The sequence below is a fragment of the Lontra canadensis genome, unplaced genomic scaffold (genome assembly GCF_010015895.1).
Source record: "Lontra canadensis isolate GAN:19392208 unplaced genomic scaffold, GSC_riverotter_1.0 scaffold52, whole genome shotgun sequence".
Classification (NCBI taxonomy): Eukaryota; Metazoa; Chordata; class Mammalia; order Carnivora; family Mustelidae; genus Lontra; species Lontra canadensis.
The window spans coordinates 10,651,608-10,769,099 of NW_022631046.1; the positions used below are offsets into that span (position 1 = coordinate 10,651,608).

At 35.5% G+C, this 117,492-nt stretch overlaps 1 protein-coding gene and 1 pseudogene across 2 annotated transcripts; both read right to left on the bottom strand.

The window, feature by feature from the left end:
* Positions 1–7,606: 7,606 nt before the first annotated feature.
* CDK17 (cyclin dependent kinase 17) lies at positions 7,607–117,268 on the bottom strand. Of its 2 annotated transcripts, none has more exons than XM_032874278.1 (17): positions 117,158–117,268; positions 47,032–47,178; positions 40,805–40,969; positions 37,554–37,687; positions 34,221–34,346; positions 24,842–24,898; positions 23,675–23,789; positions 22,846–22,940; positions 22,527–22,589; positions 21,404–21,527; positions 17,448–17,568; positions 15,303–15,400; positions 14,555–14,660; positions 12,608–12,650; positions 11,555–11,645; positions 9,880–9,957; positions 7,607–9,354 (listed from the first exon to the last, which is right to left on the bottom strand). In XM_032874278.1, the coding sequence occupies exons 2-17, from the start codon at positions 47,147–47,149 to the stop codon at positions 9,317–9,319; spliced, it is 1,572 nt and encodes a 523-aa protein (XP_032730169.1). In that variant the 5' UTR covers positions 47,150–47,178; positions 117,158–117,268; the 3' UTR covers positions 7,607–9,316. The 2 variants fall into 2 exon arrangements, with proteins under 2 accessions (XP_032730169.1, XP_032730170.1); XM_032874279.1 differs by having other exon boundaries at positions 7,607–9,707.
* On the bottom strand, positions 81,109–81,464 carry LOC116877504 (annotated as a pseudogene).
* Positions 117,269–117,492: the final 224 nt, after the last annotated feature.

Here is a 117,492-nt window from a genome sequence, read left to right on the forward strand (position 1 = left end):
CAGATGTCTTCAGGGGTATAAAGCATAGCCTTGTTTGTGGAGATGGAGAGGTAGGATACACTGTTTTATGTATCACTAAGTTTATGGTGAGAATGAAGGAAATTGAATATAAGAAATACGTAACTCTTTAGGAACCTCATTGTGGAACTGAACTACTAACAATCTGGAGCACTCAGCAGTAAATTCTTTTGTGTAGTGTAGAGCAGTGAGAACAGAAACATCAGCAGATGCCACTCTTAAGGCATTGTTTTGTACATGAAGTAGGAAAGTTCTAATGTGAAAAGAACTGGAAAGTGCCCAGTGCTTTCAAGATCATCATCCTTAACTGTAAGTAACAAAGCAGTTTGAAATGTGGCTGAAAAACGGATTCCACAGTAGGTATTAAATGGCAAGATTATGAAAAATGAGTAAAAAATAAAGCTTGTAAAAACAAATATTCCTTGAATTTTCAAAGAATCTAAAACTTTGTTATAATGCTTACAATCTTCAGATTTTCCATTGGAATTAAGTGTCTCTGTGTATGGGGATGTATAAATCTCTAATATACACTTTTAGATATAAAGTTAATTCCAAAATCCACAGATACTACTGTCACATCCTCATAAGCTGAGGATAATTCTGTACTAAAAGAAAAGAGCTGGTCCAGGGAACTGATATTTACCAAACATGAAATGTAAAGGTAGAAGGGGCCTTTGAGAATGCTTCTTACCATGGTTTCCAGATAAGGCAATTACACAGGAGCAACAGGGAGTTGCCTAAGGTCACACAGTTTATTAAAGGTAGGACAATGATTGGTGCTCATTCCAGTTCTGTTTCCTATGCCTAACTGTAAGTAACTACTAGCCCAAATATTTGTTAGGTAGAAAAAACAAAGAATATTTTTAAAAATTTGTCAGATAAAAGAATGTACTCCAAATGTTAAGATTCTTAAAGAGAAACCAAAGGAAGTTAATCAATGTACAAAAATCACAACCAAAAATATTTTTAAATGTACATGCTGACTGGAAATACTCAAAAGATTATAAATCTGATTCTTGTATTTCCTTCCTTGAAATACTATGATTAACATACATTCTAGCTCCATTTATTAGAAAAAGAAAAAAGCCATAATTTTTATGGATCAAAAAACTATGACACAAATGTAGAACTGGAGGTATTGAAGTATAATTCTTATAGCGCTGCCTCATTCTGTGTGTGTGTGTAACAGGTTTCAAAGGACATGTTAACTTTTTCTTTTTATATGTCTACTTCATCAGTGTTAAACTGAGATGGCTAAGGTTTTATAGAACTATAACCTAAACGTTCTCTTTGTACACATCTTTTCTATGACTGTATATCTTCTTCATTCACTTTCATATATGTATCAATTTTACTATTATATTATTTTTGTTCAATAAATACTTTGTGATAAAAGGTGTGAGGAGGCAAGTGGGTTGGTTTACTTCCATTTACTTGGGATAATCCAAATTTTACTTTTCTATATGGGTACAAGTTGGAAAGTAAGTCATCTAGCCTTAAATATGATACATCAAAACATGTTATTATATATATATGTACATTTTAAAGAGATATTTAAGGAAACAAACAGAATTACTGAGGTTGACTTAGGGAAGGGGGTGGGAGGAGAACTGGTTTGAAAAGTGGTCCTCTGATCTTTTAAGTCTTAAGGTCTACCAATCATTTTATATTGAAATAGGGGTAGGTAAGGAGGAAGAAAAGAAAATATCATTTATTCTTTTAGCTGCAACTAATATCATACTCAGTGGTGAATGATTGAAAGTGTTTTCCCTAACATAAAGAGCATATTGCCAATTCTACTTCAACATGGGACTGAAAGTCCTAACCAAAGTAATCAGGCAAGAAAAATAAAAGAAATTCAAATTATAAAGGAAGTAAAGCTATCTCTATTCATAGATGGCATGGTCTTATATGTAGAAAACCTTAAAGAATCCACAAAAAAGTTAATAAAGTCAGCAAAATTGTAGGATACAAAATCAGCACAAAAATCATTTCTAGTTCTACACATTAGCATATGAAAAACTCAATAATAATTCCACCTAGAATAACATCAAAAGGAATAAAATAAGAATGAATTTAATCAAGGAGGCATAAGACTTATACAATGAAAAACTATAAAACATTGCTAAAAAAATATTAAAGCTATCCTGAATTCATGGACTGGAAATCCCAATAGTCACAAAGGATCTACAGATTCAATGCAATTCCTATCACAATCCTAATGGCATATTTCCTGAGAAATAAGACAACCCCATCCTAAAATTTAAATGGAATTTCAAGGGACCCTGAATAGCCAAAACAATCCTGAAAAAGAACAAAGTTGAAAGACTCACTTCTTGATTTCAAAACTTAGAAAGCTACAAGTAATCAAAACATTGTAGTAGTGGCAGAACGACAGAGTTGTAGACCAATAAAATAGAATCGAGAGCCCCAAAATAAAACTCTCACATTTATGGCCAACTGATTTGCAACAAGGGTGCCAAGACTATTTAAGGGGAAAAGGGCAGTATTTTTAACAAATAGTGCTGGGAAAACTAGACATTCACATGCAGAAGAATGAAGTTAAGATCCTTACTTTACACCATACACAAAAATTAACTCAAGATTGATCAAAGCCCTAACTGTAAGCATTAAAACTATAAAACTCTTAGAACAGCAGAAAATATTCATGACCTTAAATTTGGCAGTAGTTTCTTAAATATGCCACCAAGACCAGAAGTTAAAGAAAAAAAAAAAAGATGTTGGATGTCATTAAAATGAGCAACTTTATGTATTAAAAGGACACCATCAAGAAAGTAAAAGACAACCCACAGAATAGAAAAAAATAACTACAAGTCATATACCTCATACGCATCTAATACCTAGAATATATAAAGAGGAGCACCTTGGTGGTGGCTCAGTTGGTTAAGCATCTGATTCGATTTCAGCTAAGGTCATGTCACGGTCATAAGATTGAGCCTCTCATGGCGATCTGTGCTCAGAGGGCTTGGGATTCTCTCCCTCTCCCTCTGCCCTTCCCCCACCCCATTCCTGCACGCCTCTCTAAAATGAATCTTAAAGAAAAAGTAAAATATGTAAAGAACTATAGTTTAAACTCAGCAACAACAATTTAAAAATGGGGAAAGGACTTGAATAGACACTTTTCCAAACTAGATAAACAAATGGCCAATAAGCACATTAAAAGATATTCAATAAACTACTCACTAGGGAAATGCAAATCAAAACCACAAAGAGGTACCATGTCATATGTATTATAATGTTATATAATTTTTTCTTTTTTTTTTTTTTTCCACAGAGAGAGACAGATCACAAGTAGGCAGAGAGGCAGGCAGAGAGAGAGGGGGAAGCAGGCTCCCCGCTGAGCAGAGAGCCTGATGTGGGGCTCGATCCCAGGACCCCGAGATCATGACCTGAGCTGAAGGCAGAGGCTTAAACCACTGAGCCACCCAGGCGCCCCTAATGGATATAATTTTTTTAAAAAAGGAAAATAAGTGTTGGCAAGGATGAGAAATTAGAACTCTCATACTTTACTACTGGGAAAGTAAAATGGTGCAGTTAGCATGGATCATCATTTGACGGTTCCTCAAAAAGGTAAACATAGAATTACTAAATGACTCAACAATTCAACTCCTCAAAGAATTGAAAACAAGGACACAAACAGATGCTTGTACACCCATGTTCATGGCAGCATTATTCACAAAAGCCAAAAAAGCTCATGTGAAACCAACAGATAAATGTTTAAATGAAATATACATTTGAAGAGTATTATTCAGCCATGAAAATAAATAAAATTCTGATACATGCTACAACATACATGAAACTTGAAAACATCCTTCTAAGTGAATGAAAAAAGCCAGACACCCAAGGACGATTATGATAAGACTCTATTTACATGAAATATCTACAATAGGCAAATTCAGACACAAGAAATAGAGGCATACCAGGGGTACCTGGCTGGCTCAGTTGGGAGGAGATGCGACTCTTGATCTCAGGGTTGTGATTCCAAGCCCCACGTTGGGTGCAGAGATATACTGAAGTAAATAAATCAAAATAAAACTTAAAAGAAAAATTACAGGCCTACCTTGGAGATACTGCCGGTTTGGTTCCAGACCATTGCAATAAAGCAAATACCATAATAAAGTGAGTCAAATGAATTTTTTGGTTTCCCAGTGCATATAAAAATTATGTTGATACTACACTGCAGTCTTCTAAGTGTGCAATTATTTCTAAAAAAATATATACTTTTGTTAAACACTTTATTGTTAAAAAAATGCTAACCCATCTGAACTTTCAGTGTGTCTTTTTGCTGCTGAAGGGTCTTGCCTTGATATTGATAGCTGCTGAAGGCTGGAGTGGCTGTGGCAATTTCTTAAAATAAGACAATGAAGTCTGCGGAAAGGATGGAAGAGTCTTTTCATGCTGTTATTTGATAGCAATTTACTCACAGAACTTCTTTCAAAATTGGAGTCATCTTAAACCCAGATATTGCTTTATCAAATAAATTTATGTGATAGTCTAAATCCTTTGCTGTCATTTCAACAATCTTCATAGCATCTTCACCAGGAGTAGATTCCACCTCAAGAGACCACTTTGCTCATCCATAAGAGGCAACTTCTTGATCATTAAAGTTTTATCATGAAATTGCAGCAATTCAGTCACATCTCCCAGCCCCACTTATAATTCTAATTCTAGTTCTCTTGCTATACACCACATCTGCAATTACTTCTTCTGCTGAAGTCTCAGAATCAGCTTCTTCCAAACGCCTGTTAATGTTGATATTTTGACCTCTTCCCACGAAACCTCCATGTTCTCAATGGCACCTATAATGGTGAATCCTTTCCAGGTTTTCATTTTACTTTGCCCAGATCCATCAGAGGAATCACTACTGTGGCAGTTATAGCTTTACAAGATGTATTTCTTAAAGAGTAAGACTTTAAAGTCAAAACTTCTCCTTGATCTGTGGGCTCCAGAGCAGATGTTGTGTTAGCAGGCATGAAAACAAGATTAATTTTAGCTGTCCGTCTCCATTAGTGCTCCTGGGGGATCAGGTGCATTGTTAGTGACCAATAATATTTTGCAAACCTTTTTCCCTGAACAGTAGGCTTAAAATCTTCAGTAAATCATGCTATAAAGAGATTTGCTGTCATCCAGGCTTTGTTGTTTCATCAACAGAGCACAGGGAGAGTAGATTTAGCATAATTCCTAAGGGTTTTCAGTATGGTCAATGAGCACTGGCTTCAACTTACAGTCATCAGCTGCATTAGTCTCTAATAAGTCAGTCTATTTTTTTTTTTTTTTTAAGATTTATTTATTTCATAGAAAGCGGGGTAGAGGGAGAGAGACAGAGGGAGAGAAGTAGACTTTTCACCAAGTGTGGAGCCCAATGCGCAGGGCTTGATCCCACAACCCTGAGATCAAGATCTGAACCAAAAATCAAGAGTCAGATGCTCAACCAACTGAGCCATCTGGGCATCCCATTTAATCTTTTGAAACTTTGAAGCCAGGAACTGACTTCTCCTTTCTAGCTGAGAGACCCTGATGGCATCTTCTTCCAAGAGAAAGCTATTTTGCCTACATTGAAAATCTGTTTAATGTAGCCACTTTCATTAATTATCTTAGCTAGATCTTCTGGATAACTTGCTGCTTCATCTTGCTCTTTTATGTTATGCAGACATCTTCTTTCCTTTAACCTCAGGAACCAACCTCAATTAGCTTCAAACTTTTCTTCTAGAGCTTCTTCACCTCTTTAAGCCTTGACAGAACTGGAGAGAGAAAGGGCTTTGCTCTGGATCAGGTTTTGGCTTAAGGGCGTTTATAGTTGATTTGACCTACCCACACCAACAAAACTTACTCTGTATCAGCAATAAGGCTGTTTCACTTTATCATTTATGTGTTCACTGGAGTAGCTCTTTCAATTTCCTTCAAGAACTGTTCTTTTGCATTCACAGCGTGGCTAACTGGAGCAAGAGGCCTACCTTTCAGCCTATGTTGGCTTTTGACATGCCTTCCTAACTAAGCTTAAAATTATTTCTAGCTTTAATTTAAACACAGAGATGTGTGACTCTTCCTTTCACTTGAACAATTACAGGCCACTTTAACTTTAGGGTTATTAATTGGCCTAATTTTAGTATTACATCTCAGGGAATAGAGAGGCCTGAGGAGAGGGAGAGAGATAGGGGAATAGCCTGTTGGTATAACAGAACACACACAACACTTATTAAGCTCACTGTCTTGCATGGGTGCGATCTGTCGCACCCCTAAGACAATTACACTGGAATATAAAGGATCATTAATCACAAACCACCATAATAAATATAATAATAATAGAATCTTAAGTACTGTGAGAATTGCCAAAATGTGACACAGAGACACAAAGTGAGCAAATGCAGTTGGAAAAATGGTGCCGGCAGGGTTGCCACAAACCTTCAATTTATTAAAAAATGCAGTATCTAGGGCACCTGGGTGGCTCAGTGGGTTAAGCCTCTGCCTTCGGCCCAGGTCATGATCTCGGGGTCCTGGGATCGAGCCCTACACTGGGCTCTCTGCTTGGTGGGGAGTCTGCTTCCCCCTCTCTCTCTGCCTGCCTCTCTGCCTACTTGTGATCTCTCTCGCTCTCTGTCAAATAAATATCTTTAAAAAAAAATGCAGTATCTGCAAAGCACAATAAAGTGCGGCACAGTAAAATGAATTATGCCTACACATTAGAGGTTACTAGGGGGTGTGGGGAGGGGGAAATGAAGGAGGATTTTTTAATGGGTATAGCATTTGTTTGGAGATGAAAAATTCTGGACAAAGATAATGGTAACTGCTATACAAAACTCTAATGCCACTAAACTGAATACTTACAATGGGTAAAAATGGCAAATTAAAACAAAACAAAACAAAACCGTAAAAACAGAAGCATACAAAAAACAACTTCATGAATTTTCCTGGATCCAAAAGACAGATTATTGTAACATGTTAACAAGTAGTATTCCAAGTGTAATAAAGCATCAGATAGAATGGAGCCACTTCTATACACCTAGAGTGATATATTCAATGTGTGTTAACAACATCACTTGGAAGGAAAACAAAAAAAGGTATCCTCTCTTACCTTTCAAATCATGTCAGTTTAAGATGAATCATAAGTGTTCAAGGCTCAAAATTTCTGAGATTCAATTCTCTTCACTGCAAAGTTTTCAGGATCTGAATGGTGGTGCTCAAGTATCAAAAAAAATATCAAATTCCTTAATAAAATGAAGAACCATCCCTAGGACTTCCTAGGAAGAAGAATTTTATATAACTACTGGATATATTTCTTCACCTTTTATATATAAGAATATCAAACTTATGGATAACTATATGAAATTTGTAAAATATCATTTATATATAACCTATGAAATGAAAAATCTCACAGCTTTATAATTGAGTACTATCCTAAAAATTTACAGTGAAGATTTCTAAATGAATGGCCAGCACAAATATAAATTAAATATCGACACTGGCACAGTGAGACTTCATGATCTTAAAAATGAAACCATAAAGGAAAATGATCCCATTCTGCATAGCTTTCTTCCCCCAGAAAGAACTGTGACTCAACAAAACCACATTTTAACAACATGAAGATCTTGTTATAAATTTCAAAACAAAATGGAGGAATTTCCACATAATATATATAACCTTCAAAGTACAATATTAATACATGTCTGTCAGTTAGAAATAACAGCAGTTTGTTAGGCTACAGGGTTTAACATAAAACCAATTTACAATTGTGAAAAGCAGTAGTGGTCTAATATTCACCATTACACATGAATCTGTTTCTTCCAGAAAATTCTTTTAAAAATTAAATTTCTGTATCATGAAATATTAAAATAACACCCAAACATGCCACAATCACTATTCACAAATAAAGTTAAAATGAAATATACAAAAGTTCACTTAATACTGTTAAATAGCAATAAACTACAAGATTTCCTGAACAGAAATGGTAGGACCCCTGAATGTTTTACAGTGAGTATCAGGAAAAAAAAAAATTAAGTTATGATTATTTTCATGATATATAAGCCAAAAATTTACATGACCATTTCAAAATATACCAATTAAGATTTGTAGTTTGTAAGATGCACTAAATAAACAAACGTCCTTAAAAGTTAACACAAATGCTTAAAACACTTACCAACACCAAGGTGTGTTTATGATGTTCAAAGAGATGCATAATTGAAACTATAATATTTACTATCTCTGATAAACACATTAATCCCCACAATGCTTTAAAACAATCCTCTAAGTTCTTGTTTCTCTCATTTGTATTTATCATGGCTCATTTCAAAGACATATTACAGCTTTTAGCTGATTCCAAGTGAATGTTATTAAAACATACAAATACACACAGAGCACCCCCACAAAGCAAATAAATGTCTCCCCAAAAAAGTATCATCCCTTCTAATAAAAGAATCATATTTAAGATGAAAACAAGACCTCACATATTTCACTGGACTTGTATGATTTAGTTTTAACTAAATTAAAACACAATGGAAAATAGGTAAGTGTATTAGTATACACATATCCAATAATATGCAGTAAATATATCTAAAATGAGGACAGGTAAAAATAAATAATTTCGGTGCTTTAATTTACTGGTATCTAATGTGAGATCCCCAGAAAGTCAGGTATTTCACTTGCTTGAATCAACTTCTGCATCACATGCTTTCCTAAACATAATGTGCTCATCAATTTCTTAGCTACTCTACTTGCGGATGTTCAATAAAAAATTATATAGCATGAACTTAGAGTGTTCAAGATGGCTCACTTATTTTACTGTTAAGCAAAGCTAAATTTACATTCCAGGAAACACTGCAGTTTAATTTTAAAAACAAACAAGAAATGCAGCAGTAAAACAATTCGTGAGGAGAAACAGATGCATTCACATCTAATAAAGCCACTGCAACTTCTTCAGGCATTTAACTGTTGTGTTAAATAAACAGACAGTAGTTATTTAGCAGCAATGATTCCGCAATAAATAATGCACTGTGTTTCTCAGTCCTGCACAAAAATTGCAGCTACAGTTACATCAACAGCTGTAACCTACTGGCTCTAATGGCAGAGAAGACCTTAAAACCAACTGTACAAAAAAATTGTCACACTGTGACAACAAATATAAAAACAATCTGTAGGTCTGAAATAAAAAGACTCCACTGTGAAGAGGACAGTGTAGACAAACGGAGATTCCAAGTCCACCAAAAGAAATAATTGCCTTCAGATCTGAGTCCTTGATTGATAAGAAAGGCTGGGGGCTGGGCTTGAAATCATTTTATCAGACTTAAAAGAGCATGCTCTGTCTTCTGTTCTTCCCATGTCCTAAAATATAAAGTCATTTTATGAGGCAGTTCAAGGTTCAGTTTTATCCCACATACAGTATTTGGTGACTCTAGGAAGCTAATGTTCCCACCAGCAAAACTAATGTTCCATGATAAGAGTGATCAGCACTGTCTTAAATGACCCTTTTGTTGATGGGGTCAGTCTACAGCTTCTATGCTTCGAAGTGATGAACCTGAAGACTAGGGGAGCACAAGATGTGTCTTCTGCCTCAGGTACCAGGGATGCGTGTGAAGTGATCAAGCCAGGCCACTTGTAAAAGGTCTTTGTGCCATCTGCAGCTTTCAGGATCCCTGACTTGACTGAGTCAGATTTCTCTCTGAAGAATTACTGAGCTGCCCACATCATACAGAAAAGTGAGTACGTGCAATGCTAAACATACAGTTGTGGAATGCACTGTACATTAGTTTTTACATCAATAATTTTACTGATCAATTTATAAACCAAAAACTTGGTTCCACGCAAAATTTCATGATCGACACGTGAAATGGTTTATGACAAACACACCTGTCTCTGGATAAGAAGAATTTCGAAAACCCGGGTCCTTTTGCAACTGAATCTCTTTCAAACTGAATATTGATACACCTAAAATGCATAGACAAAAACTATCAGGTGAAGGTCTAACATTATTAAAACAAATATAACCCAACTACACAAAGAACGTTTAAAAATGTACATTGATTCAACATGAAACATTTATTATACATTTACAATGTTACGGCACTCCTGAACTATTTCCCCCTTTGTGCCAATGTTTTGAGAAGAAAACCAAACAAAATAATCTCCCCTCAGAACATTTTCTCTCCAACTCTGAAATAAAGGTCTGAAATAAAAAGACCTGTCAATAATGCTTCTGTTTCTTCTCAAATATGTACACACAGAGAATATACGCTGTCTCTTTACAGGACTTACTGGGGTTGGGAGACCTAATCAAAAGATATTTCTTGATTTTTACTCTCTCTGTCCTTTATCTGTCTCCCTATAATGGCATGAAGGTATCAGGGTGTCAACATAAAGACAGACTTTCAGAAAAAAACAACAGGAGGGTTCCATACAACCCTAACTGCCCACCTCAAACTATGAAACTGAGTACTAAGTAATGAAATGTAAATACCATCTTAAAAAACACTTGTAATTCATCTTTCTTCTTTCCATCTCTGCCAGAGAGGTAATCTTTCATTAAAAAATATCCATGTAATTTCTAAGTGAGAATTCTTAAGGATTCTTGATTCCAATTAGCAAAACTCAATGAATCAATATTCTTGAGTTATAAATCAGAATGGGAAATTAATGAGAGCTTTTGGAATCTCACTTCCTAAATATCCTAACTCCCCATTTACTTCACTCGTTTTTAAAGTAAAATGTTGGAGTAATCTTTGAAAAGGAGGTTATGAGTAAAACGAAGCAGTTAACTCAGGCATGAGAAATCAGCTCTTTTAGTGACTGACAATATACTCACCACGGTCATGAGGATAGTAAAGTCAGAGTGACCATAGCAAAGAAAAATCATCTTTATATCTTCAAAAGAAAATACTTTCACAAGAAAGCAATTTTATGTTTCGGCTATGATTCATTACTCTTTGCCTGAAACCATTTTTAGAAACTGAATCAAAGCAATCCAGAATGGGCCTAATGACAATGTCTATCATCAGATGGCATTTTTCAATTTACGTCCAGTAAGATTAATAACCCATGCCTAAGTACTAATGATTTCTTACAGAGTAGTGGCAATGTGCTTAGTGTTAAAAGAAACAAATTAAGGGGGGTGCCTGGGTGGCTCAGACGGTTGGGCGTCTGACTCTTGGTTTCAGCTGGGGTCAAGTTCTCATGGGTTGTGGGGTCAAGCCCCACTCCAGCCCCACATTAGGCTCCGAGCTCAGCGGGCAGTTTGCTTCAAGACTCCCTCTCCCCCTCCCCCTTATTCGCAGGGGCATATTCTCACTCACTCACTCTCTCTAAATTAAGTAAGTCTTTTAAAAAAAAAGAAAGAAAGAACGAACGAACAAATGAAAACATATGCAAATGAGACACTTCCCTTCAAGGAATTCTGATCTGTTTACAAAAGGACTAAAATTTTATGCTTAAAAACCAACAACAATCTCTTCCACCCCTAATTCACCACAGTTTCCAACACTGAACAAATGAAAATGAGGCGGCAAGGGGAATTTAGAATTTCTCTTACTTTCAGGTAAAGTATGTATTCTTGGTCCCAGACTTCGAAAGTATACATGTTTCATGGCCTCTTCTGCTGAAATCCTTTTCTTAGATTCATACTGTGAAAAAGCAAAGAACTGCTTCATTAATGTTTTCTCTACACATATGAAGGGAAGCAGATTAGCATTTAGAACTACAATGACTGCTTTTTCAGAATCAATTTGGAGTACACCAGACACACACTAATGTGAGTTGTTACTGAGCTTATGTAGTAAAGACTGTATCTCAGTTCCAAATTTCCAAGATGAAGTCGGATCTTCACTAAAAATTTAGATTACCTGTATTTTCTGAAGTGATAAAAAAATTAAAATATCTCACCTTTGCTGCTCCTTTTCCTCATGAACACCAAAGGATCATTGGAAATATATCCAATACTTTTATGACATATTATTAAATTACCTATTGGATACTCATTTCCCTTTTTTCTTTGATGAGATAATCTAGATTTGTTTAAGGTGTCCATGCTTCCAAATCTAGCAGATCAATCATGAATCATGACCGTTTTAAATTTAGGCTAACTACGATAATCTTGCTCCCCAATTCCCAGTCTCTCTTACAATTAATGTTCTGGCCAATGAGACTTAGGAAGAAGCTTTGCAGGGGTTCTGGAAAAGCCTTTGCTTTCCAGATACAAATGGACTATTATGGCTGACACCCTTATCCTCTCTTCTTACTGCTTTGAATAGAAGATATGAATGGTATTTGTAGGTCCAGCAGCCTATAAGGCTATAAGTATAAAGAAAAGAAAAAGAATATAAGATACTATGAACTGCAGAGAACATGGCCTTGACATAGTTGATCAATGCCAGGAGGGGACTACCTCAGACTGTTCTGGGTCACAATGAGAGACCCATACACATTAAGGGAAGCCATAATTTATTATTATTATAATTTTACTTAAGCATATGCCTTAAGCATGCCAGATACTACCATAAATAATCTTATTTAATGGTCATGACAAATACTTATTATTGACCCCATTCTATGAGGCTTAGTGATTACAAAGTAAGATGTAACTTACCTGAAGAAACTTTGTTATTAGCTCGATTCCCTCAGAGTCTAATCTAGAAACAACAAAAAACAAGTAGCAATTTATTCTTTTATCTTAGCCAATAGTAACTTTTCAAATAAAACTATCTTCCAAGGTTTTAATCTGCTAACTTCAAGTGCTCTAAAACCGCCACTCTTACTACTTTCAAATAGACTCAAATCTGTTTTATCCTTAGAAGACTTATCTTGACATTTGTTTCTTAAAAACTGGGCTTCAACTCAAATTTTCAATAATGAAGAACAAATTATATAATTAAAATAATTTTTTAAAATCACCATCTGTCTCAAAATAACCCCTGTTATCACAAAAGCTTAAGTTAAGTGTATCGTTTTCATAGTGTTCCACTACAGGCAAGATATAAAAGCATCATTTTCTTACTGTATAGGTGAAAACAAAGAGACAAGTGACTCCAAATGTATCACTGTGGTTCACAATAAACACAGATGATTCATTCAGTACATTTTTATAGGGTAGTCTACTGAGAACTGGGTACTAGAACCTATAAAGTTCAATTTAAATATGCCACAGTGACATCATAAAACTTAATTAAAAATTAGGGCTAGAAAATCAATGAGGTAGTCAATAAAGATAAATAATTAGAGTGATGAAATCCATTTAATAAGTAGTAGAGGGCTTAGGGACTATTTTAAAGGGATAACCTCTTGATCAGAAATCACAGGTTCTATTTTGCATGCTTTTCACTGGAAAAAAGCACAACTGTGAATAAAGAAATATTTCCCAAGTGCTCTTAGTGGGTACTGTGTGGATGCTGTGGCCTAGACATTCTCCAGACTCTTTTAATTCTTTGTAGTTTGCCATCTGACAAATATCCAGAGCTCCTTGGACACAGACAAACTAGAGGCTAAGATCATGGAGAATCTGCTTTAAAGAACAGCTTCAACTTTCTGCACTGGACACTACAATAGCAAGCATTATATAAATGACAAAAATAGGATTTATGCTACTTAGAAGGAAGAGATATGCACAAAAAGCCCCGCAATAGTGTTATTCTTCCTAAGAAAGTCTACTTAGAATGTTATTAGTTGCTATAGTAACAATAAGAACATCAATTCACATAAATATTTGAAAAATATTTTTGGTATCAGAACTGTTTTTTTCTACTCTCTTTAGCTTGAGAATAAATGGAACTAGGGCCAAGTGTGTTACATCATGAGCAATGTGAATGGCTTTTGATTAAAACAGAGATTGACCTTATTTGGTATGTATGACCTTATTTGGGTGTACTCTATTTTTTTAAGGGATCATGAAAAAACACAGTCAAAGGGGTTATTCTTTGTTACTTATTGAAAATATAATAATTCTATAAGCAGAAACGTTCTGACTGAAAATTTTAATGGGGGTTTTAAACGGATCTGGGGGTAGATTTGAGAAACTTTAATGAAATGGCCAATATTAAGGATATGAGGGGTCAGAGAATTTACATCCCTCAAATACAAATCATGTCATTAACACTGGCCAAATACTGATGGGTTATCTTGGGTCAGAGTCAAGATTTCACTTCTAACACTTAGGTTTTTTAAGAAAATACAGAATAATTCTGTAGGAAGCAAAACAAAAATTTCATCATGGTCTTTGTGGTACTGAATACGGCATTAACCAATGTCTTCTTTCTGACAAAGTGAACAATCTACATAAACTCTAGAATTCTAATATGGATGTTCTATATTCATTTTATTTATAGCTCAATTCTGTGAGTTATGTACCCTGGTCTCTGAATTATAAAATTAATTTGACAAAAGGAAGAAATTCATTTAAATTAGATGCTAAAATATTTAAGAACTCTGTATGTGTATTATATATTTTTCCCTGAATCCTTACTGTGGCTAATGTTTCAAGACACTGGAAAGAATCATGTGGGTTTTCCCCCCTTTAACTTAAAGAAAAAGAAAAAACTACCTGGGTGCATGGTTAATTAGAGGCTGTGGTTTGTATTTTGGGAAGTTGTAGTTCTTGAACTCATCATTTGAAGAAACACCTGGCCAAGTTTCCTGAGATGGTGTTCCTGAATTAAAAAAAAAAAAATTTCTATTTGTAAATATATAAAAATTTATACATACACAAATATACATAAATAAGGAGAACTAAGAAAGTATCTTAAAGAATAATTTACATTTAGTAGCTGATTTGACTATTTCAACTGAAAGCAAAATGACAGAGATAATAAACACATACTGACTTTTTTGGGGACTATGCAATGATGCCATAAAAATGATAATGCCTAATTGATATCTAACCTAGAATTACTTCCTAATAAGCTAAAGATCAATTTTACAGTATTTCTCTTCTCTGTTCTTGCATATAATTTTTAATGCAAAGGCAGAACTTAGTAAATGAAAAGGAGAAGTTACACAGAAGCCTCTATAATTACGCTGATTATAAGTCTTTTCTTCTTAATCAGTTTTTTTTTTAAAGATTTTATTTTTAAGCAGTCTCTACACCCACCATGGGGCTCAAACTCACAACCCAGAGATTAAGCGTCCCATGCTCCACTGACAGAGACAGCCAGGTGCCCCAACTAATTATCATTCTTGGGACAGCTATCCTAGTCTCAGTGCCAAATTTTTAAAATTTTTTTAAAATATATAGTCTTATCTAGCTAGTCACAAATGCAGGAAACACATTACTGGGAAAATATTTCTATTACCTAGCAGTCGGAAAATCAAGTGCAGTTCATCTTCCACCGTTGAGCCTGGAAACAGAGGTCTTCCAGAAGCCATTTCAAAGAAAATGCAACCAACACCCCTGTAAGAGATATCATAAAAAAAATAAATAAATAAGCAATCCATTTACATATTATGAAGAAAATTATCTTTTCCTTAAGACTGCCTCTGGAGATGGACAATTTTGTATTAGCCAGCTAGAAAACCTCCTACAGAGAGATTTTTTTCAGCTCAAACTAAGCTAGTTTGTTAATATGTAGACTTTTTGTCTCAACTTCTATATTGCTTTGTCCATTCCTCCATTTCCCCTCCTCTGTCCTGCCTTAAAATGTCCAGCTCTCTTCTGCATGACCCTTGAAGAAAAACATCGCTAATAGTGATTTAATGCCTATTATGTATTAGATAGTAGGTAGCAGGGATAGAAAGAATCATATGATTCAAGATACCTCTATGCAGGAGCAGAGATAGAACATTCAGGTGGCAGGATGGTGAGTATGTTCGTGTGTGAGAGAAGGGGAAAAAAAATGGATGGGGATTCAGTGGATGAACACTATCTTCAAGAATCCATGTCAGTACCTTTAATACACAGTCCCTTCTGTTAAAGGACTCACAATCTAACCACTATATGTAAAATTTTACATATTAAAACGGTATACAAAAGTTACGATTATGGAGCCACTACGTAAAATAGTATGGCTGTCCCTTGAAATAATTTAAAATAGAATTACTATATGATCCAGCAATTCTACTCCTAAATAAATACCCAAAAGACCTGAAAAAGTCTCAAAGACATATTTGTCACTCATGTTCATAGCAGCATTACTCATAATAGCCAAAAGGTAGAAACAGCCCGTACAAATGGATAAACAAAATGTAGCATTCATGTATCATGATTATTCAGTCTTAAAGTCAAATATCTCTACAACATGGATGAAACTTGAAGACAATTATGTTATGTGAAATAAACCAGTCACAAAAGGACAAATGCTATATCATTTTTCTCCTATGAGGTGCTTAGAAATGTCAAATTCACAAAGACAGAAAGTAGAATGGTGGTTGCCCGTGGCTGGAGGGAGGAGGAAATGGGAAGTTGTCTAATGGGTATGGAGTCTCAGTTTCGCAAGATGAAAAAATTTCAGGAGTGTAAGGTTGCACAACAACGTGAACGTACTTAATGCCAAAGAACTGTACAACTAAAATGGGTTAAGATGGTAAATTTTATGTTATATATATTTTACAATTTAAAAAATAAGTTTAAGATGTTATATAAAATTATATATAATTGTTCAATGTAAGACAACAGAAGGAAGCATATGACTTAACATTGCATTAGTCAATAAATGCAACCACATTTCAGCACAAGGGATTTGTCACTGGATGCTAGGTTGTATTCAGGAAGGATTTATGAAAAGCTGCATTTTTAAGGTTCAGGCACAGAGATGCACAGCAGGCATTCCAGATGGGTGGATTGGTATGAATGTAAGTGCAAAGGTGGGAAAGCCCAGGTTATTTCTGAGGGAATATTCATATAGACGAACAGTCTAATGTAAGTTGAAAAAGATAGTTTAGAGATGTCTTATGGAGATCATTAAGTATCAGATTGATGAATTATACACCTTACTCTATAGGTAATAAATGGGGAGGCAGCAAAGGTATTTGAGTAAAGAAATGTCATGATCAGAGTGGGATATGAGGAAGATAGCTACAATATTTTATTATTCTTAGATCAATTTAAGGCCAAGTGGATTTTTATGAATATTAAATAGTAAGAATAGTTTTATTTTAAACTACAATGTACTAAACATTCTTCTAAATGCTTTATATGTATTAGCTCATTTGGTCTTAACATTATCCACAGAACAGCCTTTTAAAGTAGTTATTATTATTATTCCCATTTCCTTAAATGAGGAAACTCAGGCAAGTCTAGTAATCTGAGTAAGATTATTATATAGTTGTAAGTGGTAGAATTGGTAAGCCTAGGTAATCTTACTCATGTGTCAAAACTTTTAATTATTGCTTATATTGTCACTCTTTAAAGTAATATCTCCTTAAAAGTCAAATATCTATTAGCATGCCCTATGTTAATGGCTACATTCTTTCAAATGGCAATAACATCTGCATGTATTTACCACATGTCAATCTGTGTTGAGTACTCTGAGGAACCGAGAAGCACATCAGGTGGCCGGTACCACAGTGTGACGACTTCATTGGAGTAGGTCTTTGTGGGAACTGACTTGGCTCTGGCTAGCCCTTCATAGGGAAAAGAAAATAATTTAAAAATGTCTATAATGGACTTTCCAACCCATATCTTTACCATGACTTCAGTCAAAAGGATGTTTGAGACAGCTACTGTCTAGTTTCCTAAAGTTTAAAAAATCAGTTTTATGAATTTTTTCCGAATGTGCATGGTTTTGTATAAGCAAATCCTTATGTAATTAAATAATAACAATTCCACAATCAGAGACTATTTTTATTTTTATGCATGTGACTGTACCTGATATAGTGCCTGCGTTAATCTAAACTTAAGATACTTGCCTTTTATGAATCATGGTGCCAAAATTATTTCCAAGTGGAACTTAAATTAATGCTAAATAGGCCAATGAGACAGAGATAAAGAGTTTTACTTCTTATACCTACAGGCTTCTGTTACCTTTTTTTAACCTGATTCCAACTTTCACTTGTTATACCAATTTTAGTTTTCTTAGACTAAATTACACTGCTATTGTGTACTTTAAGTTATATTTAATGATAATTTTAAATAAAACGGACCACACTGCGTTTAGCTAACTGATGAAAACCATGTGCCATTCCTTTGCCAATTTAAAATGGAATTCACTGATTATCCAGAAATAAAGGCAAGATTTACAACTTCATCTCTTGAGCCACTGGTGTGAGAGTTGTTTTTACTATCTTTAAGCCTCCAAATTCTGATCACCTGAAGAAGTAACTATGAAAGATACCTGAATACGAATTTATTCTAACATATAATCTATTTCAAATAACAAGGAATAATTCATTTTTAGGCTGTGATGTGTTATGTATAACTTTTAATATTTGATTAAAATATTAAATATAAAAAATATCATTAAAGAATAATTATTTTATTAAACTGGATAAAGGCACTCAAAACCAGAAACTGAAATAGTTAGGCAGCACTCATACTATTTTTGTTTAGTATAACAGCTAAAGGGTATAAGTGGAACAATGCTGACACTATCTTATTTAATTACAAGTCTTACTCTACCAACCCAACTTGGTAAAATAAGTTCAACAAATTATTTTCCTACCAACTTTGGTAGCAAGATGTGGACAGCTTTCTAATATCTCTTCCTGATATTAACAGTGGGTTATGTGGGAACAAAAGACAAGGCCACAAGTTTGCTTATTGTATAACAAATAAGCATAGCATCAAAGCAACTACAAGTTACAGTTTTCACAGTACCTTACTCTCTTGCTTCTGAGAGATTCTGAACTAGAGTGCTTGTTCAAACAAACTCCTGGTTCACAATTAGAATTTCAATATTGATATGAAATGAAATAATCTCTTCCAAACCAAATTAATTGTGATACAGTATATTTACAGAAGCCATTTTCTATTATTAATGAAAATGTTTATCTATATTAGTACTTCTCTAGATCTGAATTTCATCAATCACAGCAAAAAGGATAAAATTTTCATAGAGATCAAGAACAATTTACAATAAAATACTCAAAGTTATATGACCCTCCATTATTTGCAGTCAAGTATATTTACTATGTAACCAATAAAAAATAAATAACTAAAAGCAGAGTTGAAACTGATTGTACTATCTCATGAAATAATCAGAATTTCTCAGTGGCCTGTAAAATGTAAGATTTGCTTGGCTTGCTTTGTTAGAAAAAAAATTTAAAGCACTCATAGCATTCCCTCCAAAAAGTAAATTTTTGCATTTCTAATAGGCAAACAGGGTTTCTCTATCACTGCTATTCATTTTAGGATTAAGGAATAAGGAGTAGTAAATGCAGCTCAGCAAACAAAACAAAACAAAACAAAACAAAAACAAACACAGAAGGAAATAAAGAAAATAAAAATTACAAGGAAAGTAACAACATCAACTGTGCTCAAAAGACTGTAATATACATGAACATATGCAAATATGCTACTTTATAGCATACTTTCAAACAAACAGTAAAGTTAAAAGAGTAAAAGTTAGGAATTTCCTGAACAAATTCACCACTTAGTGAATTTTTAATGTTATTAACCAAGCAATACTTGAAACACTTATATTTTCAAATGTAATACAATATTCCATAAGTAAAACTACTATTATCACTTACAAAAAAGGATTAAGTGCTAATTGTGAAAACTGCACTGGCTTTTTAAGACCATGTTCTATTACAGTACTGAAACTCTCAAAATGTAGAATATTAAAAAAAAAAAAATTACTATACAGTTTCTTCAATATAAAAAAAATTTACTTCCTAGAAGCAAAAAGAACATGTAATCTCATTAAAATTGGGTTACCTAAAAAGACAATCAGCATTAATTAGTTAATAAGCATATAAATACAAAGTCTTGGTGGCAAGCATATTAAAGAAACAACCTTTCAGTACTGACATTTATACTCTTTAGTCTCAGGACCCTTTTATTAAGATTTAAAATTATTAAGGGCCCAAACAGCTTTCATTTAAAATCACCAATTACATACTGACATGAATTTTTATGAAAAATATTTTTTCTAAAGGAAAATAAAAATTAGTACAAATGGTCTTATTCATATTTTTGCAGTCTATTTTAAAAGACGACTCTTATATTCTCACAACTGCTTTTGCATTCAATCTGTTGTGATATGCTGCCTTGACTGAATTATACGAAGAGAAGCAGATCTCACACAGATCACACAGGCATCAAGCTGGAAAGAGGAAGAACATTTAAAGAGCCTTTTCTGAAAACTGCATATTCTTCTCTGAAGCTACACCAGTTTTAATTTCTTAAAGATTATGTGGCAACTGAAATTATATTAGTAAACTTCTCATACTCTTGTTTCATTCAAATTCATTGGTCTATCTTGCACTTTAAGTGGATCTTTTACCCAAGCATAATTCTATAATATCATGTAAGTACTAGTCATTTGGGAAATATTGATTCCCTATGTTATACAGGTATTCCAAATGCTTACAGATTTCTAAACATATCAAAAAAACCGTATTTGTTAGTATCACCACTGATCTCACTAGTAAACTCTTCAAGTAAGGGGAAAATACTGAGCTCAAAGGGGCAGATTCAAATTTCCAAAATCTGATTTTTGCTTGAAAACTCAAACTTCCTATTGGCAAGAAATACTTTCAGTTGTTTTCCTTGAAGTGACAGGCTCACTTCATTTCCAAGAAAACGTGTACCAAATATACCTAAGTCTGACACCCCAGTTTGTCCATCAGTCATTTTTGTCAAGTAAAAATAATGTTCCTTAAAAAAAAAAAAAAGGTTAGTTCAGTTTGCACTCACACAAGCACTATTCCTAGAGATAACCATAGTATTACCATGTATAGTAGATGGGTTTTATGTATACTTCTCATTTCATCACATAAAATACTAAAAAGACATGTACTTAAAGATGGAAATTTAATAAACTTAATGAGTTTTACTGCTTCATCAAATACCATTTTATATGTAACTGACACTTTTTTCCTCCAAGTGTATACAGTGGTGAAGAACACAATGACTACTAAGTACAATTTGGTGCCCCTGTCTTAATTTATACTAACGTTACCTACTAGTAGCTTTACCCCTTACTGCTTTTGGACCATCACAGCAAATATTAACACAGTGAAAAAGTCAAGTAAACATTTAGTATAATTTTGGTAATATATACCTTTGGAGATGCCCTGAAAGGGTGTCGGGATGCTTAGGGGTCTAAAGACCATACTTGGGAATTAGTGCCTTCTGGCATCATGAACGTAACTCACCCACCAAAGTTTTATCAAGCATCTTATTCAGTGGCCTACAGAATTTCCAAACCACATAAAAGCAATCACACAGTGTCAACAGTTGTTCTTATAAATGTAACCACTTGGAACTATTTATAAATATCTCATACATCCATACCAAAATCTGCTAGCTTTAATTCTCCTTTTTCATTAATGAGTAGATTCTGTGGTTTCAAGTCTCGGTGTAATACCTTTCTTCTGTGGCAATATGCCAAACCACGTAGAATTTGGTATAAAAACAGCTACAGAAACAAATGAATAGAAATCAGTCTTACAAGTAATAAGATACACTTTGGTAAGCATGTTATGGTAAACAAAAAGCAACTGGCCTAGAAGAGTCAAAGAAAAAAACCTGCATCCTTAAGTACAAAGCCTTTCCTTATATAGTTGTTCTCCAAATTTTACAATTTATTATTCTATTTGAAGCATCTATCTATTTTTCTAGTCTGACAATTTCTACAAAAATAAACACTGAAACTGAAATGAAACTTTGTATAATAATAGTCCATTTGTTATAGAAAATGATTTAAAATAAATATATCCTGATAAGTTTATAGGCCTACTAATAAGGCTTACAATTTATGATATTCTGGCAAAACAACTAACCAAAACTACCCCCCACCCCTCACCAAAAAAAACCTGATCTGGGACAGTGTTGTTAAAATAAGGCATTGGAACTGGTGGTTTTATAAAGATTCTGAGGTGTCAAAGAGAATGGTGCTGCATAGCTCTGGCAAATTACGTGCTATAAAAATAACCTAAATCAGCTTCTATCACCCACCCTCTGGGTACTTTACTTTCTGCACCTCCTACACAGCCTTCAAAATCTGCTATGATTCAGAAAAGGGAATTAGCACTGTAGAGCTCTGAATGACTCTCTGAAAAAAGCAATTCCTATAAAGCTAATGGTAGACTTTTTTTTTTTTTTTTTTTTGGTAGAAAAAGGGATGTGGAACACAGAAGGTCTTCGATTCTATGGAGTTGACAACAAAGAGCTTCAAGTACAGAGGATTCAAGAATGTATCTCCAGTTTACTTGTAGGTGAAAAGTAGAGCATTAGGACATTAATAAGCCAAGGCAGGAAGCTGAACAACAGGCCTGAAGAAATTCTAAGCAGCAGTTTCCACACACTACATATTTGCATGTTTTGAAAACTCTAAAATTACTATTTCTATATATTCCTGTTACTTTCTATGTTTGGAAAATATAAGGGCTATTTAAAATGACACACTAAAACATACCTTTACATTGTGCATACTCATGATGTTTCCACAGTCGTCCATGTACTGTTTTAGGTCCTTATCCTGAAAAAATACAGTACTTTACTATGTGATACATACTTCTCAGAAGGCATGGCTGATTTACTCAATACTATTTAATTTTTAAAAGCGTTTTTTCCTTTGAGTAAAGATATTAAATGTGCAACACATAATTCAATTATGTGCAACACAAAATTAATTAAATATCAATAACTCAACAGCTATGCCCTGGAGCTGTTAACTCAATTTCCTATGTCTTATTATTGTAAAAGTACATACTGAATTTTCGTTAAATGCTTACCAGATACTCAAAGACCAGAGTTAAAGATTTATCTGTATGAACAATGTCATGTAAGGTTACTATATTTGCATGTTTTAGATCCTTTAATAGTGAAACTGCAAAAAAAAAAAAAAAAAAGTCAATTACTCAGTCTGTGGTAGCCATACTATAAAAATCTGAAGTTTAACACATGAAGTGAGTTTAAGATTCTCTTAAGTGTAAACTAAAACTTCACCAATGCGATCTATAGTATAAATTATACTATCTATAGTATAGTATAAATTTTAACAGAATCATTTTTTTTCTTTCATTTTATGGCTTTGGGTTTATTTTCAATACTTCAAACTGTTCCCAATGTTACAATAATATTCTCCATAGTATCTTCTTCTGTTTTTTCCTCAAATATTAACTTATTGAGACACATAAGATTAATTTAGATGTAGTTTAGGATACCATTTTTTCCCTCCAAACTGCTCATGAGTTGCTTCAAGCCATTTTCTGGATAATCTAGCTTTAAAAAAAAAAAAAAAAATGGTAACCTGGTATTTACGTTCTGTGTATATTATAGTTTCCTTACCCCATAGATAATACATAACATTTCCCAATGTCAAATATTTATCCAGGACAATAATTTTTAATGACTTCATAGTATCTTACTATATGATAATAATACTGCTAAATATTTTGACTTTAAATATTAGCTTTTTAAATGTCTAAATATATCTCCCAGTTATCTATCTCTGAGCTCTTTCTACTTACAAAAAAAATGAACTCTTGTTATGCAGCTTTGGTTTTAAAACATTCTATATAAATTCTTTTATTCATTTTGCTCACAAAGATCAAATTTTACCTTCTCTTATAGCTGTGCAAGGTGCACCTTCTTCATGTTCCAACCGGATCTCTTTTAATGCCACCAAATTCTCTGTCAATTTACTTCTTCCTTTATATACTGTCGCATATGTACCCTGTAAAATGTATTTTTGAAAGACACATCAAAATATCCTGAGTCCATCTATAGTATCTACACAATAAAGAGCCCTAACTAAATTCCTAATTTGCAATCATACGTTAAAGTCCATTTTGCAAGGAAAACTCTACAATGTTTTGTCTTGGTTTTCTTATAGCTAAGAGGACTTTCAGTACCATATGCAGAGCTTTCATATTCTTAGAATCCTATGGAGTGCCTCAAGGTATGAAAACCTAGAGAGAATATCTGATTAGCAACTGGATCAGTAGCTTTAGAATCAAAGGTACTTTACCTGCAGTGGTATGTGGACTTTGAGGCAACTAATTGAGCATATTAACTGAAAACTGAAAATGTAACTGACATAATGTTAAATTAGAAAAATTTAATCAGTTCTCAGAATTCTCAGAATTTGCGTACATTCACTCTCCTTTAAAGAACAAGTATATTCAAATATATTCTACAGGAGATTTCTTCTATCATTGCCAAGATAGCCCACAAATTCTCTTAAGCTTCCCTATTAGCTAATTCCATTATCTTCTGCCTGGCCCTTTCTCAACCTGGGAGGAAGACCACTTCAAAATTAGTCAGGACTAGTATCAAGTTCAAGAAAACCAAGGTCTTCTTAGCCAAAAATTTCCTTAACTTTCAATAAGATGTGTCTTCATCTTTAGAGATAAAATTTTGATTTCTCACAGGTTTGAACTCATTTAATTTTCCATATGACAGCACAGACGACAGACTACCAGGAGGCTAACAGATAGATGTCTATGTTGTTACCAAGAAAGCACAGTATTTTTTGCTTCAATAAAAGATTACAAACTAAAAAAACTCATTTCCTTTCAGACTGATGCCATAATTTCAAGAATTGAAGGTTTTCTTCCTTCTAACATTCTGTGGCCTTTTCTGTACAAGATATAATCTTTTAGACAACAGTGCTTACATTTTCCGCCCCCGCAGGTTGTAAAAATCTGTGGACTAACTGTGGACTTTGGATAATGAACAAGAAAAAAAAAAAGGTGTTTTATATTATTGAAATAAATATTTGCTTACCTCTCCAAGCTTTTCCAATTTGATATAGGTTTCCATTTTTCCAAACCCAATTTCTGACTGAAAGCAAACAATTACAAATTTAGTATTCTTAAAATTTCAATCTGTTCCTTCCTCAATTTTTTTTTTAATATTATCCTTTTTCTTTTTAAAAGAGTGCACTTTATTTTTATTATTTCTTCTAAGGTAAGCTCCACACCAAACATGGGGCTTGAACTCATGACCCCAAGATTGAGCGTCACATGATCTATCAACTGAGCCAACCAGACACCCCTCTTCCTCAACTTCTGAAACTTCCTGATCTAAAGAGTGTCTTGAAATAGAAAAATCTGATTATAATTAAATTGTTGAACATCTGTCAAGTTTTAAAATACATCCAATGTTGGAACATTCAAAGGTTCTAAAACATCAAAGTTCACAATTAAAAAAAAATCATCTTTTTATATAGATTGGTTAACATTCTGCTAAGAAAAAAAATGTTTTCATTTAAGGCCCTGAGATTTTAAGACACCACAGGCATTTTAAGATACTAAAGAACTTTATAAAAGACAACTACATGATTTCCTTTTTAGCAAAACTGCAAAGTAAGTAATTTTCCTACATATTTTCCTTCACTAATCTTCGACTTCCCTAGGAAAGACTGCAAACAACAAAATACTACTTGTTTCAGGTTTTCTAACCAAAATGCAATGAAAAAGACAAGTGCAAGTCACACTCCATTATGGATCAGGAAACTAATGCAGAAGTAGTTAAGTCTAAATCTGACACCCCTACCCTTTCTCAAAAAGTCCTTAAAAATAAGTTTGTAAAACCACTGCTTTTAAACCTTGAGCTTGTTTGCCTCATTTCTGTATGGAGTCAATAAACGAAGTAGATGGAATACACCCAAATATGTAATGGAAACTTTAGTATTTAAAAACTAAAAACAAAGTCCTCAACAAAAAAATTTAAGGAAAAAGAAAAAAAAATACAGAGATGAAAACTCAGGGATTGAGAGAGCAGCAACAGATAAATTAAGAATTTTCTTAAAATTGCTTTCTCTTACTCCTTTGTAGGTCCTAGAAAAGGCAATAGTCTAAAGATTCACTTCTCACTGAGAATGGTGCTCATGCCCTTAAACAAATAGCCAGTGAAAGGAAACAATGTTTTTTTATACACAATCTCAGCTCTCAAAATTGTATAAATAACACTGGGTCCTTAAATACTATGTTTTAGTCCAATTCTAAAGGTTCAAATATGCAATTTTTCCACAAGTGTTGAATAAAATAAAAACAGTACTTGACAATTTGACTTAACATCACTTACCATGTTGGTAGGGTAAATTGCCCAAAGTTGAAAGGCCAAAAATAGCACAGGTCCCCCAAATAAGCTGTTATCTTTTTAAATTAAATTTTACTGTTTTTAGTAAAGCATAATTGACACATATTTAATCCTTTTGTTACAATGACTTATATCATGTTAAAAACTATGAGGAAAACTGTATGTCTAATAGTACTTAATTCAATTTTGCTAAACTAATAAAAACTACAGTCACAGGTGGTATTAATGGATGACTGCAAAACTTTTTGCCCTCTCTAAAATTCTTCTATGTGGTATTTTTAAGCAATTTTATTAAAAAAAAAATGAGGGACGCCTGGGTGGCTCAGTTGGTTAAGCGGCTGCCTTCGGCTCAGGTCATGATCCCAGCACCCTGGGATCGAGTCCCACATCCGGCTCCTTGCTCGGCAGGGAGTCTGCTTCTCCCTCTGCCTCTGCCTGCCTCTCATCCTACTTGTGGTCTCTCTCTCTCTCTCTGACAAATAAAAATTAAAAAAAAAAAAAAATGAGATTTTGGAACCGTCACACACCATCCACCCATGTACACTGTCTTATATGTGACTGAGAGATACCAAGTCCTTGCTTTCTATTATCAGTAACTGCAGAATAATAAAAACTACAATAGGTAACACTTTCCAAATACAAATGGAGTATGGAGTTTTTTAACTTTAATAGGGAAAATGTGGCAAATAGCCCACTATCTGGTACATGAGAGCCTGATCCTGAATAGTCTTTTAGTGTTATCTATTGCCTATTGAGCTAGGATCACAACTACTTTGAAAAAAAGCTAATTGCTAGGGTCACATAAATTATGGTAGAATGTGTTTATTTTCTTAGACCTATCTCTAGAATTCATGAAACTCACAAATATGGAACTACTGCACTTCTGCCATGAATTTTAAGTTTTGTGTCCTATCTTACATGAAGGGGAAAAAACTGTATTGATAATAAATGGAAACTAGTATAAACAAAACAATGAATGACCCTGAGAAATATAAAAATATCTTATAATAATAAGAACCATAAAGAAAAATATGACTGCAAGCTAGAAACTTTTTCTTAACAGGAGTTGGGAAATTTTCTTGTTCACTCTTTTATTTTAGGTAAGTAAATACTAGCACTCCTTTAAAACATTAAATACACTTTGGTCCAATGGTCTAGTGGCTATGACAAAAATGCTGATATTTGCTTTAAAGAGTATGTAAATGGACTACAAATTCCCTGTAAAGATAAAAATGTTATAGAGATTACTGTACTACATGAAGTATATAAGGAATAAACTAAGGGATAATCAAATATTGACATAACAAAGTCATTCTTCAGAGAATGACATTTAGTGAGATCATTAAAATATTCTGAAAGTCTGCTTTTTAAAAAGGTAAATACTGTACTATAATTATAAAGTTGAATTTAAATTTGAATAATCAATCTGTAAGATAAAGAGCATTACTGAATTTCATCATGCAGGCAGGCAGGAAATTCAGACAAAAGGTACAGTTACACTAGTGAATTATCTGCCAGAATAAAGTGTAACTACCTCATTTAATAATTTCCAGCCTCAAGGCTTTAATAATTACATGTCAATATTACTTACTGAATCTTTAAATGGAATTTTTAGAAAATTTTGCTTGCATTTTTATCTGCTGAACATGACAAGATTAACAATAGATATAATGACTAGCTTGTTGACATGCTCTCCTACAGAAATTATTCAGAGGACAGAGGACAAAGCTCATTTATTCAATATTTACCAAGTACAGTGTTAGGTACTGGGGATACAGTGAAGACGACAGAAATGATTCCAGCTTTCCTGAGTTCACAATCTAGACTGAGTTCCATCATTAGATTACTTTATGATAGTTTAAAAGTTTCATAAAAACAGAAATAGCTAAAGGAATCAAACAGCAAGTTTTATATTTTATTTTTTAAAGATTTATTTATTTTAGAGAAAAAGAGACAGAAAGAGTGCCACCACAAGCTGGGGTAGGGCCAAAGTGAGAGGCAGAGAATCTCAAACAGACTCCCCGCTGAGCACAGAGCCAGCTTGGAGCTCAATCCTAAACTCTGAGATCATGACATGAGATGAAATTAAGAGTCAGATGCTTAACTAACTGAGCAACCCAGGAGCCCCAACTTTATATATACTAGCTAAATATAAAATCTCCTTAATTCTACTTTCCCAACAAACGAAGATAATTTTTTGTTATTTCACTGCTCCAAGAGAATAGCTGGCTTTCTTGGCAGCCCAAATCAAATTCCTGTTCAGATGACTCTTATAGCATAAGCACATGAAAACTTTTTAAAAATCCAAAATAAATTATATAGCCTTTCTATAATTAAATATAACCTGTAAGTAGTATTGAGCATTATGGGAGATTTCCAGATTACTCTGGCTCTGCCAAGATAATCACCATCATAGCTGTAAATATTTTTTTTTCAAGTTTTTAAATTCTGGTTAGTTAACATATAGTGTAATATTGGTTTTAGGAGAATTTAGTGATTCATCACTTACATGTAACACCCAGTGCTCATGACAAAAGTGCCTTCCTTAAGAGGTATTAACATGCTAGCAATGTAGTCTGAGCTTAAAAACAAATGAAGGATGTGCAAAAGTTCTATAGATGCCATCCTAAAAGTGAATGCATATATAAGAAACACAGGGGACAAAGGGAGATTTTTTTCAAACATCCAATTCTCTCCCTGTGAGAATTATGGAACTACTGTTACTGATAGAAATGTCCGGGGCAGAAAAGAGATTGAGAACCTTTATTCTACTTGCTAATTTTGTCTTCCAAAAATTGTTACCATCAGTATGGTACTATCTTAATTCTGTTCATAATATACCAAAGGTACATTAAATTGTGAGTGGACTTTGAGTCTCACTTCCACACTCCATGATATATTTACTATTTCTAAGAGACATCAGGACTTGATACACTACTTTTTCACCTACTCTTACAAGTAAGAAAGGACATATGATATATATTGCTGAAGCCATAAATGAGAAATCCAAATCATTGTTAGGAAGAACAGATTCTGTGAATGTGTAAAACCTATAATTTAAATATAATGAGGCATATTTTCATAGACTTTCAATGTACTAGAGCTTAACAGTTTCACAAAAATTCCACTGAGCATGCCATCATTCTAAACGAATCAATGCTCTAATGAATCTTGTCTACTGGCACGTGGGCTTTCCACTCACTAATCTAATGTGTAACTAAATATGTTAAGAGTTAGAACAGCTCACTTCTACTCAACCATAAATGAATATTGAACAGCACTTCACCAATCCAATACACAAGATAAAAAAAAACTAAACGCAATGTGGTATCCTAGATGGGATCCTGGCACATAAAAAGGACATTAGTGGAAAACCAGGGAAATAATAAAGTGTGGAATAGCAGTAATATAGAAAATGCTTATTTCCTTAGTTGTGACACACTAAACCAAAATGTTAGTAACAGTAGAACCTGGGTATATGTATGGGAACTCTTTATATAATCTTTTAAATTCTTCTATAAATCTAACACTCTTCTAAAATGAAAAGTGTATTTAAATAAAAATAGGGAGAATTCAGTCAAGAGAGGGAAACTGAATATATATGAGTATACAGGATGGCAAAAATATTCTAAATCATCCTGAGGAGAAGGGATAGGAAGAAAGACAATTCCTCAAAATTAAAGGGAGGAAAGAGGGTGCCTGGGTGGCTCAGCTGGTTAAGTGTCTGCCTTTGGCTCAGGTCACAATTCTGGTATCCTAGGATCTAGTCCCACATCCAGCTCCCTGCCCTGTGGGTAGCCTGTTTCTTCCTATGACTCGCTCTCTCTCATGAATAAATAAATAAAATCTTTAAAAAAAAAAAAAAAAAAAAAGGAAAGGCCAGAATGTGTACAAGTTTGCATGTTTGTTATTCAAAAAAATAAGGGCGGTTTCTGGTTAATGGCGTCTCTCTTCTTTATCATATAGGACATCTGTATAGAGTGAGAGGGGAAGGATTAACCAGAGAAAGACAACATAGGGCAACCAAGCAATACTGAAGGTTCATTTTAGGCTGCTGCTACTGCAGATGATGATCATACACTTATAGAAGAATCAATTAGCTCTACTATAGGTCTCTCTTCATCAGAAACTGTGATTTGTTTCTTAATTGCTACTCAAAGGATTTATATTATTTTTACTACTCTACTGGTTTTACATTGCTATTAAATATGCAAAAATATAAAGTTTTATACTTTTAGAAAGACAAGGCTAAAATTTTATATTTTATCTTGAAAATATATTTTATTTTTTTAGATAAAGAGTGTATTATCCAGGGATGCATGGGTGGCTCAGTCAGTAAGGCATCTGACTCTTAATTTTGGCTGAAGTCAGGGTGTCCAGGTGGCTCAGTGGGTTAAGGCCTCTGCCTTCCGCTTGGGTCATGATCCCAGGGTCCTGGGATCAAGTCCCGCATTGGGGGGGGGGTCTCTGCTCAGCGGGGAGCCTGCTTTCCTTCCTCTCTCTCTCTCTCTCTCTCTCTCTCTCTGCCTGCCTCTCTACCTACTTGTGCTCTCTGTCAAATAAATAAAAATGGCTGAGGTCATGATCTCAGAGTTGTGACATCGTGCCCTGCACTGGGCTCCATGCTCAGCACAGAGTTTGCTTGAGATTCTCTCCCTCTCCCTCTGCTCCTCCCCCAACTTATGCACACTCTCTAAAATAAATAAATTTTGCAATAAAAGGAGTGTATTATCCATGGAAACATGCTCTAACACAGGTGAAGAATGTATTTCTTCTCCCATCGCCTTTCCATCCATTCCCTAACCCTTCCACTTCATACAAAAACCTAGCGAAGAATAATTTCCTAATATAATTCAAAAGAAACCACATGGTTTAGTTCAGCAAGGTAGATAAATAATGAAAAGGGTGCATTAGTAGAAACCAACTGGCATAATTAATCTGAAATCTATAAACCACTTTGGATCAAAAAGCAAGGAAGATGAGTAGGAATACTCAACCACAATAAAAACTCCATCACTTAACATTCATTAGAGGGCACTGTTTTCCTTAATTTCGTGGAGACTGGAAAAGATAGCTCATAAAGGACAGCTTTAAGAATTATGTGGTAATTAAATCATACCTTTAGTCCCAATGTGAACATTCCATAACTCCAAAATTTACCCTAAGTACTAATCTTTGATAAAAATCGACAGCCAAAGAACACTTTCAAATGGGTACTCAAATGGTAAAGCTACTTTTTAAAAAATGTCTCAGGCAGTGAAACAAAACTATAGTGATCATAAACCTACATACCAAAATCCAGTTGGCACTATACTTTTACTTTATTATACAATGATGAACGTCAAATAACAATATGCTCATGTGAGACACAGAATAAGGTAATTTTATTCTTTAGAATATGTAACCAAACACAAGTTTTTGGTGGATAAAAACATTCCATGATATAATATGTAAAAAGAAAAATAACAACTGCTAGCAATCCAGGAATCCTCACCAACTGCTCCTCCTTCAGACACAAAGTTCAGCTGACTACCAGAGGTCCTGCCTATTTTATCTCTATGGTCTGAGGATCTGGGTTCTTCTTCCCATTTCCACATGACTGCGACATCATCCCAAATTTTGAGTAAATTCCTAATCTATCTCCCTGCCTCTAGTCTTTCTGCCCTTCTACTTCATTTACACTTTTCCTGAAGCCACTGTTATGAACAAAAATGTGATTACGTCAGCCCTTCTTTAAATCAATACCTCTGAGGTCCATTACATAGGATGAATGAAGTTCAGACTTCTACCTGGCCTGATAGCCAAAGCTTTTTACAGTTTGGATTTATCCTATTCTTTCAAGCCCTATTCTTTAATCTTATTCCACATTTACCCTTCATATCAGTTATAATTTCCCCAACATACATACATTCATACTGTGGGTATTAGTACATCAAGTTTCCTCTGCTTAGAACACCCTTCTACCTGTTATCAACCTGACAAGTTCCTACCCATACTTCCAGAGCCAACTCAAGCACTCTCTCCTCTGTAAGCGTGTGATATGCAAAGTCATTTTACTTGCTTTCTCTTCCGTTGTTCCACAGCACTTTAATATGCACCCATTCTATAGGACTATAACCATCTGAAAGAGATCCTTACATATACAATCACCTGAACTTATGACACCATAAGTGACACCGCAACAGGGAAAGCTGACCTTTCAATCAGTGACGCTTAATGCAATTGCAAAGGTCAACAGCCATATGCTAGAAGATACCTGCAAGACATACAACTCACAGTTTCTTTATACAGAATGTATAAAGAATTTCCATAGATCAATAAGAAAAAGGCAGAAAAACCAGAAGAAGAGAGATGACAGACTTCAGCAGTTAAATAACAAAAGACGGTACGTCTAAATGGCCACTAAATACCAAAAAGGTGTTCAGCCGAAGGACGCCTGGGTGGCTCAGTCGGTTAAGCCACTGCCTTCGGCTCAGGTCAAGATCCCAAGATCCTGGGATTGAGTCCTACATCGGGCTCCTTGCTCAGCAGGGAGCCTGCTTCTCTCTCTGCCTCTTCCTGACACTCTGCCCGCCTGCCTGTGTGCTCTCTCTGACAAATAAATAAAATCTTTTTAAAAATAAATAAAAAGGTGTTCAGCTTAGTCATCAGAAAAATGCAAATAAAACCACAATAAGGTAACACTACACACTCACCAGAAAAGCTAAAACTTTTTTTTAAAAAAAGACAGTATCAAAAATTGGCTAAGGAGAATAAACAGAACTGTCAAATAATGATGTGAGTGTAAATTGGTATGACTACTTTGGAAACTCTTTTGACAGTGTTTAGGAAAGCTGAACATATGAACACAATCTGATCCAACAGTTCCACTCCTAGGTATGTACTCAACAAAAATGCTTACATATATTAACCAAAATACATGCACAAGAATGATGATAGAATCACTATTTGGTAATAGCCAAATACTAAAAACAGCCCAAATATTTAAGTGTCCATCAACAGGAAACTGAATAAAGTATAGTATACAATGGAATACCATGCAATCATAAGAACAAATGAACTATATGCAACATACTAGATGAAACATGAGCGTAACATTGAGCAAGAGGCCAGCCCAAAAAAAGAATACACAGTCTATTCTTCCATGTATTTTGTATAATATAAACGTGAATATATATTTTTATATATTTGTATAAAATGTATTTTAATAATTTATATAGTCAATTAAAGTTCAAAAGTTTACATATGAATAATCAGAAGTAACAAAAGCATCTTTTAAATAAGAATGTGAATGTATATGAAGATTTTAAAAAGTCTTGAGATATTAAAATATACTATAAGCATTATATAAAGAAAACAATGGAAAACATAGGTAAACCTAATCTTTGGCATGAGAAAGCAGGGATGTGGTTACAGATGAGGAAGTGGGAGGAGAAAGCGAACAGACAGGTGGCAGGAGGGAGTTTCTCAGATTTGGGTAAAAAAATTTTTTTTTTTTCAGATTTTTTATTTATTTGACGGACAGAGATCACAAGTAGGCAGAGAGGCAGGCAGAAAGTGAGAGGGAAGCAGGCTCCCCGCTGAGCAGAGAGCCTGATGCGGGGCTCGATCCCAGGACCCTGGGATCGTGACTTGGGCCGAAAGCAGAGGCTTAAACCCACTGAGCCACCCAGGCACCCCTTAGATTTGGGTAATTTTCTTTTATTGATTTGGGTACTGGTTACAAGGTATATTAACTTTGCAAAAATACAATGAGCTATACAATTATGGTTTATGTACTTTTCTGTATTCTTAGTATACATTTATATATTTAATACTTATTCTTTACTTCTAGCATATATCAATAAAATTTTTCCAAAAACTAAAATAGACTATACCTTAAATTATATTCCAATATATATCTTTAAACCCTTAAGAACTGGAAAGCAATAAAATCCAAAAAGGAATGTAATAAAATTTAGTTATTCAGAAAGTAAATATAAAAATTAATGTAAAATGTTTACACCCAGAAAAATCAAACAAACAGATTTGATAGCATAGATATAGAAGACTGAAAACTTACTAAAGAAGCTCTACGAGACCTTCGGCTCATTGGTTGATCAAACGGTGGACTGTTTATCTGCAATTTTTCAAGATATCCATCAGGTATTCTGATATCTGCAGGCAGTGATAACCGCTTATTTAAATCCTTTAAGAAAATAAAAGGAGAAAGAAGGTATTTGTAGGTAATCACAAATAGAAGAGACAAGAGCATTTCACTTTTGAATTCATGGGCTACTATATTATTTATTAATGATAAGTAACTAAGTCTTATTACAGTTTCAAAGTTACCCATGTTGACTTTATATAATATCTGAATGTAAATGCATTTACTGTAAGCAAAAGTATACAACATACTTCTACAGAAATGGTACTCTGCAACCCAGTTATTTCTCAGTCCTTTCATGTGGAATTTACTTAGACATTATTATACCATGTAGGAAGATGCAAAGACTACCACAAAATGTGACCAGTTTAATAACTAACCAAGCAGATACTGTAAGGTTTTGTACACAACACAGTGAGACAACTGAAATCTTTTATTATAGCTGTATCAATGGAAAGAAGTAAAAAGCAACAAAAATCTCAACTAAACAACCTAACTTTACACCTAAGGAAGCCAGAAAAGAACAATGTCCAAACTTAGTAGAAGGAAATGATAAAGATTAGAGTAGAAATAAATGACATAGGGGCGCCTGGATGGCTCAGTGGGTTAAAGCCTCACTGCCTTCGGTTCAGGTCATGATCTCAGGGTCGTGGGATTGAGCCTGCATCAGGCTCTCTGCTCGGCGGGGAGCCTGCTCCCAACTCTCTCTCTGTCTGCCTGTCTGCCTACTTGTGATCTCTGTCAAATAAATAGATAAAATTAAAAAAAAAAAAAAAAAAGAAAAGAAATGAAATAGAGACTAAAAAAAACAAAAAAACACACAAGAAAAAAACCAGATCAATGAAACTAGGAACTAGTTTGTTGAAAAGATCCAAAACTGGGGCACCTCGCTCAGCTGGTTAAGCATCCAACTCTTGATTTTTGGCTAAGGTCAAGAGATGGAGCCTGGGCTTTGTGCTCAGTGGGGAGTCTGCTCCAGATTCTCTCCTCCCTCTGCCCCTCCCTTGTGTGTGTGTGCATGCTCTCCCTCTCCCTCTCTCATATAAATATTTAACAAAAGGAAAGATCAACAAAAGTGACAAACCATTACCCAGACTAAAAAAAATTAAAATAAAAAAGAGAGAGTACTCAAAATCATAAAGGAAAAATGAGAAATAACTGACTCCACAGAAAAGCTAGGGATTGTAAGAGAATATTATGAAAAATTATAAGCCAGCAACCAGACAACCTAGAAGAAATGGATAAATTCCTAGAAACATGTAACAACCTCCCAAAACTGAATCAGGAAGAAATAGAAAATCTGAAAAGACCTATTACCAGCAATAAAATCGAAGAAGTTATCAAAAAACTCCCAACAAACAAAAGCCCAGGACCAGACAGTTTCACAGATTCGTCCCACCAAAAATTTAAATAAGAGTTAATACCTATTCTCAAACTATCCCAAAAAGAGAGGAAAGCAAGCTTCCAAATTCATTCCATGGGGCCAGCATTACCCTGATACCAAAACCAGATAAAGACAGCACACACAAACACAAATAACTGCACACCAGTATCTCTAACATAGACATAAAAATACTCCACAAAACATTAGCCAACCAGATCCAACAATACATGAAAAAAAATCAGGGGTTTCTGGCTAGCTCAGTTGGTAGGGCACTAAACTCTTGATCTGAGGATCATGAGTTCAAGCCCCATGTTGGGAACAAAGCCTAATTTAAGTATGAATATTAAATTTAAATATATATACACATGTCATTCACTAAAATTAAGTGGAATTTATTCCAAGGATACAAGGGTGGCTCTTAAAAGGCAGGCAGGGGGCACATTTCTATTCTACTCTATTTACTTATAAAATATGAACTTCGGAGAAACTTAAAAGGGAATCTTGTATATATTGTCACACGGAGAAACATAAATCCTATAAAACATAAATCCCTATTATCTATAATATAACCAAACTATAAAACAAATCTGAGATATATAGGAACTATGTAAATGTTTACTGAGAGATATATGACTCAAGTACAGAAATATATACCATATTCCCAAATGGTAAGACTAAATAATGAAAAGATAATTGTTCTCCCATATTAATTTTACATTTTAGATAATCCCAAACAAATCACAATAACATTATTATTAGAACAAATATTTAAAATCTATCTAGAAGCATACACAGAAAGTAATATCCAAAACATTCTAAGTAAGAATACATATGTGTATGCAAGATGTGGAGGATGTTAAGAAAGAAGTCTTTTCTGCTATAATAATAAACGAAAGTAAGAATATCATCAAGAGACTATCACCTTTGGGAAAAATATAAATACAGCTCAATGGAAGAATGAGAACGTTCAGATAAAAATCTTAATAATAAAAAAACTTTTAAACCTATGATTAAAATTATATTTATGTAATCTGATAAATGTATTCAGATATAATTTGTAGTGATATGAACAGATATCAAGTTGATCTCAAGAGCTGAAAATATTAATTTATCATTTAGAAAGCTGATACTGTTTTTACTGCTGTTTATCTGATTTAGAAGCAATATTTTATCAATGAAAATGCAAATCAACTAATAAGACAGATACCCCAAGCACTGTAATCTCAACTCAAAAGCACCAAAAAAATTTAATAATATTCTTAATTCAAAACAAGCTCAATTGTTTTGGAGAAAACTATTTTAATCTATAATATACACTGAAATAACATTCATAATCAATTTTGATATTAAGGTTATACATGAGGTATTAATTCTTTTATATGAAGACATAATTTGTATGTTCTATAGAAATTAGTAGGTATAATAACCCATAAAGGAAAGGAAACCTATATTTATAATATAAAGCAAAAAAAAAAAAGCTGGTGCTTATTTTATGTATACATTTTAAAATCTGAAATATTTATAAAATATTAAGTATCCAGATGAACCTGAAAAATATAATTAAAAACCTATTTTCTGAAAAGAAAAAAAACATTTTGCTGAAGTATCATTCTGAATTTCCAGTATTTTTGAAAATTCACATTTCCTTTACAGAGACCCTACATGTGTTTTGCAGACTGTTAAATACAATTAACGTATACTTGCCTTGGGATAGTAGATAATTAGAACAAAGGAAATATTCACAAGACTATTCTTTACTAATACAAAGAAACAATTTTCTTACACTGTCATGTGCCTTCATATTTACTATTTGATGTATATGTGTATTCATATACACAAACACACATACGCAGGCATATGGTTACCTCCATTGAGATCCGTCTATGTATACGATTTCTAAGACAAACACCCGTAGGTGACTGTACTTCATCAGATGATGTTCCAGAAGCTTGGTCACTCTCACCATCTGATCCCATTTTTAGATTTTCATGAACAATATCTGTATCACAAAATGAAACATCATTTATCTTCAAAGAGAGGCATTATACCTTACTATATCACAATTTATTATCACTACAATAGACAGCCAACACATAAAATCATAACAAAGTTTTTTTGTTTTTTTTTTTAAAGATTGTTATTTATTTAACAGAGAGAGATCACAAGTAGGCAGAGAGCGAGAGGAGGAAGCAGGCTCCCTTCCCAGCAGAGAGCCCGATGTGGGACTTGATCCCAGGACCCCGAGATCATGACCTGAGCAGAAGGCAGAGGCTTAACCCACTGAGCCACCCAGGCGCCCATAACAAAGTTTTTTACATTCTGGTTGCTCTGTGTAGCTAATAGATCCAAATGTAACTCAGATGTCTTCAAACACTAGTTAGAAACCTTTCACACTCTGATTATGAAAAACGATGCAAACAACATCCAAGTTATTATCAAGAGCTGAATAATAAAATTACAGACTGGAAATACCACAAGGATTATTTAGTCAGTTCTCTCATTTTCCAGATCCTGGAACTAAGACTTTGAAAGGTTAAATGATTTTTCAAAGGTTACACAGCCTAAAGGCAGAGCTAAAATAGAAACCTGGTCTTCTGCCTTTTATTTAGCTTAGTATTTTTTCTGTAAAATAATGTGCCACTGGGTCTACAGTCAAATGATCTACTTCTTTGAATATGCTTTAAAAAAAAAAAGTTTTCAAAGCCACTAATGCAGCTTCCCCTCTCCAGTGTTAAAAATTAAAAAAAAACTTAAAAATTCAAAAATTATTTTCTAAATATCTATTTAATTATAGAAATAAGTTTGTGACCACCAAAAACCTGTTTGGAGGAAAAAAATACATTTAAATTACAATACAAAGTGGCATCATTCTTTTATTATTATTAAAGATAAAAGTTAAATGGGAGAAGAGAGGAGGAAGATTAATTCCATCTGGTAATATTAAAAACAAACTTATATACATGTATATTACCTGCTCCATATTTACATTTGTCAATCATCCTGTAATTCATCTAGCAAGAGTTTCACACCAGAAACAAATGCTAGATATAAAACACATCTCTCACCACAGTTTTCTTTATACAATTATTCATCCTCCAAAAAGTATCATATTGCTTCATGCTAGAGTGCTTTGACACAACACACTTTCCCCCTCTTTTATCCATAAGAGATGCCTTTCCCCAATTTACCAATTTGGTGAACTCATACTTATTTTTCAAAACTATGTTCATTTGTCATCACTCAGTGAAATCCTTTCTACTCTCAGACACAGATGACTATTGTGTCCACACTTACCACATCCACTGCACTGAAGTGCATTTTTTGGTTTCAGATGATTTTGTACCAAGTTATGAGATCCTTGGGGGCAAGATTTAGCTTATTCACTTTTGTATTCCCCAAAATGAACAAAGTTCCTGGTGTTTAAAAGGTACTCAACAAATAATCCAATAATGAATATTAACTAAAAATCAAAGAATGCACTAGATAAGTGTACTACTTCTTTCAATGAAATGTTATATGAAATACCAGTATGTAAAACAAAATAGTATTTTATAGTTACAAATTTGTATTTTTAAAGAATATATGCTTTATGAAAATGAGAACTGTTTAACAGAAAACTGAACTCAAGGATCTTATCAAATCAGACTTAAAATTCCTTTATTTTTGTTTTTTGTCTTCAAACCATTTTTTTTTTTTTTTTTTAGAGAGAGTGAGTGCATGAGTGGGGGGTGGGGCAGGCAGAGGGAGAGGTAGAATCTTAGGCTGATTCCACACCCAGTGCAGAGCCCAACAAAGGGCTCGATCTCGCAACCCTGAGATCATGACCTGAGCTAAAATCAAGTCAGATGCTTACCCAACTGAGCCACCCAGGCACTCCTTGATAACCCATTATTGAGAAAATTCTTACACTGATAAGCAGTTGCAAATATGATAGTTTATAATAGACTTATACATAATTTCAGAATATACTCCAATTACATAAAGATCTCTAGAGAAATTTTACGTGAAGATTTGAACAAAAAATTAACTTGGCAATAAACTGTAATGGTAACTGATTCCTAATTTGATGGTATACAACACATATGAGTCCAAGTATTCTTTTCTGTCACACTTTTAAAATGTTAAAGATAATTTAACTATGCCTTCTATTTCTGGGAGAATCTGAAACCTTCCTTCCTCAAGGAAATGTTGAGTAAAATGTAATAATATTTTAAAGTGTATAGCTGAGTTTGCAAGCATTTGTGCATAATACCAAGGAAGAAAAGACAAAGAGAACTGAGAGTCAAAAGCTGTTATGTATAGATTAACTCTGTTATTCTCTCAGGGAGGGGTCGTAGATCTTGGTAACAAGGTGTCCGGGTTTAGCTGCCATACTGGGATTAAAGGGGAAGTGTCAGATGTCCAAGGTGCAAGTGAGAGTTTCCTAAAGAAAGGCATGAGACTCTCAAAGTAATAAAAGGGCAGACTTAAATCTGTTCTACTGCAAAAGGACTACAAAGGAGCATATGAACCTCAGACTATGAATAAATACTTGAGTACCACCTGACTCAACCAAGAAACTGTTCATGTCATTAACAAACAAGTATAGTTCCAACATGAGTATCAGTATTTTAATTTCCATTAATAAGAGAAAAGTGAAACAATGAAGGCTTATGTCAAAATTTCACTCATTTGTCACTGGTGTGAGCAACTTCTTCGCTGAATCAGGTAATAGTTTTTGAGTACTGAAAGAATATTTACTTCTCAGATGGCTCAATTTTGTGCCATTCACAACTGTAAAAGCTACAGATACAACAAATACTTTCAATTATTACTTTCTTAAATTCAGAACCAAAATCAGCAAATATGACCTATTTTTATACAGTTCCTAAGCTAAAAATATTTTCTATATCATTAAAGAGTTATTTTAAAAAGAAAAATATGCAACAGAGACCATATGTGGCCCACAAAACCTGAAAAATTTTACAATCTGGACCTTTGCAGAAAAGTATGCCAATCTAGACAACATAACAACAACAACAACAATAAAAAAAAATAGCTACATTCAGTACATTCAGAAAGTTTAAAAAACTACAGTCAGAAAGTTTAAAAAAAAAAAAAAAGACCATTAAGTTACCTAATCTGCTTCCATTTCTGGGCATTGCCATGAAGGATCCAAGGCTTCCTCCAATAACGCTATGTGGTCTCCTCAATGGGGGCTTCTTGAAGGACCCTGTGTACTGGTGGAGGAAGGAATGCATACTGTGAGAGGTTGGAGGCCTGCCATTCTTCACAATAGGCTCTGTGGTTCACAGTATCCAAAATCATTCCATTAACAGCCCAAGATCCAGGATCACATGAGAAGGATTGAGAAAGCAAAACAGAAAACAAAAGGTTTATGAGATCAGTAACATTTAAGAATTCTTTGGCTATCTATACAAAGAACCAGAATTAAAATAATTTCCATGAAAAAATACTTAGAGAAAATGCTTTAATATTTGAAATTGGTTTAATCACTTAAGTATCCACTTCTTTTATAACCAAAATTGGTTAGCATTCAAAACTAACACAGCCCATAGATTTTATCCATTTGCTTATTTTAATATATCCCAAGCTTGTTTCCAAACTACCCCCACATTTACTAACTGCCTCATATATGCCTTATAATTAGGCATGCTACAGAATATAAAGACATAGTCATGACCTAAAGGCATTTATATCCTTCCCTTCTAGACATTCAAAAGGTATGTCAGTTAATAGATAAACACAGAAGTACTTAAGCACATATCAATATAGAGGTTCTTAAAATTATTACCCAAAATGTGGGATTTTTAATATAAAGTTTTTTTTAAGAAATCACAGACTTATAAACAAGCAGAAACATTTACAAAATATAATACTTAAAAGTGATTTAATTATAAATGGGAGAAATCCCATTTTGTAATGCTTATGAGGAATTTCATGATTGCTTTCCACCTCTAAAGAAGAGCTCTAATATAGGTTAAAGACATGATGAAGTCTTCTATGACAAATAATTAGCCTTTTGTATTATAATTATGTTTTACTGGTAGTAGCTAAGGAATTTTAAAAGGAACTGGGCTTCTCTGAATATCTTTTCTCTTCTAAAATGGAGCCAGCTCTTCTTTTGTAGTTGATCATCAGGAGTAGGAATATCTCCTGATGTGGGTATTTCCCCTACCTGTAAAGCTTTATCAGACACCAAGAACAAGAAAACCAAGTGGCCTGCATCTCTACTGATAATGGCTGCATAAAAGAAAATGGGAAGAAGAGGATGGGGCCAAAGCGTCCTTAGGGCTCAGATAGAGCCCAAATTATCTAATTTGTGTAGAATACCAGACTGGAAAAAAGAAAAGTACCTAACTCGTAATAGATAACATCTGTCCAAAGCATCCCATGGCTTATATATTCCTTGGCAGTTGCTGGCTGATCAAGGATGTGGGGGATCTTAACTTAAGCCTAGTAAAATAACCAATGATTTAATAATGAATGGGGAAGGGGCATCTGAAACAAATGCAAAAATTGAATATTCAGTGTAGGATACAAGCTAGAATATGTAAGAAAAAATTTTCTCTTTCTAGGTTATAGTATTTCATATCGGGAATCATAATAAAATACAGAAATAATCTGTCTAGAGACATATTTTAGTTGCTGTATAAAGTTATCCTGGGGATTAGAGCTTTACAGTCTTAATATAGGAGAAAAAAAGGAGAGCATAAAAACATTCAATTATTAAGGGGACATTTATTTATTCTATGCCTACCATTCCAGGTCCTGGGCATTAACAAGTGAAGAGAACAAGCAAGCTACTACTCTCTAAGATTATAAGATCTTATGGAGGGGAAACAAATAAGAAACTAATGAATAATAAAAACATCAGATATGATAGGTAATATACAAAAGAGGTATAAAATATATAAATATAAATATATATATATTATATATATAAAAATATTTTGTTTTATATAAAATATATAAAAAATAAAGGTGTAGCTATTTTACACTGGATACTGAGTAAAGTTCTCTCTGTAGAAGTATTTTTGACAGAGATAGAAATGCAAGAAAGAGCCCATCTTGGGAAGATAGGTGATGGTGAGTTAAAAGATATTCCAGAAGATAAAGCTACTGCAAAAGTCGACATGTAGCAGGAGTCTGACTTGCTAGATCCTCAAACTTAAGCATGTTTCAGTATCACCCTCAGAGACCTGTTAAAATACAAGACTGCTGGGCTCTACCCCCAGACCTCCTGACTCAGTATATCTGACACAGAATCCAAAAATGTGCATCTCTAACAAATTCTCAGGTGACGCTGACGTTGCTGGTCTGGGGATCAAACTCTGAAAACATTGTGTTAGAGGAACACAGAAAAGGCAAGTGTAGCTGTACTACATATATTTAGTGCGGTCAGAGAGATAAGCATGTTTGTATGTAACCATAAAAGTTCAAATTTTATTCTGAAATTGGAATTAGTTATGGTAGCTTTGAAACAGGCAGTAGTATGATCTCATTCACGTTTTAAAAACATCATTCTGAGAGGTCAGGGATGGTGGGAGGTAAGAGGTGGTATAACTATAAAGAGGTAGCATGAAAGGGATCTCTTTCTGATAATGGAATACTTCCTTCTCCTGACTGCAGTGATGGTTATACAAACCTACATTTGATAAAATGACAAAAACTATACTCACATTTATTCCAGTATTAATTTCATGGGTTTGATAATGGTCTACAATTAAGAAAGATGTAACTAAGGGAGGGAACTGAGAGAAGAGCACAAGGAACCTCTCAGTACCACATTTGCAACTTAGTTTGTTTAAAGTAAGTTGTTTACACTTTTAAATTTTTAAAATTTAAAAATTTTAAACATCCTCTTGCTGCTGTTGAACAGATGAGAGGGAATCAACAGAGGGGAAACGGAAGGAAGAGACTATTATAGTCTGGCCTGGCCTAGAATGGAGAGAAGTAGGCAAATTTAGGATATATTATAAAGATAGAACCAAACGGCTAGCAGACATGGCTGCAAAATTACTTTCATACATACTCTCCCATCCAGCTTTTAGTGAGGACCTATATTAAAAAACATCTATCTAAAGAAAAATTTTAAAGCTGCAATAGCTGGAAACATGTTATCAAGCATATAAATGACTATCATTAATAGTTTTTAAAAATTATTTATGTAATAAATACAAAGGAAAGTAGAATAGCAGAAAAGGCGAGAAGGGGGAAACAGAACAGTGAAGGAGAGAGAAAAATCAAGGATAATTACTGATTTTTTAGTTTTAAGTGGTTTAGGTTAAGTGAAGGAAGTTGGAAAAGAAGCAGATTTGGGGGGAAGGAAATCAAGAATTCTGGTTTGGTAGTATTAAGTTTGACTCTTATTAAACACCTATGTGGAGAAGTCAACTAATATCTGGATATGAATCTAGAGATCCAGACAAAAGTCCTGACTAGAAGTATAGATTCAAAGTAGTCAGTATACACATATTATCAGAAATCATGGAACTGAACAACATCAGCCTAAGGAGAGTGTACAGAAAGGAGAAGGGGGTCCACGAATCATAAAATATCCCAACATTTCAAGAGTATGACAGCAATGAACTGGGCAATTCATGAAGATAATATGTTGCATTTTAAAAAAATGGAAATTTTTAGGACATCATGCTAAGTGAAAGAAGTCAGACACAAAAAGACAAATATTGTATGATTCCACTTATGTGAGGTACCTTGAACAGGCAAATTCACAGAGACAGAAAGTAGAATGTTGTTACCAGGGACTGAGGGAAGGAGAAAACAGAGAGCTATTATTTAATGGGTACAGAGTTTCGGTTTGGAATGATGAAAAAGTTCTGGGGATAGATGGTGGAGATGTGATGGCTGCATAACAATGTGAATGTACTTAATGCCACTAAAACCAGAAACTTCCAAATGGTTAAAATAGTAAATTACACATTATGTATAATTTAACATAATTTTTTAAAGTAATGGAAATCTATATGAAAAACAGCATATCTTTCTTATTCTACAAAGTAGTTAGTTCAAAGTAAGACTTCCCAATGATTTTTTTAACATCATAACATGTCAATCACTATGATTTTATGCATCTTATTCACTTGGATCTTCCGATTATGTGAACTACTCTGAGCAGGAACATACAATTTTGTAGCCCATCCCGTACTCTTCGTCATTCCCTACTCCTAATCCTGCTCTTACAAACACTATTAATATCAGATCCTAATCAGACCCTACACACATCCATAGTCTGTGCTTTCAACCTCATCCTCTCATGGACCTCTGCTATTTGTAGCAGTTAGGCACTACTTAGAATTTATATGTCATCCACTATTGTAAAAAAACCTGTCACTGCTATCACGTATCAGATCAGAAGAAAGGAAACAACCTGGGAGTACAACAAAGTTTCATAATATCCATCAATTAGGCTTGTTGACTCTAAACATCATAATAAACTGACCCAGTGCACAGACTGAGTAATAAAGAAAAGAAACTGGACTATCTGGAAAATTACATTTCAAGCTTTGTTTGCCTTTTAAGGTTTCTTCAGATTTTAAATAATCATGAGAAGCAGCATTCTGTTAAGTTTTATTATACTTCCTAATAACATTAAGATGCAGTTTTCTTAGTTGAAGAATTTCAGTTGAAAAAAAAAAAAAGTAATTTTTGTTGTAGCTGCAGTTGAGAGCCCCAAATAGTATATATAAAACAAAACACTTTTTTTAGTGCAACTGTGATTTATTTTCCATCTCATATTTAAATTGTCACCTATTCCCCTCATCAAATTCAGTAATTTTAATGTATCTTCTCATCAGAGTAAGGTTAACTACTTAGACAAGATCCTGAAATATCTTAACTTTCTATGCTATGTCTAAAATACTATTAAGACAATCACTGGGGTGGCTGGGTGGCTCAGTCAGGTTAGGCATCCCACTCTTGATTTTAGTTCCGGACATGATCTCAGGGCAATGAGACTGAACCGCACAGATTCTCTCTTCCTCTCCTTCTGCCACTCCCCCCACCCTCTCTTAAAAACAAACAGACAAACAAAAAACAAAACAAAAAAACCCCACAGGGCTTAATAAAAATACCAAGAATTCAAAGGGGGTTTGAAGGAGAATTAAGGATTTTGCTCCTGGTACAAAAAGTAAGACATAAAACTGTCTTTTGAGTTTTGACCCAAATGCAAGATGTGTCCCCCTCCTACATGTAAGTTATATCCAAATTATTATTATTAAATTTTCTACTGAACTCATCTATTTCTCCTCTCCCCTATTACAACTAGCCAGACAGACTTGAGTAAATAATGATCCTCTGAGAAAAGAGATAAACTGAGGCTTGAGTAAGGTAACTTACTTACTCAGAGTCATACAACTAATGAGGGTATAAGTGTATTAGTGTACCCCAAATTCTAATCCATGACTTCTAACTTGAAGTCTAGAGCCCTTTACATTGTATCTTTCCCTCTCTCACAACAAAGACATCTACATTCAGCAGAAATGGGTAGGGGTATTCATTCATGTTTTCACCCACAGCCACAAATTTCTAACAGAAGAATTTCAGGTAGAGGCAAGAAAGGCTTGCCAGAGAATGTGTACTTCATGACATACTGTCAGTCATTCCTGCAACTCCTTCCTTGTTATTATTAGGACATCCCTAGGGTTATTTCAGTTTTGAATATGCAGCCTTGTTCTATAAATTTCATCAGGATTTTACCTTTTAATCCACTCAAAGAAGCTCTTTTCATTTTATATCAACATCTGTGTACTACTACAGAACTGCCAAACATGTGAAATATTATATGTTGATCTACTATTAAGTGTGCTAAATATTATGGATAGACCCTGCAGTAAATATAAAATAAGGAGAGTAAGATTTACTCACATCATGAACCTTGTCTTCTATGGTCCACATGCATATACAATGTTAAAAAGCTGCGATGAAGCCTCAAACAGGAATTTCACAAACTTACACTTTTAAGCTGTATTAACTTAGGTTAACTTAAAAATAGTTATTTAACAGCCAGGATAATATTATAGAAATTATTCTTATTTAAGAGACAATAAAAAACAAAGATAAACAGGATAGGAGAATCCATAAGGGTTAGAGACTAGGTATAGTAACACTCCTGGAGTAAAAATGAAACACTCCAATTAAGTAAGTAATAAGCAAAAGTCACAGTCTTCTGTTTCCTAAGTGAACCAGAGAACAAGACAAAGAAACAAACAAAAGGAGCTATTAGGAACTTATTGGAAAAGTAAATTCACATTCAATTTATAAAGTCATTAAAAGGGGGAAGCATCTCTCCTTCCCTCTCCTCCCCAGCCCCCAAATACTTACCATTATCCTTGCTACTGTTTTCTTCAATAGTCATTTGCTCTGCCAATTCAGACAATGATTCATCAATAGTCTGGCTTCCTCGAAGAGTGAGGGATAGCCTTCTCTTAAATTTTTTCATCCTATCAACTGAATGCGACTTGAAATATCCTAAAAGAAGAGAACAGAATGAAAACAAAATTAAAGCTCTTAAATATTTTAAAGCTTAAGAAAAATGTCATTCTGAGTTTACTGAGAATCTTCCAACCAGGAATATAAAAAAGAAATTCTCATGCCCACAATCACCACAAAATCCAAACCCATCAAGATCTAGTCACTTTGATTAATGCTATATTTATGCCATATCACCAGTAGAGCAGGAGAGTTTACAAAACTAAATTAAAATACAGGTTTGCAGCAACACAACCGAATTTAGAAGGATTAGAAATTTTTCTAAAATGTGTTTTTTAAAAACCAATATAGTTAAAATATCAATACTATTTTGATGCGTAGGTCCCATCATTATAAATGTCAACCATCACATTGGAAGCAGTGTTATCTTGATATATAAATGGGGGAATAGGAGAAGTGAAAGGGGCTGGAAAGAGAATAAAGAATGATGTTTGATACTTTATTAAATAGCTCCAACAGGAATTTTCTTTTTTAAGTTCTTATTTAACCAATATATTGCATTTCCCCCCCGCCTTGGTCAGCTGTTAGGAACCTCTCTTCCTGTTATCCTAACAATGCCAAGTTTTAGAAGGAAGAATGAAAGCCAAATTCATAGCACTAAATGCATACCCATTACTATATACACTTTCATAGCACTTAATTCATTAGGTTTTCTTAACTCTGAAGAGTAGACTATCTATAGCAGCTACAATATCCAATTTTCACAAATAAACTAATAACTTCAAAAAAGTTCCCTGGCTGAAGTCAAATGGACAATAAATAATAGAGCTGAGATTTAAAACTAGGATTATCTTTTCCTCCACAATTTAACCTCTCTGAAATTAGGAGATAAAATTGGAAAAAAAAAAAAAAACAGCCTCTTTTTTTCTTAGTGGTACATACAGCAATGGTACAATTCATAGTAGAGTCTCAAATAATATCAAACAAGGATTTGCTGCCAAAACAAATTCCTCAGTAATTTACTTGCAACTTCTTTTCTAATTTACTATTTCTTACTTGGGATAAGGAACTTTACCAGATTACAAACATAATATAACCATTAGCCCAACTAAAAGTATGAGCCTTTAAACTCCCCTGTACTAAATACATGTTTTACCATCCAGCTCTGGGCATCTACTTTGAATCTCTAAATATTTCGCTTATTTTCTCACTCTAAGGTCTACAGAAGTAGCTAAATATGCTGAACAAGTGAACTCTACATAAGGTGTTATATGAATAAATTTTATTGGCTCTAAGGCTGAGGGGAGGGTACTGAGTAGAAATTTGTGACAATATTATATTTTACCAACTTTTTACATGCTTATTAAAAAAATTCATAACAAAAATATAAAAAAACCACACACACTAAAATAGCAATAGTGTAGTTAACTACACTCTAATGAGGACTCTTTTTATCCTTAAGCACTAACACAACTGCTATTTTTTGGTGAGATACTGAAAAACCCCTCTTCCTTAGAAAAGGACAAATCCATGGTACTGAGTATGATATACTAAGTTATCTTCCAGTTGACTAATCCTCTTTTTAGCTGTCTCTAATCAAGTTAAAACCATCTATAGTTACTATATTTTTCAGTTCTAGAATTTCTATTTGATTTTCTACAGATTCCTGTTCTCTAGTTACATTCTCCACCTTGCTATCTATTTTTGTGGATAGATTTTCATACTCTAAAGCTCTTGTCTGTAATGTGGTGTCTGCATAACCTATTTCTATTGTTGACTTATCTCTGTTGGTCCTGTGTATGCCTAGTAATTTTTAATTGAATGTTACACATTGTATGTAATGACTGCATGAAAATATGTATGAAAAGTATAGAGGCTCTAGATTATGTTACCTTCTTCCAGAGATTATTTAATTTTTTTCTAACAAGCAGTCAGAGTAGGAGCAGATCACCTTAATCCAATCAAGGACTGAGCTGCCATGAGACTGGGTTTCAAACACCATTAATACTGGTCTATCTCTGATTTGTTCCCACTCTTAGTGTGCCCCCTTCAAAGGATTCCAGCTACAACCCTAGGGCTAGAACAACAACAAAAAACTATTGAAAGCTCCACTCAACTTCCTCAGTTGCTTTTTTTTTTAATCCCTTCTACAATGTTCAGCTTTCATTGTCTTACCCAAAATAACTTAGTTAGAAAACACCTCAGAGGGAAACCAGCATGGAATTATCTCCCTTCCCTCCTGAATCTTAACTCCTTAAGGTGTGACTAACTTCAAAGCTTGACAATGCCTTCAAACTCATTTTTTCCCTACCTGTCAAATAGTTCTCTGCAGGGCATGTAATATAATACAAGTTGCTCTATAATAGGCAAAAATGGAAGTGCAGGTGTGGATTAAAAGAGATAATATATTTGTGACAGCACCATACTGTTTTGATTATTACAGCTTTGTAGTAGATCTTTAAATCTGTAATTGTGTTACCTCCAACACTGTCCTTCTTTCTCAAGATAGCTATCGCTATTAAGGGTCTTTCATGGCTCCATACAAATTTTACAATTATTTGTTTTAATTCTGTAACAAAATGTTATCGGTATTTGGATAGGCATTGCACTGAATCTGTAGACTACTCTGGGTAGTATGGATATTTTAACAATACTAATTCTTCTAATCGATGAATATGGAATATCTTTCCATTTATTTGTGCTGTTGTCAATGTCTTTCATCAATGTCTTATAATTTTCTGAGAACAGGGTTTTCACTTCCTCGGTTAAGTTTAAGCCAGGTATTTTATTCTTTTTGGTGTATAGTATATTACTTACAATAGCGGAGATCTGAAAGCAGCCTAAGTGTCGATCAATAGATGAATGGATAAAGAGGATGTGGTGTGGAATATTACATAGCCATAAAAAAGGATGCAATCTTTCCATTTGCAAGAACAATGGATAGACTTAGAGGGTATTATGGTAAATGAAATTAGTCAGAAAAAGATAAATGCTGTTTAACTTCACTCATATGTAGAATCTAAGAAAACAAATGCATAAACAAACAAAAAGCAGAATCAGATCTACAAACACGGGGAACAAAAATGGATAGTTACCAGAGGGAGTGGGGGCAGTGTGTGCAAAATGGGTGAAGGAAAGATGATGATACAGATTTCTAGTCATGGAATAAGGTTGTATGGTGACAGATGGTAGCTATACTTGTGGTGAGCATAACATATCACAGAGATACTGAATCACTATGTTGTACATGTGAACCTAATATTGTGTGTCAACTATATTCCAATTAAATTTTTAATAAAAAATAAGATAATATATGTATATCACCAAGCAAGGTGAATTTATAGGGGCAGTCCGTAAAACGTAAGAGTTGATTCAACTAAGAAAACTGTTACTGTAGGGCTGTCCTACATGCTAGATTCTTTACTTCTCAGTCAGCCCTTACACAGTTCACCTTGTTAGTAATTCATGCCATTTGTTTAAAACATATTAGATATTTAACATAAATTGAACTATGGTCAATCTCATCTACCCTTTTGTCACTGTAAGAATTTATACTAAAGACACTCTCCTTTGTAAGGATCCAGATCAACCTGCATAGTAAAGAAGTACTCTATATATAAGCTTGGTGCAGTGTTGGGAGCAAAGGAACTCAAACTTTGTACCTTCCAAAGAAAAGACTTAACGGTGATTGACTCCTGAGAAATAACTTCCAACCCTTGGAATATACTGCCTGGTAAGTCTCTTTGTTTGCCTAAGATCTTGGGCCACACCAGGCAATTCACGTTAACAATGTAAATTATGGTAAATGTCTGCTTTTGTTATGCCTGGGGATTGAGTCACACTATCAGATGGACCTTGGAGGAGAAGAAGGATAAGGGAAGCTGGTGGAGACAAGGTAGCTAAGATAGTCATATGGGTAACTTGATGCCTCTGTAACTCATCCCCAGTGAAAATCCAGGACACCAAGACTTAGGTAAGCTTCCCTGGTAGACAACACCTTGCACATGTTGTCATACAAGGTAGCTGGAAAAAGGAAGTAGTTTCCATATAACTCTACTAGGAGAGGATAACTAAAAACTTGCACCTGGTTTCCCTTGGACTCCACCCTACACACACTTTTCCCTTTGCTGATTTTAATCTATATCTTTTCACTGTAATAAATCACAATCATGAGTTTTTTTCCTCTGCTTTTGTCTGATTTCTGTGTCCTTTTAGCAAATCACCAAGCCTAAGGATGGTCTTAGGAACCCCCAACACACATTCCTTCAAGAAATCTGTATGCCCAAACAAAAACTCTTAAGAGCTGATAGCTCACAACTACCAAGTTTTCAACTCCAATATTCTCAAACATAGTGGCATAATCACTGACATCTATTGAACTATACAGACATCACCGCTTTTGAATCTTGCACATCATGTCTAAAAGTTTGTGCCTCTTGTTTCAGATGACAAATAAGGCCTGAACAACAAACTACAACAGAAATGGTATTACAGAATGAATTCACATAATATAGTAACATCCCATTCTGACCACTTGAGAAGTGGTCAATTCAAACTGTCTTATACTATAAATGTAAAATACAAACTGGATTTTTGAAGATGCAGTATTTTAAAAAAACAAAAAGTACTCAGGGAAGCCTGAGTGGCTTTGTTGTTTAAGCATCTGCCTCAGGATCCCAAGGTTCTGGGACTGAGTTCTGCATCAGGCTCTTTGCTCAGTGGAGAGCCTGCTTCTCCTTCTGCCTGCTGCTCCCTCTGCTCATGCTCTCTTTTTCCCTCTCTGACAAATAAATAAATAAAATCTTTAAAAATAATTCGTTTTTAAATACTCAGTATTTTAGAAGAACGTAAAAATATCTCATTAATTGTTGTATAGGTAACATTAAAAAAATCCCAGACATATCTGGTTATGTAAAATGTATTACTAAAATTAACTCTTTTTAAAAAATATTTTTAAATTAAGTATGGAATCCACATATTTTTATTGGACAATGCTGGTATAGAGCACTTAATTGATCTTGGTAGTTCTAAGTGGGTACAATGTAAAAAAGGAGTCACATAACTTTTCATCTTTTCTTCATAAAATGCATTTGAACAATGTATCAAGGGACATTCTATTTTTATAACTCAGAATATTTTCTATCAAAATAATTCTGGTCTATAAAATAACTTTAGGTATTTTCTATCCTATCAGCTATAAGAAAGCCATTTCCAGTTCATATTAGCAAGAGAAAAAAAACACTATTTTATAAAGCTAAATCCTACTACAAAATTTTCAAAAACCACATCCTCAAATGCAGATCCTTTTTTTAATCAGCCACGATATAACTGTAACATTTTAATTGAGTCAAAATGATCAGTAAAGACAGAAGTTAAAGAAGTTAAAGAATTTCATTGTCACAGTCTAGATCAGTATTAAAGAAAAAATATTCCCAAATTAAATAGATTCCTCGACATTTCTAATTACCTTTAAGTAGAATTACACATGTCAACATTTTTCCTCATTAGGTGAGGACAAAAACACATAAAATGCTATAATAAAAACACCCTTTAAGAAGTAACAATTACTGGGACGCCTGGGTGGCTCAGTAGATTGGTTGCCTGCCTTCAGGTCAGGTCATGATCCCAAGTTCCTGGGATCAAGCCCCAAATTGGGCTCCCTGCTCAACAGGGAGTCTGCTTCTCCCTCTGCCTGCTCTCCTGCTGCTCCCCCTACTTATGCTCTCTCTCTGGCAAATAAAAATAAAATCTATTAAAAAAAAAAAATTAGGGGCGCCTGGGTGGCTCAGTGGGTTAAGGCCTCTGCCTTCGGCTCGGGTCATGCTCTCAGGGTCCTGGGATCGAGCCCCGAGTCGGGCTCTCTGCTCAGCGGGGAGCCTGCTTCCCATCCTCTCTCTCACTTCCTGCCTCTCTGCCTACTTGTGATCTCTGTCTGTCAAATGAATAAATAAAATCTTAAAAAAAAAAATTAATGGGATGCCTGGGTGGCTCGGTTGGTTAAGCCGCTGCCTTCAGCTCAGGTGATGATCCCAGGGTCCTGGGATTGAGTTCCACATCAGGCTCCTTGCTCGGCAGGGAGACTGCTTCTCTCTCTCCCTTGCCTACCACTCTGCCTACTTGTGCTCTTGCTCTCTCTCTCTCTCTCTCACACACAAATAAATAAATAAAATCTTTTTTTAAAAAATTTAAGAATTAACAATTTATTACATTACCTTTATGGTTGATTAATCTTACTGTAGTGTAATAAAGCAGCACTGAATTACTGACTTCCTGAAATCTATAATATTTTACCTAGTTTAGTAAAAACTTTTATTTGGGATTGTTGGGATCTTAACCTATCTTAATATTCCTGAAAATGATAGTATAAACAATGTGATTTATGGTAAATGCCTAAATTTTTAGTTTAATGTTTAATTCATGCCATTGAAAAAGCTATTTTCACCTTAAAAGTAAATGTACCATAATTTAAAATAAACCCTAAAACAAAAACTCCACAACTGTTTTGATATTTTAAAGACTTAACTACATAGTAAACCATTATAAATTCTCAAATTTCAGCATGTTAATCTTCAGAGAACTTTTTCCTGACTCTGACCCTCTCTATTCCTTTTTTTTACTCACTGCACTTATCATGTATACACATGTACCCATATATACTGCATATATATATATACACACACACACACACACACACACACACACACACATATATCCCATATATATACACACATATATATCCCCAAATACGTATATACGTATGTGTGTACACAATGCAAAATGTTTATGCTTTTGTAACTTTCAAAAATATCTCAAGCTTTTTGTTGTAGCTAGATCAAATTAAAAAGGTAAAAGGGCAATAAATGATACTCAGAATGACAGCATGTAACATGCTTTATACACAGATGTATATATACAGCTGAAAAAGCTTAGTATCACTTTCCAACTACAAGTGCTTAAAAAAAAACCTTCCTTTATCACCTGGGGCTAAACTGTATCTGGGACTGTCTGCTGTCAAATTAAGAAAAATTTTTCACGGTTTTTTGGTTTTTGTTTATTGTGGAAATGTAACCATTCTGTTTACTTAGAGAATACAGAAAAACATTCGGGAATGCCAACTCAGTTTTGTCCTAAGAATGGGACACACACACATACACACTTTTTTTTTGTTGTTTTTTTAAAGACAACAGCTATATAGCTGTAAACATTCCCAAACTAGACCCTCTACTATGCATATTTACCTGCAAAAATGGTGTCAGATTGTGGCTCTTTTGGCATTTGTGGTAAGAAGTTCTTCAGACGTAAATTTACCTTCTAATTCAAACTTCTCTAATATTAAAGGATTTATTAGAGTTGCAATTATCTGTTTAATGTCTTTGAGATATTCTCAAAATAATTTCTTGTTAAAACTACAGAAAAATTTGAGGAGAAAGCTGAAGATTGTTTATAAAATGCCTAAATTACTTTTCTTTAGGTAAGGAAGCAAAATTTACATGCAAAATACTTGGAGCATTTAAAGTTTGGATTAAAATCCAATCTTTCCCCCCTCTCTGCCTGCCTCTCTGCCTACTTGTGATCTCTCTGTTAAATAAATAAATCTTTAAAATAAAATAAAATAAAATAAAATCTTAAAAAGGCAGATCAAAGTTCTAAAGTATCAAGTAGAGTAGCATGACTTCACAATAAAGACAGTTTTGTTTATTTCTTTATAACCTTTTCTGTAAGGACTATGGCTTTAAATTAAACCTGTTGTAAATTCATTAAGTGGTTTATAAGCAAATTTTTTATTATTTTTCCCTCAACAATCATAATGAACATCTAATGCTTTCTAGAAATGTAAGCTAACCACTCAATGAGGAATAACTAACATTTAAAAATTAAGTTTTTTCAATAGAGACACAAATTTCTTATTTACATAAAACAAAGTTACTAAACAAAACACTGACAGAGCACTGAAATAAAAGTTCCATCATGCTTATAGGAATGTTCCCCCCCCCCAACACTTAAGTATCTTAATCCTTTATGTGTTAAAATCTGAAGATAATTCTTTTCTTTTCCTTTTATAGCATGAATAATCACACACACAAACCAGAAAAAAGAAACCTACGAAGGATATTCCTCTATTCATAAACACTACATTAGAAGGCCAATATAAAACCACTGTGACACCTGAGATGAATAGTAGGAAGCTATGGGGACTGGTCCCTCCACCCAAAACAACCAGTAAACTGGAAAAAAAAACAAACGGAATCAACTATTTCAAAACTCTGGAGCCTGACTGGCCACTCAAAACTACCACAGTGTTTGCTAAAAGGGACACAGGCTGCTAGGAGAATCTCGTGTGCAAACCAGCTAACATTGCCCATTCCTCAGCCCTGTCCTGCATTCCTGGAGCAGCCGGTTGGTGCCGGAGCAGGCAATGGGGAACCTTGATATAAAAAAACTGGGGGTTACATATTCTGATAAGTCTGGCAGATCAAAGACTGACAAAACAGACACTTCCCTTTCTTAAGGCCCTTGCAGGCTGCCGGGGCTTCCCACAACATCTACTGGAAGATTTAGTGACAGCACATTTTTTGTTGTTTGAGCCAGATATTAAAGAAAATCTTCATCAGGGCATTAGCTAACCGCAAAGGTAATGGAAAAGAAACTTCAATGACCACACACCACCAAGAATACATATGTGCAAAAATAGTTTGGGAAAGTCACAAACAGATGGCAGCAGCCTCAACAACAAACACATACCTGCGCAGTCAGAGAATCTAGCTTTTGGAGTTACCACACTGTAATACAATGTCCAGGTTTCAACAAAAAATTACAATGCATACAAACAAACAAAAAAACATGGCTCATTCACAAGAAAAAAAGCATCTGACAGAAACCATTCCTGAAGAAGCCCAGAATTTGGAATTAGTAGCCAAAGACATTAAATCAAGTGTCCTAAATATGCTCAAAGGGCTAAAGGAAACCCAATGACAAAAAATAAATAAAATAAAGGAAATAAGGAAAACAATGTATGGGAAAAAGGAGAAAATCAATTTAGAGACAGAAATTATAAAAAGAACCAAACAGGGGCGCCTGCGTGGCTCAGTCAATTAAATATGTGCCTTCAGCTCAGGTCATGATCCCAGGGTCCTGGGACTGAACTCTGCATCAGGATCCCTGCAAGCCTGCTTCTCCCTCTGTTAATTGTGATTCCCAAGTAACCATTAAGAAGTTAAATAAAAAGTATTACAGAAGAGGAAAAGGGGGAATCCGAAAAGTACACTGTAAGAAAATCAACTGTGTAAAATAAGGCAATAACAGAGGAACTGAGGAACAAAAAACAAGACATATATAGAAAGTAACTAAATCAAAACAGTAAATCCTTATTAGTAATTACTTTAAATGTGAATGGATTAACTTCCTCAACTGAAAGGCAGAGATTGGCATAATAGATTTTAAAAATATCATCTATCTACTGTCTACAGAAAACTTAGGTACAAAGACACAAAGAGGTTGAAAATAAAGGAGTAAGGTATTCCACACAACAGTTAACTAAAAGAACTGGAATTACTATATTTTTGTCATACAAAATAGACTACATAAGAAAAAAATGTTACTGGAGACAAAAAAGGGCTCTGTATATTAGTAAAAGGTTAATATATAACAATTATAAACATTTACATACCTAACAACAAAACCTGAAAATATATTAAGTAAAGAGTAACAGAACTGAAAAAAGAAACAGATGGTTCTACAATAATAGTAATTGGAGATTTCAATATCCCATTTTCAACACTGAAGAACCAGACATAAGATCAATAAAGAAATAAAAGACCTGAACAACAAAGAAACCTACTGTACTAGACCTAACTGACATATATAGAATGTTCCACCTAACAACAGAAGAATACACATTCTTCTCAAATACAAACAGAACATTCTCCATGACAGACATTTGAAGACCACAAAAAAGGTCTTAATACATTTTAAAAGATTCAAATCATGCAAAGTATGCTTTCTGATCACAATAAAATGAAACTGGAAATCAGTAACAGAAAACAAAACAAAAAACACTGGAGGGGCACTATATTCAATAGTAAATGTGGAGGCCAAGAAAAACAAGGCTGTACCCATCTTGAGTCTAGCCCTGATGTAAGTGCAGCCATCTTGATGTTCCAGATTATCACAAAATATTTCTTGGGTTCTGACCTACTCAGGTTAGCACTTTAAACAGTCCCTTTCTCCTTTAATGATTGATTTAAACCCCTGGACTCAGCTGCCTCTGTCTTTCATAACTCCCCTATACATTCCCCAACTGATCAATGTTGACCCGAGTAGGTAGGGACAACTCTACGCCCCTACTCAGCAGGAAGAAGTTACAGAAGATGAGACCTTCCACCTTCAACAACCTTAAAGATTTAAGGGTCAAAATTGTTCAGGGGGAAATGTGGAGGCGGAGAAATTTAAGGCCATCCCACCTCAGGTTTAGCTTTAGCGTAAGTACAGCCATCTTAGCTCTGGCAGCCTTCTCAGACCCTGTGCCCAAGGGCTGAACTTTATCCTACTTTGCTTTAGTAAGCCCCACCCTGCTATAGTTCAGAGACCCCCACCCTGCTTTTAGTAAGCCCCACCCTGCTTTGGTTCCAGAGACCCACCCCCCACCCTGCTTTGGTTCCAGGAATCCCCACCCTGCTTTAGTAACAGGAACCCATAAATACCCCTGCCTTAACTAAGCTCGGGGTCCAAGTCCCTACTCCGCTGTGTCAGTTATACTTGGGCCCAAGCTTAAGCTTGTCGAATAAACCCTTGTGTGATTGCATCGGTGCTTGGCTCCTTGGTGGTCTCTTGGACGTGAAAACTCAGGCACAACTGTAAAAAAAATTGGTAACTTTTCTCCTAAGATCGAGAGCAAAAAAGACAAGGATGCCTATTTTCACCACTCCTATTCCACACAGCTGGAAGTTCTGCCAGAGCAATTAGGCAAGAAATAGAAATAAACAGCATCATAATTGAAAGGAGAGACATCAAAACATTTCTATTCACAGATGACAGAATCTTATATGTGGAAAACCCTAAAGACTCCACATATAAAAACCTGTGTGAGCTACTAAATGAATTCAGCAAAACTGAAGAATGCAAAATAAACGCACAAAAATCAGTTGTATTTCTATAAATTTACATGAACAAATGACAAGGACATTTACATGGCATAAAAAACAATGAAACACTTAGGAATAACTTTAAACAATGAAACACAAGACTTGTACTCTGAGAACTACAAAATGATGGCTTTAACAAAGAAGACCTAAATAAATACAAAGATATCCTTTATTCATGTATTGGAAAATGTAATATTAAGATGACAATATTACCCAAAATGATTCTATAGATTCAATACAATCCCTATCAAAATCCCAAAGGTGTTTTTTACAGAAATAGAAAAACACATAGGTCACCTGGGTGGCTCAAGTCATGATCCCAGGGTTCTGGGATCCAGCTCCAAAAGGACTCAGTGGAGAGCATGCTTCTTCCTCTCCCTCTGCTCTCCCCGACCCGACTTGTGTGTGTTCTCTATCTCAAATAAATAAAAACCTTCAAAAAAAAAAAAAAAAAAAAAAAAAAAAAAAAAAAAACACATCCTAAAATTTATACAGAATTCCAAGGAAAACTTGAATACCCAAAACAATCTGGAAGTAAAAGAACGAAGTTGAAGGACTCATATTTCTTGATTCCAAAACTTACTACAAAACCACAATAATCAAAATGTGGTACAGGCACAAGGAGAGACATAAATATAAATGGAACAGAACTGAGCCCAGAAATAAACCTTCATCTCTATAATCAACTGATTTTCAACAAGGTTACCAAGACCATTCAGTGGGGAAAAGACAGAGTTTTCAAAAATGTTGCTGGGGTGAGGGGAAAAGTGATGCTGGGAAGGGGTGCCTGGGTGGGTGGCTTGATTGGTTGGTTAAGCATCAGACTCTTGATCTCAGCGCAGGTCATGATCTAACAAAGGCAGTGAGGGGTGTGTGTGTGTGTTCATTCACAGATCAAAGGCCTAAATCTAAGAGCTAAAACTATAAAACTCTCAGAAGCAAGCATGGGAGAAATATTCATGGTGTTGGATTTAAAAATCATTTCTTAAATATGACACCAAAAGCACAGAACAAAAAATGAAAAATAGACAAATTAGACTTCATTAGAAGTAAAAGCTTCTAGGCATCTAGGGATAGCATCAAGAAAGGGAAGAAACAATGTGCAGAATGGAAGAAAATATGTGCAAATCATATCTCTGGGTAAGAATACCCAGGGCCCCTGGATGGCTCAGTTGGTTAAGCGACTGCCTTCAGCTCAGATCATGATCCCAGGGTCCTGGGATGGACCCTCCACGGGGAGCCTGCTTCTCCCTCTCCTTCTGCTGCTCTGCCTGCTTGTGCTCTCTTTCTCTGTCAAATAAATAAATAAAATCTTAAAAAAAAAAAAAAAGAATTTAATATCCAAAATATATAAAGAACTCTTACAACTCTGTAACAACAAACAACAAACACAATTAAAATATGGGCAAAGGACTTGAACAGACATTGCACCAAAGAAGATTTACAAATGACCAGTGAGTGCATGAAAAGAGGATCAGCGTTACTACTCATTAAAGAAATGCAAATGAAAACCACAATGAGATATCACTTCACACTCACCAGGATGGCTACTGTAAAAACCAAAACCGAAAATAACAACTACTGTTCAAAAAAATAGAGAAAGCAAATAACAAATGTTCATGCGGATGTGGACAAGTTAAACACTGATGCATTGCTGGCGGGAACATAATATATGCAGCCACTATGGAAAACCATCTAGGGATTCCTCAAAAAGCTAAACTCAGAATAACCTTTCGAACCAGCAATTCCACTCCTAGGGACAGATCAAAAAGAAGTGAAAACAGGGACTCAGACACTTGTATATTTGTATAGTCATAGCAGACTTAATCATAATAAACAAAAGGTAAAAACATTAAGTGTCCATTAACAGAGGAATGGATAAAATGTAAAAGATGCACAGACAGAAGAAAATACATTTCTACAATAAAAAGAAGTTCGGAAACATGCTACATGAATGAACCTCGAAAACATTATGCTAAATGAAGACAAACACAAAAAAGAACAAATATTATATTATTCTACTTATGAAATATCTGGAATAGGCAAATTCACAGAGACAGTAGAACAGAGGTTACCAAGGGAAAGAAGGTAAGAGCAATGAGGAGTTGTTACCCAATGGCTGAAGGTTGTCTGGGATGATGAAAATGTTTTGGAAATAGACAGCAGTGGTAGTTTCTCAACATTCTGAATGTATTTAATCCCAATTGTACAATTTTATTTGTCTATATATTCTACCATAATAAAATTTTTTTACTGTGTCAGCACACATTTAGTATCGGTTTTTCATCCAGACTAAATACGGCCAATACCTTATTTTAGTAAAATTTTATTAAAAGAACTGGCCAAATAATTTCAATGGGAACTGTCAACCAATACCAATTATTTAGAACACAACAGTAAATCCTTGGATTACTATAGTTAGGATGCAGAAACTCACGAAAGACTATCATTGCTCCTACCTCCTCAACAGTAAGAACAAGCCAGAGAGATTATAAAGTCATAGTTTTTTTAAAAAAAATTCAGAGAGCTGAGATGCAAAGAAGCATAAGTGAACAAAATTCCTGCAAGAACAAGCCCGTGGCTGTGGTCATGGTGAAAATAAGAGTGAACCTACTACAAAAGGGGAAAATCAGCCCAATGTTTAACAGATTTTTAAGGGGAGCATAAGGACTGGCAAGACAGATTTAGCAGACACATTCCCAAGGCAAATCTGCACTTTTTCAAAAAGGCTGCTGGAGGGGAGGAGGGTCAGGGTAACTGGGTAATGGACAGTAAGGAGGTCACAGGACATAATGAGCACTAGGTATTATATAAGACTGATGGAATTACTGAACTCTACCTCTGAAACCAGTAATACATTATACATGTTAATTAACTGAATTTAAATTTTTTAAAAGAGCAGAGAAAAAAGGATGCTTTCCAAGTACTAGAGCTGCAAGAGGGGAATGGGGAGGTAGGACCCCAAAATGCTGGGGACAGGGATGCAAAGCTAAAAGAAAAATGTCCCCAAGGGGCATAGGGCCTTCAGGAAGTGCCAAGGCCACATACTACATGATGCCTTGAGAGTATTAGGTAAATGCTTTCCCCAAAAGAGAGAAAAGCCGGGTGGGGCTAAAGAGAAAAGAAAACGTCTCAGTTGCTCAAAATCGCAGCAGCTGGGCTGTCAAACAGAGAGATCTCTTACAGTTTTATGAACTGCTGGCTGGGCTATAAAGCATGAAGAGATTTATTGAGTCTCACAAGTGCTCACATCCCAAGACATAATGAAGGGAAAGTCTTGATTCTGCAGTAAGAACATCTGATACCAGTGGTGTACTAAGTAAAACTAAAGCTGTAACAGAGTCGGGACCCAAATTAGGCTGTTTTCCTAATAATAGTGTATTTCAGCTCTTCTCCTTCAACTACGTCATGGATATCTATATACGTAAATGAACAAAGCTATACATCATCATTTTAAATGACTGTACCATGCAGCAGAAATGTTTTATACTACCTTTTTCATCACACAGAATATTAAGACATATACCTAAGGATAAGATTTAAGAAAATTAACATACTTAACTGCTTCATCAAAAACCTTAAGTGAGGAGTGCCTGGGTGGCTCAGTGGGTTAAGCCTCTGCCTTCAGCTCAGGTCATGATCCCAGGGTCCTGGAATCGAGCCCTGCTTTGGGCTCTCTGCTCAGCAAGGAATCTGCTTCCTCCTCTCTCTGCCTGCCTCTCTGCCTACTTGTGATCTCTGACAAATAAATTAAAAAAAAAAAAAAATTCTTAAAAAAAACCTTAAGTAAAATTGTTTTCTTCCCCACAAATGCATATAGGGAAAGAATGCCCCTGCTATGATCTGAATGAAATAAGGAACCAGTAGTTATATACACCAATGCATATGTACCATCAGAGCAAATGTCCACAGTTTTTAAAAAGTCAAATGTTTTAGTATTATAAAAATTAAGTTTTAATCTTGCAGGTTCCCTGAAATGGTTTCAGGATCGTGGATCGCACTGTGAGATCTGCCAGGTTTCCCAAACTTAATTCCAATTAATTTATCTTAGCAAAATGTACATTAGTAATTAAATAAGGTTAATGATCAGCTATTAATAATAGAAATCCTATAATCCACATTACCTAGTGCTGAGCACAGGAAGAAGAGCAAGTTTAGGAGAGAGAAAATGAATTCAGGATTGAACCTACTGGAACAAATTTAATGAATTAATGAATTTAATGAATCTAGAACTCAGAAAAAAGTCAGTTTAAAGTATAGGTCTGAGAGATATTTATAAAACTGATTAAAGCCAGGAAGAATACAGGTGATAAGAGGGAAGGTCAGAAATAGGAGGAATGCCTATAATTAGTGAGTGGATAAAGGGGAAGTCATCAATGCACTTCCAAAAATAATGAAACAGACACAAATTGTAACAAATGAAATCATGTTAGAGACCATCAGGGTCAACCAAGTCATTTTTCTGGTTAAGGAAACAGAGCTTGAAGAGGCTCAAAAAAATGATTTAGCCAAGTCTCTGAAAGCGAGAGCATCAGGCCTTAAAAAGCCACTTTAGTTAAAAACCCAATTCAGATTTCTTTCCTTAGTACCAAATTCCAGGGTTAGGTAGCAATTCTTTCCTATTCTAGCTAGAGAATTAAAGCCTAGCATCAGGGACAGATCAAGGAAAAAATAACATGTATTTCCACTTACTCTAAACCCTGTTCCTCTTAATAGTCTTATCCCACAATCAATGCATCTCCCAAACCTGTAGGGTCTTCCTTCAAAATATATCCAGAGTCTGACCACTTCTTACCACCTAAACTGCTAAAATCTTAACCCAACCCTGATCATCTCTATGCCTAGAGTATTTAGAGTATCCTACATCTGGTCTTCCCGCTTCCACCCCACCACCTTTTCCCCTTCCTGGGCCACTGACCGCTGTGTATTTTCTATGCAGCAGCCAGAGCAAAAAGACTAAATCATAAATAACATCATCCCTCTTCTTCAAAATCATCCAACTATTGGCACTTTACTCAGTAATTAACCCTGAAGTCCTTAAATGGCTTACTAGGCCTTATAGGATCTGTATGCCGTTCTCCTTTTTTAACCTCATCTGCTGCTATTCTGCACACACCTACCCTGTTCTGGCAGCACAGCAGTCTCTTTGCTGATGCTACTTTTGTTAATTGCTCTTCCCTGGTGTGTAATGCACTTCTCCCAGATAGTCTCATTTCCTTCTGGGTTCTACTCACACAGCACCTCTCTGGTCACCCTGTATAAAAGTGACAACTCTGTACCCAGGTTACACACCCTACCCCCCCTTCCTTGTTTTAATTTCCTCTGTAGCCTGCCTGGCTTGACATTCTAAATACTGGTTTTATTGCTCATTCCCTCCACTAGAATTTAATCACCTTGAGAGCAAGGACTTAATATTTTGTGCATTATATTTAGTATAAAACCCAGCATTTAGTATAAAACCTGGCACTCAACAGGCACCAAACCTCTTGAACGAAAGAAAGAAAGCAAATAACAGAGATTAGTAACCTTTTATAAACTAGGATCTTTCTATTTAAAGTCAATCTATTAACTGGCAAAGTTTTAGATCACTGTCCCATTCTGATGGCTCTGCTTAGGTTTTCACTTTATGTTAAAAAGTTTTTATTAATTCATTCAACAAACATTAACACAGAGGCCCTATCATGTCCCAGGCAATACAAGGCACCGAAGGCAGAAAGATAAGGCACCGAAGGCAGAAAGATAAATAACATGAACTCTGCCTTAGTCTTAAAGAGGTGAAACTTATTCTTAAAGAAGTGTTCTATCATTTAGAAACTTAGTCTTAAAGAGGTGTTATATCATTTCCAGAACAATAAAGTTGTAGTACTGCAAATGAGGGTTAACTGCTAGTTAATATACTATACGCTGTTAAAATTGTCACAAAAGGCAAACAATTCATTCAACAAAGAAAATACTCAAAATGTACTTTTCATGAAAACTGCTTTACCAATTTGACAACTTACATAAAATCTGACTGGCTAAGACATTTAGTTCACTACACTGGAACATGCAATGATCTCTCCCCCTTATTCATCTTTAATCATTATCCCTTGGGATCAGTAGCATCTTAGAAAAACCTAAACCAGTCACCAAGAAACCTCTAACAAGCCTATTAATGTTGCATCTCAATACATTCACTGGGATAAATAATCCTCAAATCCTTCTGGCTTTTCACTATTAGTTTTTTTAGTTATTTTCTTTAAATGTGTGTTTTTGCTGGGGTGCCTGGGAGACTCAGTCAATTACAACTCTGCCCAGGGTCCTGGCATCTAGCTCTGCGCAGGTCTCCCCGCTCAGCAGGGAATCTGCTTCTCCCTCTCCCTCTGTCCCTCTCCCACCTCGTGTTCTGCGTATGCGTGTGCGCCCACGCGCACACTCTCTTCCTCTCTCAAATAAATTATTTGGAAAAAAGAAAAACAAAAAGAAATGGAAAGATATTCCATGCTCAGGGATTGGAAGAACAAATACTATTAAAATGCATATGCTACCCAAAGCAATGTACATATTTAATGCAATCCTTATCAAAATACCAACAGCATTTTTCACAAAATAATAATCCTCTTCCTCTCAAATAAATAAAAAAATGCTTAGGGGCACCTGGGTGGCTCAGTGGGTTAAAGCCTCTGCCTTCAGCTCAGGTCATAATCCCAGGGTCCTGGGATCGAGCCCCGCATGGGGCTCTCTGCTCAGCAGAGAGCCTGCTTCCCTGCCTCTCTCTCTGCCTGCCTCTCTGCATACTTGTGATCTCTGTCAAATAAAATAATAATAATAAAAAAAATGCTTAAACACATATTTTTACTTACATTGTTGGGTAATACATTGAAATTCAAAATATTAAATTCTGATTTAAAAAAAAAATCACTCGAAATGTGGTTATCTTCATCACAAATGACAATAAATTGATCCGCAGATGATAAATACCCACAGAAAGGGCATTTGTTTGAAACAGCTGTTCGGTTTCGGTGAAGTGAGAAAGTCATCTATTAGAAATGTCATATGATGTTTTTGATGATAATGGTCTTACTCACAGCAGAACCAAGAGAGCAATTGTAATCATTTGAGGTAGTGCCTCATTTTGATACACAAGTGGTTATATACAAAAAAGGAAAAGGCCACCAAGAAAGCAGCAAAGATTTGAAAACAAAATGGTATCTGAAAAATATAAGACTTCATTAATTTTTATTTATTCTTTTATAAATGGATCAAATTCTTTATTATTTATTCCAGCTAAATAAATTTTCACCAAATTCTCCATGATTAAATAAAAAGCTTTAAATTAAATTATAAAACCAGGGGTTCCCTAAAAGATGCAAACTCTTTTCTTTTTTTTTTTTCAATATTAGTTTTTTAAATTTTAAGTAGGTTCCATGCCCAACATGAGGTTTGAACTCACAACCCAGAGATCAAGAGATGATGGCTCTACCAACTGAGCCAGCCAGGTACCCCTACAAACTGTTTTTAAAACACTTGTTCTGCCAATTACCTCCTACACCCTTGAAAAATCAATCATCATCTTTGACAGCTAGTGAAAAACTACTATCGTAAAAAAAAAAAAAACTTGAACTTCCCCCACTGTAATTCAAAAACAAAGAAAGCAATTCCAATTATCATTCTACGTCTCAGTTAAGTGATGAGAGTGCCTAATAATGAATGTGCATGTACATCCTGTATTTCTCAAAGCAGAAATATAGAAAGGATAAAGTAGACTGATTATCCTGGACTCTAAATTACTTATTCCCTTAGAAACCAATACTTCTAAACAATAGAGGAAGTACTGGGAATTTACAGATTTGTGTTATTTCTGACCTATCTTCCGTCTAGAGTAATCCAGTTTATTTGGTTAAGAGTCAGTTAGTGAGGGGACCTGGGTGGCTCAGTGGGTTTCAGCCTCTGCCTTCAGCCCAGGTCATAATCTCAAGGTCCCAGGATCAAGCCCCACATGGGCCTCTCCTCTCAGCAGGCAACCTGCTTCCCTCTCTCCACCTGCCTCTCTGCCTACTTGTGATCTCTCTCTGTCAAATAAACAAGTAAAATCTAAAAATCAAAACAAAACAAAAGTCAACCAGTGATAATATTTTAGGACACCAGTTTCAAAGTCCTTCTTAAGGAGGGTAAAGTAGTTTATATAAAATGTTTCCCAAGTATTAGAGAAAATAAACAGTATCCCTAAAAGCTTTATTTCTTTTTTTAAAAAATATGTTTCTCTTTATTAATTGATCAGTTAAGGTCTCTCATCACTTAGTAAAATTACTCTCAGATGAAGACATGCACGTGTATTTCAAACTGGAGGTTAAAACTTTAATCCTTAAAACCTTAAAAGCTTTATTTCTAATAACAGAAAATACTGATACTAAAACTAATGAAACAAAAGTGATCCAGGCACTTTTCAATTACAAGATTATACAAAGTAACTACATTTACACTCCTGATTCATATAAGGGCCAGAAACTCAAAGATCATTCTTTACAATTTCCATTCCCTCAAATGCCGTATCAAACTGGATCATCAAGTCAAACTGTGTTACTTTAAATCCCTCACAGTTCCCAATCCCACCCCCCTCTATCTCCACTGCTAAGCCTTAGTTTAAACCATAATAATTTATTATCTAAATAATTACAACAAGGCTCATAAATAGCTTCCCTGGTTCTTTCAAAAGATTGATAAAATACGTAAACAAACCTTTAGCAATCCTGGTCAAGAAAAAAAAAATGAATAATATTATAACAATGGTGGAAATTAATTAGGTATCCTTTCATAAAGTTAAATATTGCATACCCTAAGAGTCTGCAATTCCTCTAGCTGCATATCTGAGAGAAATTTTAACACATGTTTAACAGAAATATGAGTAGATGCTCACAACAACATGTCTCTAACAGCATAATACTAGAATCAACCCAAATGTCTACAGTAAGGAAAATGGATCAATTATGATTACGTCTGCAGAATGAATATTATATACAGTGGTAAAAATGAACTACAACTACATGCAACAAGAATGAGTATTAGTAACACAATATCTATTAAAAAAAACCCAGACTACATTTTAGCATATTATTTTTATAAAAACAAAATTAAGAAAAAAAAATATTGTTGAGGGAAACGTATCTGTAATAAAACTTTTATAAAATGTAAGAGACTGAAATACAAAGCTCAGAATGATACCTACCATTTAGGAAGAGTCAAGGAGAGCACAAAAGATTGAAGTTATTGGCAATGCTTGAGAAGTTGGATTCACAATATTAGTTATTTTTCTTAAGTATAAATACATTCTATATAAGATCATGCACAAATCAGTAACAATAATGTGTCAAGAGCCAAGAATTATGATTAACAATTCTGTGCAAATTGATGGGAAAATGTTAATTAAGTTTAGGGGGAAAAATTAGGACTGAAAGGCATAATTACAGATTGAGTGGATTAAAAATCTTTGGAGAATAAGTGAAATGTCTTAATAATAAAAAGAAAACAAGGCTAGAGTCAAAAAGGTTGATTTTTTTCCCCCAGTTCTGTCACTAAGTAACTGAGTAATCTCAGGCTAGTCACTTAACTGATATCCTTCCAAAATAGACTATGCTCAGATGGATTTATTTTCTCAAACAAATGGCCTATATTTAATGTTATCAGGTATGAAATCTGTCACTTTTGAAGGACAAAGTGGGCTCCATTCTGTGCTTCCCTTCTTTTCCTAGCCTACCAATGTTATCTAATACCTGTCACTACACAGGTGCCCACAAATAAAAATAATCACCCCAGCAGATTCTCTTCATAACTTCCACTGATATTACAACCATTTACACTCAACTTCAAAGATATACCCTGGGACAACAGTTTATATCTCACATGTGTTTGCTCAATAAATTTTCCTACAAAAAAAGTTGCATTGATTAACACCAATTATGTAAGTCGGGTTCGAGTGGGTTAGGCTACAATAAGAAAAACCAACAAATCTTGGTGGCTTAAAATAACTAAGATTTTATTCTTTTGTGCTATATGCTCATTGAGAGTTGACTGGAGTTCTCAAAGTCTTCAGAAATCTAGGCTAAAGTAGTAGGCGCCATGGGAAGGAGACAGTATGGCTAAGTATATACTAACTCTTAGAGCTTCCATCTAGGAGTATCACACACTACTTTTACTCATGCTTTATCGGCTAAATCAAGTCACACAGCCATGCCTAACTTTAATTTAGCAGGAATATCTACCAAATTCCCAAGAGGAGAGTAAAACTATATGTGAACAATTTTAACAATTTGGAAACATCAAATGAAATGTTAACATACTATGATGTATTAAAAATTCAAGAATACAAAGAAATAATCAACATACTCCGTTTTGAAAAGATTTATCATATGTAAACAAAGTGGACAACCTAGAAAATATAGTTAATCCCTAGAAACATATAAACTACAAAACTAAAACAAAAAGAAATATAAAATCTGAATAGACTAATTCCCAGCAAAGAAACTGGATCTATAATTAAAAAACTACCGGGGCACCTCGGTGGCTCAGTGGGTTGAAGCCTCTGCCTTCAGCTCAGGTCATGATCCCAGGGTCCTGAGATCGAGCCCCACATCGGGCTCTCTGCTAGCAAAGAGTCTGCTTCCCTTCCTCTCTGCCTACTTGTGATCTCTGTCTGTCAAATAAATAAATAAATAATCTAAAAAACCAAACAAACTCTGCCTTTGGCTCAAGTCATGATCTCAGGGTCCTGGGACTGAGCCTTGCATCAGGGTCTCTGCTCAGCAGGGAGCCTGCTCTCCCAACTTGTGATCTCTCTCTCTCTGTCCAATAAATAAAATATTTTAAAAAATAATAATAATTTTAAAACTCCCAACGAACACCAGATGGCTTCACAGACAAATTCTATTAAACATTTAAAGAAGAGTATGCCTAGTCTTCTCACACTATTCCAAAAAACAGAAGAGGAAGGAATAGAAAATTCGTTCTATAAGGCCAGCATTACCATGATAACAAAGCCAGATAAACACACCACCACAAAAAACTGCAAGCCAAAATCCCAGATGAACAAAGATGCAAAAATCCTCAACAAAATATTAGCAAACCAGATCCAATAATACATTACAAAATCATTCCCCACAATCAAGTCGGATTTACTCCTGGGTTGTAAAGGCGGTTGGTTCAGTCTTCACAAATCAATCAATGTGACGCATTGCATCAATATGAGAAAGAAGGGGTGCCTGGCTGGTTCAGTCGGTGGAGCATACAACTCTTGGTAAGTTCCAGCCCCATGCTGGCTATATACATTAATTTTTTAAAAATCTTAGGGGCGCGTGAGTGGCTCAGTCAGTTAAGCATCTGCCTTCGGCTCAGGTCCCTATGCTGGGATCCAAGCCAGCATCAGGCTCCCTGCTCAGTGGGGAGTCTGTTTCTACCTCCCCGTTTCTGTGGGTGCTCTCTCTCTCTCCCTTGCTCTCAAATCTTAAAGTAAGAGAAAGGGTAAGAGCCATATATCATTTCAACAGATGCAGAAGAAGCATCTGACAAAGTGTAACACCCATTCATGATAAAAACCCTCAAAAAAGTAGTTTTAGAGGGAACATAACTCAACATTATAAAGGCCTCATATGAAAAACCCACAGCTAAGATCATCCTAAATGGGGAAAAAACTGAGCTTTTTCCTCTATAGGCAGGAATGAGACAGGGATGCCCACTCTCATCACTTTTACTCAACACAGTACTGGAAGTCATAGCTACAGCAATCGGCAACAAAAAGAAATAAAAGGCATCCAAATAGGTAAAGAAGAAGCAAAACTTTCACTATCTGTAGATGACAAGATACCGTACAAAGAGAACCCTGAAGACCCCACCAAAAAATTGCTCGAACTAATAAATTCAGTAAAGCTAGCAGGACACAAAACTAATGTTCAGAAATCTGTTGCATTTCTACACATTAATAATGAAGCAACAGAAAGAGAAATCAAAAAAACACTTGGGGCATGTGGGTGGCTCAGTCAGTTAAGCGTCCAACTCTTGATTTCAGCTCATGTCATGATCTCAGGGTCCTTAGATCAAGCCCCACATTGTACTATGAAAACTATAAAATACATGAAAGAAATTGACAACACAGGGGTACCTGAGGTGCTCAGTTGGCTAAGCATCTGCCTTCAGTTCAGGTTAAGATTGTGGGGTTCTAGGATTGTGTCAGGCTCCCTGCTCAGTGGGGAGTCTGCTTATCCCTCTCCCACTGCCTCTCCCCTCTCTCTCTTGCGCTCTCTCTCTCTCTCTCTCTCAAATAAATTCTTTGGCACAAAGAAAAAAAAAAGTGGAAAGACATTCCATGCTCAAGAATTGGAAGAACAAACATCGTTAAAATGCGTATGCTACCCATAGCAATGTACATACCAGCAGCATTTTTCACATAACTAGAACAAATAATCCTAAAATTTGTATGGAACCACAAAAGACCCTGAATAGCCAAAGCGATCTTAAAAAAAGAAATGCAAAACCAGAAGTATCATAATTCCAGACTTCAAGTTATACTACAAAGCTGTAGTAATCCAAAAAGTATGGTACTGGCAAAAAAATAGACACATAGATCAAAAGAACCGAATAGGAAGCCCAGAAGTAAACCCACAATTATATGGTCAATTAATCTTCAACAAAGCAGGTTAAGAATATGCAATGAGAAAAAGTCTTTTCAAATGGTTTTGGGAAAACTGGACAGCTACATGAAAAAGAATAAAATAAAAATAAATAAAAATAGAAAAAAATAAAAAAAAAAAACTTTCTTACACCATACACAAAAATACACTCAAATGGAGTAAGGACCTAAACGTGAAATTTGAGACCATAAAAATCCTAGAAGAGAGCACAGAAAGTAATTTTTTTGACACTGGTCATGGCAATCTCCTTTTAGATATGTCTCCTGAGGCAAGGGAAATAAAAGAAAAAAACTATTGAAACTACATTAAAAAAAAAAAATCTCTGCAAAGGAAAAGAAATGACCAACGAAACTAAAAGGGAACCTACCTACTCAATGGGAGAAGATATCTGCAAATGACATGTCCGGTAAATGGTTAGTATCCAAAATATACAAAGAACTGATACAGCTCAACACCCCAAAAACCAATAATGCAATTAAAAATGGGTGGAAGACATGAACAGACATTTCTGCAAAGACACAAAGATGGCCAACAGACACATGTAAGACACATGAAAAGATGCTCAACATCACACATCATCAGGGAAATGAAAAATCAAAACCACAATGGAAATCATATCAAACATGTCAGAATGGCTAAAATCAAAAACAAGAAACAAGTGTAAGTGAGGATATGGATAAAAAGGAACCCCTGTGCACTGCTGGTAAGAATGCAAACTGCAGCAGACACTGAGGAAAACAGTGTAGAGGTTTCCCAAAAAACTTAAAAATAGAACTGCCCTACTTAGTTGCTTAAGTGTCCAACTCTTGATCATGGCTCAGGTCTTATCTCAGGGTCATGAGTTTGGGCCCCACATTGGGCTCCACACTGGGCATGGAGCCTACTTTAAAAAAAAAAAAAAAAAAAAGAACTGCCTTATGATACAGTAATCATGCTACTGGGTATTTACCCAAAGAATACAAAAAAACACTAATTCAAAAGGATATATGCACCCTCATGTTTATTCCAGCACTATTTACAACAGCTGACCTACGGGGAGAGAGAGAGAGAGAGAGAGTGTGTGTGTGTGTGTGTGTGTGTGTGTGTGTATGCGCGCGCGCGTGATGGAATATTACTCAGCCATAAAAAAGAATGAAATCTTGCCTTTTGCAATAGCATGCATGGTGCTAAGCAATCTAACCTAGTCAGGGAAAAACAAATACCGTGTGATTTCACTCATATGTGGAACTTAAGAAACAAAGAAGAAAAGTAAAATTGAGAGACACAGACACAGACACACACAGACACATACACACACACACACACCCCAAAACAGACTCTTAACAAACAGATGGTTACCAGAACGGAGGTAGGTAGGGAATTAGTGAAATAGGAGCAGGGGATTAGGAGTGTACTTGTTTTGACGAGCACTAAGTAATGTGCAGAACTGTTGGATCACTATATTGTACACTTTAAACAAATAGAGCACTGTGCATTAAGGACACTAGAACAAAAAGATTTAGCAACATAAAAACTCAAAAAAGCAAATAAAGAAATGGCCAAGTGACCAAATACCCATCAAAATTCTTAAAGATAAAGCAAAAAAATCCACACCCCTCAACAAGTATAAAGAAATTTCAGGGAAATATTTACTTTTTTCCCTAAAATCTCAGTACTGTCAACCAAGATATTCAAATTATCCAGTTAGCTCATCAAAAGATCCTCTACTACAAATAAGAAGTGGGAATAGATGTCCCCAAATCTCTCATTTTGAAAAACAGTAACTATAGATTTAAATTGTTTAATATAAACTGAGCGGGAGGGAGCCTATATTAAGAGTATAACAATAGGAATGACATGGGTGCCGATAAGGTGCTACCATGATGGAGTTAAGGGTCTGGAACTAGGATATTTGTAGGTCAGGGTGACCCTACTAAATAAATACTGAAGAGAAAGTGTATTGCAATCAAAATAACTCGAAGACTTATAAACCTTCTGGGTGGTCCTGTATCAAGCATTAATAATGCACTAATAACTAAAGTACGGTGAAGTATAGGGTTCATTCCATGAGCACAATGCAGGTGGAAGAGAAAGGCCAGCTTAAGTGAGACATGACAGGTAGAGGCCTGATAACCTGAGAAGTATCATGATAAATGGATCTGGATTCTTCCCTAGAACAGGACTGTATAAGAGTTGGTGAAAATGTAGTGAGATAAAGCATATTCAATCTCACGAACAACTGAACCAGAACAACTGAACCAGAAAACCCAAATCAAGCCTTAGATATGTGACTTTTTGAAGAGTATTAAATAACCTTTGATACCATATTAACATCTGGCTTAAACTTCTTAGTATCAGAGGACCTTCAGATGCCCAAAATAATCAAAGTATGATCCTTCCCCTTCATCCGATAATTTTTGTCATGACTTCTGACCTTTACAACCATATTTACAAGTATGTTAATTAATTAAAATATTTATTGAACATCTAGTTTATACAAATCCTGTGTTAGGAACTAAAGACAAAAAAACAAAACATACTATCAATCATGGGCCATAAGTTGAGAAATACAGAAAAGCAGGCAATGACAATGAAGTGTAATAATGACATACTCTCAAGCAGCTCTGGGACCACAGATAAGGGAGGACATCTGATAGAGAATACAGAAAAGAAAGGCCCAGCACATTACAGAGGTCCAATAACGACTAAATGAAGAATGACCTAAATGTGATCTCCAAGACCTTGGTTTGCAAAGGTCTATTATTTTGACCAGGCTATTTTAGTCAGGTATCAGTCAAAAGGCAAAAATCTCACCAGTAAACTGTAACAGAGTTTAGAGTAAGTTGTTAACCATGAACTGAAGAACTGGAAAGGCAAAAAAGGGACTCATATAATTACAAAGAAAGTAATTACAAGAAGCAGCTAGGACCCCCAGAGCTGAGGGAAACAAAAGTGACTGGAATTACTGGAACTCAAAGGTTTGGAGAAACCACATAAAACTGAAGCCCAGATCTCTAAAAAATAAAGCACTTCTCGAAGAACACAAAGAACCAAGAACTTGAGGAGGGTCCCGGCAAAACGGGAACACAAATCTCAGAGAGAGCAAAAGGCTAGTTGATGTTATCTAGGAGGAACGTCATGAGGGTTCTATGAGTGCGGAATAGTGCAAAATGGAGTGATCTGCCACTCCTTTTCTTACCAGGGTGAAGTTCTGTTGCTGTGAAGATAATATTGATAAGAAGTAAACATAAAGGAGCAAATCCCTTGCCCCTCCTTCTTGCTTTCCTATTTCCCATCCTCCTACTGGCAGAATTTAATAGGGAATCAGACGGTAAGCAAGAAATATAGTTTGTAGGGTCTCAGCTCCTACACCACAAAAAAAAAAATATTTAGAAGGATGAGTCTGAAGCTGATAAAAAATACCTTAAAAGCCATCATCACCTAGACAATTTCTCCTCTCTATATACTTAAGGTAAAATTCTTTAAATATTTAGAATTATAAAACTCTAGTTAAATTCAGCAATTTGATTTTTCTCATGACTTCTGAGGAAATTATATAAAATAAACCACACTAAAATAAAGGTATCTATCCTAGAACCCCAAACTTTAAAAGAACAACCCAGGCTATACTCCATAAATTAGGCAATGCACAGATCTTCAAAATAAAATCAGAACCTCAAGAGCCAGAACAATTTTAAGGCTCAAATTTCGTGTGTATATGAAAACTTTAAAACTCACATATTCAAAAATCATCACAAGATTAATGTAGATTAATGAAAGGCCTGACCTACTAAAATTTTAGATGAGCGCTATTTTACTACTTTGAAATATAAGTAGCTTTTTCTTTTAGACCAAATCTTTTCCTAGTGAATAATTTTAATATTTTTATTGCATGAAATATTCTGAATCTTCCTCTGGAATAGCTGACTTAAGAATACATCATTTCAAACATACCGTGTTTCACCAAATTTAAGATGCCATCAACTATAGAACACAGCATTACTGCATAAATCACAAAAGGGGAAAAAGTGCTGTAAGTTAAACTATGGCTTCGTGGACTCTTTCATGGACTTTTAAAAATCCCTGAAGGAACTCTACCACATTAATCTAATCTATAATTTAATGTACTGGGGCATGCAGGTGGCTCAGTTGGTTAAGCGTCTGCCTTCAACTCAAGTCGTAATCCTGGGGTCCTGGGATGAGCCCCAAATTGGGCTCCCTGCTCAGAGGGGGATCTGCTTCTCCTTCTCCCCCGCCCTCCACTCATGCCGTCTCTCTAGTAATAAATAAAATAGTTTTTAAAATATAATGTACTGCTAAGGGGTTTTATCTCAGAATATTATTTTAATAACCTTATTGCCAATTTCTCTTATACCAGTTCTTAGAGTGGATGTAAGTATTTTGGCTTCTTAAAGTTTTATTTTGATTTCCCTTGTAGTTTTATCTTTTTGTTTACTCAACAAACAGCACAAATATTAACCTTAGTTCATTTCTGTTCATTTCCAACTGGTGGGCTAAATAATTTCATTCAACATTTACAGGGCTGAGGCAGGAGATGGGAGAAGATGAAGAAAAATGGATATAAGGGGGCGCCTGGGTGGCTCAGTGGGTTAAAGCCTCTGCCTTTGGCTCAGGTCATGATCCCAGTGTCCTAGGATCGAGCCCCACATCGGGCTCTCTGCTTGGCAGGGAGCCTGCTCCGTGCTCCCCCTCTCCCCGCCTGCCTCTCTGCCTACTTGTGATCTGTCAAATAAATAAATAAAATCTTAAAAAAAAAAAATGGATATAGGGTTTTTTGGGGGTGGTCACAAGTGTTCTAAAATTAAATTATGGTGATGACTGTACAAATATAAGTATATTAAAAAAATCCCTGACTTAAACATTTTAAAGGGGTAAGTTTTACACAAATATTTCAACAATGCTATTAAAACTATATTTATGATAAATTCTGCTTTTTTACATCAAAATAGTTAAAGAAAATATTTACAGAATACTCCTGAAATAATTGTAAATAAATATATTAGAAGACTCTCTAGTTCAGGAGCCAGCAAACTTTATCTTCGATTACTCAACAGCAAATATTTTAGGCTTTATAGGTCACATTACACAACCTTTAATAATATAAAGCCATACTCAGTTCCAGAGCTACAGCTTGTTGATCCCTGCTCTAACCACATACTACTTTTTTTCGGGGGGGGGGGGGGGGGGGGGGGCAGGGAGAGAAAAAAAAATTTTTTTTCCCAGAAAGCAAGCAGTCAAATGTAGCCCATAGTGATGATAATATTAATGAGGAGACACTAAACACAACAGCAGTTTTAGTCTTTGAGAAATTCATTTCAATTCTCATGTACTACGGCTGTACATGAGGTAGAGGTAAAGACTAAGAAAAATTATTTCCACACTACAAATGTTCTATCTTCTTAGCATCCAAGGTACAATAATGGAAGAAGCCAGACTTTAGACATGTATCATTAATAACTCATGTGCCGTTCACCTCCAAAAGATTTGAGGGGACAAAGACTCACAGATGTATACCCTATACACCTAAGCAAAATCCACATAATTTTCAGTTTTGCAAGGAAATATATAGGTCATCAATTTGTATTACTAATTAGAACTCCCAGAACAGACTTTTTCAACTGGAGTTCCAAAGAAACCTAGGGTTCCATGAAGCACTACTTATTCAAGAGATCATGACTTAAAAAACAATAAATATTGTTTTTTTTTAACTTTGTACACTTTTGAAAGAGAGGTCACAGTGCTGCAAGGTGATCAAGCAGCTCCCTTAGCAGCTTTCTGTCAGTTCCTTAAGGTAGTACATTCTTTAGAAATTCCACAGAAATGGAGTCATGTAAGAGTATTTACTCTTACATACGTGACTTCTTTACTCAGCATAATGATTCTGATATTAGTCCATGTTGTGTGCATCCAGTTTCTTGCTGTTGCTGAAAAGTATTCCACTGTAAGGATGTAACACATTCTTCGTTAGCCTGTTAATGAACACTTGTTTCCAGTTTCTGAATATTATGATTAAAGTTCTTATGAACATTCTTGTACAAATCTGTTTTACTGGGTCATCATAGTAGATGACTGTTTAACGTTCTAAGGAATGGCCAGTATTCCAAAGTGGCTGTACAAGTTTTATATTCCTACCAGCAATGTATATATTCTAGTTACTCCACATCATATAAAAACTGGTATTGTCTTTTTTAATTCTAGCCATCCGGATGCATCTGTCACTTTAGTTTGTATTATCCTAGTGACTAATGATGTTGACCACCTCTTTAATGGGTTTATGATCCATTCATGTAACTTCTTCAAATCTTTTGTCGACTTTAAATAGAGTTGTCTTAAGACTTATGTTTAAGTCCTTTGTCTGGCATATCTATTACAAATATATTTTTCTGTTCTGTGGTTTGCCTTTTGTTCTCCTTTGTTCCTTCTATTTTATGGTTGGTTCTCTCTGCATCCTAAAATTTTTGGTACCAGGATATTATGGATATTTTTTCTATATTTTGTATCTTCAAGTTTTATATTTTTAGCGGTACAATTTAAGACCATTAACCATTTTCAATTATTTTTTGTATTTGGTGTGAGGTAAAGGTCACTATTTCTCTATAGATTTTCTCAGAGAGGTCTGTGAGAAAGGTCTATTAAATCCACAGCAATAATAATGGACTTGTCTGATTTTCCTTTTAGCTAAATTTTGCTTCAATATTTTGAAGCTATGTAATTAGGTGTATACAAATTAGAACTATTCTATCTTCCTAATGAATTGACCCTTTTAACATTATCCCTTTTTATCTCCAATAATGTCTCTTGGCTAAAGACACTGTATCTCCTATTAGTATAGTCACATAGCCATTTCTTAGGTAACATCTGCATGGTACATTGTTTCTCATATTTTTACTCTGAACCTGTTTATGCTTTGTAAACAGCACCTAGTTGGGTTTTGCCTTCTGATTCAACCTGATACTCTGATACCTGATACATTTAGTCCATTTGCATTTAATTACTGATGTAGTTAAGTCCATCATCTTTGTATTTATTTTCCATTTGTCCCCTTGTTCTGTCCTTTGATCTTCCTTTTAATCAAATATTTATCATTCTATTTTATGTACTCTATAGGTTTATCTTTTAGCATAATTCTTTCAGTGGTTACTGTAAGATACAAAAATGCATCTTTATTTTGTATCTTAAATTAGTACTTTTACCATGTCCCATACAAATGAGAGATTCTTTATTTTTTTTAAGTTTATTTATTTATTTATTTGAGAGAGAGAGAGAGAGAGATTACAAGTAGGCAGAGAGGCAGGCAGAGAGAGAGTGGGAAGCAGGCTCCCTGCTGAGCAGAGAGCCCGATGTGGGGCTCGATCCGAGGACCCTGAGATCATGACCTGAGCCGGGCAGAGGCTTAACCCACTGAGCCACCCAGGTGCCCTCAAATGAGAGATTCTTATAATTTAATTCTATTTACTTCCTCCTTTTGCTATTGCGGTCATATAATTACTTTGACATGTTCTATTGTTTTCCAATATAACATTTCCAATGGAACACTGGAGATTGTTAAAACTACTGGTTTAAGCAATTAACAGCCCTGCCCACAATATTTAGCTATTCCAATACTCTTCATTCCGTCATACTTCTACCTCAGAATTTTTTTTTTTTTAGACAGTGTATTTCCTTAATATTTCCTGAAGTGTGGGTTTGTCGCTGATGCCTTCTCTAAGCTTTTGTTTATCCAAGAGTATATTTATTTCATTTCTGGTTTTGAAGGATATTTTCACTGAGAACAGAATCACTGGTTATCAATTTTTCTGTCAGCACTGTAAAGGTGTCATTCCACTGTCTTCTGAGTTACACGGTTAAAAAATCATCTTTGAAGATTCTTATTTCTCAGGGCGCCTGGGTGGTTCAGTGGGTTAAAGCCTTTGCCTTCAGCTTGGTTCATGATCCCAGGGTTCTGGGATCAATCCCCGCCTCGGGCTCTCTGATCAGCTGAGAGCCTGCTGCTTCCTCCTCTCTCTCTCTCTCTCTCTCTCTCTCTCTGCCTACTCGTGATCTCTGTCTGTCAAATAAATAAATAAAATATTTATTAAAAAAAAAGATTCTTATTTCTCTGTAACTAACATGTCTTTTTCCCCTTCTGTTTTTAAGATTATTCTGTTTATATGTGGTTTTTAGCACTGTGATCTGGAACTAAGTGCTGAGGGAAACATAGCAATAGCAGGCAGACATAGTACTACAAACTTCTACTACTAAGTTGTTAACTACTAAATACATAGAATTATTAATTATTTCTTTTGGCTTAGTGGTGTTATGAAAAAGGTTCTAACACTAAAGGTAAATGTAATAATTTATCCTGTGTTGGGTTCACTGAGCTTCCTCCATCAGTGGTCTTAACAGTTTTGAAAAATAGCCATTATTTCTTCAGATACTGCTTCTGCCCCTTTCCCCTACCCATTTCATCAATGTCTTAATCTTCTTGGCTACTGTAACAAAATACCACAGACTACACAACTTATAAACAGAAATTTATTTCTCACAATCTGGAAGCTAAAAGTCCGAGATCAAGGAGCTTTTGATCCTGGTTCTCTTCTGTGCTGTAGACTTCCTGCTATATTCTCACATGGTGAAAAGTGCTAGGGAGCTTTCTGAGGATCTCTTTTATATAAGCATCAATTCCACACATGGCGGCTCCACCTTCATGACCTCAGCACCTTCCTAAAACTTCACATTCTAATACCATCATACTGGGCATTAGGATTTCAACATGAAATCTGGTGTAACAAACATTCAGACCACAACACTTAGGGACTCCAATTATACATATGTTAATTACCTGGTTATACTACACTTGTTTTTTATGTTGTTCTGTTTCTTTCCATTTTATTTCCTTAGTGCTTTAAACATAGCCTTGCAATAACCCTCTCAGTGGGTACTAGAAGGAAACACAGCAAGTATTTTAAGAAAGCACCTCAGTATGCTTGGTCTACACTACTTCTTAAATGGGGAAATGAAAATATTTTCCTCTATGTTTCACAAATAAACCAAAAACTTCCTTGAAAAAAACAAATTAAGTTTAGCAAGTTACTCCTCCCTTTTAGGGAAAATGCTAGAAATTCAGTTCTACCTTGAGTCTCATCCATGAAAGCTATTAAATATGTTCAAGAATTTAGGAGGTCATCACAAACAGGAGATAGAACAAGGTATACAGGAAGGTGCTTAATCTGCAGAAAACATCACTTGGTTATGATAAAATCTTTTTCAGACACCAAACCTTTGTCCTTTTGCCTCAAATACTTTTTGTCAGTTTAATAATCCTCTGAATGTCTATACATTGTATTAATATTTATTATGTATTTATCCACAAAAATTTTAAAGCTTTAAAATTATCCCTAAATATATCTAAATGAAATTACTTTTCCAATATGTACCTGGCCCTATGGAGTTTATAAGCAGTCTTCACATCTTATTTGAGTCTTAAAATGATTCTAGTAGGTAAAAAGGTGTAATTATTTACCATTCCGGTTATACAAATGAGAAAACAAAAGCTCAAAAGTGGGTCACCAAAGAGTCCTTAAGCTACTAAGTAAATCCTGATAAAACAGAAGTTTAAAAACTACGTGCTCCTACCATTAATCTGCTCACAATAAATTGATCCATGTGCGGATTACAAGTGAACCACAAACTGCCTTTCCTTGTAATTTTTGTAATATTCTTGAGTAAAATTAAGTCAAAGCATGCATGATCATCTTTTTCAAAAGAAAAGCCACACCTTAAAGCAATTTTAGCAATATCAAATTATCTGTAAATCGCCAAATTTCATTTAGCTACAGCAAAATGTGCTTAGTAAATTATTTCCTAATGATGGTATTTTAATTGACAATTTTTATAAGTATTTTTAGAACTAGGTTTATACAAAGCAGGTAACTTGTAAACATGCCTCTTTCCTCCTTCAGTAGGCCTCTGAACATTTCTCCTTGGGCAGACTCATAAATACAAATTCCAGACTCAGTATCACAAATGGTTTGTAACAATTTTCAACTATTCCTTCCTTGAATCCTGGTTTTATTTCAACACTTCTGAGAGGAGGTTTCCAAAGTAAAGGACAAAAAAAACCTCCAGCAAACCTTCCACTGACATCCAGCCTTTCTAGATCAGCCTGTGTGTGTTGTGTATGTTTTGTTTGTTTAAAAGATTCTTAATACAGTGCAAATTAGCATGCCAGGTTCATTTCAGCTCCTTCACTGCCAGACCTGGAGGACAGGACTGCTTTAGTTTCCCTGCCTTCTCTTTATCTGTGATGATCAATGTATAAAGGTATCTCCTGTATCAAATTTTAAACTTCATATTATCTTTATTTTTCTTGAACTTGACAGATTTGGCATCTTTTAGCCTGGCTGTGAGAAGAAAGTCCTTGATTTCTTCCATTTTGTGAGGCATGGCTAAGAGGGGTGCAGAGGAGTGCGTAGCTTCCACCACCCAAAAGACCTACCCAGTGTATATTTACAATTATCAATAAACCCTTTTTAAGAACAGTACTGTCAAGTGTTAGCCATTCCATCAGAGAAACAGGCCACACTCTTTTACTATATGAACACAGATGTTATCTTCCTACATAACAAGTCATTTCTGTGATTACATTTATAGGCAGTATAACCCAGTCTTTCAAATACGGTTAAGAAAAATAAATATCCATATGAAAAGTCCCTTAGTTCTAAGTATAATAAACCACAGCCACTAATATATTACAATAACATTACATATTATATAATATCTGTTGTTCTACCATACTGCAACAGATAGGACAAACAAGACATGAAGAAAATAAAAATCATCTCTGAAAAATAAGTGGAATTATAAGCTGCTATTTAAATTCAACTATTCAGGGGCATCTGGGTAGCTCAGTCAGTTAAGTGTCTGCCTTTGGCTCAAGGCATGATCTCAGAGTCCTGGGATCAAGCCCCATGTAGGGGGCTCCCTGCTCAGCGAGGAGTCTGCTTCTTCCTCTCCCTCCACGACTCTCCCCTGCCTGCGCTCTATCTCAATTGCTCACTTTCTCTCAAATAAATAAAATCTTCAAAAAAAAATTTTTAATTCTACCATCCAAAAACAAACAAACAAAAAGTCAGTTAATGGTAACTTGTACTTGTTTAAAGTAACTGGCTATGGCCAAGAGCCATAATTTGATCCTTACGTTAGTCAATTAACTTTGCGCTACCAGGAAAGTCACCTATCTATACTTCTGGACACTCAGAAACGGTAAATATGTATCAGTGGTCTTATGAAGATTTAGCCAAGATGATAGGTGACTTAATGCCATCAATCATCAGGAAGGTATACAGCTACAAAGGCTGTGATGTTGTGTGGAAATCTGGGTCCTGCTGTTTTTTTCTAAGTAGAAAGATACTTAAGTCAACAAAATTATAATACTTATAAAACATCTCAATACATTTTATTACTTTCATATTTCCTTTTTTCCTCTCATTTCATGACATTTTTAATGACTGCTGCTCTTCCTCCTCTTGTTCCAACTCAATACATCTTCCAAGAGTTAAGCACAGAGACTTCTATCATGGCATGTATCATGTATCAGGCAGACTTACAAAGTAAAACAGTAGTTCTCGATTCTGTAGTTAATTCTTTCAATAAATATTCTATGCTCACATTGTAAGCACTTAAATTTCTTACTAACAGTCAAAGTAAGAAATTTGGGAACTGTATTTAATGTATGAGAATAAATTCAGGGTTATTCTTGTAATAATGTCATTCCCAAAAATGAATAGGATAGGAAGTGGCTTTGTAGTTTAGGAGTTAGAAACTGCTCACAATTGGGGTGCCTGGGCAGGTCAGTTGGTTATGCATTTGACTCTCGGTTTTGGCTCAGATCATGATTCCAGGGTCCTGGGATCAGGCCACCTGTTGGGCTCTGCAATCAGCATGGAGTCTGCTTGACCTTCTCCCTCTCCTCCTCCCCCTTGCTCTCTTTCTCAAATAAATAAAATCTTTTTTAAAAACTGCTCACAATTCTCAGTCCCTCTTATCTATCCAGTAACTTACAGTTTTCCATATATAAAATTATCTATTCTGTCATGTGCATTATAGCAGAAACAAAGTTGAAATCTCTAGAAAATAAAGCTCAATAAAACCTGGTTGGAATATGTGGAGAATAATGGAAGGCCTAGATTTACCAAGAGCAATGATCTGAAAATGTGTTTATCAAGAAACAATGATCTGCTGTCTAACACAGACAAGAGTTGTCACACTCGTGATATACTTTTTTTGGAAAAGGGTGAGTTTGCAGGCACAGTACCCAATCTATTTCACCTATATTGCATCTATAGGAATGGCCTAGAAAGATTTCAATAGGAAAAAAAGTAAGTAGAGGAGGGGAGGGATTATTTCTCTGTTCAATGAAGAACAGTAGGTTAAGACTATTGTTTCTTTTATTCTGAATCCATCTGTATAAAGGGTTAAGAAAATCAAAAGGTCACAATCTTTAGATGTGGCTATATGTTCCCATGCAATTTTGTGGTTAGAAGTTAGGAAGTGACTAGAATTGTTCCTGTTTCAAAGGTAGGAAATGAGAGGTTATCCTGAGGTCAGGATCTTCTAATGTGGCTCTTGATCTAAATTGTGTTAACTTGCCCTGCTCCAGGATGAAAGCAGTTATGACTAGATCAATGTGCTCTGCATCTGGTTAGTCAGCTGCTCCAGAGTAGGCAGCCAGCAAAACAGCTTTGGGGTCCTCTCTGGGCACTGTGCCCCTCCTAAGATTTGAGTATAGGCCAATCCTGTTGCCCACTAATTCTTAAAAGAAATTTTCAGATCCCCCACTAATTTTTTTTTTTTTTAGATTTTTAATTTATTTCTTTGACAGAGACAGATCAGAAGTAGGCAGAGAGGAAGACAGAGAGAGGAGGAAGCAGGCTCCCTGCTGAGCAGAGAGCCCAATGCGGGACTCGATCCCAGGACCCTGAGATCATGACCCGAGCTGAAGGCAGAGGCCTTAACCCACTGAGCCACCCAGGCGCACCCCCCACTAATTCTTAAAAGGTATTTTCAGATCCCCACAATAAGAGTTAAAATAAACGTTAAGTAGAAAATACCCTTTTAATTTTCCAAGTAAGCTGTAACTGAAGTGTTCCACATTTCCATCTAACATTCACTAGAAAATGAATTATTTTTTAAATTTATTTATTTGACAGAAAGAGAGAGAGAGATCACAAGTAGGCAGAGAGATAGGCAGAGAGAATGGGGAGGAAGCAGGATCCCTGCTGAGCAGAGAGCCTAATGCAGGACTCGATCCCTGGACCCTGAAATCATGACCTAAGCCGAAGGAAGAGGCTTAACCCAGAGCCACCCAGGTGCCCCCAAAATGAAATATTTTAACAACTCTATATGAAACCATTATACTGGCTCAACTATCTGCCTTAGAAAAATCAACTGATTCCTTGGAAGAGGAAATTTAAAAGGAGGCCACTGTTTTTGTTTTTGTTTTTTTTTAAAAAGGGGTAAACAATGCTAAAAAGGAGAAGAGGGTCCCAAAACCTAGGGACAAAATACTACAAAATATTCTTAAAGGAAATGGCTTGAATACAAAGTTTTGTAACTGTCGCTATAACCACGAGGGATCCCAACTATGAAATCCAGTTCCACAGAATATTTTTTAGCAACCTGCCTTTATCAAGTCTTTCCAAAGTTTTCACAGAAATGACTCTACTTATGCATTAGTATTTCATTGGTTTAGGTAATATTTGATTAAATTATATAATTACAATAACAAAGCTGGACTATAACTGTTAAGAACATAAGCTCAAACTAAAGAAAAGCCTACTGCCTACGAGTTAGTACTAGACAAGTCATAGCCATCAATCAGTAGTCTTACAGAAAGAATGAAGGCCAAATTAGTCAGATCTTTTACTACATACTCTCACTTGCTTTCTTAAATGCTATACACAAAGGTCTCTGCAAGCATGCAACCATCTATGACATCCAAAATACTTTATGTTAATAAATTTCTGAATTGCAGTACAGGATGATTTGAACTTTCCTTTCTAAATGGAGTATTGATGAACTATAATAAAATTTCCATGCAATTTTAAGTAACACTCTTAACCTAGCAAAGAAATAAACAGATAAAATGTAAGAACTAAACTCAGTATTATAGTTAAATGAAAATTTTGTCACATAATCTTTTTCTATTATTTTATCACTGGATGTCTGTACCTCTTAATTCCCTTCATCTATTTTGCCTATCCACACAACTCTCCTCCCCTCTGGCAACCACTAACTTGTTCTGTGTTTATGAATCGGTTTCTGGTTTTCATGTGTTTGTTCATTTATTTTTTAGATTCCACATATAACTGAAATCATATGATACTTGCCTTTCTCGGTCTTATTTCACTTAGTGTAATAATACCTTCTAGATCCATCCATGTTGTCATGAATGGCAAGTTTTATTCTTTTTTAAGGAAGAGTAATATTCCATTGTATATCTATATAGATAGATATATGCCACATCATCCATAACTGTTCACTTATCAATGGACACTTAGGTTGCTTCAAATATCTTGGATATTGTAAATAATTCTCCATAAACAAAGGAGTGCATGTATCTTTTTGAATTAATGCCCAATCTTGTTAGCCTAACTCTGTGAATGTGATATCTTCTTAAAAAAATAAAGCTAAATTGCATATGAAAAACTTTCCCCAGGATGCCTGGGTAGCTCAGCTGGTTAAGCTGCCTGCTCTCGACTCTGGCTCAGGTCATGACTTTAGTGTCCTGGGATTGAGCCCCACATTAGGCTTCACACTCAGAGAGAGTCTGCCTGATGATTCTCTCTCTCCCTCTGCCCTTCCCCTCACTCTCTAAAATAAATCTTTAAAAAAAAAAAGAAAGAAAGAAAAGGAAAGAAAAGAAAAAAGAAAAGGACTTTTCCTATTTACTCTTACAACAAATAAATGTTTGAAATATGTAGGTGTCTAAGATTTGTTGATTATTTTATATAGAAATTAAAAATAAATACTTACTATAGGATTTGATCTAATTCTTAAAAATGTTTTTTTCATGATTTGGGACAAGGTTTATAGTGAGTTTCCAGGCACTTGAATACATGTTTATTTATATGACCACTTTCTTAACAGCAGGCTAAAATTTTTATTAAAATCCAAGTCATTAGGTATGTAAATAATCAATATGAAAGAAAACCTAATGGTACACTAAGGCTCTCCATAACTCATGAATAGTAAGTACAGTAAAATAGGTCTGAATTCATTATTACTGAACTCCAGAATGTATTTTGCTCTAATTAACTTTACTCAAATACTGGGGGGTTGAGAGAGAGAAATCATCATGAAATCATAGTGAGTGAGAATGTTAATAGATTAAAAAGAACCTAGAGCATTAAAATTCTTCTCAATGAGTTCAAAACAGACCTCCTTTGCGGTTTCAACTGCTTCCAAATATATGATTCTTTTGCCATGAGAAAACAAAAAGGTCTTTTTTGACGCTCAATTTGATTTTTAGGAAATTAAAAAGTGGCAGCATAAGTCTCTTGTTTTAAGCATATCACTTCAATTAAAGTGTTCCCTGGAGCTCTAATGCGTATTTACCCTCTGTGTACACATTTCATTAGCATTAGTATCTATCCCTCTGACATCCTCAGTGAGACAAAAGCACAGAGTGGTTTCTATTCTTTTTTCTATTCTTCCTATATACAAAAGAGATTAAATTTGATGATTTTCACTGATGCTTCAAAAGACTTAGGTCTCACTAATCAACACCCTAGAATGCAGTAATATTTATAGCTTATTATAAAACCCGACACTGGTTTTTACATGAAATTTATTAAGCACCAACTTGAGACAGATTTATTTAAGCAAATCTCTTAATATTATATGAGCAACCTTCTGTTTATAAAGTTAACCAGGCAATTCACAAGTTTGTGTCCCTATATACTAGCAACCATATCCTTCAAAAAGGATTACAAATGTACATAAAATGACTAGCACCTAGTGATATCAATGATTTTTTTTTCCCCTCAAATGAGGTTTAAGTTTATGTACTTCCCTACCCACTAGTTTCTCTAGCAACACCATGTAAGGTGTCTATCATGAATTTAAGGGGGGGAAAAGTACTTTAAAAAAATCATTAATGTGAATTTAGGTAAAATACATTTTAACTGGGTGCCTGGGTGGCTTAGTGGGTTAAGCCTCTGCTTTCCGCTCAGGTCATGATCTCAGGGTCCTGGGATCGAGTCCCCCATCCGGCTCTCTGCTCAGCAGGGAGCCTGCTTCCCTCTCTCTCTCTCTGCCTGCCTCTCTGCTTACTTGTGATCTCTGTCAAAAATATAAACAAAAATCTTTTTTAAAAAATTAAAAAATACATTTTAATTGCTGAAAGATCTGTTCTTTTATCAATTTTCTCCTCTTACACAAGTCATAGTAAAATGTGCTATAACAATAACAAGGGAATAAAAAAAGATAAAATTAACCTTCCACATTATATAATTTTTCAGCATTTTAAAATAGAAGATCTCTATAAAACTACTAGAAGTCAATATAATCAAGGAAATGTCTTTTCCCCTTTTTATGTAATAAACTAGTAAACAGAACAATCTGCCAATCTGTTCTAGTTCTCTACTTACTTTTAACCATCATAGTAACTCTGTAAAATTAATTATACTCACTTTACACATCTAAAGAAACAGTCACTGATGAGCTAAAACTTCACTGTTATAGCAAGTAAGCAGAAGCACAAGTGGGAACCCAAACAGTAAAATGCCCTACCCAAGTCCATGTTTTCGCTACTACATAACATCACCCATTTAGCACATATATTCACTCAATAAATAAAAGCCTGGCTGCTTAATAGTTTTTCTTCTAGGAGTTACAAAAGTCAGTGATTGAGAAAGCACAATGTAATTCTTTTTCCTTTCCTTTACTACTTCTCTACCTACAGAATTAGGTATTCCTCACACTATGCTCTTGTAATCATATATATATATATATATATATATATATATATGCGCATTAAATAATGTATCTTTTATATAGCATCTTCCTACCTAATAAGTTTAAGCACACAATTTTAAACACTTTCAGAGAAGGAAGGACATTTTGCTGTGTGTTTTGAAATCCCATTCATTTCCTAGTGAAGGGCCTGGCTTTAATAAGGCCCAAGTACTGGACAGAACAGAATAGAGAGCGGGGGGGGTGGGTGGGGGGAGTCTCTCTCTAGAATAACTTATAAACAAAGGAGATCCACATCTTATTGAGTTTAAAATATTTTGCATATTTAATAGTCCAAAATGTATGCAACAAAATTGGAACATTTTCCAATAAAATTGGAAAAACTGTTTTTCACTAACCTCTAACAACATTAAGATTTTATTAGCAACTGAATATAGCTCTTATCTTTTTTGATCCCCATGAAAGACATGAGTTGATATTGCTCTGCCATTTTACAAATGAGGAAAATGACTCAAAACTTTTAACAAATTTACCTGAGATCACATAGCTTGCAAGTCTGACCATTTCCAATTGATAGTGTCCAAGTGACATTAAAAAGGAGGGAGGGGTACAAAAGAACCAAAGGCTAGAGCTCTGAGGCTATTCGAAGTAGAAGACACCCAGGAACAGATTTCAAATTGGAATTTGCTGAGTTACTGGAGCTTAACAAAAATTGCCCCTAAGAGTATCCAACTGAGAGAGGAATGTCAAGTGCAGAATTAGGATCCAATTTGATTTTGATCTAAAGCAGAAGTTCTCAAAGTGTAGTCTGCGTAATCTTTACAAGGGGGTTGTGTCTTGAGATCAAAATTATTTTTACAATGATTCTAAGACGTTATTTGCCCTTTTCACTTTTATCTCAAGTGTAGAGTGGAGTTTTCTGAAAAACACTGCAACAGACTGAAAGGCAAAAGTAGATGTAAGAATCCAGCTGTTTTCTATTAAGCCAGACATGAAAGAGGTTTACAAACATGTAAAAACAATGCTAATACTCTTGCCATGTTTTTAGAGTTATTTTTCATTTAAAATATGTGCTGTGATATATTAATTTGTAATGTTTCTCAAGTAAATTAAAGAACATAAGGTCCAGGAACTAAAAAGGTTGAAAAGCTCCTACTCTAGATCGAGAATGGAAGACGGCGGCGCAGTATGAAGACCCTGGGCTCACCTTGTCCCATGAATACAACCATGTAACTATCAAATCATCCAAAATACCCCAGAAGCTGACCCAAAGACTGGCAGAACAAACTCCACAGCTAAAAGCAGAGAAGAGGCCACACTGAAGAAGGTAGGAAGTGCTGAGACACGGTTTGGGAGAGAAACAGATCTTGGCCACTGCGGTGGGAAGAGAAGCACAGCTGCAGAGAAAGGTGAGTGAAAGAGCCCAGCACCCAGGGGAGCACACAAGGAAAATCAATCCCCACAGCAAGTGGCTTGGAAAACAAGAATGGACAAATATTCTGGGTTCTCGCAACTAACAGGGTTAACGCCTGGAATTTTAATGGTCAGCAGGCTTGGCTGGGATAGACCTCCAGGGCACTGTCTTGCTCTTGATAAGAATGCAGGCAAACAACCCATGAACACACAGCATGGAAACAGTAATCTCAAGAGCTCCTCAGACACACAGTGGGAGTTTAATTGCTCATCCTGGAGCATGTCACAGAGAGGCAGCCTTCGTGGAGAGGCTATATTTACCTCCCCCACACTTCAGTATAAGCAGAGGCCCCCTGAGGCTATCAGTGCAGTGCCACCACTGGCTACCTAACCTGCTTATACTAAGCCCTACCCTCTGGTGCTCCAGTGGAAACACCCTTTCCAGTCTCACGTGCCTCACTCAGTCCCAGCAAGGTGGGCCCCTTCCCCAACAAGACCATCCCGAATTCTTGCCCACACCCAGTCTCTCAACCCAAGAATTTTGTGGTGCCTAGTTCTGGTGGCAGTGGCAACAAGTCTCATTTCACAAGCAGACCAGAGCACACCTAGTTAAAACTCACCACATTCAAGTAAGGGACAAAATACTGCCCACAGCAGGAAGGAAAGCTTCCACACACAACTGACCTGAAGGACAGAGTAGCCAGAACACAACAGCAGAGTGCACACAACACACACTAGAGGCACTCTCTAAAGTGCCAGGCCCTGGGGAATAGGGGACACTACACAGCAGGACATTACAGAACCTCTTTTCATAAGGCCATTAACTTTAAAAACAGGAGACCTAAGCTGACTTTCCTAACACACAGAAATAGGCACAAAGACTTAGACAAAAATGAGAAGACAGAAAAAAGTGTCTCAAATGAAAGAACAGGAAAAGGCCATGGCCAGAGAGCTAATCAAAACAGATATAAGTACAACACCTAATATAGAATTTCAAAAAATGATCATAATGATACTCACTGAAGGGGCACCTGCATGGCTCAGTCAGTTAAGTGTCTGCCTTTGGCACAGGTCATGATCCCAGGGTACTGGGATGGAGCCCTCCACTGGGCTCCCCACTCAGTGGGGAGCCTGCTTCTCCCTCGCCCTCTGCTGCTGCTCTGACTACTTGTGCTCTCTGTCAAATAAATAAAATCTTAAAAAAAAAAAAAAACAAAAAACAACTCCCTGAACTTAAAGAAAAAGTAGAGGACATGAGTAAGACCCTTACCAGAGAGAAGAGATAAGGAATAACAAAGCAGAAATAAAGGGCTCAATAAACAAAATAAGAAACACCTGATGGAATGAACAGCAGGCTGGAAGAAGCAGAAGAATGAATTACTGACTGAGAAGGCAGAGTAATGGAAAGTAATCAAGCTGAACAAGAGAGAGAAAAAAGAATTACACAAAGTGAGAACAAAGGGAACATAGTGACTTTATCAGATGTAATACCATTCAAATTATAGGAGTCCAAGAAGGAGAGAGAGAAAAGGGAACAGACTATGTATCTGGATAATAACTAAAAACTTCCCTTATCTGAGAAAGGAGACATATATACGAGGCACAGAGAACTTCCACCAAAATTAATAAAAGCAGATTCATACCAAGGCATATTGTAAACTGACAAAATATAATGAGAAAGAAAATTTTAAAAGCAGAAACACAAAAGGAGACAGTAACTTAAAAGGGAAAACACATAAGGTAGCAGGGGATTTTTCAGCAGAAACATTCCAAGCCAAAAGGGCCTGCCATGATACATTCAAAGTGCTGAATGGGAAAATCTAGAAGACTACCCAGAAAGGCTATCAATCAAAATAGGAGATAAAGAGCTTTCCAGACCAAAACCAACCAACCAAACAAACAAACAAAAAAAACAAAAACTAAAGGAGTTCATGACCACCAAACCAGCCCAGCAAGTAACACTAAAGGGGACTCTCTGAGTGGAAAGGAGAGACCAGAATTGACAGTATAAAGGTAGGAAACACAAAGGCAGTAAAAATGAATACTTCTGTAAAAAACAACAACAACAAAAACAACAGTCAAGAAACAAAATAAGAGTATGTAAAATGTAACAAAATATACCTAAAATGTGGGGAGAAGAGGAATAAAAAATGGGTTCAAACTTAAATGACCATCAACTTAATACAGATTGCTATATGCAGAAGTTACACACAAACCTGATGGTAACCATATATCCAAAACCACTAATAAATATACAAAGAATAAAGAGAAAGAAATCCAAATATGTCATTAAAGTAAATCAGTAAACCATGAAAGAGAGAAAAACACGAGATTCGTAGAAAATCTTCAGAAAAAAACACAAAACAATAAAATGACAATAAATACATATCTACCAATAATCTGAATGTTACTGGATTAAAATCCTATCAAAAAACACAGGGTGACCTGGTGATTCACAGACCTGTACCCCTAGGGCTAATAATACATTATATGTTTATTAAAAATTTTTTTTTTAATTATAAAAAGAGAAAAAAAAACAAAGTGACAGAATGGACTAAAAAACAAAGCAAGACTCGTTTTAAAAATGAGGCTCATTTTAGACCTAAAGACACCAGCAGACTGAAAGTGAGGGGACAAAGGAACATTTACCAAATGGATGTCAAAATAAAGCTGGAATAGCAATACTTGTATCTGACAAAACGTAATTTAAAACAGACTAACAAGAGACAAAGGACATTATATAATAATAAAGTAGACAATCCAACAAGATATAAGAATTGTAAATATTTATTTTTTAAAAGTTTTTTTTTTTTTATTATTTATTTGAGAGAGAGAGAGAATGAGAGAGAGCATGAGAAGAAAGAGGTCAACAGGAGAAGCATACTCCCTGCTGAGCAGGGAGCCTGATGTGGGGTTCAATCCTAGGACTCCAGGATCATGACCTGAGCCAAAGGCAGTTGCTTAACCAACTGAGCCACCCAGGCACCCAAGAATTATAAATATTTATGCACCAACATGGAAGCACCCAAATACATAAAACGGTTTAACCAACACAAAGAAACTAATTGATAATGATACAATAATGTAGGGGACTTTGGGAGTGCCTGGGTGGCTCAGTCATTAAGCATCTGCCTTTGGCTCAGATCATGATCCTGAGATCCTGGGATCAAGCCCCACATTGGGCTCCTTGCTCGGCAGGAGGCCTGTTTCTCCCTCTCCCACTCCTCCTGTTTGTGTTCCCTCTCTCATTGTGTCTCTGTCAAATAAATAAAATCTTAAAAAAAAAAAAAAAAAAAGAATACTTTTTGTTATAATAATGTAGGGGACTTCAATAGCCCACTCATATCAATGGACAGATCATCTAAACAGAACACCAACAAGGAAACAATGGCTTTGAATGACACACTGGACCAGATGGATTTAACAGATACATTCAGAACACTGCATCCTAAAACAGTAGAATACACATTCTTTTCAAGTGCACATAAAACATTCTCCAGAATAGATCATATATTGGCCCACAAAACGAGTCTCAACATATGCAGAACATCAAAGTCATACCATGCATCTTTTCTGACCACAAGGCTCTGAAACTAGAAGTCAACCACAGCAACAAAATCCAGAAAGAGTACAAATACACAGAAAGAAAACATGCTACTAAGCAATGAGTGGGTCAACCAGAAAATGAAAGGAATAAAGAAGTACAAGGGAACAAATGAAAATGAGAACACAATGGTCCAAAACTTTTGGGATGCAGCAAAAGCAGTTCTAAGAGAGACGTTTATAGCAATACAGACTTACCTCAAGAAGCAAGAAAAATATCAAACAACTTTACACCTAACAGAGCTAGAAAAAGAACCAACCAAAACCCAGCAGTACAAAGGAAATAAACAAGATTAGAGCAGAAATAAACAGTATAGAAATGTAAAAAAAACAAAAACAAACAAACAAACAAAAAACAACCACAGATCAATGAAATCAGGAACTGCTTCTTTGAAAAAAAAAAAAATCAATATAACTGATAAACCTCTAAACAGATTTATGGAGAACAAAAAAAAGGGGAATGACTCTAATAAATAAAATCACAAATGAGAGAGAACAACCAACACCAAAGAAATATAATTACAAGGGAATTATTAAAAAAAAAAAAAAAACTACATGCCAACATACTGGACAACCTAGAGAAGATAGGTAATTCATAGAAACATATAAACTACCAAAACTTAAACAAGAAGAAATACAAAATCTGAACAGACCAATTCTCAGCAAAGAAATTGAAACAATAATCAAAAAAACCTCCCAACAAACAAAAGTCCAACACCAGACGGCTTCACAGGCAAATTCTATTAAACATTTAAAGAAGAGTATGCCTAGTCTTCTCACACTATTCCAAAACATAGAACATTACGTGTTAATTTAAAAAATTAAAAATTATTAAAAAAAAGAAAAAGAAAAAAAGGAAGCTGAAAATACCAGGCACTTATTATCACAGCCATCCTTTCCCTATCTAGAGAATGGTTATAGGTTCCATTCCTGGCTGGTGGGATCTAAAAAGTCTGCAGCTGGAAGTCTAAGAAGGCTTCCTCTTGTTAATAAAATGGAAGACATAGGGGAAAGAAAAATAAAGGAAGGAACAGAAAATTGATTCTAAGAGGCCAGCATTACCATGATCCCAAAACCAGATAAAGACACCACCACAAAAGAGAACTGCAGGCAAAAATCCTCAACAAAATACTAGCAAACCAGATCCAACAATACCTTATAAAAATAATTCCCCACAATCAAGTGGGCTTTATTCCTGGGTTATAAAGATGGTTCAATCTCCACAACTTATCAATGTGACAGATCACATCAATACGAGAAAGAAGGGCTCCTGGCTGGTTCAGTAGGTGGAGTGTACAATCTCATCTTGATAAGTTTGAGCCCCATATCAGGTGTATACATTACTTAAAAATAAAATCTTAAAAAAAAGAGAGAGAGAAAGGATAAGAACCATATATCATTTCAACAGATGCAGAAAAAACATTTAACAAAGTACAACACCCATTCATGATTAAAAAAAAAAAAAAACTCAACAAAATAGTTTTAGAGGAAACATAATTCAACATAATAAAGGCCTCATATGAAAAACCCACAACTAAGATCAACCTAAATGGGAAAAAAACACTAAGAGCTTCTTCCTCTACAGTCAGGAGTAAGACGGGGATGTCTACTCCCATCACCTGGATTCAACATAGTACTGGAATTCCTAGCCACATCAATCAGACAACAAAGAGAAATAAAAGGCTTCCAAATAGGTAAAGAAGAAGCAAAACTTTCACTATTTGCAGATGACATGATACCATATAAGGAGAACCCTGAAGACCCCCACCAAAAAACTGCTAGAACTGATAAATTAAGTAAAGCTCCAGGATACATAACAAATGTACAGAAATCTGTTGCATTTCTATACATTAATAATGAAGCAACAGAAAGAGAAATCAAGAAAACAATCTCATTTACAACTGTACCAAAAATACTAAGATACCTAGAAATAAACCCAACCAAAAAGGTGAAAGACCTGTACTCTCAAAACTATAAAACACTGATGAAAGAAACCGAAGTTGATACAAAGAAATGCAAAGACATTCCATGCTCAAGGACTGGAAGAACAAATATCATTAAAATGTTTATACTACCCAAAGCAATCTCCACATTTAATGCAAACTTTATCAAAATACCAACAGCATTTTTTCACAGAAGTAGAACAAATAATTCTAAAATGTGTATGGAACCACAAAAGACCAAACAGCCAAACAATCTTGAAAAAGAAAAGCAAAGCTGGAGGCATCACAATTCTGGACTTGAAGTCCTATTCAAACCTGCAGTAATCAAAACAGTACGGTGCTGGCAGAAAAATGGACACACAGATCAACAGAACAGAACAGAAAACCCAGAAATGAACCCACAATTATATGGTCAACTAATCTTGACAAAGCAGGAAAGAATATCCAATGGGAAAAAGACAGTCTCTTCAACAAATGATGTTGGGAAAACCAAACAGCAACATGCAAAAGAAAGCAACAGGCCCAATTTCTTGCACCACACACAAAAATAGATTCAAATGGATCAAAGGCTGAAATAGGAGACCAGAAACCATAAAAATCCTAGAAAAGAACAGAGGCAGTAACTTCTTCAACACAGGCCAAGGCAACATTTTTCTAGATATGTCTCCCGAGACAAGGGAAATAAAAGCAAAGATAAACTATTGGGACTTCATGAAATTAAAAAGCTTCTGCACAGCAAAGGAAACACTCAGCAAAACCAAAAGGTAACCTATGATATGGGAGAAGATATTTGCAAATGACATATACAATAAAGGGTGAATATCCAAACTATATGAAGACCTTAAAAAGCTCGACACCCAAAACCCAAAAAATCCAATTAGAAAATGGGCAGAAGATGCCTGGGTGGCCCAGTCAGTTGAGCATCTGACTTGGTTTTAGCTCAGGTCCTGATCTCACCAGTCATGGGATCCAGCCCTGTGTCCGGCTCCATGCTCAGTGGGAGTCTACTTAGGTATTCTCTCTCTCTGCCCCTTCCCCTGCTCATGTGCTCTCTCTAGAATAAATAAATCTTAAAAAAGAGAGAAAGAATGGGCAGAAGAAATAAACAAACATTTCTCCAAAGAAGACATTACAGATGATCTACAGACTCATGAAAAGATGTTCATCATCACTACCATCAAAGAACTGCAAATGAAACCTACGATGAGATATCACCTCCCACCTGTCAGAATAGCTAAAATCAACAAAATCAAGAAACAATGTGTTCACCAGGATGTGGAGAAAAAGGAAACCTCCGCCCTATTGATGGGGACGAAAATTGATGCAGCCACTGTGGAAAACAGTACAAAGATTCCTCAAGAAGTTAAAAATAGAACTACCCTATGACCCAGGAATTGCACTACTGGGTATTTACCCAAAGAACACAAAAATACTAAATCAAAGGGATACGTGCACCTGTATGTTTACAGCAGCATTATTAACAATAGCCAAATTATGGAAGCAGCCCAAGTATCCACTAACAGATATATGTATAAAGAAGTGATATACATATATGTACATATATATAAAGGAATATATATATATAATGGATCCATATAATATAATGTAATATTACTCAGCCATAAAAAAGAATGAAATCTTGCCAATTGCAAAAAGATGAATGGGGCTAGAGAGTATAATGCCTAGTCAAACAAGTCAGCCAGATCAAGATATTTTTCACTCACATGTGGAATTTAAGAAAGAAAACAAATCAGCAAAGGGAAAAAAAGAAAGACAAATCAAGAAACAGACTGAACTACAGAGAACAAACTGATGGTCACCAAAGGGGAAAGAGGTGGGGGGATGGGTTAAATAGATGAAGCAGAATAAGAAGTGCACTTGTGGTGATGAGCACTGGGAGGTATGTGGAATTGCTGAATCAGTATATTGTACACTTGAAATTAATATAACACTGTATGTTAACTACCTGGAATTTAAACAAAACCTTAAAAACCCAAAAACATAAAAAATAAATAAATAAAACACACCTGGATTAAAACGGAAAAAAAAAAAAAAGGCTGCTGCTCTTAAGGACATTTTCTACCAATCCTCAAATCTAAAATCTAGTCTTCTAAACTGATTTACTCACTAGAATTAAGTGGGTTATATAAATGTAAAGTTTCTGGGTTTCACCATACTATAAACTTCTTAAAGACAGAAATATTTTTTTTAAATCTTTGTTTCCCCCCCTCCCTACCCCCATCCTATCACTCCTTATCCCCCCAAAACTGGTTATATCAAGCAAGATTATTTCTCATTGCATCTTTCTAAATTAATGCTACACTTTACCCTTAAGCGTATTAAGGATTCTACGGTCCCACGTCACCTCAAAATGAACTGTTCAGGAAAGTGGAAAGATCAGACTCTACCACGTGGAGTATTCATATAGTATCATATTCATATAGGTCATATTCATATAATAAGAATGAAACTTTAATTCCCTTCAAAAATAGCTAATTAATTCTATTCACATGATACATTTTTCAATTACCACAAAATAATTATGTATTATCTTCTATAGACTTTCAAAGCTCAAATCTCACAAAATCTCCCACTCTGTAAATATTCATAGGTTCACTGAGAATGTTCTTAGCCATGCCCGGCCCAAGGTAAATAGGAATTTACTCTTAATGTTTAAAAGAAAAGCATGTAGGCAACTTCTAAGTTTTCTCACCAAAACATAACTGAACTGAATGTGCTACTTCGTCACTGATGACACAATGACAGTTTATCACATTTTTTAAAAACTAGCCCTTTATTAAAGCTTTTGTAAGACAAATCCTACTGGACAGTGACCAACTGTGGAAGACCTGGCAAGATGTTAAAAATGCCAGGACTCCAACTTTTTGGTAGTTTTTGTTTCTATGAAGTGCTAAATTAGACTAAGATGAAATGAAGAGAAAAGAGAATGTGCATACCCATGAAGAATAATGACTTTTTAAAAAAAGATTTCCTATGAGGATAGAGAAAAATACTTAAAAAAAATACAGTAATGTCTGCATTAGCCAGAATTCTGTTAAACAGGATACTGTTCAAAAAACAAGAACAAGGGGCGCCTGGGTGGCTCAGCGGGTTAAAGCCTCTGCCTTTGGCTCAGGTCATGATCCCAGGGTGCTGGGATCGAGCCCCGCATAGGCTCTCTGTTTGGCGGGGATCCCGCTTCCTTCTCTCTCTGCCTGCCTCTCTGCCTACTCATTATCTCTACCAAATAAATAAATAAAATCTTTAAAAACAAAAACAACAACAAAAAACAGGATACTGTTCTTCAACCTGAACAGCTCCCTTAAAAGGAATTAAAGAGATTATAGTTAATAAAAGATTCTAGTTAATCAAAGATGAGTATATGGGCCTAGATCCGTTCTTCTTTGCTTCACTATTACCTAATAGCCATTCAATCTTGTTTCTCAAAAGCTGAAAGGTAACATATTCCTACATTTAATTAACATCTGGTGAAATGTGAATTACATACAACCGCAGCACTAGTTGACCAAAGGTTTACGGCATACGGGAAGTCGATTTGGTTCAGCAAAAATTGAGACTAAGCCTAACTCCATTCAAATCCTGACTCCTTCTTATAGACACTGGGGAAAGTTAGAATTATGACACTGAGAAATCCAACCTCAGTTATTCCCTCTTTGGAGAAGAAAATAAACTACCTCAAAAAGGTGAGAGATATAAATCAGAATGTATGGACTATGCCTAGCATAATGTAGGCATTCAACAAATGTTACTTCTTCCACTATTCACTCCCAAAGTATTAACACCAAATATATGTACTGTCAATAAAATCTTAGGCTATACACCACTGACCTTTCCTCACAGTCAAAATGAGAGATTAACTTTTACCAGGTAATGTGGGAGCAAGTTAGTAAAATTATTTCTAAGAAAATATTCTCAATTTCAAATAACTACCCTGCAAACAGAATTTCCCATTAGGCAATTCTTATGTAAAGAATGTCATGAAAAACTGACTAGTTCTGTGAACAGTCTGTATTTTGTACAAGCACAGCACTACCAAGTGAAAATTCATCGCTAGGTCAATAGATCTTTCTCCACCTAGACATGTAAGGCCTTTGTGTTCTGACCCTGCTAGTTTTCAGCCACATCTCCAGAAATCACATTACTATACCCTGGTTTTCTTCCAACCTCTCCAGCCACTCTGTTACAGGTTTGCGCGCGTGGGGGCGCGCGCGCGCGCGCGCGCACACACACACACACACACACACACACACAACCATATATAACTATTTGGCACTAGAACTTTTAAAGCCAAAGTCTTTTTCTTCTCACTCTATACTTCCTCATCAGACAAACTTAGCTAGGTACATGGATTCAATATAAACAGTAACTTCCAAATTTCTATCTCTGATCCTTTTATAGCTCTTTTCTTAGCTGCAGAATCCTGTATCCTACTGCCATTTAGGTATCTCAGACACCTTAATTATCAAAGTTAAGCCTCATTCTTTAGGTGAAATCATTCAATGTCAAACCTCTCACCAAGAAAATACACTGAGTAGCTGTTCCTAAGAATCATACTTTTTATAATTACATTTTCAAGTTTATTGTAGCTCTGAATGGGCAGTGAGAACTGAAACCATCTAAACCCAGACTTTACAGTCTACATTAAAATCACTATTCAGTCGTCCTGGACAACGTGACTTTACTATTCCAGGAAACTCTTGTCCAGGCAGATAAGAGTTGCAAATAACTTCATTGTTCATTTCAGGAACTTCCCCAAAACCCCATATAAACCAACAGCAGACTATTGAACTTTTTAATAAATAGCAGCAAATGATTGTTCACTTTCCAAGATACTTCGAAAATCTCACCTCAAAACCCTTGCTTTGCTGTATCAATCCTGAATTATTACATCGTGATCCCAATTCTAATCAATCAGCTCCCGCACTGAAATAGCTGTCTTAAAGACTCCAAACCCTCAATAAATACCCCAACTCTGCTCGCCCTTCATACTTTGCTATTCTTTTTATTCACACACCCTTCCCTTGCCCTAGCAGATCCTACCAACTCTGTCGGTAAAGGTAGTTCTCTCCTTTATGCAATAAACTCACCAGGTAGTTTCTGGTGCTACTTTCTAAGTCAACATTCCACAGTACTACCAGAGTTCCCCAAATATCTGAAAATTCAGTTCAGCAATACTAGTTTCATCACAAGTAATGTGAGGAAAATATGAGTACCTTTATAGAAGGGCATAAGAAATTATCATCCTACATTAGGCAGCATCTGCTGACACTATTGGTTCCATTTTCTTAATGAGTTAATAAAAGAGGTATTTGGCCCACAAATAAAATTTCTAAATAATACCAAATAAAGAGATTACTATCAGAGCAGCCACAAAACAGTAAGAAGTTCTGAGGACAACAGAAGGTAAATCACAGACAGGTTTAATAACTGAAGCAGAAATCTTAGGAGAAACAGGATAGGGAATAAATGGAACATGAATAATTCACAACACTAATAATCAGTAGAAGAAAAAAACCTGCTAAATTTACTACAATTTAACAGTAAAAAGAAACTTAAAGGAATTTTCATTACTGTAAAATTATTTTTGAACCATGATATGGAATTAAGACACAATGAAATGCTTAATACATTTTCCACAGAGTTGAGACTTTTTAATCCACCAAGAGTAAAATGTATAAGCATTTCTTTTACTATAAATCATTTAAAGCACCTATAAGCCCACAAGGATGCATACATGGGAGTAATTTGAAAGAAAGTTAAACATTCAGAATGCCTCAATGCTTGGGAGGAACTGAAGGATTCAAGTATTAAGATCTAAATGTAAAAACGGAATCCACAAGTACTAGAAGAAAACCTAACGCTTTTATATCTTGGAGTGGTCAAAACTTTTCTAACTATGTTTCAAAGCAGAAACGTTAAAGAAAATATAATATCACCATATAAAAAATGAAAACTTTTGCATAAGAAACACTGGAGAAAATGAAAAAGTGTTTTTTGCAACCCATTATTACAAAAAGGGCTAATCTCTCTATAGAGAACTCCTGAAACCAGGAAGAAAAGGGCCCAAACCTAACAGAGAAATAAAGAACGTAAGAGTTCACAGAAGGGAGAAAAAAGTAAAGTGTCCATTAAACATACAAGATAAGACTCAACATAATTCATGAGAGAAATACAAAAGTCTCAGTTACACCAGTTCTAATCTATCAAATGGGCTAAATTCCAAAAGTCTGACTACACATTCAGCTGGTGAGGGCTTGGGAAAACAAGCCTCTCAAACAGTTAGGTACATAATGGCAATATGGCTATACCTAACAGAATTGCAGAAGCATCTATCTTTTTTAGAAAAATAGTTTTAGATTTACAGGAAAATTGCAAAGATAGTACACACAGTTCCTCTACACCAAACACCTAGATTGTGCGATTAAGATCTTATATTACTGTGGTAATAACTGTCACAATTAATGAACCAAAACTGATGCATTATGATCCATTCTATTTAGATTTTACTTTATTGTACTATCATGTCTTAAGCTCCTCTTGGCTGTGACAGTTTCTCAGACTTCCCCTGTTTTAGATGACCTTGATAGTTCTAAGAAGTACTGTTCGGGTATTTTGTAGAATATCCCTTGATTAGAACTTACATCATGTTTTTCTCATGATTAGACTGGGATTATGTTTTTTGGGGGAAGACCACATTAGAAGTCAAGTGCATTTGCCACCACATCATATTATCAACATGATTTATCATTGTTCATATTAAACATTAGTCTGTTCAGGCTGCTATAACAAAATACCTTAGACAGGGTGGCTGAGAAGCAACAGAAATTTGTTTCTCACAGTTCTGGAGCCTGGGAAGTCCAAGATCAAGGCCCCTGCAGAGTCAGTGTCTGGTAAGAGCCCACTTCCTCGTTCACATATTGCCATCTCCTCACTGAGTCCTCACATGGCAGAAAAGGGGAGGTGTGAGGTACCTCTCTGGGGTCTCTTATAAGGGCATTAAATCCATGACATCCTGATGTAACCCCTTCCCAAAAGGCCCCACCTCCAAATACCATCCCATTAGGGACCAGGTTTCAACATATGAATTATGAAGGGATACATTTGGTTTACAGTATTAATACTGTATGTTTAAGTATTTAACCTTCGTGACACAGCTGAGGTCATGTTTGTCAGGTTTTTCCCCATGTCAAATTACTCTTTTCCATATTTTTCCACTCCTTAAGAGTCTTCTTGTACCTCTTTGAAGGCTGAGTAGCTACATAAATTATGTAGAATTCCTCTGCACAGGAGATCTGTCTATTCTTTCCCAGTCATTTATTTACATCAGTATTGGGGATTTATGGATATTATTTTATAATTGAATTATAATCCAATTTTTGAATTTTTTTATTTTGTTCCTCAAATTATTCTATTATTAGCCCTTGGGAGTTCTTTGAGTTGGTTCCTGTGTGCCCTTCACATACCTATTTATTCTATGCATTGTTTTTGTTAGAATACTTCCTAACTTTTCAGCATTATTAAACATTTATTTCCTGTCCCAGTCCTAGAATCAGCCATTTTTCCAGAGTTCTGGTTCCTTTTATGGGAGTTACTAATACTGTTAGTATTAGAAACCAAGATCTGGGTAATAGCTGTGCTCACTGCTACCGGAGTGTCATTTTCTTCTAGGCCTCCCAGCCGGCAGAGCAAGGAAAGGTGTACAGATGTATTTATCTGTACTTGATTGATCCTTGTTCTTAGAATCTAAATCATTTATTTGCTTATGTAAGTACAAAACGTGGTATGTATATTATTCATTTGCTATTGTAATAGCAAAAGATAAGAAAGGACCCAAGTGTCCATAAAGGACTGTGACTTAATTAACTACCATGTATCCACAGAAGTAAAATTCAGCTATTAAAAATAAAAGAAAATAGGGGTGCTTGGGTGGCTCAGTGGGTTAAGCCTCTGCCTTCGGCTCAGGTCATGATCCCAGCATCCTGGGATCGAGACCCATACTGGGCTCCCTGCTTGGTGGGAAGCCTGCTTCTCCCTCTCCCACTTCCCTCGCTTGTATTCCCTCTCTCGCTGTGTCTCTGTCAAATAAATAAATAAAATCTTTTTTAAAAATAAAGGAAGGAAGATCTTTAAGTAGACACTGAAAAAAAAAATCTCCAAAATAAAATATACATGTATCTGTTTATATTTGCAAAAAACACACTGGAGGGCTAAACAGGATACAAAAGGAAATGTCTACCTATAAAAGGTATGGGAGGAAAGAGAGGCTGGAGAAAGCAAAAGAGAAAAAAGACTTCTCTGTCTCTCTCTACATGGTTTTAAGTTCATCATATCACCTATTCAGAAAAATCAAGTTTAATTTTTTAAAAAATATTCAATGCCTACAGAAATGCAAGGATTTGAAGAGTTCAAATTAAGAAAGGAATGGGCAGAGAGATGATCATTTGTAAAGAGTAAATACAATGAGAAAAGGTACCTCCAACTTGGGAACAATTATGTAACAAAAATTCTTTGTATGCATTAGTAAAATGGAAGTACAGCTAACCCATGAACAATGCAGGGGTTGGGGCACTGACCCTGTGTAGTCCAACACCTGTATTTAATTTTTGACTCCCCAAAAACTTAACTACTAATAGCCTGCATTTACTGGAAGCCTTACCAATAACAAAAAGACTCAACACACATTTTATATACTCTCTCTATATATATACATATATATAATACGCTGTATTCTTACAATAAAGGAAGCTAGAAAAAAAGTGTTAACTGAAAAAATCTTAAGAGAATCAAATCAGTAATGTACTTTCCGCCCACCAAAAAACAGGTGTATAAATGGACCAGTGCTGTCAGATATGTGAGGTTCAAGATCAGCTGTAAAGTCAAATTCAGTTGACTTTAAAGTACTGAAACACTGCAGCTGCTAAAATTAGCCTATTCTCTGTACCTGCATATAACTTAACTGAATTACTGTTAAATGGATAGTGTTACATGGTTACCTATAGTAGCACAGAGGTAAGGTCTAAAGAAATAAATAATCATTTGTAGAGGCACAATTAATATTTGTATCCTTCATTAGATGCTAACATTTATAGTTAAATAAAAGGATTATTTCAAGTTCATTGTCATAAACTTACTATTTTTATCTATTTCCCCAACAAAATGGTGAAACCAATTTCTAACACTGGAAGATAAAAATGGCTGGCTTGCAAATACACATTTCTAAATGCTCCTAAGAGACAGTAATTTTCATGTCTCTGAAATGAACCAGACCAGGAAAAAAAAAAGAAAAAAAAGGTTCAAATAGCTCCTTTTAGCATTCCCAAAGTAGGAAAGCAATCCCTTGAAGCCGCTTCTGAAAGATCAACATATCACAAAAGGTTGTCCGTTCAACATACAGAAGTAGCTCATTTGTAGTTGTTCAAGAAACTTTCCCAATGACTTCAATGTAGAAAAGAGTACATTCTGCCTAAAAACTGTTCAATAGCTCAATTCTATAGACGAGTAAAATCCAAGCTTCTTACTGGTATAGCTGCATTTTTTATCTAATCTACCAGCCTCCACATGCAACCTTTATTTCTCTATTTCTACTACATGCAAATACTTAATAGGCTGGAGGAGAATAATAATTATTTTAAAAGAATGTAAAATCTTTTTTCCTACCTCCTTAAAATATACTGCTTTTATCCTAGGAAGGGCTAAAGCTAATTAAATTTAGCATCATCTCCTCCAAGAAATCTACCTAATACCATTGGCTGAATGTCATTCCTTCCTTCTCTTCAGGACAACTGTTGGGATGCCTGGGTGGCTCAGTCAATTAAGTGTCCAACTCCTGATTTCAGCTCAGGTCATAGTCTCAGGGTTGTGAGACTGAGCCTCGAATTCAGGTCTGTGCTCAGCAGGGAGTCTGTTTGAGATTCTCCCTCCTTCTTCCTCGTGAACCCTCTCAAATAAATAAATCATAAATCTTTAAAAGAAAAAAAAAGGACAACTGTTAAGTCCGTCTTTGGTGACAGCATGAATAAATGGATAAAATCATAGGTTACCTAATTTTTACTGAGATGCTCTTTACATGGTAGAACCTGGACAATGAGGATATGGGAGTCTACCCTGATTCCTGATGCAACTCTTACAGATGTACTGACATATCTAGAATTGAAGTTTTATAGTTGGAGACCAACTTGAAAGAAGAAAATGGAGATACCTATTCTACATCTTTTTTGCCTGCTGCTTAAAAATAAGTAAAAGAGAATACACATAGATATAGAATATCAAAATTATTTAGAGGAAAAACTGTTTTGCCATACCAGATATTAAGATATATTACATAGCAGTGATAAATAAAATAAGCTGAAGCTAGAATAAGAACAGATGGACAACAAAAACAAATTATTTCAAATTAAGAAAAAAAAAGTATACATAGCAATATGATATTAAAAAAAAAAAGATGGTATCACAAAATAATGAAAAATGAAGCTGTCAATAACCTCCTAAGCAACATGAGTGGAGATTAAGAAGGGGAAAAAAAAAAAAAATCAAGCAATCAAAGAAATCCAAACACAAGCAATAACATCTTTCTACAAATTACCTAAAGCAACTATTTTAGAGTAGATGTGACACATTACTAGTGGCACTGCCACAACAAGCATTACCTGAAAAGGTTCACAGGTTTGATGTGAGAATTTCACTTCTGAATATCTAGCTACCCTAAGGAAATGTAAAATGAGGATGAAAGGATGATGTGGTCACATGCTACAGCCTGTCCCAGCACAATTTAAAATAATGAAAAATGAAAAGTAGTATGTTAATTACCAACCACTATGAAACAGTTAAACTTCTTTTCATAGATTGCTATAACCACCGAAAATGATAGCCATAAGAATTATTTGGGAACTTAAAAAAACTTTTAAAAAGGATCTCAAACAAAAACATTAAACCCTACATATGAAAAAAGACAAAGGGAATATTTGAAGATGAAAACCACTGCTAGGGAATTAAGATTATGCCCTATTTTCTACATTATTATGTTCTTGTATTTAACAAATAATTTTCAAAAACATAGTAATTGAGGGGCGCCTGGGTGGCTCAGTCAGTTAAGCATCTGCCTTCAGCTCAGATCACGAACCAAGGGTCCTGGGATGGAGCCCCATTTTGGTCTCCCTGCTCAGTGGGGATCTGCTTTTTCCTCTCCCTCAGCCCTGTCCCTGCTTGTGCTCTCTCTTGTCTCTCCCTCTCTCACAAATAAAATCCAGAGAGAAAGCAGGAAGACACTCAAGTTGTTAAAGTAATTAAATAAGAAGGCCTTTAGACTAAAGTGAGTCCAATGCCTTGGTACCCTAGGTAAGCAAACCAAAATCTAAACCAGAGTCACTGCACAAGAATCTGAGAAAACGAAACTTAAGAACAACCAATCACAAACAACCCTCTAGGCTTTCCAAATAAGACAACTGCTTAGACTATCACCAATCAAATAATTCCCTTTGTTTCTCTGTCTTCTCTAAAAAAAATCTCCCCCCTTTCCCGCCCACCCTAGGTGGACAGGTAAAAACCTTTGGCTTGATGCTCCACGATTCAGTCAATGTATATGCTCATTAAACTCTGAAAAATTTTAACATGCCTCAGTTTACCTTTTAACAAAACTAAAACAAAAAGATACTAAAAAGATAAAATATAAATAAAATAATTGGAAGACTTTTATACATAAAGAAACCCCCCCCGAAATGATAAAACTACAAAATTCAAAAAAGAATAAAAAGAGAAAAAAATAAGATGCAATGATGTAAAGTTTTAATCACTTTGCCTACTTTAATTTATATATGAGTGGTTGCTCCCTTTAACACTGTGCCAAACCTTGAAACAGTGTTTCTAAACACCGCCTTTAACATTTTAAAAACCAAGCTCAGAGATTCCACTTCAGTTGCTCTGGGACAGAGCTTCAGATTTTACAACACATACACACAAAGACAGACACAGACACACACACACACACACACACACACAGGCATCTAGCCATTTTTTGTTTATTTTTTTTAAATCACAAGAGTGCTTCTGAAGTTCAAGTTAAGGCCATTGACCTAGAAAAACATAAGATAATAAAAACCTAAAACAAATAGTATACACCCAAGCAGACTTCATCACAAAAAAAAAAAGCAAAACCATTTTCTTTGTTTAATGGATAAGCTATATGACCAGTTATTCTATTTTGACTTCAGAATACCTGAGTCACACATAAAAGTCATCAACAAGAAAAACAAATACTGTCTAGACTGTTAAGATGTCAAACAAGCAGAACAGCATAGGTTTGAAGAAGGGACACAGGGCAAACAGTTACAAGAAAAATTTGGTTGGTCCTAGGAAAAAGCTTATTAATGTGCTTATCAGGAAGATTGTAACAGCCATTATTCCTAATGGGCATTAGATAAGAAACAACAATGAATATCCTACATTATTTGGTCCAGTAGTCTACAGTATCCTCCCCACAATGTACCTAAAGCATGCAACACACTCTGATTAGTAACACTGATTCTCAAATTAGATGGGAGAAGGCAGGTGTATGAGAAAATCCAATAGGTACATATAGTTTTAAAAGTCAAAGAGATGATTTTGATTCAACTGTCCTTGTGAATCACTTATTTAACCTGAAGGAATCAACTTGAAGGGATAGATCAGCAAAACATGTCTAGTACCATTACCAATAATTCTTCCTATTATATCAAAGAGTAATATTTTAAAAATTGCTACTTGGGAGTGCTAACTGCAAGGTTCTTTGCAAAGTGCTTTATACATATCATTTAATTCCCACAACCCCATGAAGAAGGTTCTGCCACTTCCCAATTTTATAGAAGAAACTGACCCTTAAGAGTTTAAGTAACTAGCTCAAGATCACATGGTTATTAGTTACAATGGAAACAGTTTATGGAAAAAAAAAAAAAAAAAAACATATAACCAATTCTAACTTTATATAATAAAAATGAGAGTTCAGGTTTTTTTTCCAAAAAATTCTACATAAAATAAAAAATGTGTCAACCATTTTATAGTTTCTTGGGAAGAAAAGGGATTATAGGAAAACAGAAATGAAATAAGAATATCTGGAGAAAGAAGGGGAAAACCTATGCTCAAGAATTTATGGACAGGGGCTCCTGGTCAGGAGAGTACGCAACTCTTGACCTCAGGCCCTACTATGGGCATTAGAGCTTACTTTAAAAATTTTTTTTTAATTAAAAAAAGATTTATGAGCAAAAAAACTACTGCAAAAGAGGTATGACTCCACTGTTACTAAAATGATAAAATGTCAGTATATAAATCATGATCATGAAAATGTAGTGGATATAAAATATTTTAATGTTTTAAGACCACATAATAAGTTGAGAAATATGAAAAGCACAGTCTTACAAATTATTAAAAATTCATTTTTAAATGTCACATCTCAAGATGTCATCAAGCCTTAATCTCTGATTTCTAAAGTAAATCTAGTTCTTACAATAAAACAACTATAACAGAGGTATAATTTTAAAAAATCAATAAAATATCTTTAAATCAGAAGTAGACCATAAAGCAGTTTTTTAAATTACAGTAATCCCAATGAAAACAAAATTCCTGGCCAACTGTATACATTAACTATCAGGGTAAAAGAGATGACAGTAAATGCACTGTTCTGTCCTTTTGAGTGCAATTTTGTACTTTACTTCAGTAAATGCATTTAACTCTAGTACTATACACAGCTAAAGAGCTCAATTTCATTAATTTTATCAGCTAAACCAAATTTTATTTGATATTGACCAGTTTTCAGATCTTTTGAAATAGGCATTTTATTTACATATAAATACTGTAATTTTATATTTCCAATTTGTCTAAGATAACTAGTACAATTTACATGAAATTAAAAAGGCCCACTAATAAGAAGTTACTGTCCCTCTAAGTTGGCCTACAAACTGCTTCCAGATTGCTCACACACAAAAACCACCTACATGTAACAATACTCAAAACTTCTGATGACTTTTTATTTTCTCCTGTATCAGAACTGATTCTCAATTCTTTCAACATGATGACTAATCTGACCCTAATTTACCAGTTCCTAATCCCATCACTTCTTCATCCAATTATGCAATACCTAATTTGGAGGGAATCCCAACAAAGCATGGTCCCTTTGGAGCACAAAGCCAACCAGAAAGAGAAATTTCTAAATAATTAATTACAAACAATGTGTTAAGTACTATGATAAACATAAATGCTACAGCAGAATCATAACTCCACCAGATTAGATCAAAGATGACTTAAAAAAAAGATTACTTCAAAAGGAAGTGACATTTGTCCTCAAATATGAGAATTTCTCTCAAGTGTCCCAGCACTAAAACACCGATACACCATTTTCCCCATCTTTATCTCCTAGCACAGACCATAAATGCTAGTATAACATAGGCAAGTGCACTTCAGACATGGATACATGGATAGACAGACAGAAGGAAAGGAAGGATAAAAAGACATATACATATAAATGTAAAAAAGAATGAGTAACTGCTAGATTAAAACGGGCAAAATTAGACATCATAATTCAGATAAAGCATTCCAAAACCCAACATATGAAAGTAACAACAGGAAAAGATAAATCTAAAAGATATTTAGGAAATAAAATTAATAAAATTTGGTGTGACTGGACTAAGGGGAGGAGAGAATAGAAAAAATAATCTGCCAAAGGTTTTAGCTTTAATGACTAGGCTCATGTGGTACATTAGTGTTGGCTGAGAACAGAGGCATGGGTTAAAAAAAAAAAAGTTCAGTTCTGGTAAAGGAGCACTAAGAGGCAGTATCTGGGAGGTAGCTAGGAAGGAAGAGGTCTGGATTAGAAGAAAAGATGTGGAAATCCTCAACATATAGGTAGTAAGAAAAAAAGCACTAAATATAGATAAGATTGCCCAGGAAACATGTAAAACATGAGAACAGGGCCAAGAACAGAACATTTAATTAGTGTTGCTGGTATTTCATGTTACAATACTACCTCACAATACCACCTCATTGTATACCATATACAACTGACTAGCACAAGGCCTAGGACACAACAAATGCTTTAAAATACTGATTATACATACCGCTGAATTGAAAAAACAAAACGTATTACATATAATGAAATCATAAAGGATAATTTCTTTAAAATATTTCAATAAAGGGTGCCTGATCAGGGAAATACAAATCAAAACCACAAAGAGATACCACCTCACACCAGTCAGAATGGCTAAAATTAACAAGTCAGGAAATGACAGATGCTGGCGAGGATACAGAGAAAGGGGAACCCTCCTACACTGTTGGTGGACATGCAAGCTGGTGCAACCACTCTGGAAAACAGCATGGAGGTTCCTCAAAAAGTTGAAAATAGAGCTACCCTATGACCCAGTAATCGGTATTTACCCTAAAGATACAAATGCAGTGATCCAAAGGGGTACATGCACCCAAATGTCCACAATAGCCAAACTATGGAAAGAACCTAGATGTCCATCAACAGATGAATGGATAAAGAAGATGTGGCATATATATACAATGGAAAACTATGCAGTCATCAAAAGAAATGAAATCTTGCCATTTGCGATGACATGGATGGAACTAGAGGGTATGATGCTTAGCAAAGTAAGTCAATCAGAGAAAGACAATTATCATATGATCTCCCTCATATGAGAAGTTGAGAGGCAACGTGGAGGCCTGGGGAGGGTAGGAAGGGAATAAGTGGAACAAGATGGGACCAGGAGGGAGACAAACCACAAGAGACTCTTAATCTCACAAAACAAACTGAGGGTTGCTGGGGAGAGGGGGGTAGGGGGAGGGTGGTGGGGTTATGGACATTGGGGAGGGTATGTGCTATAGTGAGTGCTGTGAAGTGTGTAAACCTGGCAATTCACAGACCTGTACCCCTGGGGCTAATAATACATTATATGTTAATAAAGATATTAAAAAATAAAAAATAAATAAATAAAAATGCCTGGGTGGCTCCATCTGTTAAGCAATGGACTCTTGATTTCGACTCAGGTTGTGATCTCAGGGTGGTGGGATGGAGCCCCACATAGGATTCCTGGGGCTCTGTGGTGAGCATGGAGCCTGCTTGGGATTCTCTTTCTCCCTCTCCCTCAGCACCACCCCCCTCAACCTCTCCCCCTCCTCACTCTCTCAAAAAAAATTTTTTGTCCATTAAGACTGGCTCAAGGGGCTCAAGTCTACTCAAGGAATCCAAAATTTTTCAAAAATTGACAAAAGGCTTCCTTCCCACCAGAAATAGCAGTACAATAAAACATCAAAATCTGGAATTACGGTGGCACCTGGGTCACTCAGGCATTAAGCATATGCCTTCAGCTCGGGTCATGATCCCAGAGTCCTGGGATCAAGCCCCATGTTGAGATCCCTGCTCAGCAAGAACCCTGCTTCTCTCTCTCCCACTCCCCCTGCTTGTATGCTCTCTCTTGCTGTATCTCTCTCTACCAGATAAATAAATAAAACCTTTAAAAATTTAATTAAAATCTGGAGTTATGAAAAAGATTTATTTTAAACATAAGTACATATTAGCTTATTTTTTTAATATTAGATAACTTAAAAGATAATGCCTCTAAATTTGGAGTAATAAGAGCTTCAACGTTGTTACCTGATTTTTCATAAATATTAATTTTTACCAACCTTTAACATTAACTCACACTATTAACAAATATTAACCATCAATTATAAGAACAGAAGGACTAAATATATGTTTGAAAAGACCAAAGTGAGTTAGTAACTAACCCAGAATATAGTGAAATTATTCTTGGGTCCTTTCCCCACTGTTTACAAATATGCATATGAAATTTAGAGTATTCTTGAAAGTATTTACACTAACAAGTGCATAAAAAGAAACAAGGATATGGTATTTTAAGGCTGACAAGAGACACAAGGATGGATCAGTTGGTATAGAACATGTGACTCTTGATCTCATGGTTGTTGAGTTCCAGCCCCATATTGGGTATAGAGCTTACACTAAATAAGCTAAAGAAACAGAGGGCCTGGGTGGCTCAGTGGGTTAAGCCTCTGCCTTCAGCTCAGGTCATGATCTCAGGGTCCTGGGACTGAGCCCTACAACGGGGTCTCAGATCGGCAGGGAGCCTGCTTCCCCCGTCTCTCTGCCTGCCTCTCTGCCTACTTGTGATCTCTGTCAAATAAATAAATAAAATCTTTACAAAAAAACAAAAACCGCAGACAATTAACTTTATGACAACAAAACAAAGCAAATCTTTTTTTTTCCCCACTTTAACCGACTACCTTTAGGTCAAGTCAATAACATTTTCTATTCTTCAAATGGAGTAAGAGATAGGATATATATCAACAATACTAATTTGCAGTATTTTCATCATAAGGGTTGGCTTTCAGTGTAAAAACTTATTTCCAAAAATGTATAATATAATATTTCCACTTTTGGTGATATACAGCTACCTATCAATAAAAAATTAAGAGGCAATATCTGGGAGGTAGCTAGAAAAGGAAAGGTCTGGATTAGAAGATGTATAAATAAAATACACAAGATGTGGAAATAAAAAACACAAGATCAAAATTTATGCTCTCCTTAATACTAAAACCAAAAGCCAATAGGTAATTATGTGTGTACACATATAGACAGAAATTTTATCTACCTTAAGACAAAATTCTTACCTAATACTGAAGCAACCTACACAGCATGCATCTGGACTGTCTTTTTTATAGCATATGCATAATGCAAACTAATTTTAACATATATAAAATCAAAATCAGTAAGTAAACATAAAAGTAAAAATGAGAGTAAATATGCAATGTAATTATTTTTGCTTTTCAATACCTGTATTCATTTTACTTTGTGCTCAACAACTAAGTGATAAATCTGTGATTAAAAATAGATCTACAAACATTTTCAGTATCATTTTAATACCTTTAATTCATTTGGAGCTATAAATATGTCCTCTTATACATTTTGTTTAGATCAATATTTTTGTGTGTAGTGAAACTAATTCAATGGAATTTAAATCTAATTTTGATGGGCTTTTTAATTTACCACTTTTTAGTTCTTGCTACAGTAGACACTTAAAACTTTTTAACATCACATCCCCATGGAAACATTGTAATAAAGCGGTTTGAACACTGGAACTGGAACCTCAGCTTCACCATAGAGGTAGAACCTAAGAGACAATTAATCTAATGCATCTGTGTCTTTATTTGAAAAACAGGCACAATATTCATATAGGATGGGTTTACTATGGGGATTTAACAAATTAACACCTGGCATGGTACTTAGCAAGAGAAGTAAGTTTAATTTCTTTCACATGTTTATATCAAAAAATAATTTCAAAAGGAGACTTTGGGGAGCAAGATAATTTTCATTCATCCCAATATGCCATGGATTTGTAAATCTACCTCCTCACACACAGTATTATGTTACTGCAGAATGTTATTTATAGGAGGCACCCCCCCCCATTAGAGTTATTGGTAGATATTTATTGGTTTTCCAAGTTGGCCAACAGAGAGGAAACAGGCCGGGAAAGGTAAGCCACACTCAGATATATTCAATACGATTTCCTGGCAATTACTCTTTCCAGGTCAAATTTTGCAGATATTAAAGACTGTCAACTAAAAAGACTGAGAACAAAATCATGACAAAGAATCCACTAATGACAGTAAGAATTCTTGGCTTAATATTGTAAATCTCTCACAAAATTTTGTTTAAAAAGGTCCTCCCCCACCCCAATCCCGCCGCCAGTTCCGAGAAATTGCCAAGAACTGTAGGCTGAATGCCAGTCAACTATACCAAGTTTCCTATTTGGGCAATTTTTTAACCTCAAAAATACTACATAAAGTTTAATTTTAAAGGCCACAAACCTATTATTTTATCTGTCATTTAAAACACAAAATGCCATAATCGATTTATAAAGTGCATTTTAAATAAGTTTCCCATTTAAAAATTTAAGCAAAAATTACACATTCAAAATTCAAAGAACCCAAAACTAGTCTTTCTTCACATTATATAAAGGCGACAATTTTTAAAATAGATAAAATACTCCAATGAATATTTTTATAAACTGAATTTAACATATAATGTCCTTTTTCTACAACACAGCAACACATTCGCTAAGTAATTATCCTCCATGGAAGTATAAAAGCTATTAAAAAAAAAAAAGGCGCCATGACATGATGCAATTTTTATAAAGATTAGAGAACAGTAATAAAGATCAAAATGTAATGTCTTATAAATATTCAGCACTATTAGACAATAACCAAGAAAACACCAGGGAAAAATTTTGTGTTCACAGATAATTTTTCCTAATATTAAAGAAAATCATCTTCACTTCTGAACATCTTTCTCAGTTGCCATTACAGTTTCTACTATTCACAAGAGTTGCAGTTGTTTAGTACTATTTCATAAATAAAGAGAAAGGAGAAAAAAAATGCTAAAAATAACAGGAAAAACAAAGGCCTCAACAGAGTAAATTATTTTATATGCCATCTCTTTCCTCCACAGGACTGGAGCAATATCTGAAAACTATATACATTAAGATCTGTTTAGTCAACAACTATTCTGCACTACAGAAAATAAAACTTATTTTTTCTATTTTTTGTAAAACCAATGACTTATTAGAACAAGATTACCGGTGTACAAAGCTACCACCATATATTGGATCACTACCATACACTGAGTCAATTATTCCAATTATCCCAATTCATCTTTCCTGACTATCTTTCTCCCTTCAGGTCAGAGCACATCTAACAACCTGCACATTTCAAATAACTAACACTTGCAAGTGACTTTATTAGTTTCAAGGATGAAAATAAATTATTTTATAGAATCTTCTTCTAGTAATAGGAAAATTAGGTTATTAACAAGGCTTCATATTTCATACATTTTTTTTCTGATTGCAAAATGAAAGTAAAAATTTAGAAAATACAGAACTGTATTTTTTTGAATAGTTTTTTTTTAAAGATTTTATTTATTTATTTGACAGAGATCACAAGTAGGCAGAAAGGCAGGCAGAGAGAAGGGAGGAAACAGGCCCCCCACTGAGCTGGACCCCGAGATCATGACCTGAGCTGAAGGCAGAGGCTTTAACCCACCGAGCCATCCAGGCACCCCCAGAACCGTATTTTTATTCATCCACAGATCTCACCACCCAGAAATCTTCAGTAACTTTCTGGACTTCCTTCCAAGAATTAAACTTCAATAATCTAATTAAATACTAATAAATATGTAGGGAAAAAAACAATGTACCTTCTTCATTCTGGCCATTTGATAACTTATATAAAACACTGATTACTAATGATATGACCTGTTAATTTCACAAAGATATCGGAGAAGTGGTGTGGGTGGGGGAGGGAGTCCCACAATTCAGAGACTTGTCACTAGACTAAAATCCCTTTCACAATCTTTACAGCATCAACATTTTTAATGGCAGCAAGATATGACGGTTCTTAGAACGGTATCAATAGTAACTTCGCTATATCAAACAGGCTGTACTTTTAATTTCTTTCTCATAATTCAATGTCTATTTTCGGGGTAAGAAATAATATTTTAAAACAGCTTAAATTCAAAGACTCAACTATTTTCCTTGAAGTCCAGCAGTCAAATTTTAGTATTTCTGGGTGGTGAGACAGTTCACCAGATAAAAGAATAACGTTTTTATATTCCACAATTCTGTCATAAAAAGCCTATTGCTCCAATATAGCCACATTTTTTCTTTTGTTACAACCATTGTTTATGGAAGCATGCAGATGTTAGAATTACAAAGACTGATATGACTTCATTAACAACAACAAAAAACCAATGATACTACTGCTAGCCAATTTTTTTCTTAAAATTTGAGACTGAACCTTACTTCTAGCTTCAACGGAGGCTTTTGTTGACTCAAGGCATCAAAGATCTTAAAATCCCATTCATTTTCTGCTGCTCAGTGGTTAACTAAACAAGTCTAAAATACAGTAACTCATATTTGTTACTCCGACCTTACACAAGCGCCTTTTAAAAGAAATCCCGCAACAAAGACTCAAGAAAGAATCCGCAAAGTTTGAGGAAAGAATTGTCTGTAAGTCAAGCATTTCCTGATAAGTGACAGAAGGTCTGGCTGCCAGGAACACACTGCTGACCCTAGGAAGAGCCAAAACTCGAAACAATTTGCCACTTTTGTTACCTAGAAAAATTGGCTAAGAGGTGATAAAGCACAACCAACGACGTGTCTTTAGTGGACGAATCAATATAAAGAAGGAGCGCCACGGATTTCAGCTTTGCTTTTGCCATTTTTGAAGAAAAGCTAATTGTTAGTGGCCATGTGACACTGTAAGATCCCAGAAAGGAAAGGGTGGGAGGAAGAGAGAGGAGTTCAAGGCAGTTCAGGGTCAGAACAAGCTCAGGCATCCTGTCATTAGCAAACGTTCCCCCAAGCTGAAGGCAAAATAGCGCTTACCCGAAAAGGAGTGGGTGAAAAGTAGGGGGGAGAATGAAGGGAAAACCACAAGGGAGTCAATGTGGCAGTGAGGGGGTGACAGGAGGCAGGGAATCTGGAGCTATCCAGCTGAGTTGGGGAGCAAAAGCGTTGGGCACAAAAATGCTGAGAAAAGCAACTGCAACGGAGACGACAATACTTGGCAGGTCCCCATCTCCTTCCCCCTCCCCATCGGTTCTTTGGGTTTCCCACACTCCCTCCACCTCAGCCCTTGACCAACACTCAGGGGTGTGACCCGCCAGCGGGAGGCTGCGGTGATCTTTGTCTCGGCCGGCTCCCCACGCGAGGGCTCCTCCTCCTCCGCGCTCGCCACCCGCTCACACTCCCGGTGTCTCCAAGGAGCTGGACGCGCCGCGGCCGCCACCGCCTCCTCGCCCACCTCCCGCGGACTCGCGCCCTTCCTTCCCCTCAGCCGCCCGCGCCTGCGGCTCCTCCCCCACCGAGGGGAATCTTTGTGTCTCGGGGGACTTTCTGCCTCTTCCCTCCCGGGCCTCGCGGGGAGACCGGCCTCCCCCGGAGACCAAATGGGCAGCACGCACCGGGGGTGGCGGCGACTGCAGGCGCCTCCCGCGAAGGAGCCCATCGGATACCCCACCCCACCCCACCCCCGGAAATGCCTGGGCGACCCGGGTTCGCGCTGGACCAAAGGGACGACAGGCACTCGCGGGCTCCCCGGGCCGCGCCTCCCTCTCTCAACTTCCCGGCCGGGCCTGAGCCTCCGGCGCCCGCCCCAGCCCTCCGTCCCAAGCACCCTCCCGTCCCCTTGGCTCAGGGTCCGCCGGACAGCAGGAAAAGCCCCGCGCGGTCGCCAGCCGCCAACTCACCAGCAAGTGCGGGGGCCGCGTCGCGAGGCGAGGCGCTGAGGGTGAGCGGCTCCGCCGACGCCCGCGGCGACCGGATGCAGGTCCGGGTCCCAGCGGCTGGCGGACCCAAGGCGCCTCCGAGGCGCAGGCCTCCGCAGCCGCCTTCCGGCTCTCGCCTAGGGTCCGGAGCCTTCGGGAGGGGCCGCGGGTCCCTCACGCGTTGCCAAGCCCCCCGGACAACATGGCTCCCGGGCCGCCGAGCCGCGCGGGCAACCCACTAATCCCCTCGGAGGAGCCCGGGCGGGAGCGCGGCTGGCAGGGAGGTGCCGACGCCCGGCTGAGGCGGCCCGCCCGGA

What these genes read in the sequence shown, in the direction of transcription:
- CDK17 (XM_032874278.1), bottom strand. Translation starts at nt 47,149, where the DNA reads ATGAAAAAATTTAAGAGAAGGCTATCCCTCACTCTTCGAGGAAGCCAG. An exon ending in CTCTGGTCTTTGAGTATCTG is followed by an intron (nt 22,590 to 22,845) that starts GTAAGCATTTAA and finishes GTATTTTTTCAG; the next exon opens with GATAAGGACCTAAAACAGTA. An exon ending in TAATAACAAAGTTTCTTCAG is followed by an intron (nt 11,646 to 12,607) that starts GTAAGTTACATC and finishes GCTTTTTCACAG; the next exon opens with TATGAATCTAAGAAAAGGAT.